The 144179-nt window shown below is 38.1% G+C and overlaps 3 protein-coding genes across 19 annotated transcripts; 2 read left to right on the forward strand and 1 right to left on the reverse strand.

Moving 5' to 3' along the window:
• Positions 1–16956: 16956 nt before the first annotated feature.
• On the forward strand, positions 16957–17952 carry LOC141655273 (uncharacterized). The gene has a single exon (XM_074462360.1). The coding sequence runs from the start codon at positions 16957–16959 to the stop codon at positions 17950–17952; it is 996 nt and encodes a 331-aa protein (XP_074318461.1).
• Positions 17953–20466: 2514 nt separating this feature from the next.
• Positions 20467–87304, reverse strand: LOC141657323 (putative disease resistance protein RF9). 17 transcript variants are annotated; one of them, XR_012548721.1, is made up of 7 exons: positions 84414–87304; positions 82575–84216; positions 82263–82435; positions 45684–45777; positions 44963–45296; positions 23443–23580; positions 20467–21216 (listed from the first exon to the last, which is right to left on the reverse strand). XR_012548721.1 is itself a non-coding variant. In XM_074464509.1 (3 exons), the coding sequence occupies exons 1-3, from the start codon at positions 87162–87164 to the stop codon at positions 82416–82418; spliced, it is 4413 nt and encodes a 1470-aa protein (XP_074320610.1). In that variant the 5' UTR covers positions 87165–87304; the 3' UTR covers positions 82259–82415. The 17 variants fall into 17 exon arrangements, 3 of the variants coding, with proteins under 3 accessions (XP_074320610.1, XP_074320609.1, XP_074320611.1); XR_012548717.1 differs by having other exon boundaries at positions 20535–21216; positions 23460–23580; XR_012548716.1 differs by lacking the exon at positions 20467–21216 and adding an exon at positions 22136–23340.
• A 9492-nt stretch (positions 87305–96796) lies between these two features.
• LOC141655274 (putative disease resistance protein RGA4) lies at positions 96797–98803 on the forward strand. The gene has a single exon (XM_074462361.1). It carries the CDS (start codon positions 96797–96799, stop codon positions 98801–98803), a length of 2007 nt encoding a protein of 668 aa, XP_074318462.1.
• The last annotated feature ends 45376 nt before the right edge of the window (positions 98804–144179 follow it).

Consider the following 144179-nt stretch of genomic DNA (forward strand, 5'->3'; position numbering starts at 1 on the left):
CCATCCAATGTGATTCACCTGGATGCTGTTGGAATCGACTTGTCATACTCAATGCACATGCCACGTCCGGACGTGTGCATATCATGGCATACATGATTGATCCTATTGCCGAAGCATAAGGAATCCGTGTCATGCGCTCTTTCTCTTCCGGTGTCTCTGGTGCCTGAGACTGGCTCAAATGCACCCCTGGAGCCATGGGAAGAAACCCCTTCTTGGAGTTAGTCATGCTGAATCTCTCTAGGACTTTGTCTATGTAAGACTCTCGATCGAGAGATAACATCCGTCGTGATCTATCTCGATAGATACGGATGCCTAGAATTCTCTCGTGCCTCTCCCGGATCTTTCATCCGGAAATGGTTTTTCAACCATACTTTCACCGAAGTTAAGAGAGGTATGTCATTCCCAATCAGGAGTATGTCGTCAACATACAATATTAGGAAGACAATCTTGCTCCCACTCGACTTGATATATAGACATGGTTCCTCGACCGATCGAGTAAATCCATTTTCTTTTATCACTTGGTCGAAGCGATGATTCCAACTCCGTGATGCTTGCTTAAGTCCATAAATGGAACGCTTAAGCTTGCATACTTTCTTAGGATGTACTGGATCGATGAAACCTTCGGGTTGTACCATGTACAACTCTTCCTCCAAAAAGCCGTTTAAGAAGGCGGTTTTCACGTCCATTTGCCAAATTTCATAATCATGAAAAGCGGCAATCGCTAAGATAATCCGAATGGAACGCAGCATGACTACGGGTGCAAAAATCTCATCGTAGTGCAAACCTGGCACTTGGGTGAAACCTTTAGCAACTAGTCGTGCTTTGTAGATATCTTGCTGACCTTCCACAGAATGCTTTATCTTGTAAAGCCATTTGCATTGAAGGGGACGAACCTTAGCAGGTAAGTCAACAAGATCCCACACGTTGTTCTCATACATAGAGTCCATCTCGGATTTCATGGCCTCAAGCCATAGTTTCGAGTCGAATCGGTCACGGCACCTTTATAGGTTGCGGGTTCACTACTCGTAAGGAGTAGAACGTCATCTATGTCATGTTCCTCGACCATACCAATGTATCTGTCCGGAGGAATAGAGACTCTTCCCGACCTCCTAGGTTCCTCAGAATATTTACCGCAGGCGGGATTGAAGGAACAGGTTCCTCCAATGGTTGCTCGGTGTTTGGTTCTGGAATCTCCGACAGGTCGAAGGTTCTATCACTCTTTGCATTCTCGAGAAATTCCTTCTCTAAGAATGTCGCACTCGCCGCAACAAAAACACGTTGTTCGGTTGGCGAATAGAAGTAATGACCACGTGATCCTTTAGGATAACCTATAAAGTATGTCTTGACCGATCGCGGGCCGAGCTTATCTTCAGGTCTCCACTTGACATAAGCCTCGCAGCCCCAAACCCGTATAAAGGACAAGTTAGGGACCGTTCCCTTCCATAGTTCATATGGAGTCTTGTCAACAGCTTTAGACGGACTTCGGTTAAGTATTAGAGCGGGCCGACAAAGAGCATAACCCCATAATGAATCAGGTAAAACCGTGTGACTCATCATGGATCGAACCATATCAAGTAATGTTCGATTTCTCCGTTCGGACACACCATTCAACTGAGGTGTTCCAGGTGGAGTTAACTGTAGGGCAATCCCACAGTCCTTTAGGTGTTGATCAAACTCGTGAGAAAGATACTCGCCACCACGATCCGAACGCAGTGTTTTAATCTTTCTACCTAATAGGTTCTCAGACCCTATTTTGGTATTCCTTGAATTTCTCAAAGGATTCACTTTTGTGCTTCATTAAGTAGACATAGCCATATCTACTCAAATCGTCCGTGAAAGTGATGAAATACCTATAGCCTTCTCGTGCGGTGATTGACATAGGACCACATACATCCGTGTGTATGAGCCCTAATAGGTCAGCAGCGCGCATTCCAACACCTTTGAAGGAAATCCGAGTCATCTTACCGATGAGACATGATTCACACGTGCCAAATGATTGAAAATCAAAAGCCGAGATAGCTCCATGTTTGATGAGCTGTTTTACGCGTTTCTCATTAATGTGTCCCATACGGCAGTGCCATAGATATGTTTGATCTTTGTCACCAACCTTTAACCTTTTATTCATTACGTGTAATATTTCCGTGGTCTGATCTAAAACATAAATTCCATTCATGGAGACTGCCTTGCCATAAATCATATTGTGTAATGAGAAAATGCAAGAATTATTTTCTATTACAAATGAAAAACCAAGTTTATCAAGCGCAGAAACTGAAATAATGTTTTTCGAAAGACTGGGTACATAATAGCAATCATATAATGATAACTCAAATCCGCTAAGAAGCTGGATTACATATGTCCCTTTGAGATGGCAGCCACTCTTGCTCCATTCCCAACACGCAGGTCAACCTCACCCTTTACGAGAGGCTTGAGATTTCGGAGGCCCTGCACATGATTACACAGATGAGAACCACAACCAGTATCAAGTACCCAAGTTCCGTAACTTGCGTGGTTAATCTCAATCATATGAATAAAAGTAGAAGGAGAAGACATACCAACAGGTTTAACGCGACCTGCTTTTATGTCCTCATGATAAACAGGACATGTACGCCTCCAATGCCCAGTCTTGTGGCAATGATGGCATTCCATGTTTTCGGTGTTGCTCTTTGTCGCGCCTGATGAGTTGCTCGCCTCACCAGGACCACTCTTACCTGAACCCGACTTCTTGAACTTCGCCTTACCTACTGTTAGGTTTGCCGGAGCTTTGCCCTTACCTTTCCCTTTGTTTGACACAACGAGAACATCCTGTTTCGAGCTCCCACTGAACTTCATGTCCTTCTCGGTCTGTACGAGGAGGGAGTGCAATTCATGGGGAGTTTTCTTCAAATCATTCATATAGTAATTCGCTCTGAATTGCGAATAACCATCGTGGAGTGAATGAAGAATACGGTCGATAACAATATTCTCGCTGATGTTACAGTTAAAGGTCTCCAGTTTCTCGACATTCTCAATCATGCTGAGAATGTGTGGGCTAACCGGTTGGCCCTTCTGGAGTCTCGCATCAAAGAAGCGAGTGGTATGCTCATAGGTCACGATTCTCGGTGCTTTCGAGAATTCCTTAGTGAGCGTGGTGAAAATCTTGTTTGCACCTTGGGCTATGAAGCGTTTCTGCAAATTGGGTTCCATTGCAAAAATAAGTACGTTCTTTACCGCACCAGCTTCTAAAGCGAAATCGTTATACTCGTTGATTTCGTTAATTCCAGCCGTGGGGCCTGGGTTTAACGGCATGGGCTCAAGCAGATATCTGAGCTTTCCGTCAGCAGCGGCAGCATTCCGTAATGCTGCCTCCCGGTCCATGCGAAGTTTGATCCGTCATTCTTCGATCGAGTAGACCGATTCATCCGACTCATGAAGATCCTAAGCCAGGACTCACGGTCCAATGTGGCACTTGGCATTGGGTTATCACTTGAACCAGCCATTTGTTGTTTAGCAGTTTAAAACGTGATCTACACTGAAAAAGAAGAAAAACAAAACGAAATAAGCAACTCATCGAGGTGATTTAAGTCTATTTTAAAATTCATTTTAAACATGTAGACTCTTGCACTTGCATAATTGATCTCCCTCAAGAAAGATACAAGTGATGCCAAGACTCAATTTTCGTAAATTGATAAGCCAACTGTTTAGCTAATTCTTCCGTAAGAACTCTTGGTCGATAGATTTACGTAAATCCTATCTATAGTCCACCATAGTCACAGGATCGTACAGTGACCATAGTGTTGAGATAAAATAGGTCAATCGGTTCCAACTTACCCGACGTAGAAGGGGTCATAGTATGCCTACCGACGAAGAAGGGACTCATTGGAGTTTGACCTATAAAGACCGTTCTCAATTTTAGTTTATACGAGGAAGATCCCATCAACTTAATTATAATTCATTTTAAGTGAACGAATAACTAGCGTCTGCGTGAATGAATCAATTTAGATGATGGCTTAGCATGATCGTGTGACATACGAATGTCAATGAAAACTAACTCGTGACCTCTATATGTGTCAGTTTTTATGCAATAAATTAGGTGGTTTGGTTTTTAGGCGGAATATGATGCATATTATCGTTGCGAAAAATAAATAAATGAATGCAAAAACGTAAATAAAAAGTCCTAGTGTGGCCTATCCTAGTAAAAGAACATAATACAACTTTGGAATCCACCGTTGGACCCGAAAAGCTTGTCTTGATGTTCCATCTTGATCCAAGTAGCGGGAGTGAGCATCCGGTCTCCATCTTTGGTCTTCTCAAAAATTACAATTAAAATTACAAATATAAACCTATTTACATTCTAATTAAAACTGTAATTACAAGTGAAAAATCCAAAACGGAGATACAAGATCTCAAAATACAACCAAGACCGTGTTCCATCATTACGGTAACACGTTCTACTAAGGCCACACTAAGTTACAATCGCTTGTAAAATTAAATACGTAATAAAAAGGCATTCACGGCATTCAACAAAACGATAAATAAAAATGCATCAACTAAAACAAATTCATTCGTGACATAATTCTGTAATTATGTTAAATTTATCCAAACCACCTTTTAATGATTAAAATTCATGTGATAAAACCGCTTCTATCATTTAATTTTAATCTATTATAATCCGTCATTTTAAAAACACTTTAAAACAACTATATGGTACGTGAGTGAACCGATTCACTATTAAGCGAGTGTACTATATCCGGATAAAGTACATATTAAAGCCAAAGGAAAATTTAAATCAAAAGAACCAAATTTTCAAAGTCATAAAGACGAAATCCCTCGATCCAGGACATAAGTGCTCGATCGAGGGACAGGAGCTCGATCGATCAACTCAAGTTGATCGAGAGGAATGCTAATCAGAGGTGCTCGATCGACTAAACCGGTGGTCGATCGAGTACCTATATCAAGAACACTACTCGATCGAGTACGAGGACAACTCGATCGAAGCAGAGGGGTTTTGAAAACAATGTCGATCGAAAGTACAAGAAGGACTCGATTGAGCAAAAGGTTTTGAGACAGGGTCGATCGAGTACAACAGGGACTCGATCGATCAAAAACAAGACAAAAACAGCACTCGATCGAGTAGAAATACGCTCGATCGAATGCAAAAGTGGCTGAAAACCTCTGGAAAAACCAAAACCCTCGTGAAAACTGATTTTCGAGATAAAATCAATTGAAATTTCGATCAAAACGCATCAAAACAAATTTGATAATTGATAAAACATGACATATTGTTATAATCTCTGTATAAAACAACAATATGCATAAAACCAAATCGAGAAAGATGATAAAACCGTGTAATACATGACACGGTTTCAAGCAAATTCTGCCGTGTATACTGGGCACGGGTTTTTAAGCACAAAAACATCGAGAGCAACCGTGTAAACAAGACACGGTTCCCAAAGCAACCATAAAAAAACGCAGCAAATTTAAAAAAATTCTGCCGAGTGAAAAATAGGTCACGAGACAAATTTTTAGCCAAAACAAAATCGTTTCAAGATCGTTTTATGAAAAACACATGAAAAATTCACGTGGCCTCGCTCTGATACCACTTGTGGGTTAATATCCGTATACTACCCCTTATATTGCAGGACTATAACGTAAAATTTACATGCAATTTATAGTCATAAAGCGATAAAACAATAGAAACGATAAGTGTATAGAAATCAACCTCGGGTCCTTTTAATGCCGGCGTAAAGATCAGGAATCTAAGCAGATTCCCTCCTAATCGTTGCACCCAAGACTTGGTCCGAGATATGCCCTTGTGCTAGAACAGTGTTCTCCGATTGCCTTGCAATATAGGGAGAACTGTTGTGAGTTTTGTCGAGATGTGAGATCTCAGTTTCTACAGAGAAGAATGCTCTTTCGAAACCCTAATTTTCTCTCTAATGATGATTAGGTTTAACAGAAGGAGGAGGTCTCCTTTTGTTCTCCTATTCGGCCGAGAACCATGACCCACACAGGGAAGTGGGCTTCCACTTCCTCTTGGTTTTAACTCGAGGTCCGGTTCGTTAATTACTAAAATGTATATGACGGGTTTGTATTATAAATCATTATCGGTTATCGGAAATTAAGGCATCGCTAATAATACGGGTTAGTCAATTATTAATACGTGTCCGACAAAACAAAAGCAGTATTGTATAATTATTTTAATATACATTTAATTAAATATAAATCACGTATATTTAATTTCACGAATTAACTGGTTAATTCGCCTTAGCCCATGATATTTAATCCGTATTAAATATAATATCTCAACATCACGTATTTGACTAATTACTTAGTCAAATAACTCGGACTAACTGGTTAGTCAATTTTGGCATCTACATGACAGTATTTTCATACCGTCACATCTCTCGAACGTATCCTATAGGTGTGACTTTTAGGGACCAGTTGATCACCGCCATCTGTATGACAATAACGTCAAACTTATCTAGCAAGCCAACCGTTATTGATAAACGTGGATCAACTGATAATAATACCAAAGTATGCCCTTTGATCCTTTTAGAGGTTTATAAGTCCTTGCACTAACTGTTAAGGACACCAACCCCAACAAGACAAACAATTAGCAATCACAATACAACATCCACAATCGTCTGAATCAAACAACAATCACTAACTACAGCACAATCACCACACATTATGTAATTAATACTGAGTAGGGAAACCCTACCTGGAAAGCACAACAATCAGACGATCTCACAGCTGATATCAAAAAGCTTCCTCTACGAATCCTCCTCCTAACATACAAACATATAATCACTACCAAGCATAAAATACAACAAAACCCCCAAATCCCAACATTAGGGTTGAACCAACTTTAAAGAAATACTATAAAAACGGTATATAGGTCTTACCCTCGACGCAAGGATCACAACGGTATAAAGAAAGGTGAAATCCGACCTTCCAAGCTCCGAGATTTGCCAACAATGCGATTAAAGCGAATGACGTAGTTTTATTTCTCTTCTCACAGTGATTAGGTTTTAAAAAGTGTTTTAAGAACAATGACGGAAGTATTATATACTCTAATCGCATTATTAACAAAACCCGAGAAATCATCCCCCGTAAACCGGCTACTCGATCGAGTAGCTAAGGTACTCGATCGAGTGCCCTCTTACTCGATCGAGTATCCACGTTTCTCGATCGAGTACCCAACAGGTCAGAAACTATTTTAATCTGCAACTCGCACTTTCTCGACAGAGTAAGGCCTACTCGATAGAGTACCCCAAGACTTATAAATACGTAGTATTAAAGTCTTCCCTCCTTAAAAAGAACTTCGTCCCCGAAGTTCAAACCACAACAAAACAAAGACACACACTACGCACTCCCGACTCAACAATCAAAACAAAACTCAGCATAAAACATGTTACTAACCCAAACTCAACCCGACTCAACGACAACAACCATACCGACACAACATAAAAAGGGGTATAAAACTCTTAAAAACTCTTTGCGATCATCTCCTACCCCCCTAAAAGAAACAAGGTTACGTCCCCGTAACCATACATACCTGATAAAAAAGGAAAGGGTAACGCTCTCTCATGGCATCCTCTGCCTCCCATGTAGCTTCCTCAGTCTCGTGGTTAGACCAAAAGATCTTAAGCAAAACTGTCTCACCACTCCTAGTCTTCCTAACCTTCCGGTCAAGAATCTGCTTAGGTACCTCAAGATATGATAAGGACTCATCTAGCTCTAAGCTCTCTGCCTCTAACACATATGACGGGTCACTCACATACTTCCGCAAAGCGATACATGAAACACATTATGCACTCTCTCTAACGCACCGGGAAAGCCGACGATATGCAACCTCCCCAACTCGCTCCAAGATCTCATAAGGCCCGATGAACTTCTGACTCAGCTTGCCTTTCTTCCCAAATCTCATAACCCCGCGCATAGGAGACACTTTCGAAGAACCTTATCCCCAACTCCGAAACTCTATATCCCTGGCGATGTAGATCTCGCATAACTCTTTTATCTATCCCGAGCCGCTCTCATCCGTTCCCCGATCATCTTAATCTGTTCAACCATCTCATGTACCATCTCTGGTCCTAGAACCACTCAAGCTTTCAAAGACTGTCGTCCCAACAAATCGGACTCCTGCATCTCCTCCCATATAAAGCCTCAAACGGTGCCATGACAATACTAGTGTGATAGTCGTTGTTGTAAGAAAACTCTATCAAATCCAACCTCTGTTCCCAGCTACCACCAAAGTCCATCACACAAGCTCGTAACATATCCTCAAGAGTTTTGATTGTTCTCTCGGCCCCGACCGTCTGTCGCAGGATGAAAAGTTGTACTCATCTTCAAAGTTGTTCCCAAAGATTCCTGCAACTCTTTCCAAAACCTTGAGATAAATCTCGCATCTCTGTCAGACACTATGTCCTTAGGGACTCCATGTAACTTTAGCACATTCTCTCGATAAGCCATAGCCAATTGTGCTTTAGTCCATGTATCTTTCATTGGTACAAAGTGAGTTGACTTGGTCAGTCGATCCACTATTACCCATATCATGTTGTTACCCTGTTGACTCTTTGGCAAACCCACGATAAAATCCATAGAAATGGATTCCCACTTCCACTCAGGTACCTCTAAAGACGGAATCTTACCTTGTGGTCGTCGCTGTTCCCCTTTAACTCTCTGACATGTCAAACAACGGGCCACAAACTCAGCCGTTTCTTTCTTCGTCCCATGCCACCAAAACGTGTTCTTCAAATCCTTGTATAGCTTGTCACCACCTGGATGTACTGAATACGGTGTACAATGTGCCTCTGTCATGATTGTCTTTTTCAGCTCCTTATCATTAGGGACACACCACCTACCATCGAACCTCAAACTACCATCTGTATGAATAAAGAATCGAGACACTGTCCCTTTCTCTACTCCAGCTCTCCACTCAACCATCTTAGGATCCAAAGCCTGTTTACTTCGAATATCATCATAAAGATCAGCCGCATCACAAATCCCCCACAAAGATCCCCTATCCGCATCATATGTATCCCAAACTTCCCCACCTCATCTCTCAACCTCATCAAAGATAGAGCAGTACACAAGAAATGTACACTCTTCCTACTCAAAGCATCTGCAACAACATTGGCTTTCCCTTCATGGTAGATAATATCCATGTCATAATCGCCAATCAGCTCCATCCACCTCCTCTGTCTCATGTTCAACTTCTTTTGAGTGAAGATGTACTTGAGACTCTTGTGATCCGAAAATACCTTAAAGGTCGCCCCATAAAGGTAATGTCTCCATATCTTGAGAGCAAACACCACTGCACCCAACTCTAGATCATGTGTAGGGTAGTTCTCCTCATACGGCTTCAATTGCCTAGAAGCATAGGCAATCACCTTACCGTTCTGCATCAACACATATCCCAACCCATTCTTTGAGGCATCTCTATAAACCTCAAAGTTCTCGATCCCTTCAGGCAATGCTAAGATAAGAGCTGTGGTCAAACGCTCCTTTAATGTTTGGAACGCCTTCTCACAACTCTCATCCCAGCGAAACCTGTTCTCTTTCCTCATCAAAGCTGTCATAGGTCTAGCTATCTTGGAGAAATCTTTCACGAACCGTCTGTAGTATCCAGCTAAACCCAAGAAACTCCTGATCTCAGCAACATTCTTTGGTGCTTCCCACTTTGTCACTGCCTCAATCTTCGCCGGATCCATAACTACTCCCTCCTTAGAGATCACATGCCCCAGAAAAGCAACTTTCTCTAACCAGAACTCACACTTGGACAGCTTAGCATATAACTCATGCTCCCTCAAAGTCTGCAACACAATCCTCAGATGCTCCTCATGCTCCTCCTTAGTCTTAGAGTAGCCTAAGATGTCATCGATAAACACCACCACAAACTTGTCCAAAAACTGTCTGAAGATTCTGTTCATCAAATCCATAAACACAGACGGTGCATTAGATAACCCAAACGGCATCACCACATACTCGTAATGGCCATACCTCGACGTGAAAGCTGTCTTTGGTATGTCTACCTCTCTAATCTTCACCTGATGGTACCTCGACCTCAAATAAATCTTTGAAAGGACTAATGCACCACTCAACTGATCAAACAGGTCATCTATCCTTGGTAAAGGATACTTGTTCTTCACCGTCACTCGGTTCAGCTCCCTGTAATCTATGCACAACCTCAAACTCCCATCTTTCTTCTTCACGAAAAGAACTGGTGCTCCCCACGGCGATACACTAGGTCTAATGTATCCCTTCTCTATCAGATCATCTAACGTTTTTCTGAGCTCCTCCATCTCTTTAGGACCCATCCGGTACGGTGTCTTAGAGATTGGCCCCGTCCCCAGTTTCAACTCAACCGTGAAATCTATCTCCCTCTTCGGTGACAACCCCAGAATCTCCTCTGGAAAAACATCTGCAAACTCTCCCACCACTGGTATCTGATCAACTGTCGGACTCTCTATCCGGTCATCTCTCACATGGCACAAGATCAAAGGGCATCCCTTCCTCAGATAAGACTTCAAGGTGACAACTGCAATCAACTTAACTTTGGGTTTGACTAGAAACCCACGATAAGACACACTAACACCCTTAGGCCCTCTCAAAGACACTTTCTTTTGATGACAGTCTATCTTAGCTTTATACTTTCCCAACCAATCCATCCCGACTATCATCTCAAAACCGTCAAAAGGAAACTCTAGCAAGTTTACAGGTAGATCAACTTGCCCAACTATCATAGATACATCTCTAAACAACCTCCCACATGATACAGACTCACCCGAAGGTATGAAAAATTTCTCACTTACAGACTCATATACCCTCAAACCCAACCGTTTAACATGACTCGAAGATACAAACGACTGAGACGCTCCCGAATCAAACAAAACAAAGGTATGAACACCGTTAACAAGAGAAGTACCAGTGATAACATGTGCATCCTCCTTAGCTGCTTTCTTGTCCATCATGAACAACTTTCCACTGGTATTCTGTCCACCTCCCTGGACAGTACTGGCTGATGTGGTCGGTTTAGCACCCGACCCCTGATTGTTGTTGTTGTTCGTAGCTGGTTTCTGATAAGAATTACCGCCATTGCGGTTACCTCCACCCTGATAGCTCTGACTTCCCTGGTTAGACCATGACCCACCTGGTCTGTTGCTCGCATAGCTCTGTGCAGGTCCCTGAGAATAGCTCCCCCGAGCCGATCCCTGAAAAGCTCCCAGTGCACTCGTGCACTCATGTCTCTTGTGGCCTACACCACCACAGCCATAGCAGGTCATCCCCCAACTACCACTACCACTCACACGGCCACGCCCAAAGGAAGCCCCAGCACTGAATCCCGACCCAGAAGAAAACCCTCTAGCTTGGGTGTGGTTGCCTTTCTTATGACTAGATTGGCCACCACCCTCACTCTCAGCCTTTGTTTTCTCACTCACTCTCTCTTGAGCCATCTCCACCAACCTCTCAGCTCTCCCAGCCCTCTCATAAGCTTCCTTAACATCGGTAAGGACTCCCACGGGTAACTTATCCATAATCTTGGGTGTCAACCCTCTCTCAAACCTCGGCCGCTGTGTTCTCCTCACTCAAACCCATATCCTCAAGATACCTAGACTTCTCATTAAACTCGCTTGTAGTACTCAAAGAATCGACATATCAGATGTCATCTTAAACCCATCAAACTCCTCCCTCAGCTTACTCCTCACATGCTCCGGTACAAACTCTTTCCTCATAGCCCTCCTAAACTCTTCCCAAGGTATAGCAGGTAAGCCCTGGTTCGTATACATCTCCCTAGCACTCACCTTCACCGTATCCCACCACTTGCCAGCTGCCTCCCTCAGGTAGAACGCAACTTGTTCTACTCTCATCTCATCAGGACAGTGAACCAGGTCTAGTATGTTCTCCATCTCACGATGCCAGTTGTCAATAAGGTTTGATTCCCCGGTTTCCGTGTACTCTTTTGGGTTAAACCTCGCTATATAGAGACTGATCTTAGAGTGATCAACCTCCTTATCCTTATTCACTTTCATTAAGGCCTCAGTAAGAGCATCTTGGTGCTCCAACATCTTAACGATATCATCCATATTAATGGTCTCAGCTCTCGCATAATACGCGTTTCTCTTGGGCGGCATCTTGAAACTATATAAGAAAGGGTAGATATAAACATACGCACTAAAACCTCAAAACACGAAAGCGGACTACCCAGAACACACTCGATCGAGTGCCTACCCCTACTCGATCGAGTAAGAGGCTACTCGATCGAGTGCCCACCATACTTGATCGAGTGCCTCGACATCAGACCTCAAACAGACCTTCTGATCTCTAACATACTCGACCGAGTAGCCAGGCTACTCGATCGAGTGACCCCCTACTCGATCGAGTGCCCGAGGTACTCGATCGAGTGTCCAAAAACTCGATTCTGGATGCAAAATAGTCAAATACCCACTCGATCGAGTCAGACCCACTCGATCGAGTCATGCTAACTCGAATATGCTACCCGCATGCTATATCATATCCCAACATATAAAACAACTTTATAAACACAACATTATATCATAGTTAAGCATACTATGCCACTCAACTCTTCATATGATTAACGAAACAACTATATCATGTTATCAAACGCCACATAGTAAACATCCAACATGCTTCATATTCAAACAACAGTTCTATATTCTGCATCATCCTTTCATTCACAAACTCAACCTCCTACTCCAAACATCCAACAATTACCGCATACATCACCACATCCACACACAAGCTAACAAACAACACATAGACCTTGACATACACCCCCCAAATGACCGGTTCAAAATTGTAGGGCGAGTTCGCGACTTTAGGACGTCTCCCAAGCGTTTGCATTAGCTCCTACAACCTTTACCCCGGGTTCATTTTAATTGACTCCCTATATTCATTAAGTTCATTGGTTACAGGTTTCAGGATCGTCGCTCTGATACCATTTTGTAACACCCCCATACTCCAAGTGCCTTACCAGGACCACCCAGGTATAAGGATGTTACCATCTCGGTTACCCGAGGCAATGATAATCAAATAAACAATAATGAAACAACGTTTAAATAGAAATACTTTAGTGAAAGGTTACAATCCAAAAACCAAACCAAAATACGTATATATGTTCTCAAACCAACTCGTCTTCACCGATCTAATCGAAATGTTTATGAAGACTACTAAGCTACAAATGAAGACTTCTATCATCGACGGTGGCACATCCTAAATATCCCAAGACTCAACTCATACCGCTCAATATCTGCTCACCATCCCCGAATGGATCACCGCAGTTTTTAAAACAATAAACCGGGTCAAGATTATTCACACAATTTATATAACCAACAATACGATAAGCAAGATAGCTCAAGCAGTCACACACAATCACCCACTCCAATCAATCTCCGTCACCGACCGTCCACTGGACCAGCCCTGCCAGTGGGGGACCGCAGCCGTACCCACCAAATCCCCACTCATCATACCGAGCGATAACCCTGTCCCATTAATGTGCACATCCCCTCCCGTGGCGGGTTGCACGGAGGGCGAAACTAGGGCGTGAAGCCACTCCCGCAAGTGACTCCACTCAGCCGAGAACGCATCTCGAGAACCAGAGACAAATAATCAGCAATCACAATACAACATCCACAATCGTCTGAATCAAACAACAATCACTAACTACAGCACAATCACCACACATTATGTAATTAATACTGAGTAGGGAAACCCTACCTGGAAAGCACAACAATCAGACGATCTCACAGCTGATATAAAAAAGCTTCCTCTACGAATCCTCCTCCTAACATACAAACATATAATCACTACCAAGCATAAAATACCACAAAACCCCCAAATCCCAACATTAGGGCTTAACCAACTTTAAAGAAATACTATAAAAACGGTATATAGGTCTTACCCTCGACGCAAGGATCACAACGATATAAAGAAAGGTGAAATCCGACCTTCCAAGCTCCGAGATTTGCCAACAATGCGATTAAAGCGAATGACGTAGTTTGATTTCTCTTCTCACAGTGATTAGGTTTTAAAAAGTGTTTTAAGAATAATGACGGAAGTATTATATACTCTAATCGCATTATTAACAAAACCCGAGAAATCATCCCCCGTAAACCGGCTACTCGATCGAGTAGCTAAGGTACTCGATCGAGTGCCCCCTTACTCGATCGAGTATCCACGTTACTCGATCGAGTACCCAACAGGTCAGAAACTATTTTATTCTGCAACTCGCCCTTACTCGACAGAGTAAGGCCTACTCGATAGAGTACCCCAAGACTCATAAATACGTAGTATTACATCCATGACACTCATAATATCAAAAATCAAGGTTAAAATTTTCGAATTTATTTCGAGAAAAATATAGTTGCTATTTATCGGTTTTATCAAATAAAATATCTAAAGCATATGAAAATTAATCCAATCAATGTTCCAACTTTAGATCTGATATGAGGGATAATAATGAGACCTAAAATAATTTTATCATGTTATGTATTTGGTTTTAGCCATTTTTGCTAAAATAGTCACTATTTATGTCATTTTTACACTAAAAATTCATAAATCATGCAAGGTGAATCGTGTTCATCTCAAATTTTACACACAGTGAGTAAAAGGTGCATGTGACAACATATTAAAATTTCATGGCCTGTTTTGAAGTTTAACTAACTTTAACCTTTTTACCTCCATTTATGTCATTTTTATCTCATAAAAATCATAAATCATGCAATATTAATCAAATTAATACGAATTTTTACATACAATAAGTAAAATATACATGTGAGGTCATATGAAAATTTCAAGGTCAGAAACTTAGTCTAACTATTTTTAGCATTTTGAACACCATTTTACTCAATAAAATGTAATAAAATTACTAAAAATCATTAAAAGGAGCCATAAATTACCTTAAATCATCAAAATAACCTAAATTTATTTTAGGACCAGAATATATAACATGCAAAAATTTCTTGGCTTTTATCCTCATAAATCACAAATTTCTATTTTTATATGTTATACTTTTAACTCGGAAAAACAATAACTGATTATGCATGCAATAACCATAGCTCATGATACCACTTGAAAGGATTCTGTAACCCTCTAATTAAACTATTTTAATTATAGATCTAATTTACTCATTAAACTAGATATTGATCTTATGCATGCATAACAAAATTAAAACAAAGATTAATAAGAAAGCTTCTTACAATGCGAAAATCGGATTTGGGGCACAAGTAAGATCACCTTTCTTACTTGTTCTTGAGCTAAAAAATAATGGATGATTCCTTTAGGGCTCGCTTGGAATGGGAGTAATTATTAAGGGAGTAATAGACGCTAAAATAAGAAGAAATGGAAGCAGATTGGTGATTTGTGGTGGTTGTGGAAGGTGGAAAGAGGTGGTGAGGGAGGAATTATTACATCCATATGGAGGTAATGCATTACTTGAGGGGGGAGGTGGGTTATTATTACCCCCTTAATGGATAGACTATTACACTATCTTCTTCCATTTTTATCTCCAACCTCCATCACTTTCCTCCATTTTCTAGTTCATTTAATCTCTATTACCCCCTTAATAGTTACTCCCATTCCAAGCGAGCCCTTAGTCTCAATAGTATGAGAACCTCCTATTAGTTGCACCAAGACAATTCCCTTAAAACTACTAAATAATTGACTAGATTACTTTAGTAGCCATCCTTAAAATATAATCTAATATTATTTTGTATTACTACTTCTAGTAATATATATATATATATATATATATATATATATATATATATATATATGAGATTTTTAGAACAATTATTTTTCTAAAACTTATTTTAGAGAGATAGGATGAAAGTAAGAAGTATGGAAAAATATTAAGAATGAATTGTCAAGATAAGAACAAATCTTATTATTGTATATAAGTGGTAAAACCGGTGGGGGTGTGGCCATCAAGCCAACGCATGCCCTTCACTTTTTTTCTTTTGTTCTTCTCAAAAAAAAAAAACTAGGGTGTAGTCTAGTCTATAAAGGTTAATCATTGTGTTTTCCACTTATTAAAACAATTAAGCATTTAACCTTACACACCCATAAAAACCGGTGCCCATATGTAATATAGAGTCCATTTTATTTTTGTCAATTTGTCATTTTGTCATATAATGTGTGACATGTGACATGTAACATGTTATTAATAATATTAATGCATATTTAACAATAAAATATCATTAAATACATTAATTTAATTATATACAATAATTGACTAGTAATTCACAATTACAAGTAAATAAAACGGTCCATGTTAATATAACCCACAAGACATTGCAATTATAATTAACCATTCATTCTTAATTTAATTGTTTCATAAACAATATATTTTAGTAATATAACATCTTAATTACTAAAACGAATCTTATTTAATCAAATTACAATAAGATTCATATTCTTACTCACATTCGTGAATTGTTTCATTTTAAGGAATTAATTAATCTATATCATTATACAATTAATTAATTTTATCTATTAAGAAGATCGTCACTCAAGTGTGACCTTTAGGAATCAACTGATCACCACCATATAAACGACAGTAATGTCAAACTCTAGTAAGCCAATCATTACCGATTAATGTTGACCAGTTGACTTATAAAAAGAATCATCCCTTTACGTATTCGTATTATGAGTTTCAATAATGTGATCGCACTATTGTTGAGGACACATACTCCAATAACCTGATCACATTTGTAAAAGAAGAAGGTGACATTATTAGTTATACTCAAATGTCACCGTTAGAATAAAGATATTTGTTTGTTTGGTCTACTTGAGACAAAAATAAAAAATAAAGCCTTGCATAAGGCATTAGGTAGTTTTAATTCTTGGTGTATTTCAACTAATAATGTTTATCATAGTGGTGGGAGGATTTGGATTCTTTGGCAACCTCAGGCCTATAGGGTCCACTTCCTGGATTATAATGCACAGTTCATACACATGAAAGTTGAGTCTTTGCTTAACAGGAATGTTTTCTACTTGACCATGGTCTATGCCTTTAATGGTGCTCAAGAAAGAGAGCCTCTTTGGGCTCATTTGAGGAGGATTTCTCATCTGGTTAATGGTCCATGGGCTATAGCTGGGGATTTTAATTGTGTTTTATCTGCTGCTGAAAGGATTGGTGGTAATTCTCCTTCTTCTGAGATGGACTCCTTCAGAGCTTGTGTGGATGATTGTGGAGTGATTGATATTACCAGTGTTGGGTCTGTCTTCACGTGGAACAATAAACAGAAACCAGAGGCTAGAATCTATAGTAGGTTGGATAGATTCCTTATTAATAAAGATTGGAGTGACCACATGCCTGATGCCTATGCACACTTCCTCCCTGAAGGCCTATATGATCATACTCCTTGCATTGTTAGTCAGTCTCAACAGGTTAAGTGTAAGGGCAGCTTCAAATATTTTAATATGTGGGGAGGGTCTGCAAACTTTCTCCCTACAATCAGAAGGAATTGGGATAGGGCATTGCCTGGCAATCATATGTTCAAGCTTGCAAAAAACCTGAAATTGCTTAAACCTGCCTTGAAGGAGTTGAACAGGGATAGATTTAGTAATATTGAACAAGCTACTAATATTCTACAAAGAGAAGTTCGATGTTGCTTGGAAGATATTGGCAAGGATCCTTCAAATTTGCAGCTCATTGAGGAGGAATTTAGGGCAATACAGGAACTCAAGGAGTTAAGTGAGGCAAGAGATAAGTTTTTAGCCAAAAAATCTAAGCAAGTTTGGATTCAGGATGGTGATGCTAATAGTGCTTTCTTTCATGGGATGCTCAAGAAGAGGAGAGCTGGCAATAAGGTTATCATGGTTGAAGATATGAATGGTAATCTGTGTGATAGCCCTGCAAAAATTCAATCTGCCTTTCTTGAGTACTATCAACAACTGCTTGGGACGAGTCAGGAAACTAGTAAGGTTCACAAGAGAATAATTGATTAGGGACCTAAATGCACTGATGAGATGGCTGGTAGTCTACTGGTACCTGTCACAACAAAGGAGATTAGGGATGCTATGTTTAGTATCCCTGACATTAAATCTCCTGGCCCTGATGGGTATACAAGTAGATTCTTTAAGGATGCATGGAATGAGATTGGAGGGAAGTGGTTACTCTTTGTCAAGGACTTTTTCCTTAACAAGAAGTTGTTGAGACAGGTGAATGCTACAAATTTAACTTTGATCCCTAAATGTGAAAGACCCAAGAGTGTGTTACAGTTTCGTCCTATAGCCTGCTGCAATGTGATTTACAAGGTGATTTCTAAGCTTTTATGTGCAAGGCTAGCCACTGTGTTACCCCAGCTAGTTGATCAAAATCAGGGGGCCTTTGTTCAAAATAGAAGCATACAGGAAAATATTCTCATATGTCAAGATCTTATCAGGTTGTATGAATGGCCAAATACTTCCCCAAGATGCCTATTCAAAATAGACTTGCAAAAAGCCTATGACACTGTGGAGTGGAATTTCGTGGATCAGATGTTGGTAATGCTTCATTTCCCTTCTGACTTTAGAACTATGATCATAGAGTGCATTACCACTGCTTCCTTCTCAATTTCCATCAATGGTGAGATGTTTGGCTACTTTAAGGGTCAAAGAGGTCTGAGACAAGGAGACCCTCTTTCTCCTCTTATATTTACTCTATGTATGGAGTACTTGACTAGGACTCTTAAGTATGTTGCTGGTAAGTATGATTTCAAGTATCACCCTATGTGCAAAGAGATGAAGCTAGCTAGTCTGATGTTTGCTGATGATGTGCTGTTCTTTAGTAAAGGGGAGGCTCAGTCTATGATGATTTTACTCCAGTCTTTTACCACTTTCTCAAAAGCCAGTGGATTGAAAATAAGTGCTTCAAAATCAAATGCCTACTTTAGGGGAGTATCAGAGGAGCTAAAGAAGGATATCTTAAAAGTTTCTGGTTTTTCTGAGGGGTCTTTGCCATTCAAATACCTTGGTATGCCTATTCAAACGACTAGATTGAAGAAGCAGGACTGTGAGTGTTTAGTAGAGAAGATCTATGCAAGAATTCATAGCTATGGCGCCAGGAGATTCTCATATGCAGGGAGACTAGTATTAGTTAAAGCAGTACTGACTTCTCTGCATTCTTACTAGGCCTCCATGTTTGTCCTTCCTAAGGGCATTATTGCTAAGATTGAGGCAGTGTGTAGAAACTTCCTCTGGGATAATAGCACTGATTATAGAAGAGTACCCTTGGTGGCATGGAATACTGTATGCAAGCCAAAGGAGGAAGGTGGCCTTGGGATTAAAGATCAGGAGATGTGTAACCAAGCTATGGTTGGGAGACTGGCTAACTGGGTTGCTGAGAAGAGGGACTCTATCTGGGTTCGTTGGGTGGCTACTAACTATCTCAAGGGGCAGGACTAGATGGAGTACCACCCTAGTAACAACTCGAGTTGGGTGTGGAGGAGGATCTGTAGAGTGAAGCAGATTATTGCAGCAGGTTATGTTGATGGAGTGTGGGATGTTCAGCATACTGGCTATACCCCTGCTGGTTGCTATGAATGGCTTAAGGGGGCGGGAGCTACTGTGTAGTGGTTCAGGGCAGTTTGGAGTGATTGGGTTGTTCCAAAGCACCAATTTCTGGGTTGGCTGTTTGCTCATGGGGCACTGAGAACTAATGATAAGCTGCTGCTGTATGGCTAGATATTGATGATAAATGCTATCTTTGTGGACAGGCTGCAGAATGCATGAATCATGTGTTTTTTGGGTGTAGTTACAGCAAGCAGGTGATCAACTGGTTGAATCAGTTATCTGCTCTCATTCTCCCTGATCAGCACATTCTGGAGTGGTGCGTGGATAGACAGGGGTCTAAGGTGCAGAAGGGGGTACAGGCTGCAGTAGGAATGGGAGCAATATACCATGTGTGGCATCAGAGAAACTGCAGCAAGAATGAATGTGTGCTGATGATACCAAAGAGGGTAGCTGAATTGATTATAGCAGAGGTCAGAATGAGGGTTCGAAGACGAGATGAGAAGGATCTAACCATTGGTGATAAAGATTGGCTGAAAACTATGAATTTCTTGTAAAAGTTATAAGGCTCCTTATGTAATTACCTTTTTTTACTCTATTTATAATATAATCACATTCCACAAAAAAAAAAAAAATGTCACCGTTCTTTGTCATAAACTAAGTTTATTTTGGTTCCTTTGTCACTTTTCAAATGTGGGATTCTGTATGTGAGGAATTTAGCTGTAGATGATACCATTGTTTTAACAAATTTTTATTTACATGGTTACATACTAAAGCTAACATGGTGGCTTAACTGTAAACATGAGAACAACAGTGACTAGTCAGAGGCACAAACCAATATTATTAACATGGGAACAACAGTGACTAATCATGGTGACATATATGTCATTGTTGCAAATGCGACCACCTTATCAGAGACATGTACCTATGTTGGAGCGTTCTGACTTCAACTTAACATGATAACAACCGTGCTTTATAACTTGCTGACATTTATGGACATCATCAAAATGTTACTACTTTACTACAACACTGTGACCATGTTTGTTCACATATGTCACAATATTTGTAGATCATAAGGTTGTTACAGTACAAGGAGTGTTTGGCATCTTCAAAATTTAACTACATTACTGGTAATACTAATACCACATTAGTCTACACATGTCAACACATTGATAGATCATAAGTTGTTAACAAAACAAGGACTATTGAACAATTCCTTCACTGCACGAAGGACCAAATACATCATTATCAATAAACGACAGTTACGTTAACGACCTATGCCCCTACTTCATTTCTTCTTACTGGCAGGCTTTGTTGTTGGACGATTTGGGACACGAGCGACGTCCTTAGCGCAATTATAAACGAGGCCTCCTGGTGGACGGTCTCTAGCACGAGTGTACCTGAGCTCATAAGAGTGGGCTGGTGCTGTTCGCCAAGGTCATATATCCCCAAATGAAACGAGTGTGAGAGAACCACGTTATCCAATGCCTGGTCCACCTGATCAAGCATGACAATGAAGTCAGCATAGAATACGGGGTCGTTATCCAATTTCTGCGTGAAGGTCTCTTCTGCTTCACCCGCTTCTCCAACATCTGCGTCCTGCTGTCGCCGCACCTGCTGAGACAGGGGAGGACCCGCCTTCATTTCTGTTGCTATTTGATGATGTAAGCGTGATTTCAATTGCTGGTTCCTCTTTGACTGGTCCCATTTCAGTACACACGCCTACACATTGACAAATATGGATTACGATAATATTTAACTAACCTGAATACACTAATATAATGTTCAACAAACCTACATATAATGTAACATTTTCACACACTACGTATCACACCTACGATGCTCACATTTTAACAGTCAATCAGAATGTAACAACCTTTAGTTAGAATGTTACCATTTTAAGTTTTCAACAAACTCAACATGTTGTCACATTTCATACTACAACACTTATATATCACAGCTATGATGGTCACATGTCAACAGTCTATAAGAATGTAACCATCTTTAGTCAAATGTGACCATTTTGAGTTTTTAGACATAGAACATGCTGTCACATTTCATACTAAAACAACTACATATCATAACTACCATGGTCACATTTAACAGTAAATCATAATGCAACCATCTTAAGTCATAATGTCACCATTTTAAGTTTTACACACACACACACAACATGCTATCACATTTCATACTACAACACCTACATATCACGCTATGATGGTCACATGTTAACAGTCCATAAGAATGTAACCATCTTTAGTCAAAATGTCACCCTATAGAGTTTTATACACACAGAACATGCTGTCACATTTAATACTAAAACAACTACATATCACAACTACCATAGTCACATTTTAAAAGTAAATCATAATGTAACCATCTTAAGTCAGAATGTCACCATTTTAAGTTTTACACACACACAACATGCTATCACATTTCATACTACAACACCTACATATCACAGTTATGATGGTCACATGTTAACAGTCCATAAGAATGTAATCATCTTTAGTCAAAATGTCACCCTTTAGAGTTTTAAACACACAGAACATGCTGTCACATTTCATACAAAAACAACTACATATCATAACTACCATGGTCACATTTAAAAGTAAAGCATAATGCAACTATCAAGTCAGAATGTTACCATTTTAAGTTTTAAACATACACAACCCGCTGTCACATTTCATACTACAACGCCTACATATCACAACTATCATGGTCACATATTAACAGTAAATCAAAATGTAACCAACTTTAGTCAAAATGTCACCATTTTAAGTTTTTAACACATAACATGCTGTCAAATTTCAGATTGCAATAGAGTAAGGCTTGTCTTCGTATATCATACAGTATAAATTTATTTTGAATGCTAAACAAGTGCTGGGACTTATGTCGTTATACAGACGGCGGAGTTCCTTATCAGTAGGGAGGTCATCTGGTAATCGCAAAGACACAGTCCTACACCCATTATCCTCTGCAATGGTACTTTCCTCAGTTGGACGAGCTGCTTCCTGCACGATAGCTTCCACTTCAGGGCTGACCCTTTCAACCGTAAGTTGGTAGAATGACTTTTCCAGATTATTGGAGATCAGATACGTCTTCAGATCCTACACCCCTATACCAAAGCCCCTATGGACAGTGTAAGCTTTGCATTCCTCTTTAACTCGCTGCTTCATTGCGTCATAGGTCCAATGTCTTATAAAGGGTAGTGTACTCTTCGCGGGCTCACCCCTCCAAATCAGTCGGTAAAAGTAGAGTAACTGAAAGAACATTAGGCAACCCCCAATGCTTTTGGATTCGTTGTCCTTCCATGAATCCACTGAGTGGTCAAAACGATCAAGAACGTAAGAGCACCAGTCCATCTTCGGAATGGCACCTACATCCTCCACCGCCCCAATCAACCTCGTGTCAACACGATTGTGAACTGTTGGAGCCAATAACGATCCCATTGCAAACAACACAAACATTTTCTTAAAATCTGATCCACCTTGTACCAATTGCAACATCTCACCTCTAACCTTGTCCAATTGTATATCTTTCTTCGGTAAAGCAATGAACTTCTCTCTCCAATTGTGCACTAGCTCTTTATCGTCTGTAACCGTCGGCACATCCTCACTTGTACACGGTAACATGAACACATCATAAACATCATGTTTACTTATTGCGAAATGGACAAACGTATTAAATAAGAGCAGCCTTGTATGAATAAACTTAGATGCCTTCAGCTCTAAAAGCCCTCTGAACCCAATATCTTCAACTTCCTTCCTCTGAGCTGTCGATAAGTGCTCAATGACATAGTGTAGGGAAGCTGGTGACCCATACCCCTCGACCCCCTTTAATTTCCTATATCCGGACACAATTAATTAGACGTTAAAGAAAACAGTTAACATAGTAACATGAATAGAAACAGTTGATCAGACACAATAAAATGGTCACATAGTTTACCAGGATGGTCAATATACGTTCCTTCATTTTTCTGTATTTTTTTTTCCAACCACTGCCCCCTCGGTAACTTTCTCTTCGTGCTTTGGCCAACCTCTACCTCTTTCGAGATTTGGCCGACAGTTGCCACTTTGAGAGACCCTGCTTGCACATGAAAAGCTAAGATGGTAAAAAAATGTCCAGCTCACTTAAACACAGGTACATCACATGTAAGAACACTACTACAGATACAGGCCATAACAACGGGTAAAAACCGTTGTAAAAACAAAAAGCGGACGTTGTTAAAGCGGCCGTTGTAAAAGGTATTTACAACGGTTAGGTTATTTACTAAAACAGTTGTTGAAAGTATTCACCACGGTTAAAAGCCGTTGTTGTTGCGAGTAAACCGTTGTGGAAAGTGTTTCAAAAATTTGGTGGGAATAATATAACAACGGTTATCATATAAATAACCGTTGTTGTATCTTTCCCACCAAAATTGTGAAGACTTTTAACAACGGGTATACGCTAAATAACCGTTGTTGAAAGAGGTAGTAACAACGGTTCTTCGTTTAAAACCTGTTGTTGAATATTATGCGCGGGTATTTGTGAAAGGTATTTACAACGGTTTTTGTTTTAGTAACCGTTTTTATTACGAACTCCTAATTTTTTTAAAAATTAAATTTGTTTCATGCCATTCAAAAACCTGCATATATCAGCAGCGCCATATATCAGCACCAACATAAATCACAGCTGGGTTCATCAGAACTCAATAGATTCAATTCAACCACAACAGCAGCATCATATATACTTACAAGGAGTTAACTTTACATGAACTAAGATCATTCCCTAACTTCAACAAAAAATTTACTAAGCTGATCTAAGCTCTGAGTATCATGCATTTAGCCTTCAGCATTGTTATGTTCTAAGACGTATTTGCCCAACATGTCCCTTACCTCGTCTATATGTTGCCATTTGTACTACTAAAGTTCTTGTGGCGCGCTGATTACATACTGCGGAAAAAACAAATACAAGACATTATTGTAACAACATACATCATTCAGCATAGCAACATCATGGTATAGCAGCAAGCAAGACAACATCAGCTCTAATTTTAAAAAAAGTAATAAACACATTATTAAATTACTAACCTTTTCTGGAATAAGGATATATCTTCGCATAATAATCTCCAACATGATCCGACAAACGTAGTATCCACATTGTATGCTATCCGGCTGGCGAGGGACCTATTATTACATAAAAACAAAGAGACGAGAGAAGGCCCACATCAGAATCTTGCACTTTAGGTATTGTATTAGTATTAAACACAGATTTTTGCACTTAAGGTATTGTATTTGAGCACGTACCCCTGTTATCGTAATAAAAGTAGGGCCATCATCAGAATCTTTCGTGGGTTGATCCTGCTCGTTAGCTCTTTTCTTCTCAAAGGCCCTTTTTTTTTTAAAAAAAAAAGAGGCAGAAACTCATATTTTTGGGGCAAAAATGAGCTTTTTGCTATAAATAAAAATTGAAACTTAATGTTAATATAAATAAATCAGTATTATAAACTTACTTAATAATCAAGCCTTTAAAATTCTCGCTTGGTAGTCCATGCAAAGAGTCCAACCAAAAAACTTTCTTCTTCGTCGGCATAATGGCTGCTAGCACCCAATGAGTCCTACATCAAGAGACATCATCATTATTAACAAGTACATATATTAGTTATGAAAATGCAATTGTAGGGGGAAACGTAATATTAATTTGTTTATTACCAGTTTTCATTATAAGGGGCAAAAACCAGCTTCTTGGTTGTCGCCAATTGCTGAGCAATATAATCTACCCGATCTTCTAACTAAAAAATTGTGATATCCATAGATAAAACATAGGGGCACAGGAATCCTTATTGATCACATGGAATCTTGTTCTCGGGGATCACTCTCAATTTCAATATCCTATATTATTACGGTATTAATTCCGGTATTTAAAACACTATCTAGTAGTCAGAATATTAGAATATGAAATGATTTATAAGAAACTTACTTCATCCAAACAAATAGGTGTTGGACATCAATCTCGTCTAAGCCAACCCAAATGGCTAGCATCTCCCATGACATAATTGCTTCGCGCTCAACCCCTACAATATGCTCCTCGAGCGGAATAATTATCAATTGCTCGCTTGCTATGCGATGGCTAGCCTCCGAATGCAGTTTTATCATCGTCACCGTTCTTACTTTTAGCATGTAATCCTTCCCAGAATATTTTGTGGAGTTTAAACTCCTAACATCTTTCAGTTCGGGGAAATAATGCTTCTCTGATTTTGTGCTACTACCACCAGCCTACACATGTAGATAATTAAAATAATAAAAAATCCAAAGGTAACATATCCTAGCTAGCTAGTTGGAGTAATAAAAATGAAAGAGTACTTAACTAAATACCTCATCAACCTGCTCTTTCAATGATGAGGCGAGTAGCAGGTATATGACGGGGACTTAGGCTTATCCGTCTTTTTTGTCCCCTACACAAAATTTCCATGCTTTTTAGAAATACAGAAAAATATAAATAAAGGGAGGTTTTAAAAAAAATGGAGAAGTTAATTAAATACCTCATCAAGTTGTTGTTTCGACGAGGTAGTTGGCATGTCTGGGGACTTAGACTTATCCGCCTTAGCCGGCTTTTTTGTTCCCTACAAAAAATTTCCATGCTTTTTAGAAATACAGAAAAAATATAAATAAAGAGAGGTTTTTAAAAAAATGGAGAAGTTAATTAAATACCTCATCAAGTTGTTGTCTCGACGAGGTAGTTGGCATGTCTGGGGACTTAGGCTTATCCGCCTTAGCCGGCTTTTTTGTTCCCTACAAAAAATTTCCATGCTTTTTAGAAATACAGAAAAAATATAAATAAAGGGAGGTTTTTTAAAAAAAAATGGAGAAGTTAATTAAATACCTCATCAAGTTGTTGTCTCGACGAGGTAGTTGACATGTATAGGGACTTAGGCTTATCCGCCTTAGCCGGCTTTTTTGTTCCCTACAAAAAAAAATAACATATAAATTTAACATATAAAAAAAAATTCAACAATTAAAAATTTAACATATAAAGGTATTTTTTCTAACCCCAATTGCTTTCGGCTGAGGTGGGGACGAACGAGCCAGGAAGATGTGAGATTCAGGCCATTGGATGAAACTTCCAACCGCATCTCCCAGAATGGTAATGTCGTCACGAACTGGGACGGGCAGTTGAAAGTTTTCATGGCCTGGAAAGACTTGATTATATCCACTTTTCTATGATTCGGCAAAAGTTTTTCGCCATGAACAACCACTACGCTTTCACTTGATTTGGTGGGCACTTCTACGAGAACCCGGCCAACACGCACAATTGTTTTCTCGAATTTAGGGTCGCAAGAATAACTACCCTCCCGTTTTACGGCCAAGAATACACATACATTATTATATCCCAAAATTTAATAGAATTCATATAAATTTAACTAATTAAACACTTCATGCATACCTTACAAAACAGTGAACCGACTTGAAGGGGATGTATCTTTCTTGTTTTCCATCACCGTCTTCTTAAGTTGCATCTTCTTTTCGGACTCATTATTTACCTAAAAAATTAACCAATGGCACGATGTCGGGTTATAGCATTAGAGCCGGCAGGGAACACACCCCCGATCTTACCCCCCCCCCCAAAAAAAAAAAATAAGGAAGTATTAGGCACCTGATCGGCTTTAGTTGTTACAACTTCAGAAGCATTAGGTACCTGATCTTTCTGTATCTCGCTGACCGATACTTCCTTCTCATGTATTGCCAAGGAAGTAGTGTTCTCGGCCTCTTGACCAATCTGTTGTACCTTACCCCCTTTAATGACATCCGCCATCATCTTTAATTCTTCTTCGGAAGGCTTGCCTCCAGCATTCATCTTTAGTAGTACGGATGCCAATAACTGAACCTGCGTGCCAAGAATGTAATGTTTCAGCAATTTGTATCCCAACAATAACATGTGAATTGAACTTAAATGAAAATATTAGAATAAATGGTACCGTGTCAGCCTTCTCAGCCTTAGTCTTCCTTTTCTTCTTTTTCGGGGCAGTTGTCCCATAATATTTCGTTACTCCAACCTGTAACGGGACGCCCCTCAACCGACCTGGATGTTCGGGTCAGCGAATCGCTCTAGCAAGAACGTCATCACGACCATTGGGAGTGAATTTCCCTTCTTCTACCTCCTTCAATACCTTGTCCTATAATATATTAAATAAACTTCAAATTATATTTGTGACTAAAATAATAAAGTTAGTAATGAACTCGTCTTAATAAAATAATGCTTACTATGTTGGCCAACACTTCCTCATCATATTTGTCACGCGACCGGGATCCTTTAGGCGTGTGCCCTTCTTTATAAGTTACATGCCGATCCAAGTCGGTCACTCCCTTTGCCACCTACACATTAACATGGTAACAGTTATACATGTAAATGTGTATCAAGTCCAAGTGTGATTAAAAAAATCAAATCTCACAGGGGAATGCATGCTACTTACGAGGTTGTCTTCTATCAATCTGTAACCGCCTCGAGAACCATACCATTTTGTGGGAATTATCTGTATGCTTCCCATTAAATATAAGGATTATAACGATTTATAATGATGAATGCGAGTCATAAAATAAATTACATAAACAAAAGGTAGAGAATTAAGGAATAACCTTCGGTCCTAGCTAATATGGCCTATGAACAATATCGCAATGATATTCTCCTATCAGTTGCACCCAAGATGATGTGAGATATGCCTTTGTTCTTTTGCTAGAATCGATCCCCAATTTTCTGTAAAAATTATTTAGGGTTTTTGTGTTTTTCTTTTGATGAGAGGAGGCTAGGTCAAAATTAGGTTAAAGAGAGAGAGAGAGAGAGAGAGAGAGAGAAATGATCTCCCTTTCTACCCTAATATAACCGAAAAAACAAGAGGAAGAAAAATAGGAAGATTTTTTTCTTTCTTTTTTTCTTTCATTCGGTTTTTAGCAGAAAATCAAAGATAGGAGGATAAAATCCTCTTATTTTTAGATGTTTCCATAATGTATAAAAATGTGTATCTTTTTATAAATTGTCAATTATATTGATATGTATTAATAAGACTACACACAACGGCTTGCAGTCGATTTATTAATACCGGTCTGTCAACATTTATACTGACAATATTGTATAATATATACATTAACTATAAATATCGCATATTTATAATTAGCTTATTAAATATAACCGATTACATTTAATTACAAATTAACATATTAATTCGTCCAAGCTAACATTATATACATTAATTAAATAACTTATTATATTCAATTTACGAATTGACAGTTAATTCGTCTCAGCTAATATTATTTAATCGGCATTAAATAATCGTCTCATCAACACGTTGACTAACTGTTTAGTCATATAAGGCATCAATGTGATTACATTTCCATAACCACATCTCTCAAACACATCCTTTAGGTGTGACTTTTAGGGACCAGTTGATCACCGCCATCAGTATGATAATAACGTCAAACTTTCTAGCAAGCCAACCGTTATTAAGTAATCGTTAATCAACTGATAAAATACGAAATATACCGTTGTGAACCTATAAGAGATTTATAAATGTTATCACACTAATTTGTGGAGGACACAAGCTCCTACAAACTCCCACTTGTCCTCACAAGTGTATGTGCGATAACCGATTCTCATATCCTAAAATTTCTCCCACTCAATGTAAAACAATTTGCAAAATCCGTATTCACAAAGGTCGTATTTTACAAGTGATCAATATCAAGAGTGGTTTCCCCCACTAGAGAGTAACTTAACTGATAAACGAATCATCATTCGAGCATGGCCATGCATTTCAGTTACAACTCCTCGAGTGGCCCTGAGAAATAACTAAACCTGATAAGGGTTGGATATTTTCCTCAACTCGAATCCTGCAGATGTAGGCACAGTATGAAATGACCCAGAAAAAAATCTACTTAGTCTCCAGTTACGGCAGACCATGAGAAAGAATCCAAAGTCACCCAAAAACTTCCTTAATCTCAAGAGACAGTCGATAGTAAAAAGAATCGACTCTAGGAACACAATGGACGTCCTATCCACGGCCTGGCACCAAATGTTTTTAAACATTTAGGACTCCATTACGTTGTCACAAAAATAATTGTCCTACGAGGTATCGTTATAACCCGTATTTGTGATCGATCAGCCAACTGATTGACTTATGGCTCGTTGAACCCACCATCAATCGACTGCACAATATAATAGCCAGAGTTATCAGCTCATATGGGCGATTACGGACCAAACAAAATATAATGTAATTCAGTTCACTTTGTGGCGTTCAATGTTGTCAGTACAATCCACATGAAAACAAAATATTATATTAAAACGATGAAGTTATAAATAATATATGAAAAAGATAATGCATCAAATCCATAATCAACTACTACAACTCAGGAACACGTTTAATTCCCATGGAAATAACGTGCCCTTCATGCTTATCAAAATTCAACGATTTAGTGAGAGGGTCCGCGATGTTATCATCCGAAGCTATCTTGTCAATCACTATCTCTTCTTGCTCCACGTAATCACGGATCAGGTGAGCTTTTCGATGTACATGTCTAGATTTGTTGCTAGACTTAGGCTCCTTAGCCTGGAAGATGGCACCTCTATTGTCACAATAGATGGTGATCGGGTCATTCGAACTAGGAACTATCGTAAGTCCTTGTAAGAATTGACGCATCCATATCGCTTCCTTTGCTGCCTCCGAAGCGGCATAGTACTCGGATTCAGTAGTAGAATCTGCTACAACACTCTGTTTGGAACTCTTCCAGCTGATCGCAGCACCATTAAGAGTGAAGACGAACCCAGACTAAGATTTTGAATCATCTCGATCCGTTTGGAAGCTAGCATCTGCGTAACCGATTGCGCATAGCTTAGTATCGCCTCCATAAGTCAATACCCTATCCTTAGTCCTCCGTAGGTACTTGAGGATGTTTTTAACAGCTATCCAGTGTGTTTCACCTGGATTCTTTTGGTACCGACTCGTCATACTCAATGCATATGCCACGTCTAGACGTGTGCATATCATGGCATACATGATTGATCCTATTGCAGATGCATAAGGAACACGACTCATGCGCTCAATTCCTTCAGGCGTCGTGGGTGACTGAGACTTGCTCAACTGCATCCCAGACGTCATAGGAAGGTTCCCTTTCTTGGAGTTGGTCATGCTGAACCTTTCAAGAATCTTATCCAAATAAGACTCCTGACTAAGTGATAACGTTCGTCGTGATCTATCTCAGTAGATACGGATTCCCAAAATGCGTTGCGCCTCACCCATATCTTTCATCTGGAAATGGTTCTTCAACCATCCTTTAACCTAAGATAAGAGAGGAATGTCATTCCCAATCAAGAGTATGTCATCGACATACAATATCAAGAAAACAATCTTGCTCCCACTCGACTTGATATATAAGCATGGTTCCTCGACCGATCGAGTGAAACCATACTCTTTTATCACCTGGTCGAAACGATGATTCCAACTCCGAGAAGCTTGCTTAAGTCCATAAATGGAACGCTTAAGCTTGCATACTTTCTTAGGATGTTCAGGATCTATGAAACCTTCGGGTTGCACCATGTACAACTCTTCCTCCAAATAACCGTTTAAGAAGGCGATTTTCACATCCATTTACCAAATTTCATAGTCATGAAATGCGGCAATCGCTAAGATTATCCGAATGGAACGTAGCATGACTACAGGTGCAAAAATCTCATTATAATGCAAGCCGTGCACTTGGGTGAAACCTTTTGCCACTAGTAGTGCCTTATAGGTATCTGGTTGCGCGTCTACAGAATGCTTTATTTTGTAAAGCCATTTGCATTGTAGAGGTTTTACCTTATTAGGTAAATCAACAAGATCCCATACGTCATTCTCATACATGGAGTCCATCTCGGATTGCATGGCTTCTAGCCATAGCTTTGAGTCGGAACAGGCCATAGCACCTTTATAGGTAGCGGGTTCATTACTCTCTAGGAGCAAAACGTCATTCTCCTCGACCATACCAATGTATCTGTCCGGAGGATTTGAGACTCTACCCGACCTCCTAGGTTCCTCAGGAATATTAACCGTGTCATCAGTTGGAGGAACTACTTCCTCCATCTGTTCCTCGGTTGTTGGTTCTTGAATCTCCGATAGCTCGAAGGTTCTATTACTTGTCTTGTTCTCGAGAAATTCTTTCTCTAAGAACGTCGCACTAGCCGCAAAAAAAACTCGATGTTCGGTAGGAGAATAGAAGTAATGACAAAACGTTCCTTTTGGATAACCAATAAAGTATGTCTTGACCGATCGCGGGCCGAGCTTATCCTCGTGTCTCCACTTGACATAAGCCTCGCATCCCCAAACCCGAATAAAGGACAAGTTAGGGACCGTTCCCTTCCACATTTCATATGGAGTCTTGTCGATAGCTTTAGTCGGACTTCGGTTAAGTATAAGAGCAGCTGACAAAAGAGCAAAACCCCATAATGAATCAGGTACTACCGTGTGACTCATCATGGATCGAACCATATCAAGTAAGGTTCGATTTCTCCGTTCGGACACACCATTCAATTGAGGTGTTCCTGGTGGAGTTAACTGTAAAACGATTCCACAATCTTTAAGGTGTTGATCAAACTCATTTGAAAGATATTCGCCACCCCGATCTGAACGGAGTGCTTTAACCTTTCTACCCAGTTGGTTCTCAACTCTGTTCTGGTATTCCTTGAATTTCTCAAAGGACTCACTTTTATGCTTCATTAAGTAGACATATCCGTATCTACTCAAATCGTCCGTGAAAGTGATAAAATATATATAGCCATCTCTAGCGGTAATTGACATAGGTCCACAAACATCTGTATGTATGAGTCCTAATAGGTCACTAGCGCGCATTCCAACACTTTTGAAGGAAATTCGAGTCATTTTGCCAATGATACATGATTCACACGTGCCAAATGTAGAAAAATCGAATGCGGGAATAGTCCCATTATCGACGAGTTTCTTTACACGTTTCTCATTTATGTGTCCCATTCGACAATGCCATAGATAGGTTTGATCTTTGTCACCAACCTTTTATTTCTTATTATTCATGTGTAATACTTCCGTGGTTTGATCTAAGATGTAAATTCCATTCATGGAAACTGCTTTGCCATAAATCATTTCATTTAAAGAGAAAATACAGCTATTATCCTTTATTAAAAATGAAAAACCGTCCTTATCAAGTACGGAAACTGAAATAATGTTCTTAGACAAACTGGGTACATAGTAACAGTTATTTAAAAATAACTCAAAACCACTAGGGAGTTGGATTACATATGTTCCCTTCGAGACAGCAGCAACTCTAGCTCCATTCCCGACTCGCAGGTCCACATCACCCTTTCCGAGAGGTGTGATGTTTCTTAGGCCCTGCAAATGATTACACAGATGAGAACCACAACCAGTATCAAGTACCCAAGTTCCGAAACTTGCATGGTTAATCTCAATCATATGAATATAAGATGACATACCAACAGGAATGACGCACCGCTTTTTTATGTCCTCACGGTACACGGGACAGTTCCTCCTCCAATGTCCAGTCTTGTGACAATGGTGGCACTCAATGTCACCGCCCTTGCTCTTTGCCTTGCCTTGTGAGCCACTAGTCTCACCAGGCCCACTCTTACCATTTACTGGCTTCTTAAACTTTGGCTTACCTACAGTTAGGTCGCCTGGAGCTTTGCCCTTACCTTTACTCTTGTTGGAAATCGTGAGAACATCCTGCTTCATGCTCCCACTCAATTTCACATCCTTCTCGGTCTGTACGAGAAGTGAGTGTAGCTCATGAGGACTTTTCTTTAAGTCATTCATGTAGTACTTCGCCCTGAAAAGGGCAAAACCATCATGAAGAGAATGAAGCATTCGGTAAATGACATTGCTCTCACTGATTTTGCAATCAAGTGCCTCCAATTTCTCGACATTCTCAATCATGTTAAGAATGTGTGGGCTAACCGGTTGGCCCTTTTGGAGTTTCGCATTAAACAAGCGACATGTATGCTCATAAGTAACGATTCTCGGTGCTTTTGAGAACTCGTTAGTGAGCGTGGTGAAAATCTTGTTTGCACCTTGGGCAATGAAGTGTCTCTGCAAATTGGTTTCCATTGCAAAGATGAGTACGTTCTTTATCGCACCCGCTTCCATGACGAAATCACTATAAGCAAGTGACTCGTTAATTCCTGCATTGGGGCCTGGGTTTAACGGTATTGGCTCAGTTAAGTACTTGAGCTTACCGTCGCAATGGCAAAGATTTCGTAGTGCCGCTCCCGATCCGCAAAGTTGGACCCATCATTCTTCAGTCGTGTGAACTGATTCATGTTGTCCATAAAAACTTTAAGCCAGGACTCGCGTCCAAGTGTGGCACTCGGCATTGGGATTTCGTTATTTCCAGCCATTTGTTGTAACAGTATTATCAAAATAAATGAATTCTACACTGCGTAAAGAAGAATAAAAATAATAAGCATGTGTATCGTTATGATTTTAAGTCTTAATGCAAAACTGTTATAAGCGAAGACTCAAGCATTTATACAATTGACCTCCCTCAAGAATTATATAAATGATCCCAAGACTCAATTATCTGTAAATTGATAAGCCAACCTTTTGGCTAATTCTACTGTTTAGAATTCTTGGTCGATAAATTTCTGTAAATTCTATCTTTAGTCCATCATAATGACGAGAAACTCTTCGGACTATAATGTTGAGATAAACTAAGCCAACACAAACTACTTACCCAACGTAAAAGGGGTCATATTATGCCTACCGACGAAGAAGGGATTCATAGTTGTTTGCCCTTATAAGGACTAATCTCAATTTCCGTTTTAGAGGAAGATCCAATCAACTTTATTTTAATTCATTTTAAGTGAACTAATATCTAGCATGCGTAAATGAATAAACTAAGGTGATGGCTTAAACTGAGTGACATCTGTATGTCTATGAAAACTAACATACAATATATATGAGTCAATTTTCATGCATTTTAGTAGGTGGTTTGGTTTAGGCGGAATATGATGGATAAACTATCATGTGAATGAAAAGCAATAAGAACGAAAACGTAAAAACAATAAAAAGTCCTAGTGTGGCCTATCTATCAAAATGAACATAAATACAACTTTGGAATCTATCCTTGGACCCGAGAAGCTTGTCTTGATGTTCCATCTTGATCCATGTAGCGGGAGTGAGCTCCAATCTCCATCTTTAGTCTTCTCAAAAATTACAATTTGAAAATTACATAATAAACCTATTTACATTCTAATTTCAAAATCGTAATAAATAAAGAAAACCAAACGGAGATACGAGATCTCAAATTACATTAAAAATTATGTTTCCATCATTCGAAAACAAAATTTGACTAAGGCCACACTAGGTATTACAAATTACAACCGATTGCAAAAAAAACGTAAATAAATTCATTCAACGATTCATTCAACAAAAAATGCATCAACTAAAAAAAAATTAAACATGCAAGACATAATTCTTTAATTATGTAGATTAATTTCCCAAACCACCTATTTAATTGATCAAATTAAGTGACAATTCCTCAATTACTCACTATAAATTTAATCTTAATTCATATTAAACTTGTAATATGAATTTAATCCAACATTATTTTAAACTTCTTTAAAATAATTAGGTATCTTAAAATTTTTGAACTGTTTCAAAAACATACAATCATACATTATAAAAGTAATGTACAATTATAATTATTGGCCAAAAACAACTAAAAAAAATTTTCTTTAAAATTTTTCTCGGCAAAAACCGAAACAGCCCCCCAAAAAAAAAACTTTTCTCAGTTTTTCAGCAAAAACCGAAAGGAAAAATACAGAATTTTTTTTTTATTAATTCTGCCCAATGTGAACAGTAACAGAAACAGGGAAAAAAAATTTTCTTTCTTTTCTCGACTGAAAAAAAAAAAACGAAAACAGCCCTAAAAGTTTCTTTTCAATTCGGCATTATGCCCTAAATTGCAAAAACATGATATTGATGAAAAAAATCGTTTATTGTTGCTATTAACAAGATTGGCATATTCACCTTATAATTTAAACATGTAAATTTATGAAACATGATTCTAAACAACAATTTAGAACCATTTATGCCAAAAACAATATAGCAAAAAACAATTTATCATCAACAACTAGACGATTTCCATTTACATTATAATTTAATGTTCATTAAATCAAACATCTACAAATTCATCATATAATCATTTTAACTAATTAAAACAACAATATGAAAAATCAAAATGGAAACAAATCAACAAAAAAAAACAGAAATTCAACACGGCAAAAAAAAATTGTCACGGCAAATTTTTTTTTATTCGGCCGATTGTTGTTTTTTTTTTCTTTTGTTAAAATTTTGTTTAAATTTATTTATGAAAATCATCAAAATAAAATCGTGGCCTTGGCTCTGATACCACTTGTGGGAATTATCTGTATGCTTCCCATTAAATATAAGGATTATAACGATTTATAATGATGAATGCGAGTCATAAAATAAATTACATAAACAAAAGGTAGAGAATTAAGGAATAACCTTCGGTCCTAGCTAATATGGCCTATGAACAATATCGCAATGATATTCTCCTATCAGTTGCACCCAAGATGATGTGAGATATGCCTTTGTTCTTTTGCTAGAATCGATCCCCAATTTTCTGTAAAAATTATTTAGGGTTTTTGTGCTTTTCTTTTGATGAGAGGAGGCTAGGTCAAAATTAGGTTAAAGAGAGAGAGAGAAATGATCTCCCTTTCTACCCTAATATAAGCGAAAAAACAAGAGGAAGAAAAATAGGAAGATTTTTTTTCTTTCTTTTTTTCTTTCATTCGGTTTTTAGCCGAAAATCAAAAATAGGAGGATAAAATCCTCTTATTTTTAGATGTTTCCATAATGTATAAAAATGTGTATCTTTTTATAAATTGTCAATTATATTGATATGTATTAATAAGACTACACACAACGGCTTGCAGTCGATTTATTAATACCCGTCTGTCAACATTTATACTGGCAATATTGTATAATATATACACTAACTATAAATATCGCATATTTATAATTAGCTTATTAAATATAACCGATTACATTTAATTACGAATTAACATATTAATTCGTCCATGCTAACATTATATACATTAATTAAGTATAACTTATTATATTCAATTTACGATTTGACAGTTAATTCGTCTCAGCTAATATTATTTAATCGGCATTAAATAATCGTCTCATCAACACGTTGACTAACTGTTTAGTCATATAAGACATCAATGTGATTACATTTCCATAACCACATCTCTCAAACACATCCTTTAGGTGTGACTTTTAAGGACCAGTTGATCACCGCCATCAGTATGATAATAACGTCAAACTTTTTAGCAAGCCAACCGTTATTAAGTAATCGTTAATCAACTGATAAAATACGAAGTATACCCTTGTGAACCTATAAGAGATTTATAAATGTTATCACACTAATTTGTGGAGGACACAAGCTTCAACACATTTCCCCTTCTTGCATGAAATGTTAGCACGATTTCTTCTGCTAACGGCCTTCAAATTATATAAAAGCGCAAGTAGATGAGATAATAAAAAGATTATATAAAGAACTCATTAATTAAAAAAATGATAGGTAAATCGTTAAAAGGCGAGGATATTTAACCTGAAACTTCTCACTAGTTCTCATCGCTTTGAAAAGATCCCATTGTTCCTAACTGATGGTGGAACACTTGTTTACCGGTGGGCTCTTACACATCTCCCCCGTTGCCTTGTCCACATACAACCAATCCCTAGCAACGTCACACTTCTACTGCCTTAGGACACCCCTTGCCTTCTACATTAAATACTTATCATGGCATTCATCGGCAATATCAAAGGCTTCCTTTATACGAGCCAAGTATAACTCCGCCAATTTTGGATTCAAATTTCTAACATCATCTAAATGGATAGGCACAAACTGTCTTCTGCAACATCCAATCCAACTGGATAAAAAACCCGCATTTGGATTAGTAGGGAAACCCTTCGAGCTCCATGTTATTTTAAGCGGCTCTTTAGCGGCTATAGCTGCAAGGGCTGCAGGACATTTCGTAGCACCCCTCTCACCAGGCTTATTATCATCCCCACGCTAATTATTCTTTTGACTTCTTTTCCGTTTTTCACCCATGATAATCCTAAAACCCAAATATGAATGAAATAGTAAATGAACAACTTAACAACGTCATGCAGAGTATTATCTAAAACCCTAAAGAGGAATGAAAATTTAAAACAACAGTTTGAGCTTATAAAATCCTAAACCCTAATCAGAGGAATGAAGTAGATGATGCAGGATGATAAAGATAACAAAGAAGACGAAAAATAAACAGATGCATGAAAAACAAAAAAGATGATCGTCTTAAAACCCTAATGACGAAACACAAAATTAAAGTGAACATACCTGATGATGATGATGATGATGATGATGATGATAAAGAGAACGAGCAGGATGATAAGGGAAGGCAACGGAATCTGGGCGTCAGAAACTGGGCGACGGCCGGCAACGAGAATGTAGAAAGCGGGGGAGAGAGAATAATAAACTCAGGATACCAACGGTTGAACTGATGTTGTGTGTGTTTGTGTGGTATGCTGTATGTGTTTGTAAATTAGTTTTTTATTAAGACAAACTATTGACAACGGGTCATCAAAACAAAACCGTTGTTATATGTTAATAACAACGAGTTAATAAAAGTCACCCGTTGTCATAACTTTATTACAATGGTTAAAATATACCCGTTGTAATATATTTTCACCAAATTTGCGCCAAAATGAAATATGTCTAAAAAATCATTGACAACGGGTAGAGGTACTACACCTGTTGTTGAAAATAATAACAACGGGTAGTGTCACTATAACCGTTGTTGATAGTAATAACAACGGGTAATTTCAATATAACCGTTGTTGAAAGTATAAACAACGGGTAATTTCAATATAACCGTTGTTATTGTTTAACACTTTTTTTAAATTATCAGAATTCCATTACCAAACTCAAATAATACATACCGTAATGTTAGAAGCACTATATACTGCAACATTATTCAGCAATTTCAACAACATCATCCACATCTAATAATAAGATCAAGAAAATAAGACAACACCAGCATGCATGCATAATGCATATCTACAGGATTTACCATGCCATGCAAATTTGGGAATCTTTAACAATGACCATTGGTTCTATTGGCTTTTTAAAGCTACCAAAAGCTAAAGACATACAACACATCTCAAACTTGCTATAAATTCAGAAAAGAGGCATCTCATTAGCTCCCCACAACTCATAAATAAATTAAACCATCAAATTACTGGTCTGAAAATGACTCAAAATGTTGGTCGTCCATATCACTGTGTCCCGATGAATGCCCCAGGCCACATAGATATAGACAATGGAAAATTTGCTGCCAAGAGTTTTAATCCTTTGAGGAATAAGCTTATTGAGCTGGGATACTCGGTCAGCAAAGTTAAGCCACGATGGGGGCCATGGGGATTCAAAGGGAGTCTACTCATTTATTTGGAACATCACCTGCACATGCAGAATCAGCATTTAATCTTGACATGATGTTTCAACTCAAAGGCCATGGCAGGAACGACTGGAATGCTCTGAATAGGTCAACACTCGAACCATACCTCTGGGTAGCCACAGACTCGGATGCTGAGCTTCTGAAGAATACCGTGGACTATGTCCAAGTGCCGTATGCGACCATCATTGATGGGCAGCAGTCGGCCAGGTCAGAAAGCGTCGATACCTACAACCAGGTTGTGGCTGTTTTCCAAGCAATGTACCTCTAAAACCCCTACAAAATGTGTCCGTGTCTGTGGCTGAAACTTCCAAGCAATGTCGTGTGTTATTTGTTGAGTGTCAAACTGTGTGTGTCTGTATCCGCCTATCATAAGCAGTGTCGTGGGCCTGTATGAAAAGGCAACTTAAATAAAGATAATGTGTAACCATGTGGTCTTGAAAGATTTCCAGTACGTTTGTACTAAATATGCAATTCCTTCTACTAATCTGTTCAATGGAGATAGTTATTTAAAAAAAAACTAAAAGGAAGATATATATATATATATATATATATATATATATATATATATATATATATATATATATATATATATATATATATATATATATATTTAAAAAATAAAAATAAAAATAAAAGCTACTATTTCATTATAAGATACAGTGGGTAGATCATATGAGAACGGAGGAAGTAATAACTTACATTATGGACCATCTCAGGATCGGGGACGTTTCTTGGATGTCATAGTTTCTTCGTTAACCCAAATACCTTCACCATGGTCATCACGCATATAGATGCTTTCAGTGTCCTCATGATCAGTGTCAACATCGTCGAAATAAGATACAGTGGTAGAGTGATTCATTCCCTCAAAAACGACATCCTGATCATCATCACCATTATCGGATGGACTACTCCTTCTACTCCTTATAGACAGTACAACAGACCACTTCTTATCCATAGGATCGGTGACATAGAACACTTGTTTAGCTTGGGATGCCATTATGAAAGGATCATCCTTATTATTGCCAACCTTACCCAGATTGACCAACGTAAATCCCATCTTATCCTTTCGGGCACAATGGATGTTGTTATCAACCCAGTTACATCGAAACAAAGGCATTGTGAAATCAATGTTTTCTAGTACCAATATTTCTTGAATAACACCATAATAAAGGCATTTTCCCCAATTAGGCTTTTTATCTTTTGAAGTAGCAAAGTGCATTGCCTCAAATTCAGAACTCACACCACTATTTTGCATTGTGCTCAACTCATCTTGCTCGTGGGTGTAAAAAGTATATCCATTAATGGCAAAACTGCTGTAAAAGGTGACCCTGGCATTTGGACCTAAACCAAGACGTTGTAACCTAGGAGAGATGTCATCACCAGTTTGATTCGTACACTCTAAGACAATATTCCTAAACCACTCTGCAAACGTCTTCGTATGCTCGTTTGCAATCCACTTCTCGGTCTTGTTTGGGTGATCGTATTTGAGCTCATCTTTGTGTTGTTGAATATAAGGTTGCACCTCATCTTCGTTGTTTAGCACATACGTATGTGCTAAATGCAACATTTCACGTGTCACAATTTTTTCAACCCGGCCCCTAATACCTTTTCCAAATCATCCAAATCACTATGACGATTCTTAGAACGCCAATCAACTCCTCAGGGGAGAGATGAGCGTAACAATATGAAAGAGTTTCGTCTAAAATAGCGCGTTCAGCAATACAACCTTCCGGACGATACCGATTAGATGTATAGTCCTTGTAGACTTTCATCAATCTTTCGAAAGGATTCTGGTATCTCAAGTACACGGGCTTAAGGTACAAAATCTCCCTAACCAGGTGAATGGTCAGATGAATCATGATAGTGAAGAAAGAGGGTGGAAAATACATTTCCAACTGACAAAGAGAGGTTACAACGAGGTCCTGCAATGAATCCGCGTCATCGGGATCGATGACTTTCTCGCATATGGACTGGAAGAAGAGACAGAATCTAGTTATAGCATATCTTACCTTTTCAGGTAAAATGGAACGAATAGCCACAGGTAGTAATTGTTGCATCAAAGTGTAACAATCATGTGACTTTAACCCGATGAGTTTTAGGTCTTGCATCAACACTAGGCTTTTGATGTTCGAAGAATAACCATGTGGCACTTTAATTCCATTCAAGCATGCACAGAACTCTTTTTTCTCATTCCGTGAAAGGGTATAAGCTGCTGGCGGTAAAAATGTACGATTACCTCTCTTCTGTGGTGCCAACTCTAGCCTAATACCCATCATTTTCATATCTTCCCCTAGCTGCGCGTTATCCTTTATTTTACCGGGAACATTCAGAAGGGTATTGATAATATTATCACAGACATTTTTCTCAATGTGCATGAAATCGAGGCAATGCCTAACCTCCAGGTCAGGCCAATATGGAAGTTTATCAAAAAATAAGGATCTTTTCTTATACCCACGAGTAGACAATTTAGAGCCGCTCTTCTTCCCATAATATATCTCAATATGCTTTACTTTCTGATAAACTTCATGCCCACTCAAAATTCTAGGAGGTTGACAAAGTTCTTGTCTTCCATTGAATGCTTTCTGCATCTTGCGATAACAAAGGTCATGATACAAGAACCTCCTATTTCCCATATACACATACTTACGAGAAGACTTCAAGTATTCAGACTCGATATCCTCGCTCCCCACACAATGGACAAGCCTCTTTCCCATGAACTGTGTGCCCAGAAAGGTCGCCATAAGCCGGATAGTCAGATATTGTACACAATAACATCGCTCTCAAATTGAAAGTTTCGTTCTTATATGCATCAAATACTTCTATCCCACTATCCCACAACATTCGCAAATCATCTAGAAAAGGTTCCAAATAGACATCTATATCATTTCCCGGTTGTTTAGGGCCGAAAATTAACAACGACAACATCAAATACTTTCTTTTCATGCACACATATGGAGGTAAGTTATAAATAGCCAACACTACTGGCCAAGTACTATGTTGGCTTCTCATATTTCCGTGTGGGTTCATTCCATCAGTGGATAGCGCTAGACGTAAGTTTCTAGGTTCATTGCCGAACTCGGGATACTTAGCGTCGAACGATTTCCATTGCATACCATCTGCCGGGTGTCTTAGCTTTCCATCATTTATTCTTCCTGTTTCATGCCAAGTTAACATTTTTGAATCATCGGGATTCGCATAAATCCTTATGACTCTTGGTATCAATGGAAAATACCATAACACCTTAGCCGGGATCCCTTCCTTATCCTTATAAAGCCACTCCAAACATTTAGGGCAATTGGTTAAGTTTTGATATAATTTCCGATACAATATGCAATTATTTGGACATGCATGTATTTTCTCATATTTCATACCCACTCCTCTTATTAGTTTTTTCGCCTCATATGTCTTAACAGGTAGAACATTACCATCTGTAAGCAACTCCTTTATCAAAGCTAAAAAACTAGTGAAATACGTGTCACTCACCCCATTTGCCCCCTTGATATTATACAACTTCACCACAGCCGACATTTTTGTGAACTTACAACCAGGATACAGAGGTGCTTCAGATTCACACAACTTCTCATACATGTTGTTAAGGTCATCCCAATTAATAGTGTCATCACCTACATCTTCAAAAGCATTCGACTCATCATCATTTTCTTCATTATCTATAGACCCAACATTCAACTTCTCCGCTTCCAACTCTTCCAACTCAAAAAACTCGGCAAACTCGGGATCATCAGTTGGCCTTTCGTGTACCTCAACATCATCTTCTTCAAAGCTATTCTCGTCCTCTAATGGTTCCCCATGAAAAATCCAACGTGTATAGGATCGACTAAATCTCCACTTTTCTAGGTGTATTTTAACGTCCGGAAAAGCCATATACCTAATATTACCACATCTTTCACAAGGACATGCAATACTAGAAGAACCTTTCAAATTGTTTGAAACGACTTCATAAAATTCAGCTAAACCATCCTTATAGTTGCGGTCACTTATATTTGCATCAATCATCCAAGTTCGAGTAATTTTTCTACATTCGTAATATATAGGTAACTAATTCAGAAAATCCAATAATAGGCAAACAAATAAACGAAATTCAGGAAAGCAATTAAGCTAAATTATCAACAAATTAGATAATAACCCAAAAAATTCACAAATTCAAAAATAATCGACATTCATTGGCCAGGAAATTGAACATACAATCCTATATCTATAAGCGTTGCTAAGAAACATATATACCTGATTGATAAACACGATGAGGGAGAGAAGACGGTGACAACAGTGACGGAGATGAAGACAAAGAGACGATCATGGAGGAATGGAGGATGATATTAGTGTATAGTAGCAGTATTAGCTTGTGTTTGTGTTTGTGTTTGTGTTTGTGTTTTGTAGCGTATAGCAGAATAAAGAAATCTGTTGTTCTTAAGATTTGCATAACATTAATAACAACGGGTATTCAGTCTACAACCATTGTCACAACCTAATAACAACGGGTTCTAAAAAAACCGTTGTAATTACTTTTCACTAATTTTGCGCCAAATTATTAACAACGGTTAAAATGTATTACAGATTCAACCGTTGTTATTAGTTTTTATATTAAAAACGGTTTTTAAAGTATGACCCGTTGTTAAAACCAATAACAACGGTTAACAACATAGAACCGTTGTAATTAAGTTTGGTAAAATTCGCGCCATCCATTCTACAACGTCTTATGATGATTTTCGTGAATAAGCGTTATTAAAGGGCCGTTGTAGTTGCTTGTATTTGTAGTAGTGGAAGGTCACATCATAACACTAAAAATATGTCACCATTTTAGAATCATAGATGTCACATTTGTACTACTAATAAATATTATCACATTTGTACTACTAATAAATATGTGACCATCTTAGAATACGTCACCATCTTAGAATCACAGATGTTACCATGTTAGACTCAAACATTGTCACAAATGTTACCATGTTAATCTCACTAAAACAAACACATATCACATGTAAGATGGTTACCTCATAACACTAAAAATATGTCACCATTTTAGAAAGACTACTATAATGCAAGATGGTCACATGTTAACACTAAAGTATATGTCACCATACTTACTTATTATGGTTACCTTTTTAAGATTTTTAGATGCTCTCACATATAATCAACCACATCTAAAAATAGGTACATCAACTCAATATGATGATCACATTTCCACTACTAATACATATGTAACCATGTTCTTCATAGATGTCACCAGATTAAGCTAAGCTAATAATACAATTATAATGTTCAACAAACTCAAACATACGTACATTTCTAAACTATGGTGGTCACTATTTAAACAACAACACATACGTCACAATGTTAACTAATATATGTCATCATGTTAAGATATATGGAAATCGCAAACTAAAGTATATTTTCTAACAAAAGTGGTCACATAATAAAGATTTTATAATATGTCACTATGTGTTAATGTAGATGTTATGATGCTAAGTTCATGTCACAAGATCTTTAGTCTATTATGTTACTATGTTAAGATCTTTAGTCTACAATAAGGTTATCACAAATACAGTCACAAGGATATGTTAGAATATTAAGATTTATTCATCACAAGAGATATGGTACATTTACTCGTCAAAATGGTCACATTTTAAAGATGACAAATATGTGACAATGTTTAAAGCATAGCTGTTACCCTTTTAATGTCAGGTCAAAGCACTCAAACAGAGCCACATAACCCTGACAGGGTCACATTTCTCGATAAATTGGTGACATTTCTGAGGTAAAATGGTCACATTTTAAAGATGACAAATATGTGACCATGTTTTAAGCATAGCTGTTACCTTGTTAATGTCAGGTCAAAGCACCCAAACAGAGCCACATAACCCTGACAGGGTCATATTTCTCAGATAAATTGATCACATTTCTCGATAAAATGGTCACATATTCACCTTACCGTCTACCGTGGTTGTCTCTTCCTTGCTCTTCTTTTTTGCACCAAGAGCAGCTGCCATTTTCACGACTTTATTCAACACCTCTGCCAAACCACCATCCTCGGATTCCGACACTTGCTTCTCCTCCTCATCACTGTCTTCCTTCTCCTCCTCACCACTGCCTTCCTCCTCACCACTAGCTTCCCTATCCTCTTAAGCACTGGCTTTCATCTCCTCTGAAATCTCATCTGACCCATCACTGTCTTCCCTTTCATCCATATCCATCGGATCTCTAAATGAAACCCGAGATTTCACTTTCTCTTTACCCTTTTGCATCGGATGCTTCCCTTTTCCTTTCTTCTCATCTAGTCATCCATGAATAGTGTAATTAATTAATTTTACCAACCAAAAAAATTTCCTTCAACACAACAAACACCATTGATTACATCTATTCATGCATGCATGGTCAATCTGATTGTTTTTACATTAACAACATTTATTAAAACTAATGTGACTGTTTTTACAACCACTTTAATTACAATAATGTCATCATTCTTTACAAAACAAAAAATCAACATGTTGAACAATTCCATTGAACACATCTATTCATGCATGCATGGTTAATACACAAAATCCACCAATAAACAACATTTATTTAACCTAATTTGACCGATTTTAAAACCATTTTAATTACAATAATGTCAACATTTTTTACTAAACAAAAACCAAAATCTTGAAGAATACCTTCCATATTTTTCTTCGGGAGTGTACTCCTAGCCATTTGTTTCTTCCCCATCGTCTTCAGGAGCTCAATCAAATGTTACCACACTAACTCAACCTGGGTGAGATAGAGAATAGCACCGGAGATGAAGATGGAGAGTAGCACCGGAGAAGATTGTGTTTGATTTTTTATAAATTTTGATTTGGTGAGGGGTTTATTGATGACAGGGGATGTAATTGATAAGGATGAGGATTTGATGAGAGAGGGAAAGTATGGCACAGGTTACTAAGTTCTCGTCATATGGGGAAGCTCCCCTTCCCTCCTTTTTTATTACTAGTTGGTTGCACCGCGCGCGATGCGCGCGGTCCCCCAAGATATTTTTATCGACTTATTTGGTAAATTAAGACGGTTGTTGTGCAACAGCTTGTTTGTAAATTCGGTGTACTGTAGTCTACTTGTTATTGTCAGTTTATATTTTTTCGCACTATATACATTTATCTATTTATTTTTTGTTCCTGTTTAATAATTTTTAAAGGTCTTACTTTATTGCCGTTGTTAATAATCTCGTATTGCGTACATTTTAAATATATTTCTAATTTTTTTTTCGCGTGCCCAGTTAAAGTTTTGAAATATGCACATGTTAAATTATCTGCTTTTGTTCGGGATGTTATTTTTGTGATAAATTAATATTTTAATTTATAATGGCATTACCTCTTTGATGATATGGGTCATCTTAGTGTGTAAAACAATGGATATTGTTTGGTTAAGTAAGTTAATATAAGGCCATATAAAATGTGTAATATTTTAATATTCTCCATTCTTCTGTACCTTTCTCTAAATTTCGTTAAGTTTTTCATGTCAACATTCTAATGCCTTCTTCATCTAGCAAATGGCTAAGGAATGACCCAATTGAAGACCTTGAATTTCGAAATCTAATTTTTTATTTCTGTGGTAGGATTGCAGTTTTAAAGATATCGGGTTCCACATCGAATCCCTGAAAAGCTTATTTGAAGTGTCTTGATTGCGTCAGATTTCTTATGTGGTTAATTGATGAACATGTTTTTAAGAAAAAAACTTTGGAAAGGATGAATGTTTATGAAGATGGAGACTTAATGGGATTGAAGATGAATAATGAAGTACTTAAATTTGAGCTTAATGGGTTGAAGATGAAGTCTGAAGAAGTTGCTACCTTCATGAAGTTTATGTTTAGGCTTAATGCTTTATTTTTCATCTTTGTTTTAGTAGCTGCTCTGCTTAAAATGCAAAAGTTTGAAATTTCACGAAAGTTTGAAGAACTTTCTGTTCCATTTAGAACTTGTACCGTCTAATTCAACATAAGGTTTGCAGCATCTAACCCATCTAAGCCAAGATTTATAAAAGATGCATTCGGTTTGCATGCATGCAGTAGTACATTTCTGTCAAAATAGATGCCATGTTTCACCCTCCATTGTTCAACAACCAAACATCGAAAAAAAAAGATAGTTCATGGATTGTCAAATTCTTCTACTGCAGCTCCATTCAATCCGACAAAACGCATTCTACAATTTACATACACCCTTGAACTTTCTTCGAGTAAAATCAGACTCCACTATCTTTCTACATCCACATCCTTTTCACAAAATCCGATTCAGCAGCGGTTATGAAATTCTTCACATTCTGCTGAAGAAAGCTGCACATGTTATGTCATTTCAAAAGTATAAAAGCATACTTGCAGTTTTAGATAATGTGTAATAGGAGCTGTTAAATGTTCATGTTTTATCTATGATTATATTTGACCACAGTTCTGGTACAGCCACAATCAGAATGAGGCATGCAAAACATCTTACCTTTCATATGGTAATAGTATTATGATTTATTGGCAAAATTGTTATATCGTAATATGAGGAATTTCGCTGTATTCAGTTATCTGTTATAAACTGATAACTTAAGAGTTAAAATTGGAGGCGGAGCTTTTCTCTTTGATTGTTCATTTTAAAATTGGCAGTTTGGTGCTAATTCTTTTCTGCAATACATTAAGACACTGATATGGAATGAGCATAAGCTTAAACCGTCTCGGGTAAACAAGGACATATCTTGGTTTACCTCTGCATAGTGCTTTATTTGTCTATCTAAAATTAGAACTGAAGTAACTGTCATCGTTTACCATTGGCAGCATACAATCAATTATCCTATAAAAAAGACTAACATGGAAGGACTATCTATTCATCACTGATTCTGCACATCAGTGAATCGTTATGTAAACGATTAAGCATGGTACTATTTCATATTGATGGTGCTCATAGTATAATGAATTTCCTCTGAATTTACGAACGGAAGAAATCTCAAAACCAGAACAACTACTAACATCTGATTGGTTTCAACCGTGAATGGTTAACATGCTTAAATTACGTTATTTTTTGCTAAATAAATGATACTAAGTCAGACATGTTAATGTTGTACTTGTAAATGCAGAATTTTGGCATGGAAAAGACTATTCATGAGAAAGCATCAAAGAGTATAAGTAAAGAAATATTGTAGGATCAAGGGCAATTTTAAATTTGACAACATCAATTTGACTTAGCAGTGTGAGATTGACTGTTTTACTTCGTAACCTTTCACTTGCAAACCGTATTTGGGAAGCATTGCTAACCTCACAGTTTCGCGCCTTACACAAACCGTATTTGGGAAGCATTGCTAACTGTATTTTGAAATTAGTTTTGCAGCAGTTGTTGTAGAGTTTGGATATTATATTTTAGAGCAATGTCCAATATGCAAATATCATCTAAAAAAGAAAACCATTCTAGATATGTTGTGATGGCGAAAACTATTCCCTAATAAATTGGCCCATAAACATTCTAGCAAGACATCGATTTATAATGGCTCTTGAGTAGGCAACAAAATGTAAATAGAAATATATATTATGCATATCATATATGTTTGAAAATGGCCAATGATGACTGTAAGTCTGCAGCAGGCAAATTTCATCCAATAATTTAGAGTGAAAATGCAAACTTCTTAGCTTAAGTTATATAAGCCTTAATTAAACAGACAAAAGAGCGTAGATTTTTCTAGATATTCTTTCACTGGCAGATGATTTTCAATGGTAAGCGTTGTACCTGTTTTGGCCTCTCTTTCTTTTTGCCAGTCTCCTGTGATACGCCTGTTTGTCCTTGCGGGACTTGTAGTAGGCGCAGATGCAGAACCGCTGAACCAATCTTCTTTTCCTTGATAATGTAATCATCCCATCGTTGTTTTCCCTCACAAGCTGGTTAATATAATCCTGGTCGACCTTAGAAGTGTCTGTGCCTATGATAAACCATTTTTCCCAACACTTGCAGACTTGGGACATGCTTTGCTTATCAGATTTACAGAGCCTGTTAAAGATACAGTTGATAATAGGCTCTAAAGTGAGGAATTCATGTGGTTGTGCATCGCCATTTGGGATAGCCATCTCCACCTTGTGAGTTGTGAATATATATTTCCATGCATACGTTTCTTCCTTCCATCCCACGTAGCCCTGAATGAATTCTTGTTTGTCAGAGTCGTTTCTATAAACCTGTCTTGGGCATTTGAATGGTAGCATAATTGGCAGTTACTATTGTTTTATCTTCCCTGGTTATTTTTTTAAGGAGTATAAATTATGGAAGATGGTGAATTAATTATAGGATTAAATATGTGGGTAGTTACTTCGAATATGAACCGTCAATTAGATTAATTAGTCATGATTAAGCCACTTAACTTGTGCATGGGAACCTGTAAATTGCCGTGTGAAATTGACCATTGCCAGACAACAGTCATTCTTTTGCACAGTAACTGTCAAATCTTCCTGGCGTCAGTTTGTGGGTGCGGTAAGTTTAGATTAGAATTGTGACTATTTATTTACTTGGTATATTTAGAAGTCGGATTAATCGAAAGTCTCTAAAACCGTTCAATTTAGAAATTTTCATTTTAGACGTTCGCCATTTTTTAATAGTTTAAGACAGATATTGGTCTTTCACATAAATGCAAGTAAGAGGATAGGTAGTGGGAATTGGATATCCCCAATTGTTTCTGATTTGGCTTTTTGTTAAACAAATATTTTATGTTTTAAGTTTAATACGTATCTTGGTTGTCTAAATTAAGAAATTTTGTTATTAATAATTTATTAGTTGTTTTTAATCACTTGACAGTTAGTATATGTGCATGTAAAAACCCGTTTTTTATAATAAAAATTTGTGTATAACTGTGTTGTGACGAAATTAGCAGCAAACATGAGAGTACCTGTTTATATATCTTATTTTTAGGACATAGTAAATGCAATATCTTCCTTTGTAGTTGCAATATCTTTAGTTCTTTCTTACAATTAAGATATTTGATTTTATTTATTTGGTAAATTAAGATGGTTATTGTGCATCAGCTTGTTTTTTACATTAGCGTAATTTATTGCCCTCAATATTTTTTTTATAAGCCGTTATTTTATTGTCGTTTTTAATAATTTGGTTGTTCCTACATTTTTCATCTATTTCGTGTTGATTCTTTTTCTTGTGTCAATTTCAAGTATAATCAGTTTGATGATATGGGTCATGTTAGTTTGTCAAACAATGGACCTTTTTGGGTTTAGTAAATTAATATAAGCCCAAATAAAATATGTTGGGCCTAGTAATCAGTCGTAGATTTGGTTTGAAAATCTTTTTGCATTGTAATAGTGGCCCAGTTTGTTTAAATCTGCACTTGTTATCGTTCTCTTCTATCTTACTTATCCTTCGTTAGGCTCGTAGTTTTCTTAGTTTGCTTTAAACAAAAGTTGGTCCGCTGTCCATCCAAACTTCAAAAATATTTTTTAAAAATAGATTTATCCATTCGAATATATTTTGCATGTTGAATGTTGTGGAATGCTTAATTATAAATATGTTTAAATCTGTTTTATCATAAGCATTTTAAAATAGAATAAGCTAACCTTGGCTGCATTTGCCATTTGAATAGTACCATTACATTTCTTTTTCATAAATATTGGTACATTGCATTAATCTGACATGTACATTTGAATAAACGCTGCATAAACATTTCCGTATGCAGATATTTCTTCTCCATTAGCTTCATAATCTGCTGCATTTCTGAGGACAGTAGATACCGGTACATATTGTACATTTCTGGTTTCGAAATACTGTCGATCATATTCAGTCGCAATCCAAAGGTATGGTTGGTATCGCTGAATTTCTGTAGACGGTGTGTTTTGGAAATTGGTGCGACCGTGATTTGCTTTCTCAAACATTTTAGAAAGCTTGAAAGCAGAAATGCATTCGTCAGTTGAAGACCCGAACTCGATTATAACAACTCTTGCAAACTCATCTTCATTTGTCTCCCAAACAATCCTGATTTTTGTTACTAAGTATCCAAGGCTCCTCAGGGTATCTCTTACTATTGTAAAGTTTTTGCAAACATACTTGCCATTTTCATAATGGCCAGGTGCATTTGCCAAAACACAGGAAAATGGTTTAATATAGGTGATAGACATAATATTTGTGTGGTAGTGTATGTTTTCTGTCTTTGGTAAAGTGTTGGAATGGGTGTTTAGATCTGAATATTTATAGGCAAATGTGTGGTATACTGTTACCTTTCAACTTAGATATTCAAATTGTATAGAATTTGGATATATTCTCCTACATGTATAGTCAAAAAAACTGTTGTATAGCAGGGTTTCTTTTTCATTTTTATTGGAAATTGTTATGTATTGACAGTGATACTGATTACTTTTGGTTGTGCAAAGGGAATCTGTTCCTTGTTTTTTCAATGCGTATGGGACCGTTTTACAGGTTGGTTTACACCCAAAGTACTCTGTATCTCACCTTGTAGCTATCCAAAGATATGGCCCTTGCTCTGGCCTGTAAGTTGCGTAGTAGTCGTCTCTGCCACGCCCTACTTTTTCGAATTTCTCTGCTAATTTGAATGCCAACTTGCAGGCTGTATCATCTTCACCAAACTCAATTCGTACAATTCTATTGAAATGTCTTGCTGCTGTGGAAGTAGTAATGCAGATTCCTTCAATGTTGTATCCCTGCCTGTTTAGCGTGTTAGCGAGATTGCTGAGATTCCGTGGGATGTATATGCCTCCTTCTATTTTCCCAGGAACATTAGCTAAAATGCAGGTGTATGGGTATATAAACATATTGGCCATTTTTGTATCTTTATTTGGGTAGTTTATCTGTAGTTTGGATTTCTTAGATATGATTTTTGTTGTAAATTTGGTGCTTTAATATAGTGGTGGATTTATTGGTGTTGTTTAATACTGTATTGGGAATTTATATAGCAATTTATTGATTCATTGGTTGTTTATATGCAGTTTTGATTCAATGGTTTTCCTTATTAATTGCATTGTAAATGACTGATTATTTGTTAATTTAGAAACCTTAGAATTCCTTGCATTTGAATAGCCAGGATTTTGTATACTGAAATTATTGGTTAATTTGAAACTGCAAATTCATTGTTAATTTTTGTCCATACGTTTAAATTGTTATTACTGAATGTGAAACTGGCAATTTATGCCAATTAATCATTTGTAGATTTGTTTTTAAAATCGTTCGACATTGTAATAATGGCGTAGTTTTCTTTAATCCGCACCCGGCATCGTTCTCTTGTATCTTACTTATCCTCCGTTAGGCTCTTAGTTTTCTTAGTTTGCTTTAACAAATGCATATCATTCATTTTCTGTGCATGTAAATACCCCCTTTTTTTTATATTATAAATTTGTGGATGAACTTGTTGTGTCATTTATATCGTTGAAGGGTTATCTTTCGGCTGAAATTAGCAGCAAACATGAAAGTACTTGTTTATACATCTTATTTTTAGTACATAGTAAATGCAATATCTTTCGTTTTAGTTGTTAGATTACCAAAACACGAATAATTAGTAGCTTCTGGAGTGGCGGAAGTATACCCTTTAACTGCTCTTGACTCTCCTAATCAACTAAGTTTCGCATTTTTTCCTGCCTAGCCACTACAATTAGAAATGCAATTTAATAAAGCATGAGTTTTCTCCTTTTGTTTATGTTTATTATATATTGGTTTAATTATTGACTTTTTCGATTGCAATACAGTCATAAGTAATTTATTTTGGGATTAGCTATTTGTATTTTGTATCCTCAATTCCTGAATACTACGGCATGCCTGTGTTCACGGTTGTTATAGACAGTTGCATTGCTAGTCAGTAAAGGATGTGGTTATTTGGGTGAGTTATAAACGTTGGCAGTCATTGACAAACGCTGTCGCACGCATCATAGGAGTATGTTTAGTCGTAAATCCCTTAACATATAACCTATGAATGACATAATCTATATATGATGTTTGGTTTCATAGTAACAGCATGCAGTATTGGTTATGTAGCGCTGATATCCAAATTCAGGCACACCTGCATTCAGTCTGCAGCTGTAGCAATTAGACCTTATTCTAGGTTTGTACTTAGCCATGTCTGGTGCTGCCCACCATTCAGAACGAATTAGTTTGTAAGAACACGTATCTTTTATTTCCTACAAAGGTGCACTGCAGACTTGGCATCGTTGTTACGTTTAGGTGTTTTGTTTTTAAAAGGCACATTATACCAATATTTGTGCTACTGCGGCCGTTACGAGTTTCTTCTATATTTTTCGCCCAAATTCTAATTCGCTGCTTCTAGTTACTAAGGCTGCTTAGTTCATGTGATGCGTAATGAATTTTAACTGGCGAATAGTCCGTAAATGATCAGAATATCAACAAATAAAGATTACGCATGAACAAGTTAATAGCCTTTCATTTAAACACAAAGTTCTGGCTTGCTTAATTGACAACAAAAAGTTTACATAAACAGCAGTAAATGGGCATTGTTAACACTCCTATTACTTCTATGCCCAGTAAAATCAACAGATAAACTGTTCTACTGTTTATGTAACCATTTTCTTTATGAAAGAGGATGGTGTCAAAATACTTGTAATATTAGAAATTATAAACAGACCCATATGTAGTAAATCCTAAAAAGTCATTCAACATGATATAAATTACGACACATAATTTAGTTGCTATCCGAAAACGGAATACCTAAGATGCTTCATAGCAACCTAAAAATCCAGCACGCACTTCATTGCAGTCCAGTAATCTTCCTAATTGTCTGAATCATAGTAGCCCTCACTACCAGATTCATCGCGGACTTGTTGCAGACATTCTAATTCCTCCTTGTATTCATCCCTGTCAAGTTTCCTGTGAAACTTACGCCTTTCCCTTGCACTTGTGTAGTATTTGCATTTGCAATAGAGCTCCACCAATCTATTCTCTCTTGTCACCATTATTAAACCTTTTCGGTTTTCCCTCACCAACTGCCTCTTATAATCTATCATGACCTTTGATGTATCGGTGCCCACCAAGAACCACTTTGCCTACCTTCTATATGCCTCCGCCATGTTTTTCTTATCATTCTTTTGAAGCCTTTGAAAAACGTTTCTCATTATATCCTCTAGATCAATTGCAGGATGGTGTTCCTCTGGCCCATTTGCTGATTCTCTTTCTCTGGATACCTTTTCAAAGATATTCTTACACTTAAACTGTTTAACTTTCCACCCCACATACCCTCTAACAAACTTGGTTTTGTCGTCATCCCTTTTGAAGTATGGTCTGGTGCATGTAAATTTGGCCATATTATATTCAGATTTGTGGTGATGAATTGTTTACAGTTTGTTTTTCTTGGATGTTGAAGATTTGATGATGATTGAAAATGGGGGCGTTTTATGTACTTAGTGATTAAATATTGTCAATTAGTACTTGGAAGTTACCAAAACCAATGCGTGAACAGTTAGGGCCTTTCTAATGACCATAGAAAATTCAGCATGCAGTCATCATTAGTCTCGTCATTTCAAACCTTTTCACCTTCTTACACAAGTTAAGTGTACTTGTTAATTTTTATAATCCTTGTGCCTCTGAATATGCGGAATAGTACGTGTGTGGACTTTCTATTTTTTGTGTTTGGTTAATTATTAGTAGTACGTGTTTTTAAAACTGTATTAACTTTATTCGGTTTTCATTACGTGTGTGAATATTGTTAGTCACCGTCTCGTTTTTTTTGTTTTGGGAAGAAACAATCATTCAGATCATTTAAAATTCTACCAATATATCTTATCAATACAAATGAAACGCAAAATAAAGGAGATCTCATTAACGTAATAAGTAATAATATATCAAATGTTCATTTATGTGGTTAAATGCATCTTATCAATTTGTTTCTTTAATTGTCCGGTAGATGAAGAGATTTAGAATGTCGCTTATCGTTTGTTTTTTTTTTCGTAACTAAAATATTTGTGGTACATGGCGTACTTCCAAGCTAAGATTTGGGATAAAGTGGTATGATTTTGAGACTTGTCTTAAGATGTGTCTTGGTTTTCCAAGATTCAACTTGAGACCCATGAATAGTAATTGTGAGTGGTAAATGTCGATGGTACATGTAGAGAAGATAAGTTTTTAAGTCTTAGGGATAAAGTAAAATAAATAGTTTTATTTTAATCGAGTCTTTTAAATAAAATAGTAATATTTGTAATGTTGGTGGGGCTCCAAACAGGGCTTGGGACAAACATAGTCTTTTGGTTTATTAGCAAAAAATAGTAGGCATGTAAAGATACATTTACATTTTAAAATAATGCAACCTTGCCGATTTGAAATGTGATGCTAACTCTAAATTTTTTAAAAATTCAATTTAATAAGTCAGGCACACAGATTTAAATAAATGTTGCAGTGCTGAAAACAATCTTAAAATGTTTAAATGAAACTGATTAAAGAATCATTGTATGATTGCATATAACCTGTAAATCTTAATACAAGGTAGGTCTTTACTTTATTGCCAAAATTTGTGACTGTTAATATCAGCACTGCAGAGTCGTAACCAGAGTCCCTCGTCACATAATCCAGAAAGTGTGGTGTCTGTCTGTGTATAATGTCAAGGAAGTCTTGAAGTATTGCTCTAGTACCAGGCACAGACGCTGGTGACTCAAAACAACATTTATAATTCAGTGGTTCAGTTGATACAGAAAATATAAATTGAACTCTTAAATGTAAGTTAGTCGGTGTAAATTAGGGTTTACTTGTGCATCTGAACTTCATTAGCCATGATGACAGGGGTTTACTTGTGCATCTGAACTTGTAAACTGTGCAGTGAAATTGACTATTGGACAGATAATAACCACTCCACTGAACAGTAATGTCAAATCTTAATGACGTAATATTTTGAGCTGCCTATTACTCCGTATTAGATTGCAATGGATATTATTTAGTTTGGTTTTAGAGTAACCCATGTCCCTATTTTATTTTTTGGGTTGTTTTTTGTTAAAGTTTTTAATTTGTTGTTAAATTGTCTAAGGTAAAAGTTCTCTGTGGTACTTCGATTGAAATAATGCTGCTTTATTTCTGCGTATTGCGAGAATATTGACTGTATTTTGGTAATTTGAGAGATGCTTGGTCGACATGTATTGAAAAGACAGTCTTTTATTGATGACATCTATAATTTACATCTCATTAAGTTTTTCCACTAAACATCATTCTCTTGTTCTTGCTGCCATAAAGAACTCATGAACTTTTGACTTGAACTAATTATTTCATCTGCGAAACACTAATTTCGCTTACTATTGTTGGGAAGTTGCCAAAATGTGCCTTACCATCCAAGAGCACCAAAGTTGATCAGTTATTGGTGACCATCCAGTACTTAGGTGTGAGATACCTTTTGGAGCACCCACTTTAGTACGTTTTCCCGATACCATGACTTAGCCGGCGAAACCTGTATGCATATTGTATTTGTTTTCACCCTTTGCTCAATGTGGACAAGGCGCTCTTTTTTCTCCTGAAATACAAATAAGACAGCAACATCTTAAGGCCAATAGACAGGTAAAAGCAACTGATACTGTTAGGTATTTAGTTAATTGAGTTAATAGCCTCTAGAAAGATGTTTATAATACACCTTAAATTTGTTGGTGCATTTTATTTAAATTATTTCTTGGTGGAAAGTACATGTGGAAGCATTGAGTCTAAGGTCTCTGCGGTAATTTGTAAGATGCTTTCTAAGTTTTCAGTGTTGGCAATGAAGCAATATGCTCCAGTGCTATCCACTGCAGTAAACGCGCACTTCATCCTGCAATTTGCAAATTTTAAATATGTATTTTCATAATGCTTGTGTGAGTTTGAGGCCTGCTTATATGAATTTGTACCTTGGGCAGGAAATAACGTTGTCTGTGAAACAGAAACCACATGTATATTCCGTCCCTTTAGTTTCATAACAACCTGAACCACATTCACTACAACCAAGGTAGAAGTGTACATCTTTCCGCTCAAAATCAGTAAGCTGCACTTGCAGCCAGTGTTTTTCCTCTTGTAGAGTATCACTAACCTTTGAATACACACACATTCTTTCCAGTAGTTAGAATCACAGATTTTTATAAGTCCTAGTTATTCATCTTGACATGCAAAATGTCCTGTAAATACCTTTCATAAATATATTTCAGTCAACTATAGATTGCAAATTATATTGTGGCTTACCTGCTTCTTAATCAGCACATCTATTGTAGTTAAAGTACGTCCAGCTATTGGAGTGCGTATTTTGATGACTTGGCGATTTTTCGCCGCTAGGAATGGGAGCTTTGTTTCTCTCCTGCAACGTTGATTTATGTCAATAAACATGGTTGAATTGGTTGTCTTGAAATTCTAATTTTGTTTCTAAATACTTACCATCCACGAAGGACATCAGCTTCCTGCCCTTGTGGTTCAATGTCTATACATGTTAGATGTGTTGTTGAAAGTGAGAAACATGCGTGTTTAAGTTTGTCATTTCTGTTTCTTTTGGAAGGCAGTATTAGATTCACAAATTTGAAGTGCGTTGCTTTTAATCTCTACATCTCTTCGGTAAGATGGCCTCAAAGCTGCAAAGCTAACTATGGGGAACGATGCTATAATGTCTTGCAAAGCCCTGCAGTGTTGAATAACCAAATCTTCCCAAGCTGTAACTATCATTATTTGTTCAGAGCTTCACATTAAAATCAAAAGTTAGCATTTTTTAAAACCAACTTTGTAAAGCATCAAGCAGGTCTAGCTAACTATAGCTATAACTCATTACTTCTTAGATTTTTTTTACGGGTTTTTTTTCCTAACCTTTGATCAAGGATCATTACTTCACATACATCCTTTGCTGGCCGGTCTGGATGCAGAACTTTGCAATTAGGGTCGACGTATATTACAATCCCTATAACATCTTAAATTTGCAAAAGGTGTAGATTAGCAAGTTATGTGCTGTAGATGAAAGGCCTCTCCTACTTGGAAGAATGTATTGGCTGACTTTTAAAATAAACCCTTACCATACTTAGTATCTAGCTCAACAGTTTTTGGAATAGATGCCATTAACTTGTACTCAAATTTCAGCGGAGGTTCAGGATCTAAAATAGGCAAGACAAAGGTATTACTGGTGAAATGTAGTTCATATATTTCCTTATCTGGATTGTCCCATTCGTTAACAGGCATCAACTTCAGTTTAGCATTGGAAATTTCATAGGTGTGATTATCCTGCATAATATCTTCAAAAAATACAAGTTCGTCCTCATGTAGTACGGTTTCCACATGCGATCCCTACAGGCGATATATGCTTATTTAAATTCTGTGGATTGTTCTATGCCTGCGGTTTAGGGTAAACAATATATTTCTATGGAAAGTAACATCTAGGAAAGCTTAGGAATGTATGACACAATCTAATTCAGAGGTAAGTACGTAACTCAATTCTTTACGTTAGGCAGCAGCAGGTAAAAATTGAACGGCAACAACAACAACAACAACGACAGCGATGAAAACAACCAAAAAATAACAACACTATGAACATCAACAACAACAACAAAGAAATAACTTTAAATAATGTGTCTTAATTTTCAAAACCAGTCTTTAAAAATTGTAGACCATTTTTGCATTGCTGCTGGAGTTGGTTGTCATTATATTTACTCTAATTTGGCTATTAAGTTGTTAAAAATTACCTCCTCATCTTGAAACTTATAAATCTGGAACTCCAGCTGTGAGCGTCCTATTGATTTGTGCACATTTTTTTTTTCAATAACTTTGAGTTTAATAGAGCATAGTCCTGTCTTATCCACAAGTTCCTTGGCGCATTTCCTTATAGGCTTCATATTGATTTGTATAAAGTAAATATATAATTATCAGTTACAGATTGTAATTATACAAAGAAATTGTAAGTGTATTTAGTTTAATTATATGTAGAGTGTGTAAATACCTTAGAGTTGTGGAATAAGAGCAGTGAAAGATTGCATAATGCTGAATGATTTTCTGTTGTACTATCTTACATATATCCTTCTAAAAGTATGGCTATGCTTACGTAGGATTTCTTATAATCTTAGGTAAAGCCAATTTTTGCAGAGGCATGGTTTTGTGTATGGTAATGGGACCCTTTCATTTTTTTTTTCCCAGATAGTTTGTTATTTCAGTTGAATTTTAATTGAGCTGCGATACCTTTTTGAATACGATTTTATTTCTGGATTGAACTAATTAAGAAATTCGTAATGTATGTTATAGGTATATATATCAGTGTATTTGTCTGTTTAATTTGTATTTTTTTGACTATAGACTTAACAGATCTCTGTTTTGGGGTATTTACATTTACGAATTTGTAAACACCCATTGTAGTTCAAGTTAGACCAGCAAGAATTACCCGTAACATTTTCAAAGTTTGGTGTTGTTGAGTGTTGAATTTATTAGTTTTGTATGTTCAAGCCAAGGATGCAAAGAATGTACGAATCGATTCATCTATCATATGGAACCTGGCAGTGTTGTTAAAGGTTAACATTTTATAATGCTTTTTGGGAAGGTTTTAAAATTAAGCGTGATACATAAAAACATTAGCATTGACAATGTTTAGTCATGCAATATTACAGATGGTTTTCAACAGCATTCTCGATTTATTGTTGGCTAGTGCATTGTTTGGTTGTAGTTGTACAGATTGCAAAACGACCCCTCGTCGAGAAGTTCTCCGCTTCATCATCTTTGTCTAACCCTTATACTTTAGTGCAGACATATTTTTTGGAGCACCCAAAACAGCTTCCCGTATCTAGCAAGAGATGGTGAAGGCACAACTTGAATGTAGGCTGGATTATCCCTTACCTGTCTCTCAATTTGGAGAAGATATTCCTCTTTCTCCTGCACATATAATAGTTATTTGTGTGATTATTATTGTTGAGCCTTTGACAGTGTAGACTTATGCCTGAATATTTGAGGTAACCTATTAATTAATATGTGAACACTAATGGGTTAATGTGATTTTTCATTGGAATAATTTCTATTTGACAAACCTATTCTTACTTTTAATTCAGCTGTTACTTGGAATATACGTTAGTACCTGTGGAGTCATTGAGTATAGGGTTGCTGCATCAACTTCTAGTAGTGTCTCAGCATTGTTGTTGGAGGCGTTGAAAAAAAAAACTCCCAGTTTCATCTGCTGCTCCAAATGTTATTTTCATCTTGTATTTACATTTTATTTGTAGTTTAAAAATTGCCTTGGAAGAGGCTGCTTAGCCGTGTATATTGAGCAAATTTGTACCTTGGAGTTGAAACACACCCTCTTTAAAGCAGCCTGTACATGTGTATGGCACACCAATGTCTTTATCAGTTATTCTGTTGCAGTTGTTGCAACCAAGATATAATTGTAGCTTGCTAATGTCAAATCCTTCCATGCTAATCCTTAACCAGTGTTGTTCTTCTTGTATCGTGTCACCAACCTGTTGTATTTTTATTGGGATAAGTTCTTTATTGTTGTAAGCTTCAGATGTAGCTTATTAAGGTAATGTTTACCTTTTTTTGAAGCAACTGTGCCAGCGTTATAATGTGTCGCTCTTCTTCTGGCCTGCGTGCATTTAAGAGCTTCTCTATCTTAGCATTTAGCAAATCTTGATGCTCTGCTTTCCTGTCGTCTTTTATACGTTAGGCAAAGGAAACTCCTGATGCTGTTTTAATTTGGTAAGTAAATTATCTCTTACCATCCATTTAGTAAATCAGTCTTCATCCCTGTTGGATATATGTCGACTTCTGTTGCATGCGTTGTGGAAAGTGAAAAGCCTATAAATTTAGTGGCAGTCAATTTATGTTTCAAATATATAACAATGAAAAGTCTTTTGATTATAAATTTTGTGTATTACTATTGAAACAACCTTTTCGGGGAGATGCCCTAAGGCATGTAAACCTAACAATTGGGAAAGCCGATACAATTGATTCCAGATTCTTGCATTCCTCAATAGCCATGCCTTCCCAGGCTGTTATTGTTAGCAGTTGTTCAGAACTACATGTTGAAATTGATCATTAATATCTTACAATGGTAAATCAATGTTTAAATTCTTTAGCACTTTTTTTTGGGAGGGTTAAGCTCTAACATACCTTTGATCAACTATGAATACTTCACAAACATTCCAGGTTTCACCATTTGACCTAGGTAGTTTACAATTTTGATCAACATATATAAGTATCCCCAGTACATCTGCCATTTCAAAGCCATGTTATTAGTTTGCCCCCCAGTAATAGTTTCGAATGTTTAATTTTCGTAGCTGCAGATTACTTGGTAAATTATAGTATTAATCATGTCTTACCATAGTGATTTTGCACTTTCATTTCTCTGGGAATTGATGCAATAAACTGATAGTTGGTTTGTCTAGCAGGCTCTTAATTGAAAATAGGTTGAATCATGGTTAAGCTATTGAATGACAACTGATATACCTGATTATCTACATTTTCGGAATTTTCACCAAGAAGAGCTATGATGGTCAGATTGTAAATTTCGTAAGCCTTTTTATTTTCAATAATATCTCCATACTTATGTATTTCCTCATTGTAGAGGATACATTGCAGGTTAGTTCCCTGCAGTAATAATTTTTTTATTTATAATTTTGTATTTTTTCAGATTTGCAGCCAAATGTGGTAAAATACTTAATCATAATTTCAGGTAGTTACCTCATCATCCTGAAATGTTATCGCCTCGTACTCCAGCTTATTGTTGTCCAACATAGATTTGACTTTTATTTTATCCATTACCTTCAACCGTATGGAAAAAAATGTAGCCTGGCCTGCAACTTCCCTTGCAAGTTTCCTTTCAGAGTTCATTTTTAACTGCTATATTGATGTGGATGTATTTCGGTTTTTTTTTACTGGGGACAAAGTATTATTCAAGGACATGTATTATTGATAGTTTGATTTGCTTATTTAGCAAGCATATAAGTTGGAAATAAGAAGTTGGCTTACTTCTGAAACTGTATATGCATGGTCAAAGTCACCAGACCCAGCCTCACTGTGCAGCAGTACAAAATGACCGTTCATATTGTAAAATTGGGGTGTCGTCGTTCATGTTAAAGCATTGTTATATTTGTGTTTTTGTTTTTGGAAATGCATTTCTAAATTAGCTCCATTATAGGCTCCAATACCAATTCGCCCAAAAATGCCCTGCTTTCATAAACAGTGTAAGGTTATATGCTAGCACATGACAGGATTTTTTTTCTTTTGCGTAAATAAGCTCGCACTGTCTCATATACATTTAATCTGGATCTGTATAGACCAATTAAGGATGGTCCGTGTAATTCATCACACCAGTACATGTTCGGCACGGTTTTAGGATAGTTAGTATGCCTTTATAAGCTACTCCAGAACCAATTTTGTGAATTTATTTAGCTCAAAATTAGGTACGAACAAACTGCAAAGTTATAATAAGCTTGCGTCAACTCTTTAGGGCAACTTCATTTAGCAACATATTTTACATTTCTAATCCTTTTATTTTGGCTGCTTTGTTTGTTCGTGAATGCTTATTCACTGCCTTTAACAGGCCCTTACTACCTGGTAGTACTGCATCTGAAGTTACAAAAGCTATTGGGTTACTAATAGCTCAAAATGTTCACAAGTTTGCTTAGCATTAGCCATTTGCTTCAAAATGGTTTCTAGTTGCTATTCAGCAAGCGGTTCTATTCAAGTGAAATTTGTTTGATAACCCACTTCAACACTCCATTCCTTGAGAGAGATGCTGCTGAGCCAACTTGGAGGTACACTGGAGTTTGCCGTATCTTGGCTTCAAATTCAGTTAGGTACTAGTGTTTTTCCTGCACATAACGTCCATTGTTAAAGTTGCTACGTAGAATTGTGTGTCTTTAACCACCTTTTTTTAAAAAAAAAAATGGTAAGTGTGGTTGTTGATTACATTATTAACCAATATTGATTGCAGCTATTGTAATTAATTTTCTGGTGGTTCAAATTATGCTAAGAAAGAGCTCACCTCTTCCACCATGTTGTATAGTTCCACAACATTTTTTTTCAGAAGTTTCTCCGAATCCACGTTGAATGCAGTAAACATGAAAGATCCAGTTTTGTCTATTGCTTCGAATGTGATAGTCATCCTACAATTTACACTTGTAGTTTGTTAAAATAGGTCTGCAACGGCAACAAAGTTGCATTATCCAATTAAGCAATTTAATTTGGTTATTACCTAGGTGTAGAAATGACTCCATGTCGCTTGCATGTTTCACAGTTGTAGGTAACATTGATTTCTTCTTTGCTTGCTGTCCCGCAGTGAGTACAACCGAGATAGAAACGTATATCTTTCCGATCAAATTCAGGGATGGATACATGAAGCTAGTGGCGCTCGTCTTGCAATGTAACATTTGCCTATTTCCAGCCAGGGACGAAGCTAGGACTAAATCTTGCCTAGGGCCGAAACTTCTACACCGAATAATATTTATGACTATAATATTCGGAAAAATTCATTTAAAATTAAAATCAAGGCCTAATACACAATATATTTTATAACTCACAAGTGAATAGTTTATATTTACTTTATTTTGTGAGCGAAAAATAAAACAAGGGTAGACTATTGACGGGAACGGAGGGAGTACTCATTTATGGAGTTATACTAGTTATAATCAAACATAATACTCGTAGAACTCAACGTATATAGTGTCTCTATATACATCTATGATTTGCCGAACTAGTGTATGGTATATCTTACAGTTTACATATTTTCTATGATAAAATTTTCTTCTATATTAACAATTATATGAATCTAGATCATATGTAAAAAGTATAAAAACATCTGGATTTGTAAAGGAAAAAATGATATAATTGAAAATTACCTTCAAGACTTCAACTAATAATTTCACACTTTTGACATAGCCATTGATTTCTCGATAATGCATCGATGGATATTCAAACTTTTTTATTTGAACTTATTAGTATTTATTTTCTGATGAAAAAATTGGTTTTACACTAAGAGATTTGAAGCAAACTATAGAGGAAAGCTTTATAATTGGAATTGAGTCAATAATTTCGCAAGTTAATCAGGTAGTAAATATGGTAATAATAAATAAGAATGAGCAATAATTATGGAATAGGGAGATTTACTTCCATATTGAGAATGCGTTTAACGTAAAGGAGGAAGGTAAAATTTTATCTTCATTTAATTTCTTTAGAAAAGCAAAATACACATATTATTTTTCTTGGGCCGCCCGGGCCATGGCCCAGTTGGCCAGGCTTGAGCTTCGTCATTGTTTCCAGCAGACAAGTTTTCTAATTTAGCTCTTTGCAGGTGAGTCTAAGACAACTTAACAAAGACACCAGCGTTATTTTTTTACACCAAAAATTATATTCTGCAGTGGTTAATCCTGGGTTAATGAGCCACACTGTTTAGTTAAATTCACTGTTAAGTGTACCTTTATCTTTTTTTTCAAAGGAAAACCAAATCAGAACTCAATTAATCAATACAAATCATCAATTAACAAACGAACTAATCAAACATGTGATATGAACAGAAATTAAACCCCAAAATAATGAATTCAATGAACAAATAAAATAAACAAACTCCACAAAATCGAAAATTAAAGAAATAAAGTAACTAAAATCAGATCTTATGAGTAAACAAATCAAATAGAGATTGCGTAATGTTGGTTAAGTTCGATAAACGCCCTTGCACTGATACTTTGTTTTGGCAAATATCTGTGTACCTTTTTAGCACGTAGGGTTTTAATGTTTGTTGGCACACGTTTTGTTTCTGGCACACGTGCTTGTAAAACCTGTTGGTGCTTGGCATATATTGCTGTCTTGTTTGCAATGTTCCTGAACACACCCATCAAACACACATCATTTATCATCATTTCTATAATGTGTTTCTTGTTAACTTCAATAGATAAGCAATGTTACCAAGCCCGGAGCATTTCTGCCTTTTCTCCATCAGGATTGAACTTTACAAATGTTGCGAAAGTTGTAGCAACTGAGAAACCTACCATAGCAATTCCCAAGCAACATTATTAAAAGGCCGAAAATTCAAAGCGTTGTTATCATTACTGATACTGAATATGATTGTATACCTTTATGATATGGTGGCTTTAGAGAAGTGAAGCCAACAACTGGGAATGTGGCCACCATTTCCTTAAGCTGTTCTCCTTCCCGAGTTGCAATCTCTGACCAAGCTGTTATGATTAGTGGTTGTTCCGTGCTGCATTAAGTGACGTAGCATATAAGTTCACTCACCTTTATTAACCGAAAACCTAAATTTAAAACTGTCAACCGCAAGTGTTTAGCTTGTTATCCTACCTATGATCCATAACAACTAATTCACGTACAGCCAACGTTGCTCCATCTGGACGGGGTATTTCGCGCATTTCTTCAACATGGATTACCACATCAATCACATCTACACAGCATCGGCGAACTCAGAACATTAAAAAGTAACCTTTAACTAATTTAAACGAACGTTACGATTAAGAGGTCGATATCTATTGTTCACCGTATCTATCATCAGCTGTAACTATTCTGGGTATAGTAGCTATGCTGATGTACTCAGGACCGATAGGAGGTTTGCACCCTTCAACGGGAGTGATGATGGTTTGAGCACCAAAGCTAAGTTGATATGGGTGGTCAGCATCGCGCCGATACTTTTCAGGCATCAGTTTGATCTTTACATTGCAAATGTCATATTCCATCTTATTGAAAATGATATTCTCATACGCTGCAATTTCATCGGCAAAAAGCGTTGTTCTGATCTTACTTCCCTGTAATTAATTAATAAGAAATAGAACGATTATCAGTTTAAGTTTGTTATTTAGATTTATTATGTCTAAGCTGAAACCTATGCCTTTTATGTATGATATGAATATTAGCTTTAAAAGTTCTGGTTTCAACTCTTCTGACCTTGGAAAAGATGCATGCCTTGCTAATTCCCCTATATTAGGCGAACAAGTTTTAATGGCTACTAAGTTAACAATACCTACTTCTTATGAAAACAGGTTTAGACTTTGTATACTGAGGCAATATCATTGTACAACATCATCTTTGACATTCCAATATACCTCATTGTACATTTTATTAACCATGATCCTACAATCCTCTCAAATAAGGCAAAGATTATCAAATCAAAATAATTAGCAAGACAATCAATATCCTCCTCAAATCAAGCAATATCAATCATCCTATGATTCTCCATATAATGTAATTATAGTAAATATATACCTATAGGCTTAACATTCATCTTATATAAATATATAGGTCATCACCTTGTATATTCATTCAGTTTGACATCAATAAAACATCTTGATTATATGGTATCATAGCCATAAAATTAGGATGTAATTTAGGAATCACCTCTTCACCCTGGAAAATGATCCTTTGGTAATTCACACCTTTCGTTTTTGGAGAAATTTGTGTATTGCTCTTCTCAATAACTTTGAGGCGAATTGAATGCGCACCGACCATATCATTTAAGTCTTTCACCATTTTCTTCTCAGGCTTCATATTCCCTGCAAAAAGACAATAAAAGTTATTAAAATTGGCAGTTTGTTCATGTATAGCATAAAATTTTTTAAAGGAATTCTCGTTAATTTGTACCCTACAAATTATTATTGTTGCAATTGCTAACCTCTGTTCTTAGTTCCTTTTTTTTGGGGGGGTGGGTGTTGCTGGTTTAGTGCAGTAAGTCCTTTTAACTAACAGTTTAGCCACATGCCGTTAATGTACCAAACAATCATACCACAACCTATTCTGCTGTTGCCCATGCTTTTAACCATTCCTTTTGCAGCTATATCATGAGGATTCACTATTTATTTGGCTAAAGTACAGTTTGACAGTGTTGTTTTATGACTTTGATAAGCAAATCTTTCCAAACATCCACTGGCCATACCGTAAACTGTTCATTGACAACATAAGACGTTATAGCTGAACCTTTAACAGTGTTTGCTTATGATTGTTTCTTTTTTAAAAAGGATTATTGCCTGCGTTAATTGAGGCAGCCTGTACTTGTGAAAAATAAAACGTTTTCTAAAATAGTAGGTCTCATGAGAGACCGTCTCTCAGTAATTTAATGGAAGCCATAATAGGGAAAAAGGAAATTCAGTGTGCCCCTCACACCATCATGTTAGAGGTCTCTCAGTAACGCTATTGAGAGACCGTCTCTCCGGTTTTTTTGTGTTCCTAAAAATATTTCTTAAATCATCTGTCATACTTATTAATAGGCCAAAGCTAAAGTTCAAAAGTAGTTCAATTTTATAGATAAAAGTGACAACTCTTTAAAGATATGATTTTACATACCTAGTACAACCTACCCCACCTCTACTAAAGCTCATTGATATTATAAATTTTTGCAGACATTAGTTTATTGTATTTTCTTATCACAATTTTGTGGTTTCCAAAATCAATAGATGATGGCATATTTTTGAAGCTAATTCTGTTTACCTTGTAATTGTACGGGGTATATGTTTTGAGCTATTTAATATTTTTTTGGGGGGTTAGTTGTTTGTAATGATCATATTGTTATATACGATAAATTAAAGCCATACACGGCTTTGTTCAGAGCTAAGTGATTAGAAGAACAAACAACCATTTAATTTGAAAGTTCAAATACATCTACGATTTTCAAGCCTACCATAATATTACAATCACCACCCCCAAAAACGTAAACATCTCAAATCAGGCCACACGAAAAATGTAGTCACTTGTACAAAGCAAAAAAGGACATCTTCCAAAGCTTGTGGTGTTAAATGTCCTTGTGTGATTTGCATATTTGCTAGTCGTATCGTCCTGCTCCTTTCTCGTGTCTCAGCTACCTGTCATTAGATAACCATTTAAGTCATTTTTTCACAGTTTGATAACATGTAAGTGTTTCTTAACCATTTACAATTCAGCTACAGAATGACAGAAGTTTAATCACCTTTCAAATATCCCTAAAACCTGCCCTTCGTAGCACTTCAAACGACACCACATTCCTAACCAGATTTCCATCCACATCACCTGCACTTGGTTTGTGCAAAACCTTCAAGTCTCTAGCTGAACGTGCCCTTGATAACGCAACATATAACTGGCCATGTGAAAAGCAGGATCTGGGTAGATAAACACCCACACGGTGTAAAGTCTGGCCTTGCGCCTTATTGATTGTCATAGCAAAGCTTAAATTTATAGGAAACTGCTTTCTCTGGAAATTAATTGGAAATCTAGAATTCTTGGATGGTTTAAGTGTAATCCTAGGAAGGAAAACACGCTCTCCTTTATAAAATCCAGTTGATATTTCACACTCAATCATGTTTGGGAAAAAACGCTTGCATATGAGGCGTGTACCATTGCACACACCAGCTGCAGGATCTAAATTTCTTAATAATATAACAGGTGAATCTTCCTTCAAAATGAGCTCATGCGGTGTCATTCCAGCAGGGCAAAGTGAATTGAGGAACTCAGCTGGATATACATTTGAGTTGTCGTCCACAACACTATCAAAGCTATGATAAATATGGGGTGTTCCTGGGAACATTTCAATCAACGCGCTGTTTACAGAGTCAACATCAACATTTTTTGGAGTTAATATAGCTCTGTCGTTGAAAATTTCGGGGCTGAAGGTATTGTGTTTCATCTCTGGAAACACAACATTAATCAGTGTATCCTCTGGTTCCTCTCCTTCTTTTGTTTGAAGAATTAACTCTTGCGGCAGTGACACCCAACTGCTTTCTTCTGTTTGTAAGTCTCCATTCCCCAAGTCTAATAGAAACTTTGAAAATTGAGGGTCCTCTCGCGCCCTAATATTTTCAGTGAGGCTAAATTTTGTTAGTTGGGGCCAGATAGGAGAGCTTACAATGCTTGCTTCAACATCCTCTTGTTGTGTGCGCCGTGGAAGCACTGGCAACACCTGCCTAAAATCTCCACCAAAAACTATGACTTTTCCACCAAATAGCTGGGAACTACTGCATACATCTTGGAATAACATATTTACAGCCTCGATATTCTACCTCTTTGCCATTGAAGCTTCATCCCAAATGACTAATGAAGCTTCCCTTATTAAGCCGGCCAGTCCTCCTTATTTAGGGACATCGCAAGTTAAGGATTCTTCAGTATCAAGAGGAATTTTAAACTTGGAATGGGTTGTTCTGCCCGTGGGTAAATTCGATGCACCTATTCCTGAGGTAGCTGGTGGTAAGCATATTTGCCCCATTGACCTAACTTTGGCGTGTAAAGCCCCATACAAAAAAGTCTTGCCAGTTCCACCTGGACCATCTATGAAAAAAGCTCCTGCCTTTGCAGTCTTGACGTGTTGAATTATTGCCTTATACGCAGTGCGCTGCTGAAGATTGAGCTGTTTGCGTGAACCAAGCTGCAAAAGAGTTACGGGTGCGCTCAAAGCATCGCTGATATCCCTTGTACTTTGTAGTATTGTTTCTTGCTCAAAGTGTAAATGGTTCAATCCAAACTGGCTAAACGTCTTACCCATCCCCTCCAAAAATTGCTCCACCTTTCCTGCTATCAGCTGCAACACCTTTGCATGCTCCTCCGGAAACTGCTTTCTAAAATCCTCAGAAAGTGGCTTGTAATATTTATTCCAGAATTCAGCAGGGTTGTTTGGACAACTAAAAATCAGTATTGTTGCAAATAATCTTCTAAGAGCATTAGGCATCTCAACTTGTATAGCTTCGTCCATGCACATATCTGCTGCATTATCCTCTTCTAGGACCCCTCTTTTAAGGGTTGCTTCTTAAAATGACACACAGCAAACACCATTAACTGTTTTGAGGTCTTCAAATGACTTAGGTCCTCTAACGTATGCTAGAAGCAACCTTAGGTAATACCGTTCGCCTTCTCCAGGAGAAGCATGGGCAACCCTTCCTATCACAACACCGCGGTCTCTTGGTTTCCAGGTTTTAGTTTTATCATTCCATACAAAATGCTCAGGAAACTCACTATACAGATAGCGGTGTTCCTCTTCTAGGCGAGAATTCATGTTGAAAAATTCAGTTAGCATTGTTTTCGCTCTGCCTTCATCAGCAATGACCGTTGCAAGTTCTTCGTTCTCTGAAAACCTCACCATTTGACAATTAGGGATATGAAGTGGCAAAGGCTGTACAGTTGGGTATGTATCAAAGAGGTTGAATCCATAAATTCTCCAAGCTGCTTCTGGAGGTGATACCCACCTACCAGATTGGTACCTCTCAATTTCATCCACCAACGTAGAAGCAGTATCATCCGCAACATTAAATAATATCCTATCATGGCCCTTGTACACGTATTTATATAAGTACTTCACTGCTTTAATAGTAGAGTATACCTCTACATTTAATTGACAGTCAAACATAGCTAGCAGATAAGGGTTGTAAGGAACCACTGATCTATTATCCAACTTAGCTTTTCTTAACAAAACAGTTTCACCAGTATCCCTTCGCCTATACAAAGGATATGAGTCTTTCCCATTTGTAGTAAACTCCCTGAATTTTTTGGGGTAATTTTTACTACAGATTTTTTTTCTGTCCTTAATTACCATACATGCACATTTTGGAAAATCAGTGCCACATGGCCCATGCATCATGTGTTTTAATACAGCTGCTCTTAAGTGTGGGTTATCAGTTGAGGGTATTTCTGCTGATACATATTTATCAAACTTTTCTGGTGCAGTAATCTTGTGCCCAGGTTTTAGAATGATAAGGAAATGCGCATGTGGTAAGCCACGCTTTTGAAACTCCACCACATTTATCATTGCTGCAACCTCCCCAAAGATCTGTTTTTCCTTTATATGCTTTCGAAGTACTGTCAGCTTAGCATGGAATATCCTGGCCACCAAATCGGGCCTGTTATGCGCCTGTTCCCCTGGGGACAATTCAGCTTTTATCTCTGGCCAGTTTGGATTGCATGTCATAGTTATAAACAGATCAGGTTTTCCATATTTTTGCACAAGTGTCATTGCATTTAAATATCGCCTTCTCATATCCCTTGGTCCCCCCCAGAAAGGAAGGTGGAAGGACTATTCGCTTCCCCACATTACATGCACAATTTTCTCCTAGCTGCAATGTATCTAAAATCCCTTGGTAGAGATCCGCCCGAATAGCTGCTTGATTCAACCTTAAAAAGTCCAATCCTGTATTCTCAATCTTCACATACATATCTACTATATATTGTTGAAACAGCCTACCCCCTCTTAGCAGAAAATTCCCAGGTCTTATCTGGAATTTATAAGCGTAATACTCTCTACAAGAAATATACTTGTCCGCTTTTGTTCGTCTTCTTGTAGAATCTGTTACATGTTTTTAAAAACATTACATTAGTGTATTTGCTGATATATCTGCTAGGCACTAACTGCCAAGTTACAGACAATAATAAAGTCTATTATCAATACCATTCACTAAAATAAACACTTACTTGCCACTCCTGCTTCAATAAGAGATTCAGGCATGTCATCTGAAATCGCAGACCTTGGAATTGAGGAACTTGCTTCGCCGTCAAAGCTTGGGCTTGAAACTTTTTTCAAGCCCTGATGCCACCCACAATGTCCCTTCGGCAGCAAGAGTGGATACTGCAATGGGTCGTAGCAACCATAAAAATGCCTAATTCTATGGTTATGCGAACCTCTTCCATATGCAATTATATAAGGACCTTCATTTCCTTGCACAGCTGTAGCATCTGGCCAAACTACAACCACTTCATCAGATGTGGGTGCATTATATACACGTTGATCATTGCTTGGATCAGTACTTAACAATATCCTCGTATTTTCAGTGACCTCTATTTCCTTGAGGGATCTAAAAAACTTTCCATATGGGTTTGCATCCATAAGTCCCATTAGAAGAGTAATCATTTCCTCTTTCAAGTTAGGGAACAATCCTAGCCGATTTTCTTTTTCATGCTGGGCATCATAGAAGTACAACTGTAAATACCGAGGAATACTATCCATGGGTATTACATCCGGCAAATAATGATATAGTTGCCCCTGTGCTTGGAACACGTATATACCTTTTGCAGTTTCAGCGCCAAAACTCCCTCCTAAAGAACTGAAAGCAAAAAGGTTATTATATAACCTTGAAAAGGTTTGGAAATGTTGTGCTTCTGGATCCCTAGCAGTATAGAGCTGTATCAGTTCTTCTGGATATTCATTAACAGCTAATTTAATTTCGCCACTCCAGCAACAAAATCCCTTTGATTCAAACTCAAATTTCTTGGCTCCACAATCACTGCAGTAGGTTGGTTGTTTTAATTTTGCAGCTTCTAATGGTATAGGCTTCCCACCCATTGCATCAGGTATTTCTGTTAAATTAACAGGTAAGCTATATATATTTATTTTCTAGCATGTAATAATTTGTATGTAATCTTTAAAAATTAAGAAAGTACTTTTTTTAGTAGCGCGACGTCTCTTGTTCCCTTTATTTGCACTTTCTACTAGCGTTTGCACTGCTGTTTTTGCTCGTTTAGATTTATATGACCGCTTTGGTCTTTGCTATGATCCAGTTGACGCTGCACTTAAGACTGTTTTAATTTAACGCGTTATATAAATGGTCAGGCCTTAGAATATATTCTTGTTATAAAATGCATGCACAGTTAAACCTTCTTGGTGCTTATCTTGAGACTGGCTAGTTATGGCAGCATTTTCATTGTCTGTGGCCACAGGTCCTCCCTCTGTTTGTATCACTGTTTCTTCAAGGTTGTTGGTTATGTTGGTCCTGTGTCTTTTCCCAGTTGGCTTGCCTCTTCTCACAGTCTTTCTATTGGTACCAAGTGGTATCTCTCCTGCAATGTATAGTGACTATTAGTTTCAATAACCTTCTAACATGGCAGTTTAATTACCCTTCAGCAACCTGCCTCTGATGCTTAGGTGAATGTCATGATATGTCATCTAGGTTTGATTTTTCCTGCTAGTATGTTCACAAATATATGCAATTTTGAAATGACAACGACCAAATTCAGTTTACATCACATTGGCCCTGACCTAAAATATTATCGGGAATTATTAAGGCCATACATTGCACAAACCTGGTTCCATAGGTTGACTCATCTAGAATGAGTGTATAATTCGAACGGTCCCAGTACTGTACCTATGTAAAACAGACACACCCTGCAAAAGCATTTTTAATTTCCAATTAGACATAGTTCGCAGTCTACATAAATGCCACACTAATGATTATTACTTACACTACACTGTAGGTTTTTACTTATATCACACCGAAGAAAGCAGCAACCGTTTTTTTTTTTTGAAAATTTGCTTGTAGGCCTTTTGGGTTATATATGGTAACTGAAATCAATCTAACATTTATGTCTTTATATCGTTTATCCTGTGCATGGTTGCGTCTTTTTTTGGGTTACAAAGTTTTATCGACAATCATAATTTCGCAGAGTTAAACATTACAACCACCCAAACCAGCAAAGATAGGATATCCTGTTCAAAATTATAGCTTTCCACACACCCTAAAATAGATTTAATCTCGCCTCAAAGACGTAAAATAACATTTCATTGCAAAAGAGGTGGCCTGCTTTTTTACATTTCAACATGGTAGTAAAACAGTCGTTCAGCATCCATCACTAAACAGCTGAAGATTCTGGTTGCGCCTGACAAAATGCTGGCCAAATACATTATAGACAACTAATGACTGCGCAACGCAACCTAGTTGAACGACTATATTTTTTACTACTTTATTACAAACAAAATGAGAGTAAGGCCCTTATTCCTAGTTTAATTTTAAGTCTCGTCTTTGTGTGCACAACGTTTCAACATCAAACATTCCGGCATCATCAGTGGGCATCTTTTGGTCCATAACAGCTGTTCTTGAGCATGAGACATCCTGGTCCCAAACCATTTTAGGTTTCTTAGGAGCGGGTGGTAAGGTAAAACCAGATCGAATTCCATAGGCAGATCCTTTAGGTGTCCTGCACTCCTCCGCAATAAAGAGAGGCACTGCTTCCAAGTCAGAAGCTACACATATCTAGTTTGCCTGGACAGACCTGTACCTTCCCCTCTGAAATCTACATTGGATTTGGGAATACCTCATCCTGTTGAAGTTAGCATCCAACACAGTGAAACCATAAATGGTCTGAAAATAAGCTATGACCTTCTTAGCCAGGTTTTGCCTTGCTTTTTCAACAGTTTCCATACTGTTGCTAATAAAATACTTTTCCCTAGAAGGATGTTTGGGCCAGCTTACTGTAAAACAGCAAACAAACCGCTCATCTGGCTGTGTAATGAAATCCATTTCATCAACAACAACATCATATGCAACCACCACTTGAAGCCAAACATCCCACAAGTCTGCAGTAACCATTTTAGGTAACTTAGTAGGGACACTGACTTTGCCCTGAGCATGAGCCCTTAGCGCAACATTGTTAGGCCCCCATTCAGCACATTGCAATGCCTCTCTCTTACGCTTGAAGAAGTCGCAACACCCCTTATAAATCCCACGCCTTTCCAAGTTGATATCGTCCATGACAATCTGTTTCTTCTGCACAAGGTAGTGCACGGTCTGTTCAGCATCTTGCTCTTCAGAGTCCGCCATAAATTCTTTTTTGTCACCCCTAAAAAAACAAGCAGCAGGTCCAGCGCCTCTACGCAGTACCAAGTTGGCCTGATTGACTTCCAGAGTTGTTTGGCTATATATTGGTTCAGGCCAACCTAATGCCTTCATAGCATCAGCCAAAAGAGTACGGAACGAAATCCTGAACTCCCTCTTTTCATCAGACATCGTAACAATAACCTATAAACGCACCTCATAAATTCTCACGTCAAGCACATCCTTATGCAAATTCTAATCGTACGCTCACATGCACCTAAGCCACACCCATTACAACTCTATCTAGTTAGCCATCATATACAAATTTATATAGCCAATATCAAAATTGCCGCAAAATTTAACATTATACCGTGGCCACATTTGGCCCTTAAGTTCAGTTTCTATTTCAAAACCCATACAACAATGCACCACTATAACCATTTAAAGGAAACAACAACATACAACACATTTTTCAGACAAAACAAGTACAGACAAAGCGCAGCCAAACATGTAGGTGGAAACCAAAATCTAATTGCTACGCAATCTATCAAAATGTACCTCTTTCAATGGCAAGTTCCACCCGTTCTGCTATTTTGTTTCTGCAACAACAAGCCACCCAATTCACAGTTAGTTGAAGTCAGTAGTAATTTGTAATTCAAGTCAGTATATTTAATTGCACTAAGAGGCGACAACACGAATCTAATTGCAAGTCAATTTACACAATTGTACCTTTGTCAATGCCTAACCTTAGCAGTTCTGCAATGTTGCTCCCTACAACAACAAACCACCAAATTCACAGTTAGCTGAAGTATGTGCCAAATTTGAAATTATGTTAGTTTATTTAATTGCACCAACTGTTAAGAAGTTTACCTGTAAATTAAATAGGAATGCGCACACTCACTCACATCAGCATTGCCTATTTTTATATATAGAACAAAGACCCCTTGCCCTGCTACTCTGCTGAAACAGTACAGCAACATCATAAAGCCATACTCAACACCTCAACACACGTGCTTTTAAACCTGTCACACTTACTTAAGACACATGCTCTTAAGCAAACCTTACCTTAACAGAGTAAGGTCACTTCACCTGATATCCTTGCCTTTCAAATAAATCAGTTAACCCACCAATTCTTCCAAAATATATGAATTACTTACCTCATAATCCCAACCCCGTAACTAAATTGGCCCCACAAATCCAACCAACATTTTTGGGTTTATTTATGGGCAAAGAGGGAACAATTTACGAGCACCACATTTGATTTTTTTACGCCTTCGATGTCCTCTTCCTTTCTAATTATTGTCTTTCAATGACACCTATTTTGCAAACGATTGTTTACACCTTTTACGCCCTCCTCCCTTTTAATTATTGTCTGCTAATGCCCCTTTTATTTTTTTACTCGGTAATAATAACGATTTTTTAACGCCTTCGACGTCCTCTTCCTTTCTAATTATTGGCTTCCAATGACACCTATTTTCCAAACGATTGTTTACACGTTTTACGCCCTCCTCCCTTTTAATTATTGTCTGCTAATGACCTTTTTTTTTCCCCGGTAATAATAACAATGATCATGTAAGTTCCTGATATATCTTGCGAACGTTCATGATTATGACCGTCATTTTCCGCTAATATTATCTTATACTTGTGCTAAAACTAAATGAAACGGATCTAGCGCTACCCAGTAATGCGACTACGAGGAATATTAATCTCCATTAATTAACTCAAAAGGAGAGGCTCCCTCAAAAGGTTGTAAAACACAACGGGGCCACCGCCTTAACACACATGGTGCTAGACCTATCACATTGACTGAAAACACATGCTATTAACCAAAACCTACCTTAATAGAGAAAAGTCACCTCACCTTACCTCCATCCCTAAGACACCCACTTTCACACATCAACTCAACTGACCAAATTTCACAAAATATAATTCAACCAACATTCTAAGGTTTATTTATGGGCTAAAACAGATCAATTTACGGGCACAGCATTCGATTTTTTACGCCCTCGACATCATCTTCCTTTTTAATTATTATCTTCCAATGACACCTATTTTGCAAACGATTGTTTTCACCTTTTACGTCCTCCTCTCTTTTAATTATTGTCTTCTAGTGACACTTTTTTTTCCCAGTAATAATAACAATTATCATGTAAGTTCATGACATATTTTGCAAACGTTGATGATCATGACCGTCATTTTCCGCTACTCTTATCTTACACTCTTGTTAAAACTAAATTAATCGGATCTAGCGATACCCAATAATGCCACTACGAAGAATATTAATCTCCATTAATTACCCGAAAAGAAGAAACTCCCTCAAAAGGTTTTAAAACACAACGGGGCCACCGCCTTAACACACATGGTGCTAGACCTATCACACTGACTGAAAACACATGCTATTAACCAAAACTTGCCTTAATAATAGAGAAAAGTCACCTCACCTTACCCCCATCCCTAAGACACCAACTCCCACACATCAACTCAACTAACCAAATTTCACAAAAGATATTAATCACTGACATTATAACACCATCCTCGTACTGTAATTGGCCCACGAAACCACCTTACCACGTTTACCCCTTTATTTTTCAGCGTATTCTGCCCCTTTTTTTGGTTGGCACTCCAAATTACTAAATAACTGTCAACCCAGTTGAGTTGTTTTTGGCGGTAATGATAACAATAACTACTTACGACAATGAAATTAGACGATTCACCATTGTCGCTTTATAAATCAGTATTATATTTAACGTTTTAACTTTGTAGCAAATACGGGTCAACCAAGGCTGTTTACACTGCCAATTGACTAAACAACATTCAGCACATTTGTGTTTTCTAGCGGTAATGATAACAATTACCATTCACCACAATCAGATTAGTCGATTCGCCCTTTTGGCTTAATAAGCCAGCATTTTATTTAACGTCTTTATTTCCTAGCAAATACGGGTCAACAAAGTTCATTTAAATACAATCTGTGCTGCAACAGAAAGACAATGTTGAAAACGCCTCGTACAATTCAAAGTTGCTTTGTTAAACAATTCGTAGTCGTGCGTACATCTGTATCCATCGGTTACTCCTACACAATATTATTTACGTGTCTACTTATCCAATGTAGGAGCAGGGATACGCCAATTCCTTGGCTCGCTCTTGTCGCAACAACATTTATAGATTTGACACCGATGTTTATAGAATTACAGCGCTCTGTAGGCACTGCCTACACTTATATTTGTGGTCTTCAAATTTCAGCGTATAAAGGATGTTTGTCGTTTCCTAAATTGCCGTAGTAAAACTTTGCGGTTAAAGGTTCAGCCAATACAACGTGCTAAAAAGTTTACAACGTGCTAAAAAGTTACTGAATAAATCGCCAGTACCGCCCCCCCAAAAAACGGTACCTATACATAAATAATAGTACTTAAAGTAGTTCACTGTAAATTAGGAAACTTTTAAAATCAGTAAATCGCCTGATATATATATATAGTAGAGTATGAATGCTGCCTACATCGATCTGAAACTGTAACAGTCAGACGCCTTAGAAAAAATCCAGCAAAATACAAAGGCCTCTGTAGGCGTACACAATGTCACTTGATTATCCTCATTCATTCGATAGCGCAAATCAATAAGTCAATAGAATGCGAGCCACACTTCTTCTACCTTTTCCACCAGCATCAGCAACATCAACCGTATCAGCAACAGGAGCCGCAGCAGCAGCAGCATAAGCAGCAGCAACAGCATAAGCAGAAGCAGCATCATCATCTACATGAGTCTTTTCTACGTTATAAATCCACAAAAATCACAGACAAGATAAGAACAACAATCCAACAAAATATCTAAAAACTGCTTTAAAAAAACCCGAACATAATCCACAATTTTACAAAAATTAATAACATCATTAAGCTAGATTAAACAAACAATATCAATCAAAAAACACAAAAATAAAATGCACAAACATGGATTACAAAAGAACAAAACAAATGACCATTTCTAAATTAATAGGAAACCGCGTGCAAGCGTGATACGTGATCCACAAAATGTCGTTGCCGCTGAAAGCCAAAAAAAAATCACAACTCCATATTCAGATTTCTGCCTGTTTGACTATAAAACCAACCCCTATTCTAGATTAAAAATGATTCTTTAAACTATACAAATAAAGATGACAACGAAATAGTACAATTAAAAAGGAGGCACAACCTAATAACTGTGTCTACTCCAAATAACTTAAAGAAGCCTCTGCAAAATGTAGCAACTGTAGAAGACGAAACAAGATTTACAACTTGATATCCATATTTCTTACTGTTTGCCTATAAAACCAACCCCGTTTCGTGACAAAGAATGAATCTCTAAAGTATACAAATGAATACGACAACGAAATCGTGCAATTAAAAAGGAGGCACAAACTAATACCTGTGTATCCTCCAAATAACTTAAAAAAGCCTCTGCAAATGCACGAGCCTGCACTTCATAAATTCCGCCTTCAAAACATGCCATTAGTTCACCACATATATAACCATGATTATAATAGCTCCACACCGTATATCATGAAAGCTAAAATCTACAAAACGTGAATACAGCATCTACTTACTTTTACACACGCACAATGCCTCCGTATGAAACTTCTCCACATCAAATCCCTCTTCCTCATCCTAGTCGTCGTCCTCATCATCATCGTCGTCATCAGCAGCAGCTGAAGAAGCAGAAGCATCATCATCTACGTAAGGCCTTTTTTGTTCCTAAATCAACCAAAATCACAGACTAAATAAGAAACACAATCCACAAGAATGATTGTAAACCGATTACAAAAAAAAAAAATCTAACATAATCCACAATAATAACAAACTCAAAAAGCTCACTAAACAATAATTAAAATCAACAAACATGTATAAACAGAAGACAAAGCAAATAACCGCGGGCAATCGTGATCATCATCATCAACAACAGCAGCAGAAGCATCATCATCTACATAAACCTTGTCTTCGGCCGAATAAATCCACAAACATGGATGAAAAGAGGACAATAATAACTAACTTAATAAGATAACATCATTAAACAAGAATATAAATGAACAAACATGGATGAAAAGAGGACAAAAGAAGCAACCGTCTGCAGTCGTAAATAGCCTCCTAATAAGCATAGGTGATGAATATCAAGCTGAAGGCGACTGCCGCTAGCGATTAAAGACATCTGGGAGAAAATAATTGAGGTGAGAGAGTTTAAGGCGATTGGCGATTGCGATGAGAGACGATTTGGGAGAAAATAATTGAGGTGAGAGAAGTGAGAGTTTGGGAAAGATGGCTAGTGCACTCCTCTGACTGATTGGGTAATTGAATTATTGTAGAAAAAGGCAATTGTAAGAATAGAATTGTAGAAAAAGGCAATTGTAAAAATAGAACAGTTGGGCCTCAAACAATCAGCTGGATCGGGAATGCACCGCAAGCCCAAAGAACCAGGAGAACCGTTTTAGACAAACCAGCCCACATTGATTAAAATATAATATAATTTCAACTATTCACTTTGAATAGTAACTTCCCTTGCTCTCTTTTATATAAGGGGAGGGATTAGTTTAATGTAGTAAAGTCAAATCAAATTTAAAATCTAGCCCATTTATTTTACCCATATAGCATAAAGTGATATTAAACCGATTCGTCTCTCTTATGACGGATACTATATGTCACCAGGGAGACTTATTGAATATAAAAAGCATTGCTACTTGAATATAAAAAGCGTTGTGACTTTCATGTTTTAGTTGACGTCGCCAAATTATTTTCAAATCTATAGCTTTAGGTATGATTGATTCCTCGTTTTTCCCTTAGAGCATCCGTAAAGTTGAGGCTCTCCATATTTTCTCTTTCCTTCTTTTATTCGTCCACCTCATTTTCTACTAAGTTTTTCATTTACCCTCCCAATTTATATTTACATCTATGCAATAATGGGGTTCCCCAACAATATTAATTTACACCAAAAAATTTGGGAGCCTCTTTAAAAGCAACTCAAAATACCTTATGTTTTCTTTGGGGACCTTCTCTACAAATAGAGGAGCCCAATTTATTGAGAGGTTATATAAGGAGGTTAGCTTCCCACCTCTGCGGATGCTCTTATGTCACCTTAATATATGGTATTGTCGATATACATTTATTTATCGTACTAACATATCTCGTATATTATTTAAAAATCAACTCGTGTATTTTATTGTACGAGATTAAAACTAGTACTCCATCTGTCCCGGTAATTTGTTGTCTTTTTCCATATTGTGGTGTCTCGGTTAATTGTTATTAGGGACATACTTTATAAGCATATATGCCGCAATTGTTGTCTTTTCTATTCTAAAAATGAACTTTATAAGCAATTTGATCATTCAAACCCAATTTATTCTACTTGTCATCCCCCTAAAACTAAAAGAATAAGAAAACACCAACTTTTTCCCGCTCAAATGCTCATACCTATAAGTGGGCCTTTTTTTTACATATTACTATGCTGGGCTTAGTGTACGCTGTCAAATAATCTATAACATATACAAGTCCACTAAAATAATCCTAAATTGAGTACACAAATTGTTGTGTAAGACCATTTTATCCATAGGACTAACCCATAAACAAAAGCCCAAATAAATTAATTAATAAACTTGTAAAAAAATAATTTTAATTTGATAACTTAAAATTTTATATTGATAAATTGTACATATAGATATGTTAGTTTTTATTATAAAATGCCGGGTTTTTAAAATAAAGTTAAAATATAAATAAATATAATTGTTTTCTTTGGGCTTCTCTCTTTTTGGGCCAGTCCTATGCTATAGGACGGTCCTATAAGAGAGTTGTTGAATTGAGTAATATATTATAGAGGAATGTATATGCAGCAAATAAGTACAACAATATCAATTAAAATATGCACTAAAAATATCAAAATTTTACATATCTTTGTAATAAAAATATACAGCAAAATTATTCCTAATTATACAGCAAAATGATTCCTAATTATACTACTCAATAAAATTTTACATATTTTTGTAAAAATACATTCCTAATTATACTACTCAATAAAATCTTTCAATATACCCCTAACAACCTCTCCATAGTTAAGATCTTTTGATGAATCAGAGATGGTAGCATAAAGATGTCGTACAAAATATATTGAGATGGTAGCATATACTTATTTATGAATATTTTTTGCTGAAATTTTATTCTCTCCCAAGTAGTTTTAATTGTTTATGAATCGTCCGTTTAGATGTGTCGTATTATTTTTATATTTGTTTCTGTTTATAAAGTTAATATGTGATTTATTTACATTTTGTTTTTAACTCAATGATCATATCCCCCTATTAGTAGTGACCCTATATTAGAGTATGTTTTTGAATAATAATCGGTTTTCATTATATGTAATAATAAAAAAAAGCTTGCACAAAAATAATTTAATCTAAAAGTCTTTTAAATAGTACACTTTTATTTTTTAATTATATCACTAACATTATAATGTACATTAGAACTTATAATAAGTACAGCTCATTTATACAAATATCTTAAATGGCCACTATATAAGCAAAACTCACAAATATCGTTCTTTAGCTCTCAAATACCGTGCTTTAGCACGGGATCTCAACTAGTACCTTGATTAATAAATAGTTCAGAGCTTCACTTAACTGGCATAGATTCAAGAACTAGTCTTGCTTGTGACGGGCTAATCCCGTCACAAGCTTGTGACCTCTCACAAAAAGGGAGAGGGGACAAGGTGGGGCACCCTCCATGTGCTTCCCACTCACCTCTCAATGGGTATTTTGTGAGAGGGAACGGTATCCGTCACAAGCTTGTGACGGATATCGCCGTCACAAATGAGAATTTGTGTAGATTCAATATACATAGATGAATTAACGTACCTTGAGATTGTATTATACACAAGACTAGGAGTCTTGATCAAATAACGCCGACAATGTTTTCCAGATTTCTACATATTCTGAAAGTGTTATCAGGGACAAACTTCACAGCGTACTGTTCTCGGAGACCACAGCTTCATTTTTGCTTGATTCGCCTTATTCCGCATCTTCAGAGACTACAAATGATAAAATGTTGGTTAAAAAAAACTCCATAGCTGAAAAATGTTCATAAGAAATTAATATGCTAGATTATCCCTTACATTTACTAGATTGACTATTAACGAAACCAATTATATCAAGGAAATTAAAGTTAACCTGAGGAATGACCATCTTCAGAAGGAGAGTGGATGTTTTGTAGATCAAACCATATTTCTGGCACATGTTCTATTTTATGCCAGTGTTCACCGTCCCTAGAGTACTTTGTTGTCAGCAACGAACAACTTTCAATAACGAGCATCTTTAGTTTTTCCGACAACATTTCATCTGACAGAGACTCCAGTGCAGTGCAATGGCTTATTTCTAGAGTTTCCAACGAACTAAGGAATGCAAGAAAAGGAAGCTCATATATCTTGGGACAGTACTTGATGCTAACCTCAGCAAGGAGCGGAAAGTCCAATTCTGCTGTGGCGGTCCAGCTAGCCAGATTCAACATTCCGTCAATTGTTAACTTCTTCAATTTGGGAAAGCTCACATGTCCAGCATGAATATCATGATCAATTGTAATGACGTTGTTCATCTGAATTATACCAAGATAATTAAGGTTTGGCAACGATCCCAGAGTAATAAGTCTTTTATTTTCACACTTGATGAATGTTATGCTAGTCAGATTCTTAAACTTTTGGTCACAAATCCAGTCTGGGAGTCTTGGCTTAGGGTAACAGAAAAGTTCCAGATTTTCCAAGCAACAATGTGGCTCAAGATACCATACAGGTACAGATACATTACCTTCATCAGTCGCGCCATATCCATCCCATCTTAATATTATCTGTGTAAGATGCTTTTTATCCTTCAAAACTAGACTGGCATCATTTGCCGATACGTTTTCCAAGCCAGAGATGCAACAACTTCCACTAAGGTTATTTAAGTTCCTTAATTCCCGAATATTACAACCTTGCTCAGCATCCACGATGAAGGCTGATAAAGTGCGTAGCTCTGTAAGGGCCCCTATTCCTCTCGGCATAAAACTTAGCTGACCAAGAACATCAAAATATAAGTGACGAAGGCAGATGAGCTTTTTCATTCCTTTAGGAAGAGTATATAGTTTGTTACAACCTTTAAGTTTCAGTGTTTGCAGTTTCACTAGACGATCTATGGTTTCAGGTAACCTCTTGATCAATGTAAATGACAAATCAAGGTAACGAAGTCGTGTCAAGTTCCCTATAGAACTTGGCAACTCTGTTATATGACTTCCACTTAAATCCAGTGTTTCCATAAAAGGTACGGAAAGGAACAAGTCTGAAGGTAATTGATTGAGTGTACGGCCATAATTGCGGATAAACATAAGCGTCCTCAATTCTTTGCATCTCTTCAACATCTCAAATGTCGATTGATTTACACAGCTAGACTCAACTAAAATATGTCGATAATTTGTTCTTCTACCCTCTGTATTTTCATCCTTCAATAAGGTATAGAAACCATGAATAGAGACCTTATCTCTGTTGATAACGTACTTGCATTTCCCTGAGAATTGATCAACCTTGTCAGTCTTCAATATGAGCCCTTCTCTTACGAAACTGTCAAAATATATCCTGGCATTCTCTTCTTGATAACTATAACCTGCCGCCATCCATAGCTCCAACAATGTTTCTCTTTCAAATTTATGATCATCATATGCGAAAAGACATAAATGAAGACTCATTTTCTTTCTACTATCAAGTAAGCTGGAAACTGTGTCAACGCCAAATTCAGAAATTTCAGAGCTAGTAGAGGCCTCGTTGTCGTCCGAAGAATTTGGCTCCTGCTAGAAATCATAAAAGAATGTAGGATGTTTAAAAGCCTAAAATTAAAACATGGAAATTCTTATTATGCTAAAAGGAGCAAAAACTTCATCAAGTTTATTGACATGACCCAACTACTTCTGATCTAACAAGAAGCAAAACTAAAAAGTACATTTAGCATTATAGCCAATCAAAGTTGATTATCAAGAAGCAATACCTTGTTCATGTTTCGAGTGATAAGACGACCATCAATTTGAATATGAGGGATGTGACAAACGAGAAAAAAGCCTCTTGGTGTGAAACACCATCGTGATAGATGTGGGCAACCCTTAATCTTCAACTCCTTCAAGTTCTTCAAGTGATAGACTCCCTCCGGCAGTGTCAACAACATAGGACAATTGTAGATAGCAAAACTCTGGAGAATTTTAAAAGACAGTAACCAATTCGGAAGTTGGACAAGTTGTATACAGTCACGAAGTAAGAAATACTCGAGTGAAGTTGCAGCAGAAATAATAGCATCCGGCAAACATGTCAACCGTGGAATCCCTGATATTTCGAGAGATTGGAGGCTTTTAAGATCATTCAGACCTTCTCCTTGATCCAAATCCAACTTGTCACAGTTGGCAATCACCAATTCGTTAAGGTTAACTAGTCGTTTCATGCTGTTGGGAAGGTAGGCCAATTGAGGGCAATCTTGAATATGCAAGCGTTTCAAGCTCTTGAGGCGTCCAATTTTATTTGTCTCCCATAAGGTTCCTAATGATTTGCAAGCCGAAAGATGCAACTCTTGTAGATCTGGCAGCAGGAAGTTAAACCAGCTTCTAACTAGGCTCGTCTGACATGTAGTCAAACTTAAAAACTTCAAACTTAACCATCCATATCCATTCATGGGTAGGTTTTGTAGTTGCTTGCAACCTTCCAGGTATAAGGCTTGTAGATTCCACAAGCCGCTTACTGTATGTGGAAGACATTTGATGATAGGATTGAAGGACATATTGAGGACCCTCAAGTGCTTTAGATCCCCGATTGAGGATGGTAATTCCTCAAAATGGCTGTGCCCGAGATCCAATATATAAAGGCAGCGTAAATTAGATATGATCTCTTCAACAAAGGATTGTTTTATACGACTCATAGGATACCCAAATTTGAAAGTTCGAGCTTTTTTGGCCTCGATAAGCACTGTATGAAGGCCCTTGTTCGGGAAAGCAGCAGGTTTCTCATACCCCCAAATGATGTGCCTTGATAATTCTGAAACTGTAGTAAGGCTATTGCGAGTAATAACAGCCAAGTCTTCACCAAGTACTTGTTTTGCAAACTCATGGAAAAGATCATGCATCTTACCGGAGACAAACCTGCCGCTGGAAGTCCATACACAATCATACAAGATAGATCTTGATAACAACTCCTTGAGATAAGTCTGCCCATAAATCTCAATTTCATCGTCTGCAGGTTGTAATGGCAGTAGTCCAAGAGCACTCCAAATGAATATGTGGTCTGACCGAACACAATTGATTTCACCTTGACTTAATGCGAGATGAGCAAAACACGGTTTCAAATGGGAGGGAAGGTTGTCATAAGCGAGTTTCAAGAGTGGAACAACATCATCTATCCCGCTAACAGCTATTTCATCAATTTGTCGCCAATATTCTTCGTCCCTCTCACTTCGTAACATGTTTCCCAACCAATTAGCAACAGTTGGAAGTCCAGCCCATTTTTTAACAATAGACTCGCCAATCACACAAAGCCGTGGATATATTTCCTCCTCATCTTGGCGAAAGGCTAATCGCTTAAATATGGACCAGCAAGCAGGAAGCGGAAGGTATCCTAAGTGATAATTTTCAACAGAATTGGCACTAAAGGCAACCTCAAGGTTTCTTGTGGTAATCAGTATAACATTCCCCGGCTTTCCAACATCAAGAATACTCTTCAATTCCATCCAAAATGGGTTGTTTTCAACCCACACATCATCCAGTACCAACAAGTACCTTTTATCTTTGAATACCAATCTAATCTTATTCACCAACTCACTTATACTTGCAGTCAATAATGTAATTTCGCCTGTCGCAGATTCTATTATTCCCCGGAGTACCCTTGATATGGAGACATCCGATTTGACTGAGTCCGATACCCAAAGCTTAAAATCAAAATGATAATCATCTGCATCTTCATACACTAGCTTGGCCAGAGCGGTTTTCCCAATCCCACCAACCCCATACACAGCAACAACAGAAGGGCCTCCAACATTGCCAAGAGCCAACAATTTCATTATAATCTCCATTTTCTCTTTATCTCTTCCAACTATCTTAGGTGCTACAATCTCACATTCTTCAACAAGCCTATGAGTCGGTTGTACCATCGATGCTTCTAAAACGTCTCCAGTTAGACCACGTTTACGACTTTGTTTAACTATTTTCTCTAGTTCATGACGGATATGCGGCATTTTCGGAGGCCACCAAACGGGATTGAATGCTCTAATTACAGAAAGTGAGGGCATGCCATCTGTAGTGTTACAAACATTTTCCAAGGCAACAAGCGGTAGCACGTCCAAAAGGTCATCTATTTCATTAAGACGACGTTTAGTGTGCTGGAGCCACAACTTGATCTTTACGTTGCCCATTTGTTTTGATCCCGCATCTTTAAGGCCTAGTTTGGATAGCAAAGAAGGAAAAGGGACCGAGAGCTGGGTCGGACGGGGAGAGTTTTCCTTCCAAATATTTCCTTTATTAAGAACAAGAACGCCACCGATGTCTTGTACAAGTTCGACTATGGTTTCATAATCTCCTGCCGACCAAGATTTTATAATGATTTGGGTTTGGTGCAATACAGTGAGCTTGTGGATGATGGACCTCACCACGGGAAGAATGGTTGCTTCAGCCATTATTAACTTGGAAAAAGATGATAGTTCCAAAAAAAAAAAAAAAAAAACTTGGAAAAAGATGTAGGGAGACGTTAACCAAGAAGAATGCATAAAAACAATTGTACTCCGTAATATTCAAATATGAGTATTCTGTGAAATGGTCAAATGGGCGATCTGTCTACGACTCTATGGTAATCCACTAATCCTACTCCTTATCTTTCTACATGCATATTTTAAGCCGCACAAATATACAACTCCCAACCAATATTTCAACCACCACCCGCGTATTGTCAAATCATACAATGGGTGTGAATCGCACCCAAATGGGAGAGAGTCCGTTTTATTAGCTCAATGAATTTTTCACACACTCCCTCACACATGTCCATTTTAAATTGGTCTTGGGCAATTAGGCCTCTCTTTAAACCGTCAAAACAAACTGTATTATTTTTCAACGGTTGCAAATAATAGGCCCAGTTACTTCATCGTAACCAGGCAGGCACGAAGCCAAAATTTGAATTTTATATAGGGCTAAATTTTACTAAAAATCGAGAAGCGTTTTTTTTGTTCATACACGAAGCAATTTTTCACATAAATATAAGGTATTTTCAGCTTATGAACATGTTTTGTATCGTACATACGATTAGGGGTGAGCAAGTTTAGATCCGGACCGGAAAAATGGATCGGACCGGACCATTTGGTCTGGACCAAACCCGGACCGAATTTTTTAGGTCCGGTCCTCGGTCCTCATTTTTGAGTTTTTTGGTCTTGGTCCCGGTCCGGACCAAACTCGGATATTTTAGGTCCGGACCAAATGGACCGAATATTATGTTTCTAAAGACTATCATTAGAATATTATAAACTAAATTACCATTTTATCTTCACAAGACACTATAAATTAATATTGAGTATATTTTTCTCAAAAGCAATCGCCTAATTATTCATCGACATTTAATTTATTGAAACTTAAATGTAATTATCATACACGAAATAGTGAAAAAATTAGTTCTAGGTCCATTTCGGTTTAAGACCGGACCGGACCGAATATTTCGGGTTTGGTCCGGTCCAAGACCGAAAGTTTTAGATCCGATCTTCGGTCCACAAAAATTTTATTTTCGGTCTTCGGTCCGGTCCGGTCTTGGACCGATGCTCAGCCCTACATACGATCACTTATACAAAGTATACGCTACTTACAAAATATAAAATACCAAAAAAAACAAACTTCCTGTTATGAATAATAGAGAGTTATAGAGAGAATGTAAAGATCAGAAAGTGTATATTGCTTCATTCATAAGAAGGAGTATATATATAGTATAAGTGTACATTGTAATATCGTAATATGATAAGAGAATATCTCCTAAAGATATGGAAATATATGGACATCCATATAATATCTAAAAATATTTCGTAACACTCTCTCTTGGATGTCCATCACCGGAGAAAATGACTCGTTAAAACCTCTATTAGAAAAACCCTATGGGACAAAAATCTAATAAAGGAAAACGAGTACAATAATCTCCGTAATACGCACTGGTGTTGCCTCGTTAAAAACCTTGCCTGGAAAACCCTGTAGGACAAAACCATGGCTAAAGGAAAAAGAGTGCAACGCGTAATTACTCCCCCTCATCAAAACATCGCTTGACATCCTTGAGACGACTTAACCAAGTGGAATGATTAGCTTCTGAAATGTTTTGCTTGGAAGTGCCTTGCTCAAATGTCCTTGATGAATCCTGCTTTAAGCTGAGTAATGCAAGCTGTATTGTCTTCATGTAAAATAGTTGGTGGCTTATTTCTTTGAGGTAGATCGCATGATGAATAATCATACACACTTCGGATCAGCTCCGTGAATTGTCAATAACTCTGCATCTGCAAAACCAACTAATTATGTTCTATATTTAGTAAAATAATATAAAACCATATTATACGTACCTTGAAGAATATAACGGTAAATTCCAATGCCTCTGGGTTGGACACGAAATATACCCTGTTAAAAGATTAATATAAATAATATATCGGGTATACTTGTGCAACTAAACAAGCATTATATCTGACTATTTCACCATTTTCATTTCTTTTTTCGCACAAATACCCATTTGTATCCCACGGGCTTGGCTCCACTAAGTGTGAGAATTACTTATCCAAACATTTCCCGTTTAGAAATGATTTTTAATTTTGCTTTAATAGCATATTTCAATTTTTTGGCCAATCAATTTCTATGTCTGCACTGATCAACAAACTTTGGTTCATAATCCTCATTTTTAGTTCATGCATGATATCAAGCGCTACATTTGCACTACTACAAATCCAGGCAACTACAACGCCCCTTTAACAACGATTATTCACGAAAATCACAATAGACGTTGTAGAATGTATGGCGCGAATTTTACTAAAATCAATTACAACGGGTATGGTTATAAAAACCGTTGTTATTCGTTTTAACAACGGGTCACACATGCACAACCGTTGTTAATAATTTGGCGCAAAATTGGCGCAAAGTTAGTGAAAAGTAATCACAACGGTTATTTTTGAAACCCGTTGTTAAAACTTATTTAACAACGGGTGTTTTTTACAACCGTTGTTAAAACATATTTCACAACGGTTGTTGTTTAATAACCGTTGTCAATACCTTCCATACTATAAACCACACAAACACAAGTCTGTCAGCCCACAAAACACAAACCCAAAGAAGCAGCCAAACACAAACACAAAACACACACTTTCTCATCGTCTCTTTCTCTCTTTCTCATCGTCGCTTTATCTTCTCGCCGTCACATCATGTTGATTTCATCGTCTCTTTATGTACGTTCCTGTAATTATCGTTTTGTTTCATCGTCATTATTTTATTTTTCTAATTATTTCATTTCCATGTATGTGTTTTTATCGACCATTAGGTTCCGTTCAAAGATCTCTGCTAATTATTTCATTTCCATGTATGTGTTTCTAATTATTTCATTTCCATCTTCTTTGGCGTCCTTGATGACGGATCGAGCATAGTAAGAGTCTTAAGGATGATATCATTCATTTTGTTGGAGTTTGGAGTTTGTTTTGAAAGATTAAGGAGAGGGTTAATTTATTTGGAGTTTGTTTTAGCAGTTAGGGTTTGGAGAATATATTAAGATAATGGAAATGCATGTTAGTTGAGATAATGCAATGTATTTATACTAAGCAATGTGTGGGTTGAGTTGTTTTTTAATTAATATATATGTTAGGAAGTTGTGCCATAATCAAGATCATCATATCTCTCAATGCTTTTGCTTCAAATCTTATTGACAAAGGATGGCGTAATAATCTGGATCTTGATGATGACTGATAGATCTATGGAGTTGAAAAAATGGAAGCAAATCAAACAAGCATAACTCAACACTTTCAAAATGATCATTTCATTTAATTTTAAACCAAATACATTACAGAAATTATCAGAAATCAAAAGATGTATAATAAGCCGGAACAACCCCGGTTAAGCGTAAAAAGCGCTTCTCAACCCGCCACCAATCACGCCACTCTGGTATACCGCTAACTTCCTGGTCATTGGCTTCATATTTTGCAATAACAGATTGAATATATGCAAGGACACGACTTGCATGTGGAGATAAGGTTGGAAGAGTACAACTCAACATATCTCTCGGCTTGCAGACCAAGTTGCGAGTAACAGGTCGACGAGGGTATGAAGATGATGATGATGATGAGGCTTTGTTGACAAGCCGGACCGCTTCACGCCTCTTAATCCAATAATTCCGTTGATGTTCAAGGGATGCTTTGATTAATGGGTGTTGATCGGCGGAAGCCCTTGCGAGAACCTTCCCATCATCTTCAATCGTTTGTGTAAGCCATTCTTCGTTGTTGATAAAATTAGGGTTCATTGCCATGTTGTTTCAATTAATGAATGTTAGTAAAGGATGCTTTAATATTTATAGCTAGTCACATTTATAAGTTTTTTCAAAACCGTTGGTAATTAATTTAAGGGATATTCTGCATGCATCGGAATTCTAACGGGCCGTAATTATACATGCATCTAGTAATATTTAATTTTTTTTTTATTTTTTAAGAACAAACAACAACGGTTATTTATAAACAACCCGTTGTCGTTATATATAACAACGGTTTTGTATATTCAAACCCGTTGTTATAACTTTCCCCCCAAAATTGAGTCACACTTTCCACAACGGGTTTTTATACTTAAAACCGTTGTTAATATTTTTCACAACGGTTTCCTTAAGAAAACCAACCGTTGTTAAAACATTTTACAACGGACGCTTTAACAACGTCCGCTTTTTTATATAACAACGGTTTTTGACCGTTGTTATAGCCTGTATCTGTAGTAGTGTTGATACAAAAACACCATTATCGACGTCGATTTTATTTCGGTTCCATATTTGTCTTGACATGACATAATTTATCGAGATCTCGTCACAATCATTCTTTTCAGGTACATGAATCTCTTCTAGATGAATATCATTAGTCATGTCTCCAAACTTTTCAAGGGGCTTTTCAAAAGTTATCTTATCCTCAATATTGCCATCTTAAACTTTTGCTCCTTTTTGTACTTGGGGATTTTTATCTTTGGAACCTTTAGGTCTACCACGCTTCATACGTGCCTTAGACTCATTTGTAAGTAAAAGTCCTTAAGGGACATTAATTTTAGTTGGAGCATGTACAACTGGTATATGAGATTTTACAATGCCTTTTAGATAAGTGAAGGCATCTAACTCAGATAACGATAATTCATTCCAACTTATCTATTTTTTACCAGTTGTTTATTTTCTCCCCCTAATGTTGAGAAGATTGACTCGTCAAAAATGACTATAAATAAATCTCTCCTGTAGTAAACAACTTGTTGGCCTGATGCAAATAATGCTACCTTATTTAAAATTGTATTCCCCCATGCTGAAATACGCAATTTAGACCTTGTATTCCCGCAAACGCCAGGTTGCGAGTTGTCAACACAGAAATATCTGACCATTTAGTAATGCATCAATTAAAACCATAAAATATCTAAATGATCCACTATGGATATATACCTTGTATCCTTTCCACAAATGTAAGATAGACATTCTCTATCTTTGTATGTGATGGTTTAATAATTAACTCGCCTTCTGAACAAGTAGCACATGAAAAATCACTAGTTTGAATATTCTTCTGGTTCTCCATTAAATGCCCAAATTAATTTTCAATTATTTTTCGCATCATTAATGATCCGGGATGGCTACACCGGTCATGCCAAACAATAAAGTTGTTTTATCTGTAAACTTCAGGTTTACTAGTGCATGAAATTCAACTGCGCAAAACTCTTATTATTTACTAGGCATACATCTTCAGGTGTAGCTCTCAGATTATAAAATAAATTACATATAATAAGATAAATAGTGTAAACAATAAACAAGAAAATAAATATAAAGTTGGACTAAACATAATATGTGTATATAAGTAACTGACGATCGTGACTCGTGTCCATAATGTTAGATCATGATGCCAAACTTAAGTAATTAAGCATACAAGAAACGATCAATCAAGCATGCGTGATCCTCATTAGCTAGACTAATAATTAAAGAAGCATGTGGCAAATATAAACAATATGTGTGACTAATAGAATATGTATTTTAGCTATTTATGTAGCAAACTATTGATTAGATATAATGGTGCCATGGTCTTGTTTGTAATTATTCGTAAGTTAGTGATATTAGAACGATGTACGTAATAAAAAAATTGATGATATGATCACGGTGTAATATTAAATTCAATTACCATAAAGAAAATTAGTAGCTCCACTTTCTTTCGTAGGTTCGGGCAAGGAAACTCCTACTCCACTCCTTCTCAAAGCAGGAACAGCAACCGGAATTCGGGGGCATGGACCAACCCGAGGAATGCTAACTCCACTTTCAATGGTGGCAACAACCGGAGAAATTTCAACGGGGAGCTCCATCTAGAGAAACAAGCTTCGCGGGAGGCAATGCTTCGGGGAGTAGGTCAACCTCATCGGCAAGCACGATACAAGGCGAACCCAAGTCTAGTAGCAACTCTTTGCCATGGATAAGAAGAGCGCCGAAGAGGATGCTCACGTTGTCTCCGGTACATTCCTTATCAATTCTCATCCTTGTTCCGTTTTATTTGACTCGGGAGCCCCTCATTCATTTGTGTCTAGGAGTCATGTGTCGACCCTAGGATTGGGGGAGGGAGAATTATCCAATGACGATGTGTCCTTACCTTCGGGAGAGTCCATCACATGTTCAAAAGTGTATAAGGAGGTGTCGGTCTTAGTACATGAAACCAACTTTCCGATAAACCTCTTTGAATTTCCTTTAAAGGGATTTGAAGTAATGCAACACCGGCGAATTTCTCATTTTGACATTTATAATTTATTTAACCATTCAATTATTTTATTTTATATTTTAAAATTATTTAATTTTATTGATTTTATTTTAAACATGATTTTTATAAAAGTAATATTTTAAAGGGATATTCTACATGGTACCCCTCAATTTTTTGAATTTCTACATGGTACCCCTACACTTTTTAAAACATACATAATACCCCAAATTATTGTCATTATCACTAAGTGTACCCCTAAACTTTATTTTCCGTCAATTAAACTCAGTTTTGGGAGTTAAGTGATTACTTGGACGCGTAACCCCATGACATAAGGACTCTATTAGACTTAATATCCATCTCGATCCTAATATAGGTGGCAGGTTAGGTGGTGTTAGGTGGTGGTTATAGGTGGCAGGTTAGGTGGTGTTTGTGGTCGGGTTTTCGTGGGTGTGTCGAGTAGGTGTTGTCGATGTCGGGTTTTGAAGGGGACTGTTAGGGCGGGTGTTTAAGAGTTGTTGGTAGAGGTTTGGCTGGTGGTTTTGGTCATCGGTGTTCATCGTGTTGCGGGCTAGGAGGTGGCAGGCTTGGGTGGAGCTGACGGTGGCTAGGGGAGTCGTGAAGGACTGGTTTTGGTGGGGTGTTGGACTCGGTTTTAGCCGTGTTTAATGGGTGTGTTTTGTTGGGTGTTTCACGTGAATGCCATGGGTATTTGTGTATGGGTTGATTTATTAAATTATTGAGACGGGTTTTTTCGTAATAATTTATATGAGCATATAAATAATATAATTAATTTATAATTAATTAATTAATGAATAAGTAAGATACAAAATTAGTTTAATTGTTTATAATTTATATAATTAGAATTAGTAATGATTGTGAATAATGATATCTTATTAGGTGACGGAATTGTTGAGACGGTTTGAAATGGAATATTTCTAAATATCTTATTGGATTGCTATTTGGGAGTATTTTGCCGAAAAGGTAGGATAACAATTCTACTGGACCTATTAATTGTGTATTTTCTTATTTAATTGGATGTTGTGTTAATTGAATTGAACTGTTTAGATAATTGGATTATACATATCTTGTATATTGTGATTGGAAGGGGTTGTATTGGATGTTCTTGAGACGGTGTGGTAGGTAGCCATTTTTGTTGCTACAGTTGGTTTGATAATGAGTTGGGTATCAGGTTTAGCCTGGTTAAGGTAGACATCATGGTAAGAGCCTTCGGGTGATGTTATATAAACTTACTCGCTGAGGTAGACATCATGGTAAGAGCCTTCGGGTGATGTATTATAAACTTACTGGCAGACACCGTTTAATACCTTCATGGTGGTGTATTGGGAGAATAGTTGATTTGGCATTTGTGTTGGAATTTTTGTACTATTTATATTATCTGTCTTGAGATTGTTATCCTACTCAACCTAGTGGTTGACAGTGTATTTGTGTGAACACCTGTGATGAACCATAATGGGGAGCAGATTTGACAGGTACTAAAGATTAGCTGACTTCGGAGCATTGGGACGTGAGCTCGACTTGGACCATAGTTGCTGTCTAGATCACTTAGTCGACTTATACAACTTTATTTATGTAATTTCCGCTGCGTAGTATATTGTAATGTTAAGGTTTAAATTTAATCGGTTGGCAATGTAATAAAACCATTATTTCAGTTAAAGTTATTAAAGTACTTTGGTTTGTTTTAATTTGTATCATTTACCTCGGGCAACCGAGAGGGTAACAATCCTATTTATTGAGAATGTCTTGCTAAAGGCTTCTAAATAAATGGGGGTGTTACAGGAACGGTCCTGCTCTAGAAGATAGGGCTGACATACTCTGGGTGCTGGACGGATTCTAGGTTCCGGACATGGTGACGGTCTAGTTTGGTCTTGCGAGATTTGGCTATAGAAAATGATCACTATGCCGGTGGGCGCCAAACTGTTTTGGTAAAAAGTTACCACGCAATTGATTTAATTGGTGTGTTATAATGATCGATCTAAGGCCAACGACGAAGTGAATGCAACGATATTAACGAACGAAAGAACAACGAAATAAGAGATTGACAAGTGATGTTTTGTTGACGCGGAAAACTCGATGTGGGAACAACTGCGGGGGGAATCGAAATCCCACCAATTTGGCACTATAATCGCGACAGAATTTGCGAAAGTAAAGAGATACAAGGGAGACTTTTTATGTAAATAATTTATCGAGTGATTGGGAGTGTTGTTGTAGGTGAGTCGATGTTGAATGAGATGCCCCTTTTAGTTTGCCTTTGCTCTCTTTTATATAGTGGTTGATGGCTAGAGTTTGAGTCCATAACATCCTCCATGCTTCTACTCCTGAATTATTGCGTCGGTTAAACCAAAATAGGATATGGTTGCTTGACTCCTTCAATGCCCCATTAATTGCTCCTTTAAATTCTCTAATAGATGCTCCCCTTAAGACTTGCCGTTATTGACTTTTTCCATTGAATACTCCAATCTCCTTATTCTTTCTTCTGTATCTGCGTCCAAGCTCCTCCTCCAGATTTGTAACTGCCATAACCCATTTAATAGGGAGTATAATTGCTTTGACTTGCTCCTAACTTGTAGAATAAGACGTATGTGGACTCTTTTTGGTTTGACTATTCTGATGGCCTTCATTTGTCCACGTCACCAATCCCCTTGACCTCATATCCACTGATACTAGGTCGCAACGTCTTTGGTGATAAAAGTGTGAATTTTTAGCGATAATAACAAGTATGCCAATTGATTTTTGACACTTTCGTAAACGAAGGGCTCATATTGAAGAATGACAAGGTTCATAAATTCTCAGGGTAAGGCATTTATTCGATTCCGCCCACAAAACCGCTTCCTTAACCCACTTTAAACATCTAAAAAGTACTGTACTAAAACACTACAATTTACGGATATCACTCGCTTCTGAATTGTTCATACAGACACCAAAAGTTATTGAAAATGCCGAAGGTGCTCGAACCACACCATCTGTTGTGGCCTTTAATCAAAAGAGTGAGCTACTTATCGGTACCCCGGCTAAACGACTTGCTTGACCAACTTAAAATGTCACTTAAAACAGACTCACCAAATTGCCGCGACGTATCTAGATCATACCTGTAATTTGATCGCTTTTAAAATTTGCAGATAGCTCAGTTTAAACAACTAATAATAATTACACACATGCAATAATGGACCTTAATTAGGATGTCTCGGAGGAATTCACGTTAGTCTGTGTCAACGTCATTTTCAAGACCCCAATAATGTCAACATTTTTCTCCATTCATTATTCTAGTCTAGTCGACTTTATTTGACTTCTTTTAAACAAACAGCAACTCCTCCTGTCCTCCAGGCTCCAGTACTGCAACCTTGTTTTCTACTGTATTTTTCTTTTGCCTTTCATTTTACCAAAAAGAAAACTAGATTAATCCCTTAGACATTTTCGATAGCATGGATCCACTAGAATCATCCCCACAACCACCACTTGGGACGATGTGGGCGAAGCAGAGGCTAGCGAATTCGCTTCAAGGCCCTCGCCCTACACCCCTTAAATACGGCGAAGATACCTTCAAGTTGCATAAACCACAAGTTAAAATCAGACCCATAACTCATTACTCAGTTGACTCCAAAAGCTTCCGTTCCCTCGTCCAGCACCTCACCGCCGTAAACTCTCCAGCGCCAAAAAACTTGCCAGGTATTTTGCCAGGTCTCGAAAAACCCAAGATTTGCAGGAAACAAAAGGCTTATGAGGACATGTTGGAGTGTCTCACATACGCCACAAATAAAGCAACCCATTCATTACATGACGTTTCAACGAATTGCTTAGATTGTGTTGTTTATTTGAGTATGTTCCCTAGCGGTTGCGTGATTGATCGCGACACATTAATTCAGTTATGGATGGCTGAAGGTCTTCTTACAAAAGAGGCTACGGAAGATATTGGTGGCAAGTACATTGATGCACTTCGTGACTATGGTGGATTTTTGCCCTTCTTACGGGAAGATCATAGCTCTGGAAAATTATGGTATGAGGTAAATCACTTCACTCTTTCAGAACAAGTTTTAGAAATGTCGACCATTCGATATGTTACTATGGATTCTGACGATCCAAACTCGGTTGTGAATACCGTAAGAAAATATCATTCTCATGTAACTCTGCATAATCTTCCGAGAAGTGGGCTTCAGGATCTTTCAAAATACGCCGAGATTCAAACAATTTCGCTTTTGAAAGATCATAAGTGTAACATTGACCGTATTCCTTATGATTTCTTCATCTCGTTGCGAAATTTGCACACTTTGAATTTGAGCAGGACCAAATTATCAGAGTTGCCGAGTTCTATAGGCAGCGCTGTAAATCTGTGCTTTCTCGATTTGTCAGAAACCCTGATTAGAAGATTGCCTGAAACCATGGATTCCCTCCAAGAACTTCAAACATTGAAATTACGAGATTGTCCTCACCTAGTGTCTCTGCCAAAGGCCACTAGGAGGCTTACAAAGCTTCGACACCTTGATCTTGGTACGCGTTGCAGGTTGCGTGGCATGCCACTGGGGATTGGGGCGCTGACATGTCTCCGAACATTGTCAGAGTTCATTGTGAGCCAACAAAGTGGACATAGCAATATTGGAGAATTGAAGTACATGGATGACTTAACTGGAAAGGTTAGTCTCTCCAGACTCGAGAATATAACCAAGTTAGATGATGCAAAGGATGCGAATTTATGGAGGAAAAAAAGGATTAAGAAGTTGGAGTTGCGATGGACGGATAACATTGACCCACAAAGATTAACACTGAGTAATCAGATTATAATGAAATTAGCTCCCAATGAAGAACTCCAAGACCTGAGAATCATTTGTTATAAAGGTTCGACATTTCCGAGTTGGATTAGTCATCCCGCTTCTAAATTAGTGAGTCTAACCCTGTTTAAATGTGAAAACTGTGAATTTTTACCAGCATTAGGACAGTTGTGTTTTCTGGAATCGCTCAGTTTGATTGAATTAACAGGGGTAAGGATCATAGACTCACGATTTTGTAGCGACGAAACCATTGATTTAGAGGATGGACAGTTCGTTCCATTCCCAATGCTTAAGAAGTTAGAGATTAAGTCCTTGGTTGGCTTAATAGAGTGGAAGGCTATGGGAAGAAAGAGCTTTCCTCGCCTTAATAAACTTGTCATTAAAGATTGTCCTGAATTAGACCGTCTTTGGGTGAAATCAAATTTCGATGCACTTGAATATCTGGAATTGACTCGATGCAGGAAGATTGCGTCTGTTATGTTCCAACATTTTCCAACGTCATTGAAGATGTTGGTGGTTGAAAGTTGTCCGATGTTTAGTAATCCAATTAGCAGCGCGCATTGGCGTGTGATACAGCATACTCCTGACTTGCTGATATGTGAACGACAGGAAGAGTCAGGAAGTGTTCTTGACCAAACTGAAAAGCTTGAAATTCTGAAAAACTAAGCTGTGTAGTTATTAGTGTAAGCTTTTTATGCAATTTCCATTGTAAAATTCTGGAAAATTAGATCCTTATGCAATTTCCAATTCAAATGGGTCCAATGTGCAGTACTTTAGAAGCAAAACTTGGCCTTAAGATTTGGTCCCAAACATTCCAAGTCGAGTTCCGACATCATTGTCATACATCGTACATGCATTCAAGAGTTCTGATTATTCGAGTGCCTCTAGTATATCCAATACAAACATATTCATCATCAAAAATACACAGATAAATTTTACAAATTTGTGTACGAGGTTTCAAATTAAACTATAAGACGGTCTCAAATGACATACTCGTTAATGTCTGTTTGAAGGATGAATTGGATCTAATCCAAAATTGATAGAAAAAATGGAAGAAAATACAGAAAAAGAATCATACCTACCAATTATGATTTCTTAACCCATCATTAATACAACAAATTCTATATGAGCTAAATTAAGTGCTGCTTAAGACATGCCTACTTAATATTATAGTATAATATTATATGAATGTCCAATATTTTAGAGTGTATTATTTGATGGAAACTTTACGCTCATTATATGTATATATATATATACCCCTTCATAATGGAATAATATACAATTCTCTCTCTATATTCTCTCTAGCTTTCTCTCTACAATTCTCTTGTCTTTATTTCACAACACGTTATCAGCACGAATTCTAACCGACGGCAAACAATTACAAATAATAGCAATCTCTCTTACTATTTAGATCTGATAATCAGAAAGTTCGTATCGTAGCTTATTCTATTATCATTTGCTGATTCAGGTACGTTTTTCGCATCCACTTTATTACTTTTACGAGAATCTAGGCAACTGAACAAAATTTCATCTAAAAAAAAACTACAAAGACCGTCTCAACTTTTAATCTACTTATTCTATTACATTGCATATATGTTATCCTTCTATTCTTGATTTCAATTATGTGAATTAGCAGATTGATTTGTGATACGTGCATTTTATATAATCTTTTTAAGTCTCTTTATGCACGTATTTCTATGCTATCCTCGTAGTTCATGCTACGAAATGCCCCGAATATTCTACTTTGGTTTGTTTTAATCTATTTGCAGGAATGGACCAGAAAGTAGCGGATTCAAGCCTTTTATCGTCTATTTTGCATGCATTTGGAAGATGAGTGGATTTGGAGCAAGAATACTGCTGTTACGGGATGCGTGAAGTCATTTCGGAAGATAAATAAACAAGTCAATGCTGAATTCCACGAAACAAGTAGCTGGCTGAGTCAAAATCTCTCGATCGAAGCCTTTATTTATCGATCGAGCATTTTTAGAGGATGAGAAGATTCGATCAAAAGCTTTCATTGTTCGATCGAAATGTGCTTTTTAGGAGTTCCTCGATCGAGTTACTTGTTTACTCGATCGAGCGATTTTTGCTAGATTCTACTCGATCGAACCCTTTCAAACTGTTCGATCGAGCAGATGGGCTTTGGACACGGGCTTTGTTTTCTCTATCATGTTTTAGGTCGAATAATAAAATCCCTTTCCTATAAATAGGAAAGGGGTAATTAGGTTTTGGACACCTTTTATCACTTTACATCACTCGATACATGACTTTTCTTCTTTTCACTGTTGAACATTGTTCTTCTCTCTATTTTCTGGATCTTATTCTGTAACTTTCTCTTTCCCTTACTCTCTTTATTTAATGCTTATTATTCTTCTATCCCTTGTTCTTGCTCTTTTCTTATTTATGTCTAGCTAAATATCCTTCTAGGGTTTAGGGGAGTCAATGGATTGTTGTTAATTGCTAATTAGGTTACGGATCTTTCGCTGTCGTTATGTCTGTGTTGTTAGTCACTGTTATTAACTGTAATCGGCTATTTGAATCGATGCACTTAGCCTATTTAACTTTGGTAAGCCTTGACCTAGACCGGAAGGTTGGAAGGGGTGAGACCCGAAGTGAACAATATGATGCTTTAGTGAGGGCGGAAGCTAAGCTAATAGTATTTTAGGGCGAATTGAGACCGGAAGGAGATATTCATTGCCCCTTAGACTGACACATGCGACCGATCTGCGACCTTAGCTGCAATTAACCGATATTCATTGATGAACCGACAATCCTAGTTTTCTTTCTCTCTTATTAATACCTCTTAACCTTTTCTCTTGCCTTAATCTCCTTTAGTTTAGTTTATACAACTCAAACCCCCAATTGTAACCTTAGACAGACCGAGTTGACAAGTAGATAGTGACCGCCTCCCTGTGGAGATCGACCCTACTTACCGCCGACTTCTGTTAGTAGTAATAAGTATTTATTTTTGGTACTGAAACGACGGTATCAAATTTTGGCGCCGTTGCCGGGGAGGCAACTACTTATTTGCTTGTTTATTTTTGTCTGTTTTTAGCCTTAAGGGAGTTTTCCCTTGAGGCCGTTCTCATCTTTTTCTTTAGTGCTATTTTGATAGATCCTAAAGGTCCTACCTAGACAGTTCTAGGTAAAAGATCGTCAAAGGGAAGGCTTGAGTACCTTTGACCTTCCACCTATGTTCCATTTTATGGCGCATCAGGTGGTTTACTGTGGGAGATATGGTGCTGCTGGGCACAATGCAACTGTTTGCTTAGCGGGAAATGACGAGGTCTATGCGTTCAAGCAGCATAGACAAGCTAGTCAACCTTTTGCAATTGTGCCGCCACATCCTCCTTATGAACGAGGCTATCAAAAGCCTCCATTTGTCTGGCCACCGCAACAACAAGATCCTCTTCCTGATAAACAGAAAGAAGATATTGCTGAACTGAAATCTTTGGTGAAGGCGCTTGCACTCCAATTGTAGGAGCATGATAGACTCAATTACGTTCAAATTAATGAGCTTGAGTCTGAAATAGCTCAGTTAGCTGATGAGACGAACTTTAGGCACGCAGAGAGTGGTCTTTCCCATGAAGGACCCGAGTTGCCTATCGATACTGATGATTTATATGACTCGGAGTATGACGGTCTATCAGAAAACGAAGCTTCATACGAGGATTTCTGTGTTATACAGCAACAAATGCTCGATCGAACTGATTATAGTGTTCGATCGAGTGATATGCCTGAGGAAATGTTCGATCGAACAGAAAATACCACTCGATCGAACAACCATTATGAGGAAGACCTCGATCGAGCAGTTCACGATGTTCGATCGAGTAATATTCAGAAGGAAACCTCTCGATCGAGTTCTATCTTTGCTCGATCGAGTACTTTGGCCATGGAGAGCAATGATATGTCACTTTGGTCCGCTTTGGATGACGATATGGACGAAGATAATGGTTATGGTGAATCCCCCATCTTCAAAGCCGAGCTGGATGCCTTGGAGGCTGCGATTTACGGGATAGAACCCACGAAGGAGGGGAATGAGAAGACAACTGAGTCACTGATTGCTCCCAGCACGGAAGAGGTAATACATTCTTTTATCAATGATTCTGACGTTGAGAGCAACCAGACTGAGGTAGTTAACGATAATTTTATTATTGTTGGTATTACTAATACGCTATCTCATATGACTCCTACTTTTTCTTTCGATGCTCGACCCTCTCCCGGATGGACGAAAAAGTTACTATATTTTCACCGTATTTGTCGTCAGAAATTCGTTAACCTAAAACGGTACCTTGGTTTATTTTTAAGTGCTCCTGAGCTCCTTTATTTTGTGGACAAATTTGGGAGCTGTCATAGGAAATTTGTTAGGCTTAAACGATTGTACATGTTATTTTCCTATGTTACTATTATACTATGGTGCTTGATGCGTGACTATAATATAATGTTTTACACCCTATTTTACACGCATTTCAGAGCCTAATTATGTAGTTTACACTACTATATTCACTATTTCCGTCGACTCTCGTGTTTTTATGTAATATTGCAGATTATTGCGGAAATGAGTAGATAATGGACCAAATCTTGACCCCAAGAGCTAAGATTAGGAAGGACATGAAGATTTGACTCGGACTTGAAGTTTAGGATGCGTTTCAAGGTCTAAAGATAGCAAAAGCATGGTTGCGTACAAATTGCAAAGCTTAAACAAGCAAAGAATCGCTTCACACTACTGCAGACTGCTTTAAATGGCTATATCTCGAGTGTAATACCCGCCCTTTTTGAGACCCTTTGACCAGCGTTGACTGACCTCGGGAGCGGAAATAGCCTTAGAAGTGAGTGCCAAAATCATCTTGGGTTGCGTGTTAAGAGTGGTACTCGACAGAGTAGAGGCTACTCGATCGAGTAGCTAGGTTACTCGATTGAGTAGGGGGCCACTCGATCGAGTATGTTGGGTACTCGATCGAGTACCGAGTTTTCAGCGAGGGTTTTTATATCGCGTTTTGTTAAATCCGCATATCACTTCCGCCCTTTCCTCCTATCCTTCAGTCGCCTCTTTCCCTTCCCTTCACCTCAAAACCTCCATGGAAGCCTTTTGAAGATCCTTGTGCCTTAGGAGAGCGTCACTTGAGTCGGGTAGCGGTCTTTGGATGAATTTCTCCCTATAGGTATGTCATAATCATCATCCGTGTCCTTGTTCTTTATAGTTAGGGTTGCTTGTTAGTAATAGATAATTGTATTGTGGTTATAGGCGTTGCTTGGTCGCTGGATAGGTTGTTTGTCGGCATGGATTGGTCGCAGATTGATTAAAGGTAGGTTCGCATACTCAGTTTCTGTAGATGGTCTAGTGTGTCGGTCGTGTGGTTGTATTGTGATTGCTTAGTATCGTAATTGTATTATGACGGCTGTGATTGTGATTGTGGTTGTTGTCTCTGGCTCTCGAGTTGCATCTCGGCTGAGTGAGGTCACTTGCGGGAGTGGCTTCACGCCCTAGTTTCGCCCTCCGTGGAACCCGCCACGGGAGGGGATGTGCACATTAATGGACAGGGTTATCGCTCATTATGAGGAGCGGGGATTTGGTGGGAACGGCCGCGGTCCCCACTGCGAGATTGTCCAGTGGACGATCGGTGTGAGTTGGTGGTTATCGTGATTGTGTTTGAGACTGATAGCATTGTTTGTATTGATAATTGTAGTTGCCGTTGTCGTATCTTATCTCGATCGACCTTGTGTGGTTGTTTGTTTGTTATGTGTCTGCCGTGATCCCTTATGGTGAGCAGTCGGTCTTAGCAGGTGTTGATGTTGTTGATAGCTGGAGTCCGGGCAGGGATGAGTCCTCACGAGATTTGATAGCAATAGCGAGTAGTCTTTGAGTTGCATCTTTTATATCGTTTGTTGGTTTAAATCGCTTGTAATATAATATAATAGTTCTCTTATCGACATTTGATTATTACTACCCTCGGGCAACCGAGATGGTAACGCCCTTATATGCTAAGGAAGGCCTAGTTAAGGCTCCTCTGAATATCGGGGTGTTACAAAGTGGTATCAGAGCGACGATTTTGGAACCTGTAACAAATGAACATAATAAACATAGTGAGTCTAATAAAATGAACCTGGTGTATGTGTAATGGGAGCCCCAGCCGATGCTAGGTTTTGGGTGAGTAGGCGCCCTTATTTCAAAATCTTGGCCCCATGATACTTAAGCCAGTCACATGGTACGGGAATGTGGAGTCCGTGTGTATATGTGTGACATGTATGTTAATTTTGTCGGAGCTACCTGTAGTTGAGCTTTAGTTAGCGTTAGTAAGGACGTAATAGCTGTATTTGGGCCGTGTTTAGTGAAGTGTGGGCATGATTAGTGAGCTTGTGTGATAATTTGGAGTTGCGTGACAAAAGTCTATTCGATAGAAATGCTTGGGAATGTGAATGGGTGTGCTATAATAGAAGGATGAACATGTTGGTGGTTGCTGTAAGTTGATGGTGACGGTAGTCATGTACGAGTCTATAAACCCTGCCGTGAGTACGATGATGATAGTTATAGAATTGTTGAGTTATAATTCGAATCATAGCATATGGTAATGTATACATGCTTTGTTAATTAGTTGAAACTTTTCCGCTGCGTGACAATCGATTTGTGTAAGATGAATTGCTTATAATTGAATGTAGAACATGATAGAGTAATTGGTTATGAGGATATACAATTATATATTATAAGAAAGAATGAGTTAATGCTAATTATGTGTTTCATGTTATTGTGAAAGCGAGTTTGGTAGCGACATGTTAAGACAAGTTTTGAGTATGATAGGATGACGTGACTAAGCTTAAGAGTGACTCGGTAGCAGGTTAAACCGAGTTGGGTAATTGTGTAGCGTAAGGTGGCATACACCTTATTAGTAAGGCGATACGTTGTGCGTGAGTAATGATTGTAAAACGTGATCGAAGGTGATAATTAGTGCCGAATTCCGAACTTAGTTTGGAATCGACACGCGGTGTTGTTTTGCAGGTATCTTTGATTTACTTTGTATTTTTGACCGAGTACTTAACTATACTTGACCGAGTGCGAGTGCTTACTAGACCGAGTAGACCTCACTCGATCTAGTTAGGAAGCTAAGACGTCGGGATTGGAAAGATTTCCTGCAGATACTCGACGAAATAGCTCCTACTCGATCGAGTAGGGTGGTACTCGATCGAGTACCCTAGACACTCGATCGAGTAGGTTACTGTACAGAGAATCCTACGGGTTTCTTAAAACCCTTCTTCTTTCTATTTCTTCTCATTCTTCCTCTATAATTCGAAAATCTAAGCCTAAATTCCTCTCAAAACCTTGCTTCATCTTGTGTTGGTGGTAATTCTTGGGGTTGATTTCTTGGTTTAATTTCGTTTCTTTACTTTGCTACTCTACTAAGGTATGCTTTTCTTCCTAATTTACATGATTTATTGATTTGAATGTGTTAGGATGTTGAAACAATCTGAAATTTTCGATTCACATGCATAGATTATTGCTTTTAATTATTGAAATATGACCCACATGCCTCTTTCTTTGATTGTTGGTGATTAAATGCTGTAAATTAGACTAGAAATTGCAAAAAAAATTGAACCCGAAATTTCTAGGGTTACGAAAATCAAAATCGATTTTTGGGTATTTTACACGGATTAGATGATGAAATTGAGTACTATACCTTGTTTATATCACATTGGAGAATGAATTTTGATGGTTTTCATCTTAGAGGGTTGCCTTAAAACTCCGTCTGAAAAGTGCCTCAAATGGAAATTCGTGATATATATGTGGAATTTGGTGTTGTATACGAATGATTAAGTAAAGTTTGAACTTCAATATGATAATAGTAATACTAAGTGATGAAAAACATGTCAAAATAATTACAGCTGTAGAGACCGTCTGACAAGTTGAATTGAATTATTTGTTTCTAATAGTGAAGATGATTTTAATATGTCCTAAATTACTTCTCCATGGACTTGTACAATTGCCTCACATATTATTGGGAGTGTTATGGAGTAGCGTTGGAATCATGCTAAGTGGTTGGAAATTGTTGAGTACATGTGTTCACCATACTAAATTTTCACAACTATGGCTTATGAGTAGTTATAAATTGAGTTCATGTATCAAATTGAGGAAACTGTTGATGAATGTGTGTACTTAGCTTAGTATTCAAAGTTAATGGCATGAATTATGTGCTTCACATGTTGAAATTTGTTGGTGAATTGGTGTGCCTAACTGAGTATGTTAAGTTTAAGTTACATGAAGTATATGCTTTACGTGTTTGTGCAAGTTGCTTAAGTCATATGCTGAAACAGATGCCGAGACTGAACATAGGAACCCGTCAAAGTAAACGGGGGAGAGGTAATCCACGAGATGGGGGAAGGAGTGGACTGTGGTACCCGCAGTTCAGTACCCTTCGTTGTTTTTGTTGATTTCAAACAATGAGCGTTTGTAGTTTTACAAAAACGTAAGATGAGACCAACGAGGTGTATAGATACTACATTGTTGGAGGAATTGGAGATAGAGACGGATGTCCGTCACATTTTTGAGACCTTGGGCCTTATGGGTTTGTATAGGCTGAGGAAACACTCTTATCCTTTTCTTACCTTGGAGTTTATGAGCTCCTTTATCTATGACCCCGCTGGCCAGACCGTTGAGTTTCGATTGATGAACACTAGTTTCTTGCTTTCTATGGACCAATTTGCTTCTCACCTTGGGTTGGCCAGGCCTCCCAAGGACTCCATCACCGATATCCCTGCTGAGTGCGGTGTATGCCGCCTAATGCCTTGTCTGACCGGGAAACTAGCTCCTACCTCAAGTAACATGCTGATTAATGACGTTCAGTATGTCACATTGAGGATCTTTCTTCGTTCTCTCTCGAACCTCCTTTATGATCGACCGGATATCAGTAAGCTGAACAACCATGAGGTGTTACTTCTGATGTCTTACTTGAACCCGGAGCGGACCAGGAAAGTGGTCTTTAATGCTCCTTCGATGGTTTGTGCTGCCCTTGCCTTGATGGCCACTGCCTCTTCCCGGTACTTGAGTTGTGGCGCTATCGCCACTCGGTTAGCTGAAAAGCTAACCTCTTTCGAGGCTTCTTCGGAGTACGTGCCTCTAGTTACTCCGGTGCCCATTATGGATCGTGACTACTATCTCGACCTGAAATGGTTGAGGACTTTGGCTGACGGTAGCCTAGCTTGGAGGGTGTGGGGCGTGAGTTGGATGAAGATACCAGCTCCTGAGCACCTCCCACCCACTGAGCCCTTAGAGCCGGCGGTAGTGACGGTGGACTCCGATGATGAGGAGGAGGAGGAGGAAGATGATGATAGACCCCGCCATCTGCAGACCTACCTCATCGACGACACGATTCTCGAGGTGATGCCAGAGCCGAAGAAGGGCGAGAATGCGTCGGTCGTGGCGGTGGAGAGACCTAGGTTGGGGAGAGGACCCCGTCGAGTGAGGGAGAGGACCTCAGAGACTAGGCCACGGCCGGTGGCACCACAGCAGCAGCAGCACCCTTTTCCGTGCTACCCTTACCTCGACACCCCGGATACGCGATCCAGCTACTTGGCGGAGATAGTGTCATCTACCTTGACACTCCGGAACATGCACGAGATGGCGTACGCTCAGGAGATATGGACCGAGGGACCGCATCCGGTTTGGTGGAGTGGAGTGGGGGACTACACAGGGGTTTTCCATTCCTACGGGGTGGATCAGTCGACGTGGGGGGCACCTCAGTCCTTTGCCTACGGTGGCTTGACTCCATGGTACGTGGGCCCAGGAGCAGGAGCAGGAGTGGATGCGGGGATTGGGTCATCGGGAGCTGGTACTTCTGGCGGTGGTGGAGATGATGAGGTGATGGTTGAGCGGCGCAAAGAAGAATGCGGGGAGGAGTGATACTCCTTGTTTTTATCCTTGTTTATAGTAGTTGATGTTGGTAGTGTGTCAGACGTTAGTAGTTGCTTTCGTTGAGACTTGATTTATGAACTTGTATTGTTGGCCATAAGGCCGGATTTGACACTTTCACCTTATTGCAGGATGTTGGGAGTCGGGGAGTCATCCCGACTCGATTTATATGACGTTTATGTACATGTATGTTGGTTTATGACGAGCTTCATATGCACTTTGGACTGTAGGTACTCGACAGAGTACCCCGTACTCTATCGAGTAGCTGCAGGCATGTATGAAGTAAAGCATTCTGACCTGTGGGCTACTCGATCGAGTAGCCAAGACACTCGATTGAGTAGCATGGCACTCGATCGAGTACCGCTACATACTCGATCGAGTAGCACTGTTACAGGAGGTTTTCGAAAATTAAAAATGTTCAATCGTTTTATAATTGCAAGTTTGATGTTTAATGTGGTTATTAGTGCGTAGTAACACCTTTGAACCGTTAATTTCATATGTTGGAAGTCAAGTTTCGGTTTTATATGCGTGTTTGTAACAATTAGTGAAGTGGCGACGATTTCTTGATTGTTTTAATATTACATATGCCATATTGCCATTCATTCATTGAAGTTACATTTCTTCATACGTTGTGCAAACGATATTAACGTGCTTTATCGATGGCGACTAGTCATCCCGGTGAGTTGTGTACGATTTGTAATTTGACGAGTTTATGCTTAACGAGTAATGTCCACAATAGATAATATGTTTCTAATACATGTTATGAATCAAGTAATAAGTAAAATGTGTTGTATTTTGGGTGGTGAACTTCGGGGACGAAGTTCCTTTTAGAGGGGAAGAGTAATGTCGCAAAATAAAAAGGCCGGTTTTGAAGTTATGTTGTTACTCGTTTACAAGGCTTTGTTGTTTAATTACTAATCTTTGTTACTACGTTAGTCACATTGCTTATATGAAGTCTAGGTGCTTACTTTAGTTCGTTAAAATGAATGTGATAGTATGTTTTAAAGGACCATCATAAAGAGCTTGTTGTGGTGCGATGTGTCGTAATAGAACGAATTAGTGAGTAACACGCGGTGTTAGTTGTGCAGCATGAAGTTGATACGAGATACATTTCAGGTTGATAGCTGTTATCACATGATGTTTCGGGTTGATAATTGTTATCACATGATGAGCGATGGTTGTTTGTGTTGGCTCGTATGGCAAGGTCGATGTTTGATATATACTAGTTCGTAAGAATTGATGCATACATATAGGGTGATAATTAACGGTGATAATGTTTGCATGATAGTTGTAAGAGTCGATAGGTATAGAGCGTAGACGGTGATGATGATGATGACATGGGGGGGATGGTATTTCCAGGGAGCAATGATTTGAGTAGGAAGTTTGGCGATGTCGTGTTTTTCCGTGTCTTGTGCGTGAGATAGGTGAGTTGAACTTCGGGGACGAAGTTCTTTTAAGGGGGGAAGACTGTAATACCCGCCCTTTTTGAGACCCTTTGACCAGCGTTGACTGACCTTGGGAGCGGGAATAGCCTTAGAAGTGAGTGCCAAAATCATCTTGGGTTGCGTGTTATGAGTGGTACTCGACAGAGTAGAGGCTACTCGATCGAGTAGCTAGGTTACTCGATCGAGTAGGGGGCCACTCGATCGAGTATGTTGGGTACTCGATCGAGTACCGAGTTTTCAGCGAGGGTTTTTATATCGCGTTTTGTTAAATCCGCATATCACTTCCGCCACTTTCCTCCTGTCCTTCAGTCGCCTCTTTCCCTTCCCTTCACCTCAAAACCTCCATGGAAGCCTTTTGAAGATCCTTGTGCCTTAGGAGAGCGTCACTTGAGTCGGATAGCGGTCTTTGGCTGAGTTTCTCCCTATAGGTATGTTATAATCATCATCCGTGTCCTTGTTCTTTATAGTTAGGGTTGCTTGTTAGTAATAGATAATTGTATTGTGGTTATAGGCGTTGCTTGGTCGCTGGATAGGTTGTTTGTCGGCATGGATTGGTCGCAGATTGATTAAAGGTAGGTTCGCCTACTCAGTTTCTGTAGATGGTCTAGTGTGTCGGTCGTGTGGTTGTATTGTGATTGCTTAGTATCGTAATTGTATTATGACGGCTGTGATTGTGATTGTGGTTGTTGTCTCTGGCTCTCGAGTTGCGTCTCGGCTGAGTGAGGTCACTTGCGGGAGTGGCTTCACGCCCTAGTTTCGCCCTCCGTGGAACCCGCCACGGGAGGGGATGTGCACATTAATGGACAGGGTTATCGCTCATTATGAGGAGCGGGGATTTGGTGGGAACGGCCGCGGTCCCCCACTGGCAGGACTGGTCCAGTGGACAGTCAGTGACAGAGTTGGTTGGGTTATCGTGATTGTGTTTGAGACTGATAGCATTGTTTGTATTGATAATTGTAGTTGCCGTTGTCGTATCTTATCTCGATCGACCTTGTGTGGTTGTTTGTTTGTTATGTGTCTGCCGTGATCCCTTATGGTGAGCAGTCGGTCTTAGCAGGTGTTGATGTTGTTGATAGCTGGAGTCCGGGCAGGGATGAGTCCTCACGAGATTTGATAGCAATAGCGAGTAGTCTTTGAGTTGCATCTTTTATATCGTTTGTTGGTTTAAATCGCTTGTAATATAATATAATAGTTCTCTTATCGACATTTGATTATTACTACCCTCGGGCAACCGAGACGGTAACACCCTTATATGCTAAGGAAGGCCTAGTTAAGGCTCCTCTGAATATCGGGGTGTTACATCGAGTTCTAGATCTGATAATCGAGTGATTCCAATTGGAGGTGAAAGCTTATTTTCTTAGCTTTCCAACGCCATGTAGAACACCTGATTTGACCAAGTAACGAAGAAATGGCAGCTGTTTTAAGATCGATGCGCGCTGCAGAATTCGTCAGAACGCATTCTTGTCAAAGACCTTTGGTCGACCGATCGGTCCCAGGTGGTCGATCGACCGCACCACGAGACTGACGTGCAATTAAAAGATTGGAATTCCGAAGCCCACTTGTAATTAGGTTTAGGAATAAGTTACGTGACTTCTCTATAAAACGTAACATCATTCATCAGTTTTGGGGAGGTCTCTCGCATCAGAGAGAGGACATTAGGATAGTTTTAGATCTAGTTTGACATTAGTTCAAATTAATTCAAATTCATTCAATTTAGTTTAATTCGCAATAAAAGTTCTTGCAATCGGATTCTTCCTACCCTTTCTATTTCGGTAATTTCTATTCTTATTTACAGTTTACTTCAATTCTTGCAGTAGTTTAGAATTAGTAGTTAGATTCCAAAGCCCTAGGTTTGATTATTTCAATTTTATTGTTCAATCGTTACAATCATGCTTTCTTTTATCGTTATTAGTAATTTTGTAGTCATTATTAGTTTTACTATGCGTAGCTAATCCACCCCTGCTAAGATGTGAGGGGATCTGCATCGTAGACGAAGTAGAATAGGTAGACCTGATTCCCGTCTTGGTCGATCGACTGATGTCAATAGTCGATCGATTGAGCCCGTTGGTCGATCGACTGGCTTAGATGGTCGATCGACTGTATCACGTAAGAATCAGCACTGTTTAATTGTTTTAATTACAATATTTAATGAAAGACCGAGAGGATATTTGTTAAATGCTTAGGAATTGACCGATCCAATAGATCAAGAGATAGGAGAGGGCAATATACTACCAATTGAACGACTAAATTATACTAAGATCGAAAGATAGGTAAAATTTAGGCATTAGGAATCATTTTTAAGGGGGAGAGCTAGTATTAGTGATACTTAGGGACCCGTAGCTAGATCGAAAGATGCTACTTGTTATGTTGGACCGAGAGGACTACTTATTTGCCCATCTTACATGATTATATCAGACTTACTTAGGATACCGCCGTCGTAGCTGCAGTGAACCAATCGTCTTAGCTTCCCCTTTATTATTGTCTACACCTTTTTATTTAAATGCTTTAGTTATAGCTTTTATTTTATTCGCATTTAGTTAGTTATTATTAAAATCAAAACCCCCATTTCCCTTTAGACTAAATATAAACAGATGAATCTCATAATGTCTCCCTGCGGATCGACCTGCTTACCGCTAACTTCTGTTAGTAGTAAATAGGTTTATAAATTTTATTTTTGATACTAAACGACGATATCAGTGCTACTTATAGTTTTGTGTAGCACATGCGCAACTATTTGATCGGTTTCTACGTGCTTTGAGCTATTTTGACCAGGCTAAATTAGAGAGGCTCGATGAAGAAAAGAAGGTCGAGCTGGGACCTGTCTGAAACTAGCGCTGTCCGGGAGACAACCCGGAGTTTTTAATTTTTAGTTGCTTTTAAAACATTTAAGTTGTGTGTGTAATAATTGGTTTTTAAACCATAGACTGGGACACTTTAGCTTGTTTTGTAAGTTTCGCGAGCTGTTTATTGCGTCTTAGCAGGAGTCTATTGTGGATGGCTCGATCGAGTACTTTATATACTCGATCGAACTACTTTGCTGCTGATTTCACTCGATCGAATACATCTTCGTCTTGATCGAGTGCCTGCCAAGGAAGATCTTTCGATCGAGAGCCCTGCTTCCTCGATCGAGCTGCTTAGGTGCCCAATTCACTCGATCGATCCGTGTTTCATTTCGATCGAGTGCTTTTGACTTGGATTCGCTTCCTATGACGCTGATATGAAGCTGTTGGAGACCTCCCATGTTGCTGGCTGGTTTGAGGAGGTCCCTTCTTCGCGTAATCTTGTAAGTTTTCTATAGCTTCTCTCTCTTCTTTTTCAGTTTGCATTTTCCTTTCCCTATTTTAGGTACAATGAGGGCATTGTACGGTTTGGTTTTGGGAGGTTGTGCATCCATATCTGTGTCTGCATTTATGTTTTTATTACATTTCCGTTGTCACGTTTAATTTCTGTATGCATTGTTGTTTATTTTTAAAAATTTGGAAAATCTCATAAAAAATAAAAAATTCGAATAAATCAAAAATTTTCATGTTTATTTTAGCATGTAGGTTGAGTCGGAACGGTAGATTTCAATGATGAAATTGCACTGCAATTGTCTTTTTGCTTAAGCCTTGCACAAACTATTATTCTTTTTAGCATTGTCTTTTTACATATCTACGAGTTAATGTTAAAATTTAGCTGAACAAATAGACTTGACCTGAAAATTTTGGCAAACTACTTATAATTTCTAAGATTTAGAGCCTTATAAACTGGTGTCATTTGTGATCGGTTTCATGTAGGATTGTGAGTAGTTACTCCTTGCATAACATGTATCATCAATTTTCACATATATGAAATTAAATTGCTTTTTGCCTACATACATACGGGTTAGTGGTTGGTGTCACATGCAGAGAGGCACTTAAATTTCCCTTTTATTTCATTTTTACCCATTTAAACTCCACATTAGCCAAATTTTCCTTTTGACCCTTAACTACATCCAAATTTAGCCTGCCTTGTCAAGCTAGTTTAGTGTATGTTTTTGCGGTATATTGTTTATTGTGCCAAGTTTGGCTTGTATCTGATGATTTGGAGTTGGTAATATTAGAAAGAAGGAGGATGTGTTGAAAAAAGAATTGAAAAAGAAAAAAAAAGAAACAAAGAAACCGTGCGAAAAAAGAAAAGAAAAGAAGAAAAAGAAAGAAAAAGATGTTTGTTTGTTGACGGTTTCATTCCTATGCTTTATTTATATCTATTGAGGAGTATGTTCGGTTTGATTTGGTGAGTTTTTGTGCCAAATGAATGGCACTTATGCTTAATTTTGATGGATTAGAAATGGATATGTTCCATTTGGTTCTATTCAGATACTAGCTTGGTCGCCTATACCTCCACATTCCCAAAAATGTTTTGCCTTTTCTTACCCATTGCCTCACTAAACCATATTTTTGTAAGCCCTCGGCTGTGACGAACCTCCTTTGGTTGGAATGTATGTGTACGGTAGCTAGAATTGTTTATCATATTAGTTGCATGCATGTTTATGTGGGTCGTAGTTTAGGTGAGCGACTACATTTCTTTCTCTCTTACATTTATATGCTTACCCTTTGCTTCACGAGAGAAGAGTGACCCGTGAGAGTCCATCATTAAAGGTCGGTTCAACTTTATTATAAACATCTTACAACTCGTTTACATTTGATCGTTTTGTTATGAGTGTTAGTTGCTTGCATTAATTTGGTTTGAGTGGGCATTTGTAGCTAGCTCTGAGCTATCTTTTCCGCTCCATTAGTTTGCCTTTAGTTTACTCGAGGAGAGCAAAGGTTTGGTTTGGGAGATTTGATACGTGCATTTTATATAGTCTTTTAGGCCTCTTTATGCACGTATTTCTATTCTATCCTCGTAGTTTTATGCTACGAAATACCCCGAATATTCTACTTTGGTTTGTTTTTGTTGGAATATGTGTCCTCCGACAATAATGCGATCACGACTGTTGATCATGATGATCACATGTTTAAAATCTCATTATAAAGAATACAATTGGGAAGTAATTTTTACTGTCAACTGGTCAACATATATCGGTAATGATTGGCTGACTAGAGTTTGACATTACTGTCGTGCGACGGTGGTGATCGATTGACCCCTAGGTCATACCTATAGGGCAACACTCTTAATTGATCATTTAATTAATCGTATAACGTTACGAGTTAATTAAATTACTTGAAAATTGACGGACGATTTTGGAAGTAAAATTTACGTATCACATTGAAATTTGATTAAATGAGATACGGTCTGAGTAATTGAATTGTATCATTACTCAGATGAAATTATTGTTTAAGGAAACAATTAAATTGAATGAATTATTATAAATACAATTTATTGTGATTTATAATTGGAGAAATATTTTGGTACAAGTAATTATGAATTACTAAGTTGATTTTTGTATATGACGTATTTTTATTAATACGTTGATTTTTAACATGTTAAAAATACATAACAAATTTATGTTACATATGACATGTGACATATTGACAAAAATAATATGGAATCCATATTAACTATATGTACCGAAAATTAGAGGAGGTTTAAGCTAATTATATGTTGATTATATTAGTGGAGGGCATGATGATTACCTACTAATCTAGCCATGCAACCCTATTGTGCATTGTGAAGACAAATAAGTGCATGCATTGGCTCCCCTCCCCCTCCTCTTGTCCGGTTTTTTAGAGAGGAAAACCACTTGGTTTTTCCTCTCAATTTTTACCATATACTCAATAGTGTTATTGATTATTATTCATTCATTCATCTTATCAAATAATTTTAGAGAGATAAAATTATTTTCTCCTTCCTTCCCTTTCTCCTACCCGGTTTTAGGAGCTAAGACCAAAATTATTTTGGGTCAATTTTCATACAAGATTAATATTATACTAGTAACTATAATATTAATTTTAATTAAGAGAAAGCTTTGGGTATAAATCCTTGGGAGAGATCCTACACTTGGGTCTTTATTCATCCAAAAGGGAAAGCTCAAGAACAAGAGAGAAAGGTGATCTCTCTTGTGCCCATATTAACCAAATTTCCAATGTAAGAACAATGTTTCTTCCTTATCTTGTTTTAATGTTTGCATGCATAAGATCAATCATTAATTTTATGACAAATTAAATTAAAACATATATGAATATGTAAGTATATAGATCTATTTTTCCTTCAGTTTTGATCTATTTGCATGAATGTACCAGAAAGTAGCAGATTCAAGTCTTTTATCGTCTATTTTGCATGCATTTGGAGGATGAGTGGATTTGGAGCAAGAATACTGCTATTACGGGATACGTGAAGTCATTTCGGAAGCTAAATAAACAAGTCAATGCTGAAATCAACGAAACAAGTAGCTGGCTGAGTCAAAATCTCTCGATCGAAGCCTTTATTTATCGATCGAGCATTTTTAGAGGATGAGAAGATTCAATCAAAATCTTTCATTGTTCGATCGAAATGTGCTTTTTAGGAGTTCCTCGATCGAGTTACTTGTTTACTCGATCGAGCGATTTTTGCTAGATTCTACTCGATCGAACCCTTTAAAACCGTTCGATCGAGCAGATGGGCTTTGGACGCGGGCTTTGTTTTATCTATCATGTTTTAGGTCGAATAATAAAATCCCTTTCCTATAAATAAGAAAGGGTAATTAGGTTTTGGACACCTTTTATCACTTTACACCACTCCATACATGACATTTCTTCTTTTCACTGTTGAACATTGTTCTTCTCTCTATTTTCCGGATCTTATTCTGTAACTTTCTCTTTCACTTACTCTCTTTATTTAATGCTTATTATTCTTCTATCCGTTATTCTTGCTCGTTTCTTATTTATGTCTAGCTAAATATCTTGCTAGGTTTTAGGGGAGTAAATGGATTGTTGTTAATTGCTAATTAGGTTACGGATCTTTCGCTGTCATTATGTCTGTGTTGTTAATCACTGTTATTAACTGTAATCGGCTATTTGAATCGATGCACTTAGCCTATTTAACTTTGGTAAGCCTTGACCTAGACCGGAAGGTTGGAAGGGGTGAGACCCGCAGTGAACAATATGATGCTTTAGTGAGGGCGGAAGCTAAGCTAATAGTATTTTAGGGCGAATTGAGACTGGAAGGAGATATTCGTTGCCCCTTAGACTGACACATGCGACCGATCTGCGACCTTAGCTGCAATTAACCGATATTCATTGATGAACCGACAATCCTAGTTTTCTTTCTCTCTTATTAATTCCTCTTAACCTTTTCTCTTGCCTTAATCTCCTTTAGTTTAGTTTATACAACTCAAACCCCCATTTGTGATCTTAGACAGACCGAGTTGACAAGTAGATAGTGATCGCCTCTGTGGAGATCGACCCTACTTATCGCTGACTTTTGTTAGTAGTAATAGGTATTTATTTTTGGTATTGAAACGACGATATCAATTTGCTTTAATTTGTTAATTTTGATGAATATATACGTATAAAGTAGATATACATTTGTTAACCTAAATTCATATACATGCATTATACAAATTGACATCAAATCAACTTTATGCAAACAAAGTTGTCTTTTTGATACCAAAGTTGTCCATACATAAAAGAAAACAAACGTCAATATTTTAAGATATTACTTCATATTTACGTCGGTTTCTAAATTTTGGTAATGTAGCAGGACATATTGATGTTATTTTAATGTCATCGTAATGATATTGTAAATTATATGGTTAAATATGAATAATTCATTTGCTGATGCTAGTTGGTTAAATAAATTGGTTCACAACATAAACAATGATACTAATTGATCAAGTACGTTTTCGGATTCATACTACAATTTCTATTAAGCTGAACACATATAAATCTACGTATTATTTAATCCGTCCAAAATTTTGTATTACTCCATAATAAAGCAGTACGAGAAAAGTATGAGAAGATATGTTATCGTTCACATCATTAATTTTGGAAGCATGTCAAGATCATTAGTATGGAATAGTAAGATATTAATGCCGGACATCGAGAGAGTCATAAAATATGGTGAAACATTCATAATTAATCCATGTTTTTCTACTTTATTTGATAAAACCAAGAATGATGGACAAATAAGATTTTAACTCAATGATTACGGATTTACGGGTTTGAAAGGAAAGAACAAAAACTATGTTTGGAATTGTTGCGGATATTACGTTCATTAAGTAATTGAATTATGCACTTGTAAGAAATATAGTAATTTTGCAACTATTGATATTTATTTGACAATTTTATTACGTATAATAATATCTACGTAATATAAGAGATGAGTTTTTTCTTGGCATTCTATTGGCTATTTGTTTTAGGGCTTGAAAAAATGTTTTATTTAAGTAGGGCTCCCCATGTTCTTAATACACATTTAATTACCCTCCCTCCTTATTTCATTAATTAATTACCTATTTTCCTACTTTCTTGAATTAAATACCTTACACTTTATCGTATCCCTCCACCTCTATCAACCTAAATTAAAGGGTTGTGCTAAATTCCGCACATAATTTACTCAATCCCGCACTTTTTTCCCTTTATTTCGAATATACCCCTTCCATTTGTCGCCCACACCAAACAAGAGAGAAACAAGAGAACTGAAAACCCCAAAAAAGAAAAAAAATAAAGAAACCGAAGACTAGCAAAAACCAGGCCCCTGACAACCCTTCCCCCACCAGTCACCACCTTCCCAGCGCCGACGACCATCCGTCCATACCCCCCATCAGCGCGCCGGCGACCCCTCGCTGCTCCGATTATCCCTCATTCCCTCCACAACCCGATCATTTTGCACCAACTGCCGATGCCGCGCCACACTCACGCTCATTTTGCAGCAACCGCAGACGCCGCCCCTCCGATCACTCGATGCTGCCCTTTCCAACCACCCTACTCTAATCTGACGACCCCACAACCACTCTACACCAAACCAACTCAATCCAAACCTAAGTTTAAAACCTTTTTTTGATAAAAAAAAATATTAATTAAATCGACTAAAAATACGGGTCTTAATAATTAAAATCGTTGATAAAACGACAAAATTACGGGTGATATGTGCGAATTACGATTCATAATTGTTGAACAATCAAGGGATCATTTAGGTTTAGGGAGAGAAGGGAGATAAGTATTTTTTTATTAGATGAAGAGCAATTACGGAATAATAGGGTAATATGTGTGGGATTTAGCAAACTAGTGTGCGACATTTAGCAATTGCGAAATTAAAATACATACAATCAAAACCATGCATGAAAATGATAATTTGCTGAAATATGAAAAATACATTAGGAACATGTAAACTAGATTGAAAAATTACAAATAATCATCGACTTGGAAATAAAACAAGTTTCACGTCTTAAATTACATAAAGTTTATGAAAAATGCATATAAAAACCTAAAAATTAATGAAGGACAAAAATCGAAGAATAATAAAAAAAAAGGGTAATGTTAAATACAGCCCTTAGAGTTGTATTTAATTATTTAATATCGTCTATATGTGGTATTAACTTAGGAATTAAGAATTAAATTACACATTACTCAATGTAATTAATACAAATATTAAGGATCTATTTCCTCTTATAACTCCTTAAATATAGCCCTTAGGGTTGTATTTAACACTTTCCTAAAAAAACCAGACGTGGTTGGTTGAAAATTAATGAATGACAAAAATCGAAGAATATATGTTTAAATATGTTTAATGTTGATGAATGGGTATTTTTTATTATTATATGTGACTCCGCGCCAATTACTTTCACCACCACGGGTTCATAAAAAGTATGTATATCATAAATAAAATATTTAACATAGTGAGGACACGTTTTAAATATTAAACTATTTAGCTCTGAATCCAATAATAGTAGCGCCTGCTATTACGACAATACGACCCGTGCATTTTTTGCACGGGATTAAGACTAGTTTTATGATTAATGATGTATAAGTTATGCATATTATTGGACCCGAAGTTCCATATTTGTGGTTAAGAAAGTTTGAAAAGAGACATATCATATAATTTTGAGCTTGAAGTTCCAAAAGATTTATATTATAAAGATAAGAGATATGTCCATATTATAACTTTGGCCTAAAGTTCAAAGTTTTTAAAGGTGTGTAATAATTTAACACCGTCTCATTAGTACAATATATTCATATTGTATTGTATAAGTGTAAGTGGTCAGAAGTCCACGTCTATGAGAATATGAATCACTGTTGAGTTTAGAGCGGGCTTTATGAAAGGCAAATTTATTTGCGAATTGATTCTTGTTCACCTGAAGTTGAACAGTATAGTGAGATATGAAATTTTATCCATTCTTTGAAGTGAATGTGACATCTTATAAAGACTCTGTCTGTAGCAGAGATCAAGAATATGGCGTTATAATAAGCCTAATATCGCGGCCTTAATTGAACTTATAATGTGACATTTTATGAGCCAAGCAAAAAAGCCTTAATTGAGCTTAATGATGTGACCTTATTGAGCCAAATTTGTTCATTGAAAGAAATGAAAATATCTCATGAAAGTGAATATCTCATGAAAAGTCACGTGAGAATAAGAGACTTATATATGCAAGAGTTCGACATGAGAAATGAAAAAATGATATACGAGCTGAAATTTTGATATTCATACTATGACCAAAGTTCATAGTGTTTACATAAACTGAATTATGACATGGAGTTCATAATGTTTGCAGATATTGAAACTGTGACTTGAAGTTTACAGTGTTTATAAATTCTCACATTTCATATAGTGAGTATTATTTTGAGTATCAATATTAAGAATGAACTCGGTGTTTATACATGGATGTCTGCAAATTATGCGACACTTTTGGAAAATTCAAAATCATATCAAACCAATTCAAATCATTCCCTAGAGTGAATGAGATATCATGTTTTGAGGATGAAATTATTTTATCTTCCATACAAGTAATGTAGTCCTATAGACAGATTACATAATAAATTTGATTACAGACCTTTATTCCTCGAGAATAATATGACATTGCTTTACTCATCTAATAAAAGTATGAAAGTATACCACAAGCAGTGGTTAAGTATGAGGATGTGCATATTTTCATGAGTTATGTGTTTATTTTAAAACACTGATATTCTCACCAAAAGTGGACATTACTTCACATTTGACATAAGAGTGATAATGTGACCAACATATAATATATTGTGAAGTAAATGGTCGAAAATTACAACTAATTTGAAAGTTGTTGAATCATCTCAAATCCTTTAAGAGAATAATTGATTCGTAAGTTGAATTGTGATCACCTTACATGTATTATCATGCTATAGCTGTAACACCCCCTTCTTACCCGGCCAAGGTAATTGGGAGATGTTACCTTCTCGGTTTCCCGAGGTAGTGAAATCGGAGTCGTAATTGAGAAATAATTAACATAAATAAGTATTTAGTGGATTGCATATGCATAAGTGAAATAAATGAAATGAATAATACAACTCATGACTACTAAACTAATTTAATCAACTATGCTTGACTCGAATGTCATCACGGCTCGTCCCGTCTCCCGCAAGCAACCAAAGCTAACCTGTAAGCAACTGCTCCCAATATGATCGGAAATATCATATGGATCTACAGAGGCCATCCCGGAAATAGGTGACATATACATGGACACAACAAACGTCAGTTTCAATACACAAACATATAACACGACTCAATAAATGTAAACTCGACATAATCATATGAATGAGACTCGACTATGCAATCACCATACCGGTACCAGGACACGCCCAGACGTACCCACAACCACCGGTGTTAGGGACATGCCCACGACATCGCATATCACACAAAGGTACCGGGACACACCCAAATGAACCAGGTCCGGAAGCATAAACCACACGAGTCCCTCGGTGACTTAAGTCATTATTTGCACATCCCCCTTGGAGTGGGAAGCTCCAAGGGGCGACCCGAGCGCAAGACGGTTTCCCAACCATCTTACGTCTCCTCAATAATCAAGTACCACCACCAAAGACCTCCAACACAACACAACCATAAATATGCATGACAAATGGAAGAACAACACTTAACATATGACCAAATTCATGAATTTAATCCCACATACATACTAACCGACCCATGAATGCACTAATGAGGAAAGACATCCAAACATGCATACACAATATTGAAACCGAGTAGGATAGCCTACCTTTTAGCATAATCCTCAAGCTAATCGAAATCATCAAGTATCCATCTCATAAAACAGTCTCATCCTACATAAATCATGTAATAACTATCACAAACCACTCTATACTATAATACAACATAAAACCCCTTATTATTAGTCACTAATTACTCACTTTACATAACTAAATACTAATTATCTTTCTTAATAAACCCTAATCCGAGATTAACAAAAAACAAAGAGGAAAAAGGGTAGGATGTCGACTTACAAAGGTATATCGAGGATTAGGAGGTTGTTCCACCATTAATCCAAGCTTGAATGTCAAAGGGAAGGTTTAGGGGCCTTTAGAGAGAGGGGAGGGTATTTTAGAGTAAGAAGGAAGGAGAAGAATAATGAAGGAGTTGGTATTGGGATAAGATGAAATCCCAAAATATCATCTCTCGGGTACAGATCAACACCACTCGACCGAGTGACCGGTTCACTCGACCGAGTGGCACTCACTCGGTCGAGTGCCGACTCACTTGGTCCACTTAGGGTTCTACTCAGTCCACTGGAAGTCTACTAGGTCTAATTTAGGTCTTACTTAGTCTCGTAGGAGGATCATCCTTTACTTCTGAGTACAAGTTGATTCCTTCAAGCGTCCCTAGGTCTAAGTACGGTCCCACAGATGCCGGGTATTACAATCTCCCCCCTTAAAATTAACTTTGTCCCCGAAGTTCGCCACTCACACTCATTCCCAAATATTCCTCGGTCTACTCTCGAGCCTCTTTCTCGGTTCTCGTGTGATCTCTTGCCATTGTCACTCTTATTGTTACACAAATATATCCTATCTATCTTAGTCTTGTTCATTCTCAATACTTTGCCACGTATCGTGCTCTTTCTTTTCTAAATTTTTCCGACTTCTTACGTTCACTCCCCCTAAAAGAGAACTTCGTCCCGAAGTTCGCTATAAGTCTCATATGAGATTCTCCCGGTAACCTACCATTTTATCGCAAGTTGTGTTCCCCAAAGGGTCTCGACTTGCTTTACTATATATGTGTTATGCGTGGCCAAGGCTGGCTAGTTTGTATGATTACTATCTGTATATATATATATATACATGTATATGAGTAGAGTAGGCAATGCGCCGTGCTGGGCCGGCCCGCGTGCCGGCCCGTCGTGCCTTCCCCCAAAATTGGCCCGACCCAGGCACGGAATTGGGCTCCTCGGGTCGTTTCGTGCCAGGCCCACTGATCCAAACCTACGCCGCGACCATTTTCGTGCTCGGGTCGTGCCTGCCCCATGGGTTTTTCGTGCTTTCTCTGTGGGCCGGCCCATGTGCTTTAATATTTTTTTTAGTTAAAAAAAACATTATATAACTGATATATTTTTAGTACTTTTTGTTTAATAAATGATGATTAATGGTTTAAATATATATTTTATTAAATATTAATGTACTTTTTGTTTAATAAATGATAATTAATGGTTTAAATATATATTTTATTAAATATTAATCTACTTTTTGTTTAATAAATAAAGATCAACGGGCCATTATTCAGGGCGGGCCATGCCAAGCCCGTCGTGCCTGGTGCGTGTCGGGCTCCACCGTGCTTGAGTCGTGCCGTGCCTGGGCACGGATTTCTAAAGAAAATCGCGTCGGAACCCATCTTAAGCCCAGTCGTGTCATGCCTGTGCTTCCTAAATTTTCTCGCCGGACCGGGCCGTGGCGTGCCGTGGACCATGCCTGGCCGTGTCGCTCACCGGCCCGCGGCCCTTTAAGCCAACTCTATATATGAGCACTCTTTATGACTGGGCTCAATCACTCTTAATACTCGATATATTATATTGAACCGTCGCAACACATACTCGGGTTACAAACTTGTCACGTGGTGTGTACTTACTACTATTATTTACTTTGCCACTAGTATTACGGATTGCCTACAGATTTTCATGCGCTTTATGCCATCATATAACCATTTGTAGGTTGACTATGTTTGTATACCACCCAAGCAAGTGACAAGATCAAGAGTAAAGAATTCATAAATGTTTATCGTGTCAGGTTTCTATGGTCAATAGACTATTAGTATATCGGCATAGTCCAAAACCAAGGTCAAGTGCGTCGTAGGTGGTCCAAAGCTCCTATAAAGAGTCATATTCCATTATACTTGGTCGAATTCAGCAGTTACTCGGCCGAGTTAAACTCACTCGGTCGAGTGGGGGTATTTACAGAAGGTTTTCAGGTCTGTCTTTCGGCCTACTCGATCGAGTGGAGCTGTCACTCGGTCGAGTAAGAAAGGTACTCAGTTGAGTGTTACTGGGTAATCTAATTTTTTGGCCACTAATGGCCTCCAAGTTCCCCTATGGTCTAGCATACACGCAATGGAGTCCAAACGGTGTTTACCACACCATTCAATCATACAAGGTTTACTAGTATTGGCCTTACGCCCGACTTACAACACAAGAATTAAAGTGTTTAAAGTTCTAAACGATAGCGAAAAGTCCTAAAAGATCCCGAATCATAACACCACCACTACGCGGAGGGCTTTCTCTTCTTGCCAATGCTTGACACCCATCTTCCCCACCTGGAACGACTCTTCCCCGTCTTGCTTCCTTCTTGAGCTTGCCCCTCCTCCTTGTCCCATTCCTCTTCTTCGTTCTCCTCCTCATACCCCGGTGCCCTACGACCCGCCTTCTCCCATACCTCATCAAGGTCCATGGCCTCCGCCGCCGCGGATGTTCCTGCCTCACTTCCACTCTCTTGGTAGACATTGATAGGATAGATCCCGACATCACCCATGTACGGGTAACGCAAGTGTCCCGCGCCGAAAGGAAAACTGATCTCCCAATCCAATAGTGGATACCATAGGCCTTTAAGACTCCGGAAGTGTCTCCGGTTCCAGTCCAAAAGCTATGGCGGTGGGCGGGTCATACTCGTTGATTATAATCCGCCTCGTGCATGTCTCTCAGCACAAGATCGGTGTTCACTCGGTTTATGAGGTATGACATGGGATAGTTGGAGTAAAAGGTGGGTGGGGCTTGGCCAAAGTTCCCGGTATAATGTGGGGGCATCATAGTCGGGTGCATGGAGTGGGGAAAAGATGTGGGAGCTTGCTTGACGGGAGCACGAGGTGTGGGAGGTAACATGGGTGCCTCCCGCTGCTCGGCAGAATCATCTAGGTCAAAAGTGAGGCTACTAGGGATGGTATACGTTTGGGCCTCGGGGCGGGGTGATCCCGCTCTTTAAAGGGGAAGTCGGGGGTAGGTCCTCACCGGCGGGGAGCTTCATATACCACTCATCATCAACCCTCTAAGAATAGGTGTCGTCCTCCTCTCCATCCACCACCTAAGACTTAGCTCTCAACCAATCAAGATCAAAATAAACAACTTTCTTGGACATGGGTGCATCCACCGCCCCCGGTTCATAAGCTAACAAGTTCTTAGCCAACCGAGTCACCAAGGCCCCACAATCTAAGGAGCATTGGTCTGCCTTGGCCATCATCCCAAGGGCAAGACACACCAAACACACGCCATTGAAGTGGAAACGGCTTTCATGACGGGGGTTAAGGTAGGATCTCAAGATCAATACCTCCGTGGAGTTAAAGTTTGCTCGGGTCCTTCCTCCCATAGAGGAGGTTGGTTAAGGAGCGCAATTAAATATTTAGGACGGGGTTCTCAATGTCACTAGTCTTCATATTACTAACACTAACCTTTTGCTTGTGTAAAAATGATAATACTTCGAAGCTTTCATGACTTTCTCAACCTTATCATGGTGACCCACAACTCGCTTACCCACCCCTATTTGGTCGGCAAAAGCATCACTACCAAGGTTACAAGGGGTATTCTTGAGCCTAAAACTCACATTATGGGTCTCCTTGTCATAGGTGAAGGAGCTCAAAAACTCAAGGGTGAGGTTGTGGTAACTTATCTCCTCCAAATTGTTCAAACCCTCCAATACGAGAACCGTGAAGATGTTATGCACCTCCTTCTCTATCCCTAGGGCCTCCAAGGTACTTACCGACATGCACTTGGTTGAGGCCATCCTCCTAGTGGCTAGGAACCCAAACTTGTTCTGGTGCTCTTCACCCCCAAAAGCTATAGACGGGTAGTTCGGGAGGGTGATAGCGGGCGGTGCCTCTTGTTGAGGTTGGCGAGTATTCCTTCCACGACCGTATCTAGCGTTCCTTGCCATGATATAAGACAATCACACACAAGATATGGAATATGAAAGGTAAGAATTGGAAGCAAATTTTGGATGTGAATGAGAATTTTCTCAACTTCTCAAATTGATGAACATCTAATGAAAGGAATCTCCAAGGTAGTTTCTTTGATTTTAACCAACTTTTAAAATTTTCACATGTTACCGATTCTTTTCAAGAATTAAAGACTCTTGTGATATAATATGGTTTTAAAACATGACTTTAACTACATGTATTATCCATAGCCATCCTTCAACTTGTCAACTCAACCACGACACACCATACCTTAAAATCTTACTTAAACAATTACATGTTACTATTATTGTTGACCAAATTTTGTTGGTGAAAATAAAATTTAGCTTGTCTAAATTTAAAAGGGATTCGGGTGAGTGAAATGCTTCTTTGTCATAAGAAATTCTTTCAGTTGAACAAGTAGGTAGTAACACAAGTAGTGAGTATAAATAAAAAAAAATTGACATGGTTAGTGTCGAATTTTCAAGATTTTGAGACAAAATTTCTTTTAATCCCTCTTATAAGATAGTAACATTTATAAAATTCTCAATTCTACAACATAGGAAAATCACCTTTGAGGTATAAAATGCTTTGTTCATGGGAGTTTTAGAAGGAGTTGAGAAAATTTTCACCAAAATTTTAAGACAAAAGTTGATTCCATTTTGGCTTACTTACTACATCATCATTCAAGATAGAAGTCTTATAAAGAAATTAATACTAAGCTTTGTTCATGAAAATTCAAAATTTGGGCATGACTTGTCTAGAATTCGAAAATTTAAGACGGAGTTTTAAGACGAAATTTACACATATTATATAAGATCCACTCATGACAACAAAGGTTAAGCCTTTGTTGTCCAATTAAACACAACAATCACCAACAAAATCCCATTATTGACTCAAGAACATTATTTTCGAATTCGACAATGGTGGACAAGATTTCATCACAAAAATTTGATTTTTACCAACAACAATGGTGTAAAAATCTTACTAGTATCATGAATTAAGCAAAATAAACAACCAATTAACAAAACTCAAGGGGTTTAAGAGTTGATATAAGAAAAATCGATTTGGGGAAAAAGATAGGAGAAGATAAATATGCTTACCTTGACTAATTAATGGGCTTAGATGAGGAAATTGGAGTAATGGGATGAATTTCCAAGCAAAATAGAGCAACAATGGAGGTTTTTAGGGATTTTAGGTGAAGAAAGAGATGAAGATATGGAGATATGAAGATAAGAATGATGAATTGTGGAAAATAAGAGCTTTTAGCCGAGCGGTCCAGCCCGTGTGAACCCACTCGGTCGAGTGTATTCGGTCGACTACGATTCCACTCGGTCAAGTGGATGACCCACTCGGTCGAGTGGTGGTTTTTGCAGAATGAATTACCTCCTGGAATTGGGTTCCCTCGGTCGAGTAAAGGGTCCACTCGGTCGAGTGCTTGCTGACTAGGCCGAGTTGGTACTCGCACTCGGTCAAGTGATTCCGTTGGGTTTAAATTTTCAATAAGAGCTTATCGACGTATTTCCTGCAAGACAATACAAGGTTCGGGAGTCCACCATCAATCGGTGACTCGTCCCGTGTTAGGTCATGCGACACCAAGATTGTCGTCCCTTACTTCCTACATCCATACTCGCGGTTACTTTACCGAAATAATCGCAATTTTATATACTATCAATAACACTAACAAACATCAGATAAACACATGATATGCATCAAAGGAATTGAACTTATCATCTTTCCAAGAAATGTCATGACATTGAAATCTATTCATATGCATGTGAAATTCATAGGATTTAAGAGTCTAATAACAACTATATCATTCATGCAATCACACAACATTGTCTATATCATTCACTCGTATTGTGACCACCCACGTAGTGACCAACAGAGGCAATAGGCACTAGTTTTGACATGAGGGTGCCCACTCATCGAAAACCGATCTCCTATTGTACTCGTGTCGGGTTCATTTTATTAGACACACCTAGGCTCATTTTGGTTCATTGGTTTAGGTTCCAAAATCGAGGCTCTGATACCACTTTGTAACACCGCCTTCTTACCCGGCCAAGGTAATTGGGAGATGTTACCTTCTCGGTTTCCCGAGGTAGTGAAATCGGAATCGCAATTGAGAAACAATTAACATAAATAAGTATTTTGTGGATTACATATGCATAAGTGCAATAAATGAAATGAATAATACAACTCATGACTACTAAATTAATCTAATCAACTATGGTTGACTCGAATGTCATCACGGATCGTCCCGTCTCCCGCAAGCAACCAAAGCTATCCTGTAAACAACTAAACCCCATATGATCGGAAATATCATATGGATCGACACAGGCCACCCCGGAAATATGTGACATTTACACAGACACAACAAACTTCAGTTTCAATACAAAAACATATAACACGACTCGATAAATGTAGACTCGACATAATCATGTGAATGAGACTCGACTATGCAATCACCATACCGGTACGGGGACACGCTCAGACGTACCCAAAACCACCGATGCCAGGGACACGCCCACGACACCGCATCTCACACAAAGCTACCGGGACACGGCCAGACGTACTGATGCGTGCTATTTATATAGACTCTTTGTGCTTATTTTGCACGCATTTCTATGCGATTCCCGTAGTTTTAGGCTACGAAATGCCCCGAATAGTCTACTTTCGTTTATTTGGCTTTAATTGCAGGAATGGACCCAGAAGGACCAAAATTGAGCTTAGAACTGCCCTTATAGCTTGCATTTAGGAGATGGATGGAATTGGAGCGAGAATACTTCTGCCTTAGGATGCGTGAAGACGTCTTGGAAGCTAATCAACGTCCTATGTGCTGACACAGTGGTAGCTAACTCGATCGAGCATGTTGCTGACTTAATTGCTCGATTGAATCCTTTTTAATGCTGCAGATTCCTCGATTGAACTTCTGCTATGTTCGATCGAGAAAAGGGTTTATGGTGTTCCTCGATCGAGTAGGTTCTATGCTCGATCGAGAGGTTTTTTGCTGGAGTTAATCGATCGAGTAGTTTCAATATGCTCGATCGATCAGCTTCTGATCTGACGCAAGATTTTATTGCGTAAAATTATTTATTTATGATATTAGTTATCTTATTTAGTGAATAAATATCTCTCTTATAAAAAGGAGAGACCTAATTAGGTTTAGGAAGTCATTCAGTTTTAATTATCAGTTTGCATCAAGATTAGGACACTCTTGTTCGACGCTTTCCTTTCTATTTCTCGGATCTTAATTTGTGTAATTCCTTACTCTCTTCCTATTCAATTTAATTCATAGTAGTAATTCCTTTTTGCAACATTTAATTCTCTTGTCTCTTAATTACTGTTTAGGTTATTAGAACTAATATTTAGTTTATACAATTTCTGTTAATTCATCTTTAAATCATGTCAAATCTGGTTCTATCTATGGTTATTAGTTTTATTACTGTTATGAGCAGCTAAATCCCAATTTATAGGAATAGGCGAGCCATGATAGTAAAACAATAACGCTATAATTAGTTTCAGGAGGTTTCGACGTGAGAATTGTTTTATAGCAATATAACAGTAATTACTTGGTTGAGTGAACGCGACTACTTTAATTAATCTGGTTAAATTCAGACCTAGATCGGAAGATTGGAATGAATAGACTTGTTATGAACAATATACTACCCTAATCAGAGCGGAAGCTATTTAGGAAAAATCTAGGGTGGATAGCGGAGCGGAAGGACCTTTCCACTACCTTTCTCACTACAGACTGACTGACCTTACCTTTAGCTGAATTGCATAATATCATGGTGAACCGACATCCTAGCATCTTTCTCCCTATTTGATCACACCCTTTTTCATTCTTGCTAGTTTTAATTGTTATTTCTATTATTGTTTTAAATTTAGTTCATTTAGTTTAGTTAAATCAAATCAACCAAAAGCCCCAATTTCTGACCGTAGACAGACTAGATAACAGGTAGATAGTGACCGCCTCTTTGTGAATATGATATCTTGCTTACCTCTACTGCATAAGTTTAGGCCGGTTAGGTTTATTTTTGATAGGTTGCGACAATCCTCATCAAATTTTGGCGCCGTTGCCGGGGAGGCAACTAGTTTATTTACTTGTTTTACTTTAGTTTGTTTAAGTCTCAAGGGATTTTTAATTCCTTGAGACAGTTATTATTCTTCTCTCTTAGTTTTGTTTATGCCTAGGTCCAACAGGTCAGAGTTAGTACCAGCTGATCCTGAACCAGAGAGAACATTTCACTGTACACAAAACTTATTGAGGGAGATTCGTCGAGAGGAAGTCTTGACTACTTTTGACCCAGTTCTAGAGAATTTCACTTTTGTAGAAGCCCAGTCTTGAAGACAAATTTATTTCTGCAACCGTTACTAAATCTGCGAAGATGCCTAACATTGCTAGTCATTCTGAGCCGACAGCTGATTCTATTCCTAAGGGTTTCAAGCTTTCAACTGATGAGGGGAGTAACTTTGATATTCGCCCCTCTAATATTAATCTGGTGGAGAGAAACTTGTTCAGAGGAGTAGCTTGCAAGGATCCAAGAAAGCATATGGAGATCTTCACAGATTACTGTTCTACTATTCCCGCCACTAAGGGAGTGACCCAAGCGAAGATTAAGGAAGTCTTGTTTCCTTTTTCCCTTACTGATGGATCCCGGAAGTGGTTGACTTACTTGGATAAGACTTCAGCAGAGATTACTGATTGGAATACCGTAGCTCTTGCTTTCTAGAAGAGATACTACCCTCCACAGAGAACTAATGCATTACGAAGGTAGATTACAAGTTTTAAACAGAATCCGACTGAGAACTTATATGAAGCATGGAGTAGATTTAAGAAGTTGGTTAGGTCTGTCCCACATCATGGGTTTGGCCAGTGGTTTTTGTGCAACCAGTTCTACAATGGGTTGTATGATGACCACCATGCTGTTTTAGATGCTGCAGCCAATGGATGATGATAAGGGCAGGCACATTATAGAGGAGATGGCTACCCATTATGCTGAATATGGGAATCCAATGAGTGGTACTAGAATAGTCGCTGGAGATAATAGTGCACTTGTGGCTCAACTGGATGCTATGAATGCAACATTTGATAAGCTAGAGATGCAGACTGCGGGAAATCAACAGACGGTTCACTTATTGTCTAGACAAGAGACCGTCTCATGTGAGAGATGTGGTGCTGATGGCCATACTGCAGTGGAGTGTTTAGCTGAGAAGGAGCAAGTCTATGCCTTTCAACAATTTAGGCAAGGAGGCTCCTACTTTAATAATCAAGCTAAAGTTAATCCCAATTTGAGGTGGTCTAGCCAAAATATTTTTAATCCTAAACCTCCACCGCATAAAAAACAAACCTATGTTCCGCCCCATCAAACTCAACAACAAGGCTTTCAAAAGCCTCCTTCTTTCCCACCGCCGCATCAGCAAGGCACCTCTTCTAGTGGTAATAATGACATAGCTGACACGGCTGTCGCAACCCTATCAAAAATAAAACCAACCGGTCTCTATAAAATGTAGTAGAGGCAGTCGGGTATCGTATCCATAGGGAGATGGGAATTCTGTAAGCTAACTAAGTCCGCCTAGGTAACCGTTTCTTTGGGGGTTGATTGTTGATTCTAGACTACGTAGAAATAGAGAAAAAGGAACAGTAAGGGACAAATAAAAAGTTCTTGTGAAAATACCAAAGAGAAAAACAGCAAGGACAGTCGCTTCATCATGGTTTTCTAGGGATCCAATATAAGGTCAAAGGTCGGCTTAAACTCGGTCTGCGGGGTAGTGAAAAGGTCCTTCCACTCCGCTATTCGCCCTAAGACATTACTAACTTAGCTTAAGCCCTCATTAGAATGTCCTAAAGGTCACTGCAGATCTTACCTCTTCCAATCTTCCTATCTAGGTCAAGGTGTAACGAATCAACTAGCTGAATGCATCGACTCAAGCAGCTAATTGCTATTTAATGCAGTGATTAACAATACAAACCTAATTCTAGCCAAGCCCTAATCACTTAAGCCGCCATTACCATGGCTCCCCTTATGTCCTAGCATAAGGAAATTAGCTATGTATAATAAAAGTTGAGAATTCAATAATAACAAACGAAATAATTAACTTGAACATGATAATAAAAAGATGAACTGGAAAACAAGAAACATGGCAATTGAGCAAAGAGTTGATAGAAACAAGAATAATTACAATAAGAAAAAAAGTTAAAGATCGAAGAATACCGAATACAATTAATTGGAGAAAGTAGAGTGTTTAGGTCTAAGGAGTAAAAGTGCCAGAGAGAGAGAGGAGATGAATCTCATTCTTCCTGTCGTCCCCACTTTTATTCTAATATAGAACTAAAAATATCCAAAAGGTAAATCTATAAGATTGCGTAAAAATATCTAATCTTCAAAACTACTCGATCGAGTAAAAGCAAACAACTCGATCGATCAAAATAAAGGTCAAACCTCTCGATCGAGTGAATCAAGTACTCGATCGAGGGACTCGTCATACAGCCTTCTCGATCGAGAAGAGGAATCCTCTCGGTCGAGTGTTATCAGCACAAAAGTGTGTTCGATCGACCAGTATTAGCAGCCAGCTTAGTCGATCGAGAGAATGAAGTATTGTATCAACACGGATGAACTCGAGACACCTTCTGAAGCAACTTCACGCATCCCAAGGTGACAGATTCCAAGCTCCAATTCTTCTATGTCCAAAATGCATGCAAACGGTACAGGTTCATGCTTGTTTTAGCTTCTCTCCGGTTCATACCTGCAAATAATAGAAGACAAACCAAAGTAGACTATTCGGGGGCATTTGTAGTTAGCTGCTACATAAATAACACAGAAATACGTGTAAATATAGGGTGAAAACCTTATATAAAATGCACGGATCAAACCTCTCCAAACCAAACCTTTCCTTGTCCCCAAGCAAACTATAAATGCAACTAAAAACAATTAGTGGAACGGGACCAACTTACTAGCTACAAATTGTCCACCCAAACCAGTTTAATGCAACAAGTTAACAAAGTAGCAATTGGTCAAGTGCAAACGAGTTAAATCAATGTTTTAAACTGCTGAACCGTCGACCTCGCAAGACTCATATATATCAGACTCTCACGGGTCGCTCATCACACAAATCAAGCATAAGGTGAGTACAATTTTGTGAGATAGAAAGAAATAAAGCCGCTCACCTAACTTCGACCTATAAGGACATGCATGCAACTTAACATGAAACCAATTTCTACCGACCGTACGTATGCATTCTAACCAAACAGGACCAAGACACATGCTGAGGACTTACATATAGTGTGAGGTGCGGTAATTGGGTAAGAAGGAGCAAAACAATTTGGATAAGTGGAGGTAAAGCAGAGCTAGTACAACTATAACCAAATAATAAACTCATTTCGCTTCACTACTTAATATGCAAAACGTAAAATCGTACCATTGTGGCAAAACATCACTCACACCATCAAAAGACTCCCCATAAAAAATAATGATAAGCATGAGAGTCATATTCAGCAATATTTTCTTCATATGATTCATTTTTTTCTTCTTCTTTCAACTTTCTTTCATAATCTTTTTCCATATTCTTTCTCAAACTTTTTCATTTCACTTTTTTCTTTTTCTTTCCTTCTCCTCATCTTCTTAATTCAAGACGGAATACCAAATTGATAATCACAACATACCCAAAATAACTGCTAAACTAGCTTGACTAGGGCAGGCTAAATTTAGGATCGTAGTTAAATAATGGGACAAAACATGTCAATTTGGCCATGCGAGGCTCTTGGGTAGAAATGAAAGAAGGGGTCATAAGTTACCTCTCCACATGTGTCACCACCACGAACCTGAATGCATACAGGTACTAAGAAAAGAGTGTCATGTCTGTGCAATTTGATGTTACATGTCTTATAAGGAGTACTACTCACATCCTAAATGGAACCTGTCATGAATGTCACTAGTTTATCAAGCTCTAAATCTAAGAATGTATATGTAGTTTGCCGATATTAGAGTCAAGTCTATTCGTTCAGCTGAGTTTAAACAAAAACTCGTAGATCATGCAGATAACCATGTCAACAAAAATGTCAAAAGTGTGCAAGGCAAAGGTAAAAGGACTCAACGTAGCATAAAAGTCATAACGTTCCGACTCAACCTATTATGCAAAAATAAACGTGGAATTGTTGATATTTTCAAAAAAAAAATTAATTTTTATGAGATTTTTGAATTTTTGAAATTAAAAAAAAACAATACATGCAAAAATAAACGTGCAAACTGAAATACAAAAAAACACTATGCAGACACAGATATGGATGCATATACCTTCCCTAAGCCAAACCGTACAATGCCCTCATTGTACTCAAAAATAGGGAAAGGAAATGCAAACTGAAAAGAAGAGTGAAGCCCTGGAAAACTTAAAAGATTACGTGAAGTAAGGACCTCTCCAAACCAGCCAGCAACAAGGGAGGTCGTAAACAGCCCCATAGCAATATCATAGGACGTGAGGCAAGGCTACAGTACTCGATCGAAGCACATGGCTCTCGATCGAGTGGAATAGGACTGTGGAAGTGATCGATCAAGTAAGGAAAGTGCTCGTTCAAGATGACGTCTTTTGAGGGTGCTCGATCGAGAAGGGAGGTGCTCGATTGAGAAGGTCAAGCACTCGATCGAGAAAGGATAGCGCTCGATCTAGCTCTTTACGCCTGAACTCCTAGACGTCATTTGAAGCACCTGCAAAAACGCAACAAACGACCCATAGAACTAACAAAACCAGTTCAAACATTCCAGTTTATCGCCCGTAAAGTTACCAACTAAACCTTACAAAACTAACTAAAAGGTTTAATCAAAGTACAATAAATTACAAGCCGGGTTGCCTCCCGGATAGCGCAGGTTTAAGAGGTCCCGCATGACCTTTTTGGCTTTAGTTTTCTTGCTCATCAAGATGGTCGAAGTAGAAAACTTCGACGTTGCCAACTAAATCATCTGCTCCATAGTAATGCTTCACATGATGGCCACTCACATTAAATCTTCCACCCTCGTAATTCTCTAACTCAATGGACTCAAACTTGGTGGCAGCAGTCACTGTATAAGGGCCACTCCACTTGGACTTCAGCTTACCAGGAAACAAGCGCAGTCGGGCATTAAACAGCAATACCTTCTGCCCGACATGGAATTCTCTGGGTATGATTCTTTGTCATGCCATATTTTCATCTTCTCCTTGTAGATGCGCGCGCTGTCGTATGCATTTAGCCTAAATTCTTCTAGCTCATCTAGCTGCAGTAAACGGTTCTCACCGCACAACTTAGAAACATAATTTAATTCAGGTATAACCCACCAAGCCTTGTGTTCTAGTTCAACAGGTAAATGACAGGACTTCCCATAAACCAACCGATATGGTGATGCACCAATCAGTGTTTTAAAGGCAGTCAGATATGCCCATAATGTGTCATCTAATTTTAAACTCCAATCCTTCCGTGATTTAGAAACAACTTTAGCCAAAATCTTCTTTAGTTCCCTATTAGAGACCTCAACATGCCCACTGGTTTGGGGATGATACCCCAAACCCCTACGATGTTGGACACCGACTTAGACAGTAAAGCTATAAGTTTCTTTTCTTTAAAATGCATACCCAATCACTAATGATGACCCTAGGGACACTAAATCGCGGGAAAATAATCTTCTTAAACAATTTAATCACGGTCAGGGCATCACAGTTAGGTGAAGCAATAGCCTCCACCCACTTAGACACATAGTCTATAGCTACTAAGATAAACCTGTTACCGTTACTAGATGGAAAAGGTCCTTGGAAATCAATGCCCCAGATATCAAAAACCTCGACGTCTAGAATGCCATTTTGAGGCATCTCATGTCTTCGAGAAATATTTTTTGAGCGCTGGCAAGCATCACAAGCTGAAACAAACACTTTAGCATCGACAAACAAAGTAGGCCAGAAAAAACCAGACTGAAGTACCTTAGCCACGGTTCGCGATGGACCGTGGTGACCACCGTAAGAGGAAGAATGACATCCCTCTAGGATTGTTCTGCTCTCCCACTACGGAATACACCGTCTGTAAAGACCGTCAGCACACTCCTTAAATAAATAAGGATCATCCCACAAGTATCACTTCACATCATAAAAGAATCGCTTCTTCTACTGATAAGATAGGTTAGGTGGCAGCTCACCACCTACAACGTAGTTAGCAAAATCTGCATACCACGGATCAACATTTGTATTAGTAATAACCTCAAACAAAGAATCATCACGAAAAAAATAATCAATAGGTAAAGGCTCCTCTCCCTCCTGCTGCGATAATCGCGTCAGGTGATCAGCTACTACATTTTCGGCGCCCATCTTATCTTTTATTTGCATATCAAATTCCTGGAGGTGGAATATCCACCTGAACAATCATGGCTTAGCTTTCTTCTTAGCAAGAAGATGTTTCAGTGATGCATGGTCCGTAAAAACAGTAACCTGCAAACCTATCAAATAAGATCTAAATTTCTCCAGCGCATAAACCACAGCTAACAACTCCTTCTCAGCGGTAGTGTACTTCACTTGAACCTCATCCAGAGTTCGGCTCGCATAGTAAATCGCACTCAATGCTTTGTCTTTCCGCTAGCCCAACACCGCTCATAGTGCATAATCACTAGCATCACACATAATCTCAAATAGAAGCTCCCAGTTGGGAGGCTGGATGATCGGTGCTGAAATCAAGGCCTGTTTCAACTTGTGAAATGCAGAAAGACAGTCATCAGTAAAAACAAATGGGGCATCCTTTAGTAACAACCGTGTAAGTGGTTTCACAATATTCTAATCTTCAAAACTACTCGATCGAGTAAAAGCAAACAACTCGATCGATCAAAATAAAGGTCAAACCTCTCGATCGAGTGAATCAAGTACTCGATCGACTCGATCGAGTGAATCAAGTACTCGATCGACTCGATCGAGGGACTCGTCATACAGCCTTCTCGATCGAGTGTTATTAGCACAAAAGTGTGTTAGATCAACCAGTATTAGCAACCAGCTTAGTCGATCGAGAGAATTAAGTACTGTATTAACACAGATGAACTCGAGACAACACCTGCCGAAGCCACTTCACGCATCCCTAAGTGACAGATTCCAAGCTCCAATTCTTCTATTTCCAAAATGCATGCAAACGGGACGGGTTCAGGCTTGTTTTAGCTCCTCTCCGGTTCATACCTGCAAATAATACAAGACAAACCAAAGTAGATTATTCGGGGGCATTTGTAGCTAGATCCTACATAAATAACACAGAAATGCGTGTAAATATAGGGTGAAAACCTTATATAAAATGCACGCATCAATAGCCAAGTTCAAGTCAATGGTGCAATCACTTGCACTTCAAATGCAGAAAAGTGGTGTAGATACCTCATTTCTGCACCTCTCGCAAACCACCCGGTGATGATTGAGCCGCATGTTTGGTACGCGGAACGATTTATGACAGTTCGTAAGTTTATCGTCAAGTGATTGCTCAAACACTAATGTCTACCTCTTAGTTGTCATCTACGTGCCGATACGGTCGTTTTTACAGTAATTAGAGTACATTTGGAGTCCGGGCCAAAAACCGTCTCCATTTTCTGATAACCTTTAAATCCCGAGTCAGAATTTTCTGGAATGTTCCGGATATTTCTATTCCATATTTTATAATTATTTCACAATCTTTTATTCTTTGGTAAACAATTTCCCGTAATATTCATACAAAATATTAAGGAAAACCAAATTATTCCGTCCTTCCATAACTCAAACACGGAAATCTTTCTTCCGTAGGAGGAAACCACTTGGGAACAGACGCAGCAGGTGATGCGCCTCTTCCAAGAGACGCAGTGACTGCTGCGCCTCTTCCCAGGTCCTTTTCTGCGTATTTCTCGTATCTTTTTCATATCTTTCCGAGATTCACTTCCAAAGTCTCTCTGAAACCCTAATTCCTTCACGTGATTAGTATAAATAGGAGCCTTCGCTCCTCATATTTCTCACGCGAGTGTCCGCCCCTCTCTTCTCCCTTTGCATTCTAGACCTTTGTTCTTACTTTTTGGCGTCTACGTGCTTGAACATTCGACCACGTAAGCTCGGATCCTTCTGAGTACCAGCCTCGTTTTGCATGACCGACCAATTTGACCAACTCCACAATTAATCAACTTAATTAATCTAATCGTTCTTCCTCTTACGAGGGCACTTTCGTCTACATTCGAGTCGAGCATCACTAATCGTAAACTTAGTTCTTCTCGTTTCGTCAAACATGTAAGTCTGAGGGTGTAAATCTCTCCTTTTTTTTTATTGTTGTTTACCTTTTTGTATCATTAATGTAAGGTTTATGTCGAAAACACCTTGTTAAAACCGATTTCTAAAACCGTGCTTTAAAACCTCTTTTTTACGGATTTCCAGAAGACAAACCGTCGAGAAAGGACGCAGCAACTGCTGCGCCTCTTCGAAGGAGCGCAGTTTCTACTGCGCCTCTTCGTGAGGCTGCCACAGTTCCTGCTTCCTTTCTTCTTCCTTCGTCCTCTGTAATTCGTCAAGCTTTGTTTTGTTTCGTTTGTTTTCTCTAATTCTTCGATACAACAGTCTAATAATTCCATGTATGTTATTTATCATTCATTCATCATTAAATCCGACTTAAATCCCTTATAATCTCATATTCGCGGGTTTTCGTCATTAAAATCAATACGGGTTGTAGGAATTCGATTCGTTCATATCGAGTTTCTGGGAATTCGATCTTTGATATATTTTCATCTGTATTTTGTCGTATTCGTCATTAATTTGTCGTTAATTCGTCTTGTTTACCCTATTTTGTTCACCAATGTCACTAATCGATCGTTCATTCATGTAATAATCCGTTTGCATCCGTCTCATCCATGCTTTATTGCTTTCATGACCATTAATCACATGTAAATAACATGTTTATCATTTTCATCCGAGTAAATATATATTAATCAACCCTTAAAATCACCAATTTACATTAACGATTTGCAGTTCCGGCTTCACAGCCAGAATTCACCCTTGGAACAGACACAGCAACTGCCGCGCCTCTTCCAAAGGGCGCAGTCTCTGCTGCGCCTGTTCCAGGTTGAGTTCTATCTCTGAACTCCGTTGTTGCTTGATCTAGTTTAATTAGCTTACGTATAATTGACTATTAATCGTATTATCACCTACTGATTCGTTCGTTAATTCTTTATTTTATTCTTTTTCTCAAATTATCCGTTTTAAAGGTATTTTCGACATAAATCGATGAAACCCGATGTAATTATTGTAATTTTCATTATTGTAATTTTGTTTATTGTATTTATCATTGTATTTCGTATCCATTGTATGTTTTCACATGTAATTGAGCATTAAATCCTACTTTGACCCAATTGTATGCTAAATTATGTGTCAACCGACTTAGTCTAATCTTCACATGCTAGGATAAAAACTTGGATGTTGCATTGCATGCATATAATCGACGATATATCGAGTATAGATGATGTCCCTAATCATTAGTAGAGGCCGCTATCGAGGCGGGCGGGATTAGGTGTTCGATCAAAAGACCTTCCTAATACGTACCCTCACCCCTTACTCCAGATCTCTGTGAACATCCGTGTTCATTGGCATCCACGAGAGTCATTCTAGATATAGAATGCTAAGGGTAACGATTGCTTAGTGTTCATGTCTTTACTTTGTGTCTTGACATGACACGAGGTATTCGAACGGTTCCAATTTCCCATAAAAATTGGTGGCGACTCCAACAAATGCAAACGCTTGTTCTCTTCCTCCCAAGCGCCTCCGTGGGCCCCCGTTGTCCACAGTTTGGCGACTCCGCTGGGGAAACACTTACGTGTAGCAAGGGTGAAACTTGAACAAGGTTAGGGAATAATTTGTACAAGACAATTGTCGGTTTTCATAACTCGGTCTTCCTAGACCGTTTTATTTGGCCTTCCTAGGCCCAACCCAACCCATTCGACCAATCGTCCCGTCTAAACAGTCCTAATTCTTATTTGGGCCTAAGGATGGATAGCGATTGACGTCATCCATACCATGATGCTTACTCTTGTTTGTATCAAGGACCTTCACTACTTGAGGAAATAGACTAGGAATCGGCCTTACTCTTGTTTGGTACGAGCCTCTCCACAGACTTCGGGTTTGATTGTTCGGTATGGCAACCCACCCTTTAAACCAAAACCCTTTTAAATGCACTCAGCATCCCGTTATAATTCTTGTATGAATGTTTTGTACCTTACGTGATCACCATTTCTAAACGAAACCATGACGATTTTTGTAAAAATCAAAACCCTTTTAACAAGAATTTTCGAAAAAAAAAGGCCATTGATTAGCGCAAAACCCAGTCAAAACTCTGTCCGTTTTTCGAGTCAAAATTCGGGCCCAACCCATTTCAAAACCTCACTTCGAGTCCACTCCTACAACTACACTATAGTTGACTAGGATATACATTTTCAAAACTTTGTCCTTTCTTCAAAGCTCACTCAACACAAGTGGCACACACCCACTTCAAGAGTCAAAACATTTCTTCTCTTTGCAAGCGTGTTAGAATGGCCGATCGTGTTTTGATTCGTCATCGATCTCTTGTCCAGTCTTCAAGATGCCTGGAACCAGTGACACGAACCTCCACCAACTTCAAGATGGTAATAATCGAATCCTAGCTGCAGTAGCTCAAATCCAAGTTACTCAAGATCAAGTTTATGATCGCCTTCACACCATCGAGGGCCGGATCTATGCCGTAGAGGGGAGATTACCTCCTCATGAAAGTGAAGTAGTAGGTGACTTTGCGAGTGAATCCAAGGACGAAAATCCTCTCATGAGAATGACTGTAGCCGAGAAAAGACTCCAATACTTAGAGGAGCAATTGATGTACCTTAAAGGGGATGACATTTATAGGGAGAACAACCGCAAGTATGAGGCCGTCAATTCCAAATTGCAAACCAACTTCAATATAACGGATATCCCTAAATTCAAGGGGCATGAGAACCCTTTGAACCACATCCTTGCCTTGAAGGATTATATGTCTATCAAAGGCATCAAACCCGAGATGTTCTTAAGGATCTTTCCTTCATCTCTTGACACCATCCCAAAGCAATGGTTCTACTCTTTAGAACACAATAAAATCGCTACTTGGGAAGATGCCGCGATCGGGTTTGCTAAGCAATATGCGGATAATGCCGAGATCCAAGTTAACATGCGCACTCTAGAGGTTCTTACCCAAAATGAAAAAGAAGGATTCACCGACTTCCTAAGTAGGTGGAGGAAGACTAGTACCCAACTAGTTGAACGCCCGGACGAGGCTACCCTTGTGGTAAAGTTCGTGGATAATCTCAAACCCATCTATGCCAACCATTTGAGATACCAAAACATCAAAACTTTCAAGGACTTAACCGTACTAGGAACAAGGATTGAAGATGACATCCGTAAACGGCTCTTATCCAAAACGGTAGGTCAAGGATATCAAGGCTCAACAAGTCGTTCATACGGCTCCACTAGCAAGACCAATGAAGTTAACCTTCTTGAGCCATCCAAGAAAAGTACCCCACCAAGGAAATTCACAAACCTTGGGGATACTTACTCCAACGCTCTTAAGAGGTTAATGAAGCAAGGAAAACTCCAACCCATAGGACCTACTCCCGAACCCGAAAAGAAATCCATGTTTTGGGACGAGAATTCGTACTGTGAATATCATAGGGGCAAGGGGCATGACACAGAAAATGCTACAAATTGAAAAATGTGCTTCAAGACATGATTGAAGATGGTCGACTACCAATACCACCGGGAGGTAAACCCAACAACACTCAGAACCCTCTTGGGATTCTAGTGATCACAAGTGAAGAATCTACCTTAGATTGTTCACACCTCATTTCTCCAATTGAAGATGAGATCCGCGCGATTGAGAATGAAAGGTTCTACTCTACTATCTCCCCTACCATTTCCGACTTCATCACATGGGCAAGAAGTGTGGATAGATAAGTTTGGGAATTAGAAAATATGGTGACAACTTTACATGAGCCCAACGCAACACCTAAGGAGCATGTGCCACTAATCTTCTCTCAAAATGCTACTATGCAAGAAATAGTCGCCGTGGTCGATAAACTAGTCGACCAAATCACACGACTAGAAGACGAGATCATGAGAATGAGAGAACTAGCTACAATCAACGGAGTATGGGCCGATGACGACAAGGATGAGTATCTCATTGAAAACTCCCTAGTCAAAGAAATAGTCCAAAATGGCGAAGACCAAGATGTGGACCACCTTACTCGTTCGGGCAGTCCATGTCAAAGCACTACTAAAATGGTCCAACCAACGTTGTCACACCAAATGATAACGAAGATGACTCCACTGATCATTTGCTCAAGCAATTACAGAAGACAAAGGCTGATCTTTCAGTCTGGCAACTAGTAGCAAGCTCATTCCCACATCGCCAAGCTTTACTGCAAGCTTTGGCCAAACTAAATGTAGCACATAACTCCACACCCGAAGAGGTGATCAACTTGGTCTTCCAAGAATCACCAAAGCTAAGTAATCCTATTACTTTCTCAGACAAATATTTGCCACCTTTTGGCGCTAGTCACAACTTGGCTCTTTACATCACTATCATTTGTCTAAAGAAGAACGTGCCAATGACCTTGGTAGATGATGGCTCCGCGGTCAGCGTCATACCCCTCAAAACGGCATACAAATTAGGCATGAAAGAGTCGGATTGGACCCCTACATATCAAGGAGTTCGCGCATATGTTGGTACACGACGAAAGGTAGTAGGACTCGTTAACCTAACCATAGCCACAGGGCCAATTGAGCGGAAGGTTAACTTCCAAATAGTGAACATTGAAGCTTCCTTCAACATACTTCTAGGAAGACCTTGGATTCACGCTTCCAAAGCGGTGACATCCACCCTTCATCAAAAGATCAAAATCCTACTAAATGGCAAAGTGGTGACGATCACTTCGTCACCCATCAAGGCAATAATCGAAAAGAAGTCAAACAATCAAGTCCTTGTAGATCCAGTATATGAACTTGGGGGCTTCCAAAGCGTAAGTGTCATAGAAAGCGAATTGGCACCCCTATACTATGATCCCTACTCCAACTTGGTGGTCAACCATATACTCAAAGCCCAGGGATACTTCCCTGGAATGCCTTTAAACCCCATCCAAAGAAACACCTTCGTACCATACAAGGAAGGCAACTAAAAAAGGATACCACTTGGACTAGGGTACAAACCCACCAAAGAGGAAGTTCTCGAGATGCTTGCACAAGTTCAAAACCGTAAGTACGTGGGAGTCTAAATGCGACCCTATCTCCCTACCCTAAACGGATACTTCGTTAAGGAAGGAAGCCTAGAACTCTTTCACGGTTTTCCCGAACCTTGGCACTATCTCGAGAGGAAGCTAGCCGGAATCGAGATCTTTCACGATTGCTACTTCATCCCTCCAGAAACGGTTCCTACCGTCAAAGCCCGTCAAGCACCTTGCTTAGACAAACAAGCTGTTAGTCTATTGTTTGGGGAGGATCGATTTGTTAGAGTCGCGCAGGATGAGATCATTACCATGATACTTCAAGACGATCACTTCAACCCTACCGCGTTAATCACAGAAACAAACGCGAATCAACAGAAAGGATGGAGAAAATCAATCAAGTGGACCAACAATCAAAGAAGACTCTTCAAGCTCACCACTGGAGAAGGAGAGATGTTTAAAGGAGAACCAGAAGACGATGAATTCGAGTCAGAGTCGGAGTCGGAGTCAGAGTCGGAGTCTAGAGAAGTCACTAAGGAGTCTCCTCCTGTCCTCATCCCCATTCCCTTTGTTTCTCCTAGCTTAGCCTCGAGTAGTAACAGTAGTTCGGGAAATGTCCCAACCATTGTCCTTTTACCGCCACTGACCACGGATCAGATGGCTTCTTTATTTCAACTTTTCTCAAACTTTAAAATGAATAAATCAGGTTCTGCTTACTCTTTGTGTTATCTTGAGTGCAATTCTGTTTACGATGATACTGAGGATGACCAAGACCCAGATTCAATTAAAATACCTCCCTACGTAGCCAAAGAAATACTACAGGAAGGGGAAGGGGGACCAGTAATAGAGGACACCGAACCCATCAATGTAGGAACATAACTAGAACCCCAAGAACTTAGGATAAGGACTACCTTGGGCTCTACCGAAAGGGCCGATTTCATAGACCTCCTAAACGATTTCAAACACGTCTTCGCTTGTTCCTACAAAGACATGCCAAGGATCGACATGGATATCGCCGAGCATAGAATTCCGATTAAGCCAGGTTTCAATCCTGTGAAACAGAAGCTTCGCCGAATGAGAACGGAATGGGCTCTCAAGATTAAGGAAGAAGTTGATAAGCAATTCAAAGCCGGGTTCATCAAAGTTTCCGAGTATTCCGACTGGGTAGCCAACATAGTACCTGTACCCAAAAAGGATGGGAG

This window comes from Silene latifolia, chromosome 5 (assembly GCF_048544455.1).
Source record: "Silene latifolia isolate original U9 population chromosome 5, ASM4854445v1, whole genome shotgun sequence".
NCBI lineage: Eukaryota > Viridiplantae > Streptophyta > Magnoliopsida > Caryophyllales > Caryophyllaceae > Silene > Silene latifolia.

What these genes read in the sequence shown, in the direction of transcription:
- LOC141655273 (XM_074462360.1), top strand. Translation starts at nt 16,957, where the DNA reads ATGAAAGTTGAGTCTTTGCTTAACAGGAATGTTTTCTACTTGACCATG.
- LOC141657323 (XM_074464508.1), bottom strand. Translation starts at nt 87,164, where the DNA reads ATGCATTCTTCTTGGTTAACGTCTCCCTACATCTTTTTCCAAGTTTTT. An exon ending in TCACTCGAAACATGAACAAG is followed by an intron (nt 84,220 to 84,413) that starts GTATTGCTTCTT and finishes TATGATTTCTAG; the next exon opens with CAGGAGCCAAATTCTTCGGA. An exon ending in TGAAGATGGTCATTCCTCAG is followed by an intron (nt 82,436 to 82,574) that starts GTTAACTTTAAT and finishes TATCATTTGTAG; the next exon opens with TCTCTGAAGATGCGGAATAA.
- LOC141655274 (XM_074462361.1), top strand. Translation starts at nt 96,797, where the DNA reads ATGGATCCACTAGAATCATCCCCACAACCACCACTTGGGACGATGTGG.